Source organism: Ochotona curzoniae, unplaced genomic scaffold, assembly GCF_017591425.1.
Source record: "Ochotona curzoniae isolate NIBS_2020 unplaced genomic scaffold, NIBS_Ocur_1.0 contig_1482, whole genome shotgun sequence".
NCBI classification, from domain to species: Eukaryota; Metazoa; Chordata; class Mammalia; order Lagomorpha; family Ochotonidae; genus Ochotona; species Ochotona curzoniae.
Window position 1 is genome coordinate 834354 of NW_024465100.1, and position 115412 is coordinate 949765.

The 115412-nt window shown below is 40.3% G+C and overlaps 1 protein-coding gene across 1 annotated transcript; it reads right to left on the reverse strand.

The window, feature by feature from the left end:
* Positions 1 to 3324: 3324 nt before the first annotated feature.
* LRP6 (LDL receptor related protein 6) lies at positions 3325 to 114606 on the reverse strand. The gene is made up of 24 exons (XM_040966960.1): positions 114568 to 114606; positions 114083 to 114248; positions 102109 to 102502; positions 66733 to 66930; positions 56937 to 57133; positions 54984 to 55115; positions 52153 to 52549; positions 51662 to 51833; positions 35273 to 35489; positions 34456 to 34745; positions 33257 to 33483; positions 30522 to 30706; positions 29673 to 29999; positions 26699 to 26901; positions 24408 to 24619; positions 23461 to 23651; positions 18255 to 18464; positions 16488 to 16613; positions 13659 to 13895; positions 12974 to 13084; positions 10222 to 10452; positions 8927 to 9063; positions 7269 to 7366; positions 3325 to 3836 (listed from the first exon to the last, which is right to left on the reverse strand). The coding sequence occupies exons 2-24, from the start codon at positions 114135 to 114137 to the stop codon at positions 3542 to 3544; spliced, it is 4842 nt and encodes a 1613-aa protein (XP_040822894.1). The 5' UTR covers positions 114138 to 114248; positions 114568 to 114606; the 3' UTR covers positions 3325 to 3541.
* Positions 114607 to 115412: the final 806 nt, after the last annotated feature.

Below are 115412 nucleotides of genomic sequence, written 5' to 3' on the forward strand. Positions count from 1 at the left end.
GAACTTAAATTTAGGCACAACAAGGGTAGGAAGGCAGAAGCAGCTGATCTGTAACAGAGAAGCAAACTTGTTCCCAGTAAGCCTCTCTGGTCTCCTTTATGATTGCTGGTGTTAGGTCACACAAGCATATTTCATTAACATGCTATTTAGCAGCAACTAACACTACTTAAAGTATTCTTCATTAATGGGCCTTTACACAAAACAGAAAGATGTTCCCTCAAACCAACTGCTACCTAATAAACAGATGGTGTCTACTTTTGACATCTTCAATATCAAATTTGTCCTTAACTGAACTTCTTAAGGTATTTTTAATTGATGAGAAAAATCAATCACCAATCATCTTAAATATATACTGCCCAAAGACTCTCTCCCAATTGGCTAATATTAGATGAAAAAATGCTTTTGTGAAAATCTTCATGTCTAAATTCCTATCGCCTCTCCAGAATAGTGCTTCTCACATTTTATTAAAAGCTGACACATCTTTTTGTACTTCACAAAACATTTTTACATTAACTGTATAATTTTCTTGAACAAGCACTCCGTCTTGGTAAACAGACAACATCTTGTGGTATGCTAACAGAGGACAGAGGTACCAAGTGCCAAAGGCATAATAAAATCCATAGGAAGAAGAATTAATACTGGGAAAATTCCAGGCAACACTTTTTTCTGAGTATGCTACTGTCTGCTTCAGTAACCTGGGCTGCAGTTGAGAATGGGGCTGTGTAAGCATTCAGTTCAGTGGAGTGCACATCAAGTTAAGTGATACTGCAGTTCATTTTTCAGGTCATTTTATCACACTTATAAGTGGGCATACTTTAAAAAGACATGTTCAAAAGGAAAGATGATTTTTAAAGAAGTATCTAATGACTTTGTTCCACTTTCATTTCCCCATTTGGATAATGAGCTTAGAAAAAACACTGAAGCTAAAAAAATTCTTTCTCAATTTTTTTCCCGATTCTTGTTCTCATTTTTCTCTCCTTAGTTTTCCTAACATTCTTGTTTATCAATCAAGATAAAATTTACTTGAGCTTAACTGTCCATCGGAACTTGAGTCAATAAAACCTTCCAGAATAAGACAATTCTTTCCTTAGAGAATACACTTAGAAACACCAAAAATCCAGAGAAAGAGAATCCTGAGATTAAGCTGAACTGCCTTCAAATAATTTCAAACAAATTGGCACACAAATTTCTGTTTTGCAAGAAGAGGCCATTGCCATCACAGTACAAGCACTTGGACTGAGATAAAACAAGGCAATATTCTTCTTAGTTCATATAGTGCAAGTTTCCACATGGGAAGCCCACCAGATAAAGATGCATGTTAAAAAATGTAAACATAGAATCGAATTCTAATCGATACCCAGTTATTGCTAACCTTTCCATCTTCACTTAATTATCAAGTATCCCTACGTGTCACAGAACGTGAATTCAAGGTCCACTCTGTTAGACTGGGAGAACTTTGCTCTACTAACAGGAAGAGCTAATAATGCTTGTCTGACTGAAACATCAGACACTGATGGATTTCCACTTATTTATACAAAATCAAGTGCAACTGTTGATCCTCATAAGCTGTCTCCAAGAATCTGAGCATTATTCTAAAATGGTATTTTTTCTCTGTAGGAAGTTCATTTTAGGTATTTTTGTAGCTACTTGGAGCTTTACTTCACCCCTGCCAAAAATTGAGAATCCTTTCTTTTGTTGCCTTCTCTGGGGTCCTGAAATTCAGAGAAGCTAAGGCAAGACAGCATTAAAAACAGAAACAAAAGGACCTCCTTAACTCCCTGACCGACAGCTGTTACATCAGTTGGAAAACACATTCATTTTTAGCAGAGAAGTGCCAGAGGTGAGTGAGAAGCAGGAAACTAACTTTCAGCAAGACGGCAGGGCAGGCGAGACTGGCACGTGAGTCAGCCCTGGGAGCTGAAGTGGTGGTAGACCCAGTACCGTATGTGACGGCAGGCCAGGAGGATGGAACAACACTCCATGCCTGCTCCCGAGTTCTGACAGCTGAGAACTTCATAGTTGGTGTTCTTATTTATTCCCCAAATTATCATTCAATTATCTTAGTTTATAATAGAATAAGAGGGAACACACATAAAAAACAAAGGTGATTATAAGAATAATTTGTGGATAATTTGAAAATAATCTTACATTCACGGTGAATAACAAGATATTAAATTCATATCACACATTAGAAGAGGTACATACACAGACATGATTCTGAGAAGATTGGCCTAAAGAACATGAGCATGTCACAACAGTCAATACAGGAAACATCTAATGACAAAAATGTTCTTTTTAAATAGATTGTCTCTAACCACACATATTTAAATGTTTTACTCAAACAATATATATAAAAGTGATTTTTATATTATGATATGTGCGGAAAGTACTGCAAGGATATGAGATTAATTTACAACAAAAACATATGGTTAAATTTTTAATTCTTAAACGCAGTCTATAAGCTGTAAAGACATTTTAATGTGTGTTAAAACAACCTTGAAGTAAAGAAAGAGCAACAACAGTACGATCCTTGGATCATTATGCAAAAACAATAGTCGATGCAGAGCTAAGTCTACTGGGGGATGGAGCTGGCAGAAATCTTAAAATCAAACTTTCGACAATTATATTTCATGAATTCCTTGAATATAATGTGGTATTTTGGCAAAATGGCCTACAAGTTGCCAGGGAGGCAGCAAGGTGAAAACATGACTTTGTGACAAAGGTGTAGGCTCTAAGGTATGGACACGAGACCTGCACACGCAAGTGCGCGCGCGTGCGCGCGCACACACACACACACACACACACACACACACACACGGCCCTGCAGCGTCTTCCCAGACAGTTGACACAGGAGTGGGCTCTAAGGTAGGGATACAAGACCTGCACGGACGGACAAACCGATGGGGACACACACACACACAGCCCTGCAATTCTTCTCACCTGACGACAGCAACACCAGAAGGGATTCTATGAACATCTATTTCCTCGCAAAAATTCAGTTGGATTCCTAGAGAGAACAAAGCCCTGTGTCCAAGGTTAATATTTTTCCCCGTTTCATGACTTCTTCATTTCTTGGCCCTCAAATGTTAGTTAACATGAGGCCTATTTGGCTTCTTTCAAGTATCTATGGTTTGCTGCTCTGAGATGGACTTAATTGTCGTCGTCATCTTCTTCTTTTTTGGTATCAATAAAGCCCAGACATTCCTGGTCAGAGATGCCTTTATTATTCCTGTTTCCTTTGTATCAGTCATTTCACTGGGTTTAAGGCATGCTTTGTGTATTTAGTTTGCAAAAATAAAATTTTTAGTACAAATTTATTTTTTATACAAACTTTTATGGCACAAGCAGCAAATCTGCTGTTTTAAGAAAATATATAAATATCCTTTTCTTCTGTACAAATATCTCCAGTAGTCCCTACCCCGCTTTCTTTCACTGTACATGTCTGCCTCACATTTCTCAAGTAGCCCCCTCCCCCCCAGATCTCCACCTCACTGTATTTACAGGTCCGCGCGGGAGGCAGTCGGAGGAGGAGGGCCCCTCCTCAGGAGGAGTCTGTGCAGGGAGAGGGCGGCGGCGGGTACAGGTGATGGGAGTAGCTCCGTTCTGTGTACGGGGAGGGAGGGCAGCTCTCATAGTTCTCCTCTGCCGACAAGTACTGGCTTCGGGGTGTGGGGGGTGGGGGCACAGGCTCGGAGTCATAGTTTAAGTCACTGGTGTAGCCCTTAGCTGTCGTCACTGAGGTCATTCTCCGGCTAGGAGCATAGTCACTGTCGCAAACGTCTGTGCTGCAGGGGGTGGTGGGCGGTGCAAAGTGCCGGTAACTGTACGGCCTGTAGCTGGGATGGGGAGGAGACACACAGAAGCACAGTTAGCTTTGCAGAAAAACGATGTCAGAAACACACTTCACTCCGAAAACAACAAGCTATGGCAATTGAAACTTGCAGAGATCTAGAAGCAATTTCCAATGGCTGACTGGCCCATGGAGATAACATGCATCTTCGCACTTGCCAACGAATGTCATCAGAGGCAAGGGCCATGGACAGAGTGGAGAAGTAGAGGTGAATTTGATCCAGCCTCTGGTTGGGCTCCGATAGCTGCAAATTATACCACATCACAGAATGAAAGGCCACTGAAAGCTGTACACATTCTGCATCCAGTTTATGGAGTAGACCTCATCAATTCCCAGTTTCATAGCTCATGAGAAGAACCAGTCTTTACACTGCTCAAACATGTTAGTATTACCCCAAGTCTTTAACCACTCTATAATTTATCTGATAAACAATTTAATAATGTCTGAAGACTTTATTTTTCTCAAGGTTTGCTTTAACTCAATCACACAACCCAGGCTGAATTTTGGTAGACAGTTCAGAGGCGCGCTTTCCCCACTGTTCTTAGTCTCAGCAAGGGGGCAGTGCAGTGTAATAAGGCAAGGTTTTGAATCCTTGCATATAGATGAATATACAGTCATAAGGACAGCTTTAACTGAGCATCAAAATGAGTAATTTTAAATACCCATAAGGTCAGTGAATTTTCCAATATACATTTCAGAAAAGCCTAACTTACTTCTTACACTTGTCATTTCAACTAATCTACAGATGTTAAGTTTGTAGCGTAGCTAACTCAAGAAAAACAAATTAGAAAGAGGGGCATATCATGAAAATAAAGACTTGATCTAAAATGTTGGCTTTGCTATCATTCTTCTACTTGGAACATTTTATTCTAAATACGGAACAGTTTATCTTATTCATGTTTATCCTAAAGACTTATTTGTAACCTTTCTCATCAACGAGGCAGGAAAAGGGGCAAGAACAAATGTTACACTGATAATCCACAAAGTATCTGCTGACACAAAGCACCACAAGATAACATTCTTCAACACAAACAATCTGTTATCACCTGGGCTTGTTCAGAAAGAAACAGCTGCCAGTTTAAAAGTTACTAGACCAGCCTAGTAGGTTCACACACTTTTATTGTCAATACTGACAGGGGATCCTGGTGTTTTGTTTTAATTGCTCTTTCTGCACCACTATGAAGCCTTGGTGAAATTTCCACCCCAACATTTAAAAAGCCAAAGACTGAGATTCTCATATGAGAAAAATAGAAAAAAAAAATAATGAATAAAGTGTTTTTATAGTCTTGATTTAAATGACAAAAAATTAAAAACCCTGCTTCCCATCCAGCTCCGTGCTTGTGGCCTGGGAAAGCAGTCGAGGACGGCCCAAAGCCTTGGGACCCTGCACCTGCATGGGAGACCCACAAGAAGCTCCTGGCTTCAGATTGGCTCAGCTCCAGCCGTTGCGGCCACCTGGGGAGTGAACCATCGAATGGAAGATCTTCCTCTCTGTCTCTCCTCTCTGTATATCTGCCTTTCCAATAAAAAAAAAATTTTAAAAAAATTTTTTTATCAACAGGTGATAAAAAAAAAGTTGATTCTAAGAAACAGAAATTAGGCTTCATTTTAGACATGGGAAATGACTAAACAAGAATTATTTGAGTTACAACATACTTATTTTGATCAAATTGTTTCAGTTTATTCAAATGAAATTCACTTCTCTCTCTTTTTTTATTGGAAAGTCAGATACACAGAGAGGAAGATTTCATTCGCTGATTCACCCCCCAAGTGGCTGCAATGGCTGGAGCTGTGCCTATCCGAAGCCAGGAGCCAGGAGCTTCTTCTAGGCTTCCACATGGACGCAGGGTCCCAAGACTTTGGGCCATCCTCGAAGGCTTTACCAGGCCACAAGCAGGGAGCTAGATGGGAAGTGGGACCATGGGGATAGGAACCGGTACCCATATGGGATCCCAGTGTGTTCAAGGCAAGGACTTTAGCCAATAGGCTACTGTGTTGGGCCCCTTTCTTTTTTCAAACACCTACTTTATTTGAGAACTGGAATGAAAATAGAGCAGCTGGGACACAAACTAGTGCCCACATGGGATGCTAATGCTTGCAGGTGGAGGATTAGCTTGCATCACCACCACAATGGCCCCAAGAAATTAATTTTTAAAAATAAAATTCTAGGCCATTTTAATTTTTAGGCTTTTTTTTTTAAGCTTTTCTTCTTTCTTTTTTTGAAAGGCGAAGAGAGGGGTTGGGGTGCTGCGGCAAGAGGACAAAAAGAAAGACAAAGCAGAGGAAAGTAGTACTTTCATCAGCTGGTTTGCCCCTCAAAGGAACACAACAGGCAGGGGCGCGTCAGCTGCAAATCAAGAGTCTGGAACTCAATCAGTCTTCAATGTGGGTGGCAGCTAGTTAAGTCATCACTACTGCCAGAGTCTGCATTGGCAAGAAGCTGAGCTGGGAGGGACATGGGATTCAAGCTTAGGTACTTCAGTAAAGGATATGGTGTCTCAAGCAATGATTTAACCTAACCACTGCACTAAATGTCCAGTTCAGTTCTGGCTTTGTAGAACAAACTTGTGGTAAAGAAAGTAACATTAGAATAAATTACTAAATAATCAGTTCAGAGCTGATCTTTCAAACACAGCTTTTTCCAAACAGAAGTAAGAACTCTTGTGAGATACTCTAAATAGTTTCCATGGCATTCCCACACAAGTGTAAGCCTGTACAGGATCAATCTGACCAAAGCCCTAGGAAATATCTTGTGTAGAAGCTAAAGAGCTTGAGAAAAACCAACAGGCACAGACATGCAGAGCAGCAGCCGTCAGCTTCCTGCCGGCAGAGGGAAGAGTGAGAGGACACAACAGCACTTGACCTACTCAACATGTTCTGTAGATTTTGCTTTGTAAGGCTTATAAAGACACTTTATTTATTTTCATGAGTCTAATTCTATTCCATGTAACTACACGGGACATATTTTAATCCAGATCCTAATAACAAATTATCCATGGGCAATCCTATACTTGTTCAACATTTCTCAAAATTTATGCTCCTACTACCCCTTCTATTTTCAGGTCCGTGACTCCCTCAACAGAAGTCTTACCCACAATGCTCTATTTCTAGAATATTAATCAAGTGTAATCCCAGTAGAATCTACTCTGAAATCATATTAGTGGTAAATTTTCCTTTTAAACCACAAGGTTTTACTTCACTCCTCTAAAAATCGGGACTGGTGACTCTCTTTCAGAACAGTATAATGTCTTCAGACGAAAAGGTCTTGCAATGGTGCAATGTTAGCGCCACCAATAAAAGACGCCTATGCTCTCTGCATGGTGCTCATCCATTCATCGGGGGCTACTGGAGGCCCAAACTAGAGCACTTCTTCCTCCTAAGAACGACTGCAACTTCTCTTACAGGGAGGTGTGCATACCTGTATGACCTATGAGTAGAAGGACTGTTGGAAGAATAACCAAATTCCATAGTATAATGTGATCGCTCTGTGGCTGGGGATGGTGGAGGGTTCAAAATCTAAAATGAGAGAAAAATTAAAATATTAAAGCAACAACAGTCTATCCAAGGCAAAACTATCACACTTCCTTTCAACTTCTCTTTATCTTTATTTATATTCCCTTTTACTACATTACTAGCACAATCCTTTTTCAAAGAATTGGCCTTAAATGGCACTGCAGGATTGCGGCTCCCTGTTTTCTAGGCCACATTAACATGGTTGAACAATTCAAAGAACTGAAAAGTATCTGGAATCTGTAAATCATTGGTATAAGTAAACATACTTTAAAAAAATTACTGAGTTGGGGCAGACATGATGGCTCAACTGGAACTAGCTAACTCCATGTTCCAGCATCCACATCCCATATTGATGTTGGTTTGTGTCCAACTGCCCCACTTATCACGCAGCTCCCTGCTTGTGGCCTGGGAAAGCAACAGAGGGTGGCTCAAATCCTTGGGACCCTGCACCCACATGGGAAACACAGAAGCAGCTCTTGGCCCCCGGCTTCAGAAGGGCTCAGCTCCAGCCGTTGCAATTACCTGGGGAGTGAACTAGCAGATGGAAAATACGTCTCTGTTTCTCCTTGTATCTCTGAATCTACCTTTCCAATTAAAAAAAAATACTGACTTGAAAGAAATTCTAAGTCTGGTTCCTCTTTTATGAACTTACAAAAAAAAGTCCTAACCCTCTCATGATAAGTAAAGCTTTATGTAAAGGGGCTCCAAAGAGTTCACAGAAAATTCTGAATAAACTATCAACAGACTTCAGGGATTTTTTTTTTCCCACCAAAACAAATTTTATTTCTTATTTGGGGGAGGGAAGCAAGGAAATAAATGAAGTATGCATGCAAACACACACACATTCACTCACTCATCAAATCCACTAGTTTATTCCCTAAATGATTGGGCTAATGCCAGGAGCTAGGAACTCAGTAACTCAATCCAGGTCTCCAATCACTGCAGCCATTCTCACCGCCTCTCAAGAGCTGTGTTGGCAGGGAGCTGGTGTCAAAGAGTCGGAGCTGAGAACCAATCTTAGGTGCCCTCAAGAAGAAATCAAATGTGTTACCTGCTAGGTTATATGACCATGCCAAGAATTAACCCTTTTTAAAACTGTGTAGCAGCCATGTTTTCAATGTTCTTCCGTACTTCTCCGAGTTGATTTATTTTCTTAGTTGGAAGATAGATTTTTAGACACAGATCTTCTATCTGTTGGTTAACTCCTTAAATAACCTCAATAGCCAAGGTTGTGCCAGGCAAAAGCCAGGAGCCAGGAACTTCATTCTGTTTCTCTATATGGATGGCAGGGGCCTTCCCAGGCACATCAGCACGAAGCCGGATCCAAGCAGAACAGCCAGGACTCAGACATTTCAGTGGCTTCACCCGCTGTGCTACAACATGAGCTCCTCCTACACTTAACTTTTAGTTCCACTTTTCAATGAACTTTTCAAATTCCTCTTGTATGTCTAAGTTCTCTAACAAAAAGCTAATTTATCCTTACCATCACTGAACACTTATTCAATGATCTAAAAATCAAAAAGTCCAGATATTCTAGAATTCAAAGAAAAGGAGACTACTTACTGCAGGAAAGTAAGTGCCTTTGGTGCTTGAAGAACTGCTTGATGATGCTCCTGTCACATGTGCTCGATCATAGGGGGGTCCACTGCTTCCCCCCATGATACTGAGGGAGCTGATCATTGATTTACCTCGAGACATTCCTAGAACGATGGGGGAGTTAAAACTAATGATGAGAAAGATCTATAAAATATATGGATCAATCACATTTGACACTCGGTGCCACAAATACAGTTTGAGTTTCAAACAACTTTTGGTCTTCCTAAAAATAACTGAAATTGCTGGTGGAGAATGGAAAGCAATGTTCTCGAGGTGCGAATGCTTCCACTGCGAGTCAGCCTAGAATGAAACCCAGAACAGCTCTCAGAGTTCTTCAAAGAGAGGCTGTCCTGCTGTTGAGGAGGTGATGGCTAGAGATTGTGAAACAGAGCACATTAGGTAAAATCTGTTCAAAAGGAAACATGCAATTTTTAAGGCACACACTCAACATAGGAAAGATATTTCTTCATCTACTAAATGCAAGAGTGGCTCAAAAGAAAACTACCGATGGAGAAGAAGCAATTACAATTTCCCCAAGTAATTTTCATACACTGCACTGGCTGAAAGTTGGTACAGCAGCAGGGAAACTATCATTAACAGCTTTGAAATGATGTCTGTTTATTTAAGAGTCACACCCACAAGTTCCTGTTTTTCAGAGGGCTTTTGCCAGGCACCTCCTTTTCCTTCACATTTACTGAAATGCTGGCTTCCTTTCACTAATAGCACCAGGAAACTCTGACAAGAACTCTTAATTTCCTTAAAGGAGTATAAGCTACCCAGGGGTAGAACTTCTGGATCCAAGGCTAAGCCTCAGCTAGTCCTCATCCCACTGCTATCACAAAAAATGACACAATAAAATAAAATAAAATACAGAGTCCTCCCTATTATCATGCAACTCTTCCTAAACCTTCACCAAACAGAATCTATTTTCTGATCTCCTATTAATTCTAGAATGAATAATGTTGGGGTTCCCAGTTTGTGAACTTTAAGTATATGTGTTTTCTAACTCTTTACTGAATGATTGCTGATTTACTTTTAGCAGAGGATCCAGCAGCAAAGTCAGAAAAGTGTTCAGAGCCCATACAGACAAATGCTTCCCATTTGTGCAAATTTCCATCAAGCTTGTATGCAGCACTTTTTGTGCTGAGAGTGAAAACAAACCTTTCAAGACAGGTTCTAGGTAGCACCTGTCTCCCTAGTATAAACTCAGTAATCGTGCCAGAACTCAAAACCTGATTCTCAGTGGAGCAGTCATCACTCACCTGGAAGAGAGCCTGACAAGGAACTTGGGTGTGGCACGTAGCCAAGCGGCACCGAAGCTGGTCCATGCACCACATAGTCATTAGTCATGGTTTCCCCATCCCCCTTCATTCGCGGACACAGCATCCTCTGGCAGACGAAGTACATGATTCCAGACACAAAAATGGTGACAATCACCCCAACAACTGAACCAACTGTATTGGTGGCCTGTGGTGCTGGCTCTTCTGTTGGATCTAAAACCAAGAATGTCATACAGTCATCTAATGGAAAGTTGGGCACAGCAGGCTTTCAGCACAGGTTAGATTTCAGAATTCAAGAGACAAAATTCAGCCTGGTCAAGCAACACCCAAAGCTTAAGATAAGCCTGATTAGATTGAAGTTACAGATACTTCAAAAGGTATGTGGAGAATTAGAATAAAAAATATTCATTTATTTTGGTGCCAAAAATGAACAAACAAAAACAAAAAGGAAATCCTCACATAATACACCATTTGCCATGTTTTTTTTTCTTTTAAATGAAAAAAAGAGGATAGATTTTTTTTTAAATTTTATGGTACAATTTCATAATTTCATAGGGTTTAGAATTTCCCTACCCCCTTCCAAGTTACCACCCCCATGACTGATTTTGCCCATATTTTTACAATAGTACAGTCAACTTCTTTTGTTTTTAATACTAGTTCTTGTGATGAGGCAGCACACTAGCTTAAGACACCACCTATGACTAAGGCATGCCATATGGGCACCAGTTCCTGAATCAGCTACTGCCCTTCCTATCCAGCTCCCTGCTAATGTCCCTGGGAAAGCAGCAGAAGATGGTCCACATACTTGGGCCCCTGCATCAGTGTGTGGCAGACTCGGATGAAGCTCTGACTTCCTAGCCCTGACTGTTGTGTTTACTTGGGACATGAACCAACAGATGAAAAAGCTCTGTCTCCCTCTCTGTAACCTTGACTTTTCTTTTTTAAATAAGATTTAATATATTTTTATTGCAAAGTCAGATATACAGAGAGGAGAAGAGACAGAGAAGATGATCTTCTGTCCGATGATTCACTCCCCAAGTGACCACAATGGCTGGTGCTGTGCCAATCCAAAGCCAGCAGCCAGGAACTTCCTCTGCATCTCCCATGTGTGTACAGGGTCTCAAGGCTTTGGGCCGTCCTCGACTGCCCTTCTAGGCCACAAGCAGGGAGCTGGATGGGAAGCGGAACTGCCAGGATTAGAACCGATGCCCATATGGGATCCTGGTGTATTCAAGGCAAGGACTTTAGCTGCTAGGCCACTATGCTTGGTCCCAACCCTTCCTTTTCAAACAAAATATCCAGCAAAAATTTATTTGAAAGGCAGTAAGAGAGAAATCTTTCATTCGATGATTGAATTCCCTAATGTCCCCAACAACCAGAACTGGGCCAGAGTCAAAACCAGAGTCTAAAAATCAGTCTGGGTCTCCAGTACAAGTGGCACAGACCCAAATCCTTGGGTTACCAGTTACAGACCTGTTCCAGGAACACTGGAGGTTCAGAGTATTCTTCAGTCCTTACAAATGATCATATCATCTTTTCATTTTTTTCTAGTGCTGGGGCACTTCTTTCTGATTTATTTTCATTTTATTTAAAAGGTAGAGGTAGATATTCTGTCTACTGCTTCACTCCCCAAATGCCTGAACCAGGTCAACTCTAGGTCTTCCATGGGGTGACAGTGATGCAAGCACTTAAGCCAAAACCTGCCCTAAATGCCTACCTGCAGTTTACAATCACAGCAACCCTGCATATAAATATATAGCTTAAAAAGCTAACAGTCTAACATCAAAACAGGTAAATGAGTTTTAAAATGAGAACTACCCAACTTCAGTAAGCCAGGTATCGCATTAAGAATTCAGTTTATCAATCTGGGCGACATTATTGCTTAGGACTGTATAAATAACAATGAAGGCTGTTCAGCCAAGGGGCCCTAAGTCTGTGGACACTGGCTGGCCTATGGATATTCAGGTCACATTTCAAGTTTTAAAATTATTTCTAAAATCTTTAAGCTACCACGAAACTGCTGTAAACACTTCAATGAGGCAATCAGACATTAACTAATGCTCAGAAATGAAGTTAAGATTATTGACTTCCATGTATCTAGATTGAGAATTTTATTAACTTCAGTTGTGACCTCCAAAGAATGTTTATTCTTTCCTAGTGCCTTATTAAGTGCTTTTGTGAAGATTTTCATGCATAAGAAAGCTGTTATATTTAAAGATTTATTAAAAACAAAGAAAAAAAAAATCTTGGAACCAAGCCAGCTTAATGGCTGAAGTTCTCGCCTTGAAGGTGCTGGGATCCCATATGGGCATTGCTTCTCATCCCAGCAGCACTGCTTTACAACCAGCTTCCCTGCTTGTGTCCTGTGAAAGCAGTCAAGGACGACCCAAGCCTTAGCACCCTGCACTTGCATGGGAGACCTGGAAGAGGCTCTTGGCTCTTGGCTTTTGACTGCTGCAGCTCTGACCATTGAGGCCGCTTGGGGAGTGAGCCATCAGATAGAAAATCTTCCTTTCTGCCTCTCCACCTCTCTGTATATCTGCCTTTCCAATAAAAATAAATAAATCTTTAAAAATTAAAAAAAAAAGAAAGAAAATCTTGAACACAACCAGCTTAATAATCTCATTTCTTCATAAGGAACTTCTGATTGTAAGTAAAGCTTAAAGATACAAAAATGAAATGATGTTTTTAAACAATTCTCAGGAGACATTTTCAGGACTTTGGTTTGACTTACAACAATCCAGTTCATCTGATTTGTCACTGCAGTCCACATTATGATCACATTTTTTGTGTTTCCCAATGCACTGGCCATTGGTACAACGGAATTGATCGATTAAACAAAGCACTAGAAAAAAAATGCAAACAGAACTTATTTTACTATCATGTAAAGACAAATGGAGTCACTTGTACTTTTTAAGTACAAATGAAAAGAATTTTATGTGTAACATAAATATTATTCTCTGGGTAATTCTACCAGCAGAGAGAAAAAAATGATAGGGAAAGAAGCCCATTGGGAAGTTTACTATTTTGTTCTTTGTACTATATTTCCTCTGTAATAAACTTTTACTCTTTACCCTAAATAACTCTAGAGAACATGTTAAATTTTTTTTTGCCCTTGTTAAAGGTTATGGTAAAAATAACATATTTTAGATGGTAATCAATCAATCAAGAATTTACAAAACAGGGACTATTTTTATAAACTGAACAGAATCTTTTGGTCCCATTGTTCATATTTTCAGAGCTTACTGACCTGTAAAACCCCTATGCATGTGAAGAGAATTAAAACAACTTGCAACTATGTTCAGACATGATAATGGTCAACTGTATTTGAAAATTACCCAAAATTACTATTGAGTCAAATTTTAACTAACTTCAGTGGAAAAAGATTGTAAAACCAGGCACTATAGAATTCTAGATACCTTCACAGTTCTTCTCGTCGGATTTATCCTGGCAGTTTGCATCTCCATTGCATCTGAGAGCACCATCAATACACTGCCCACTGGCACACTGGAACTGGGACTCGGAGCATACGGGACAGTTGAGTTCATCACTGTGATCTTCACATTCAGTAAAACCATCACAGCGCCAAGCCACAGGGATGCAGTCAATTTCCCCAGTGAAACAAGTGAACTGCTGAGGAGAACATGTTGGGGGCTCTTCAGAGGGAGAGAAACACACGATGGTCACACAGAGTACTACAGAGGGGTACTACAGCACAGTTCAAGTGACTCTCATTTTAATAAATACATACCAAACATTACAATAACCCTGATTCAGACTAATACAGAAGAACTGTCTCTCCTTCTATATGTACATCTTCCTTTCAAATAAAACTTACTCTTCAAAATTTGAAAAATTAAAATTTTTAAAAGTCTTTTTTAAAAATATCTGGTAGTAAATAAGGAAAAATAGCAATTTTATCCCAGGACCATGGATCACAATATTCTTTATCTTTCTAACAAAAAATACTATATACTGTAGGTAAACATTTTACAGGGGAAATTTGAGGAATTATTTCCAAAGAAGTTATTTAGTACCCAGCACTATTGAGACTGCATGGATAACTAAAACATGAAACAGGATCCCTCTCAAAAATGTTTGATATTTGACTATGGACAGAGGGAGACTAACAAACATAAAGCAAGTACCTACACTGCTTTGAGGTGTATGCCATGAAAACTAGGGCAGCAAGAGCTGCAACTGAGGGACAGAGGAAAATGGTTCTATCGCTTTAGAGGTATGCAAGAAAAGAAACACACACACAAGTAAAGCCAGAGAACAAAACAGGAAAGAAGTGCTCAACAAACTCTAAATAGCCAATAAAATGGTTAGGAAGAAAAAGAAAAAAAGGTGGAATAGGTAAGACAAGCCTCAATGAAATCGTATTTTGGATTTAGATTCTGTATTTAACTTGTCTTTACTAGTAGACCAGTAATTTAAAAAAAAATTGCATAAAAATATTTGTTGCAATTTTGTTTTTCATAATAAAAAAACCAAAATGCTTTCTATAGGAAACTGATATAATATACTATAGAATGAACTATTCAGCATTAAAAGGAAAGACTTCTGAATACTCTCAACTGTTACACACCACTCTCAAAATATTAAGAAAGAGACTAGACACAAAAAGAGTACAAACATCATTATTCCACTTACATAAAGTTCAGCAATTGGAGCTAGATATCAGAACAATGCTTACTTTCCAAAACAGTTTAACTGACTGGTAAAGGACAGAGGGAACATTTAACAATACATTCTACATCTTGGTTCGGATGCTGGCAACAATGGTTGTTTTTATCAGTCAAAACACTTTGACCCTCCCTTTAATACACACAGTAAAAATATCACTAGATATACAAGCAAAAAAACAAACGCACTATAAGACATTGCCTAATGTGAAGATGACATCCTTGAATCAGCTTTATCTATGTTATAGTTAACAAAATGGACATTTTTCTAGAATTTGCTTTACTAAAGTCAATAGTTTAGTACTTTGATATACAAACCACAATTACATTTTTTTGATTGCAGTTAAAACTTATGTAACGTAAAATCAATAAAACTATTCTGAAGTGCACAGTTCAGTGGAATTCGGTACATTAATGTGCAACACTTGCTATTTCATTTCAAGTACCACAGCTTAACTTCTATTAGCACATGTCTGATCTCCCTGACTATATTGTCTGTTGTATCTCAAAGCGCTTCAAATCCTCTGAATCCAAGCAGAATGCCTACAGCTGCTATTCAACATGTGCAATACTTCTGTTTTTACATATAATCCCACCTTATCTACAATTCATATACTCTCAATTTTTGCTTTCAGAAGTATGTATTTAGGTAACTGACATCACTTTAATCATGATTGTAACATTGAATAGCTCACTTATTTCACATCATAATTTCCCCTATTAGAAGTAAGAGATTGCTCTAAAAAGTCTATTATTGTAGATAAATACATAGCATCATCCTTTTCCTTCAGCTGAGTGAACTTAAAATTGGTGCCAAGAGGAAGACTTCTGAAATAACACCGTGATTACTATTCTGGTGTTTGACACTGTGCTGCTACAATTTATCAAAGGAATACACCTATCTGTTGTGACATGCATTAAATCAATTTCACTACAACATAACACCATACTCAGTGGTACTTTTAAACTTTTTCTTTTCACGAGATAAGTAAGAAAAATAACAAGAAGCCACTGGCAGATGTAAACAAAACAGTATTCTTTTTCACTGTATACATTTCCAACATTATATAAACTAACAGAATCTAGAATTCATTGGATGGAGTGAGAAAAGGCAGAATTCACCCACTTTGTTAGTCTTCTGGGGGAAAAAAGAGGGGGAGGATAACTTTTGGGGAAATACAATTATTCACAGACTGAAAGTGTGGCAATAAATAAAAACAGAACATTGTCCATCCTTAAAATAAAGGAAGTCCTGTTATTTGCCACAAAACCAATGGGCCTGGAGGACATTGTGTTAAGTAAAGGAAATAAGGCACAGAAAAGACAAATTCTGCATGATTCGATGCAGGTTGTAAGCCAGGCTAACTCAGAAACAGAATAAAATGGTACCAGAGGCTAGGGAATAAGAGGTTTAGGAAGGGTTAGGAGGAAAGATTCATCCAAAGGCCAAGTTAGGGAGGATGGATGGAATATAAACAACAGGATCAGGAGGAAGGGCCCCCTCACTAGGAAGCCATACAGGGCTAGCCCACCTGTGCAAAGAAGTTACAACATACTTACCTCCACACGAGAGCTCATCCTGAAGCAGAACCAGGTGCATAGGGCAAGAACATCTTGTAGTACCATCCCCTTTTACAAGACAAATATGTGAACAACCACCATTATCCTGTGCACAAGGGTGCTGTCCTGTAAGGCAAAAAAGGAAACAAAACAAAAAAATGGAACAGCCTGTCAGAAAATTACTCATGAACCATGAAGAAAACCAAATTTAAAACCAGCCTGAATAGTATGCCCATACTAATGAGCCCTTATTCCATCACAAAGCTTAGTAAGACACCGGTACAGCTCATGTTAATATTCTGTGAACAAGAAAAGCTGATTACTAACGCTAGGAAAATCACTCAAAGAATGCTGAGAACAGAATTTCTTTCCTTTTTTTTTTCCATTTAAAACACAAGATTTCCTCTATCCTAAAATACTTCAATTAAAAACTTTTAAATGATAAAGAAAAAATGATGTCACTTGTAACAAATCCACCATCTTAACCACGTAAATTTTTTGTTTTACTCATTTGATAGACCCAGTGGCAGAGAGCAAGGAAAACAGAAGACACCAAGAATTACAGAGAGGAAAAAAGACATGCAGGGATTCGGGAAGTGCAAGAAGAGATATTTCTACCCACTGGCTCATACTCCAAATTGTCACAACAGCCAGGTCTAGGCCAGGACAAGGAAAGGAGCCAGGAATTCCATCCTGGTCTTCCACAAGGATGGCACGAGACCAAGTACGTGGGCCATCCTCTCCACTGCCTTCCCAGGAGAACCAGAAGGAAGCTGGATCCTAAGTGGAGCAATCAGGACTTGAACTGATATGGGACACTGTTGTCAAGTTGCAGTTTAACACACTGCACCACAATGCCAGCCCCCTAAAAAGTACAATCAAATGAGAATTTATTGAAAACGAAAGAGTTACTGAAAGACAACAAATGACATGGAAGTGGAGCACGTAGGACACGAACTGGCATTCACATGGGATCCCAATGTTTGCAAGTTGAGGATTTAGCCACTGAGCCACTGCACCAGGCCAATTCCAGTATTCTCTTTTCATATTTCATTTTTTTGTTAGTTTTCTCTCTAGCACTCCAGCTAACATCAGTATTCCTAACACCTCTTCTTGTGATAGATATGAGGGCATTTTGAAAATTGATATTTATTAACAAGACACTAGGGCAAGACAGTTATTTTCAAGAGTTTTTAATAATACAAAAAATTATTTATGGCTACTTTATCTAAGCTGGGAATTGAAAAATTCATTAGAAAAGTGTGGGAAGTATACACTTATGATTAAACAGTGTTCTGTGTTAACATCCTAAGTTTTGTTTGCCTTACTTTTGCTTAGGATTATAGTAAAATCCCTATCTCTAGCAATCAAAATATAAAATACAGTCTTTACTTTTGTTCAAACTGTAAGGGTATAAAGGGAAGAAAATGAATAAATGGTTTATATTGCCAGCATTCTCAAGAGAAATGAAGGAGAGAAAGTGAAGTCAAGATAAGAAGTTGTTAGTCTATGCGGGGAACTTTTTTAAATGAGCAAGATTACTCCTACGCCCCTCCCTCATTCCCAGTTTATAAGATAACAATTAATTGCAAAAAGCTCCCAGATGAATCTGACATAAGGCTTTCAATGCACAAATAGTTCAAAAAATGAGAAATACAAGCGCATGAAAATCTGGGGCACAAAAGAGGCTGCAAAGACAAGAAAACTCAGTTTGAATTCTCACAACACACCTTAGTGCTGCAATCAGCATGACCCCATAGCACTTACGGTATTCCTGAAGGTTCAGCTCCTTTACTGCATGAATGTCACTGAGCTGGGCGATTCTAGCCTGAACTTTGGTTCTTCCCTCCCGACCGGTCATGTCGATTTTTTCAATCATTTGTTGTTGTTTATCAATCCAATAGAGCCAGTTTTCAAATACAGTCAATCCCACAGGCTGCAAGATATTGGAGTCCTCTAATACTATCCGGTTGGCACCTTGTAAAAAGAGAAGAGCCAACAGAAATGACTCAAGTGTGTCAAATCCTAAGCATAAACACTTTCTAACTGAACATCAGTCCGAATCCAACAGTATGAAGAGGGGAAATATGGAAAGCTCTTACCACAATAAAAAAAAATGTCATAAAACTTAAAAGTCATTTTAGGAGACAAATGCACCCTAAAAAACAAGTAATCAATCATTCACGTGCAATCAAGAGCAGCAAGCACAACCGTATAAAACAGATCCAAAAGGCACACTGTCTAGGTGAAGTAGTGGGAGTGAACCAGAGGTTTGTGTTCTTTGGGGCCCTCATTTGCAGAGTATTTCTAAGGCAGCTATGAAGAGCAAGTCCCTCTGAAGAGGCAACCTGTTGACTGCAGCACAGTGAAACAGGTCTTTCTATAGGGGGCTGTCATCTGTGTTCACATCCCACCTTCTTTTAAGCACAGTGTTCACTCCAAAAAAGAAACAAACAAACCCATTCCCACTTCTTCTCTGCAACAGTCCTTGGAGTATTTATACAAAATTGTCAGGGTATCTAAACACGAGCTCAACTGAAGAAAGACTTTAGCTCAAATTTTGGAAGTACCAAGAAAAGTGCCAGACAAGAGGAAGGATAGTGCTGTTTGGCGAAAAGCAGGAAGATATTTCAGATGGGAAAGCAGTACCCAAGCCAACACCCAGATTCATGTTTATCAGCTTTTTCCTAAAAGTCAACTAAAATGGTACTTTAAAAAAACCTATAAGTTCTAGGGACTGTCCTTGTAGCAAAGAAGGAAGTCATTGCCTATAGTGTCAGCATCCCATATGGGCACTGGTTAGAGTCCCAGCTACTCCATTTCTGATGTAACTCTAAGTTAATGGTGTAGGGAGAGAGCAGAAGATGGCCTAAAAACCGGGCCCTGCACATCCTTAGGGGAAGCCAGGAAGAAGCTGCTGGCTCTGGACTGGCCCAGTTCCCATTACTACAGTGAGCTGCAGAGGGAGACAGTGGATGGAAGATCAGTCTCTCCTCACCCTTTCAAATAAATAAATAAAATTTTAAAAATTAACTCTCAAAGACAGAAGAGCATAAAGACAGAAAAGTACTATCAACGTTGGATGCGGAGAATCAGCTAGCCCAGTGATAATGACACAGGATCCTGAGGAAAAGTAAATGCTTGAAACCAGGGAAGCCAATGAAGAAATCACTTAGTTCGGGAGCTGCAAGCACCAAGTATTCTAGAATGAAGCTATGTGGGTAGGACTGAAAAAGAACTATTAAATCATAATATGTACAAGAGGTTATAAATTAGAAGCTGAAGCTTCTATTTTCATCTCTGTGATAAGACTGAAAACATATTTTCTGAAAAGCTGGACCAGATTATTATATACAAGACAAAGAGATGGAGACACAAACAGGATGTCAGAGGAGACTCACTCCCTATAGGGACACCCTGCTCTTATCCTCATGCTGGAGACTGGAACATTTCTCTATAGGAAAAATCCAAAACAAAACCAAGTAACACAACAAGTATCCACAGAGAAGAACTTCCAAAAATGCCACTTGGGAAACCCAATTAGAGCTCTAAGTCTGTACAATACACCGGCCATGTCACAAATAGAAGCAATGTACTCATATCAGGATTTCAGTGCCTCAAAATAAAAATAAGCAGGTGACCAATGATCACCAAGTATTTAGAGTTCTGCTGTTAAATTTAAAGCCTGAGCCAAACAAAACAAAGTAATGGGGAAAAGACACAATTAAAAATGGAAAAAAATAAATCAAAAACCTGATGAACACAATAATTCTGCAGGGAAGATCATTCAAGGGAACAGAAAAAAATTTCCAAGAATTAAAAACTTGATACTTGAAACCTTAAAAAGAAAATTCAACAAGAGCACTGGAAGATAAACTTGAGAAGACATCCCAGAAAGTAGAACCAAAGCCAAGCAGATGGATAACAATTAAAAAAAAAAAAGTGGGAACTGAGAACCAGAAAGAGCAGAGCATATTTTTAATTCTAGATATGCAGAATTACTTGACTGTTACAGTACTTTTTTGTAGCTCATGACAACTGAAATGCAACTTAAAAAGCACCAATAAAAAAAGACGGACTGGTTGGTAATAATGAGAGGATGGTATTAAGTGGAAGTCAACAGTGTTAACGCAGGACTCATGATAAGCATACGTCAACTTTGATGCCAGTGAGTAAAGGAAAGTAAAACATCTGAGCCAATAAAGAAAATATATGCTATTTCTTCAACAAACTAAGCCTGTGCTAAAAATGCAATCAACTGTAAATAGTGAACTATAAATATACATAAAACGGGCTCCACTGGAGGCTACAATATGAAATAAATTCCATACTAAGAAGCATATCATCATATGAGAATACATAAGAAAATAAACAACTCAAATGACACTTACCTATTTAAAAAAATTTTTTTAAGTGAGGTCCATGTATTGACAGCAAAATACCAACAAATACATTACAAATAAAAATTTAGAATAATTTTTTTTGTAAGCACACAAAATTTTAAAACATGAGCAAATCAAGTTCAAAAACTAGAATAGTGCATCTTGCCAAGCTTTGATTTATTCCAGCCAACTGGAGAAAGGAGGAAAGGTTCTTAATCTGATAAGGATTATCTACAGAAAATCTCAGCAAACATATTCCTTGTATCAAAGCACTGAATACCACCATGGCTTCAAGCATCCCCCATGAATTAAGAGGAACTGCTGTAGACAGCAACAGCAGACTGGAACGGAACAGATGCACGTGACAGAAATCACACATGCACTGAGATTTGCCCAAGAATCTCATTAACAATGAAAGCTTAACACCCAACAGTGTTAAGGCCTGAATGACTACATGAATAAAAATCAACTGGCTTTTTACAGCATAACAAAAAACCCCTACTCTCAACTGTAAATAAGTACAAGAACATTAAAAACTATAAAGATATACTAAAAACTACAAAGGAGGAGAAGAAAAAAGGAAGTATCCAAAAGCAAATATGATAAAATCGCAGGATACATATTCTATACTTAGTTAATGACTGAATCATTTCTGCACCAGGGGCGGAAAAAAGCACAGAAAAAAACTGTAGTTAACTCATTAAGTGATAACAATGATGAAACATTAAATGCCATTTCCTAAGCTTTCGTTAATGAACACGTTACTTTTACAGCAGAAAATAAATATTGTAAATTAAAAAAAGGAAAAAAAGGAAAGACAAGGGGAAAAACTGATCTGTTACTAAAGGTGAAGTAGGAGACATGAGCAATCAGAAGAGGAGAGAGCACGAGGCTAGAGCTGCCAAGAGTCACGCATAACCACGTACACCCTGTCTGGAATCAGTGAGAGCATAACGGAGGGAAGGCAGCTACCTATCACAGAACTCAGTTTTATAAAATTACAGACTGTGTATTCAAATACACAAAGCTTCAATTAATGCAAGAATAGTCAGCATTCTGGTATGCTACCAATCCAGACTTCACATTTACCTACATTAAAAAAAAATAACACACACGTGGTCTCGTTTCTTAATTGTACAGATACAATGTGTGTATGCATACATATATATAATATAGTTCTAAATTTTAAGCAGATCTTCATAAACTCTGCTTTGCAACTTAATTTTTAAAATATACTTTTAAGGCTTAGTGCACACAGATCTAATTTTCTGAATGACTAATATTCTACACATTGAAATTAGAATGCATTTCTACATGAAAAACAATGTTTCACAAAAATCCTTTAATTCTCTAAGATGGCTATCTGAAAGAAATTTCCAACTGCAAATGTGTATTTTTAAATTTTGACAATTACTAACAAACTCTATTACCTAAAAGGTTCAACCAATTCTCCCAAAAAAGAACAGGTTTGTCAGTTTCTACCACTCTGCTAATGCTGGGTATAATCAACTTTTAACCTTCATTTTTAATGATTTGTTCTCTTTCTTTTTTTCAGAAAGGAAGAATTACAGAAAGAAGAGATTGGGGAACATCTTCCATCAGCTGGTTCACTCCCCAAGTGGCTGCAACAGTCGGGGGGGGGGGGGCAATCTAAAGTCAGGAGCTTCTTTTAGGTCTCATACATGGGTGCAGGGGCCCAAGCAAATTTGAGCCTTCTGGTGCTTTCCCTGGCCATAAGCAGGCAGCTGGACTGGAAGTGCAGCAGCCTGGATGTGAACTGGAACACACAGCGGATGCTGGTGCCACAGGTAGAACCTTAGCCCATGGTACCACAGTACCAGCCCCCAACTTAGATCTTTTTTGGCCATGATTATAGATACAAATCATATATTATTATTATTATTATTAAAGACTCATTTATGTATCTGAAAGCCAGTTACAGAAAGATGGAGAGTAATAAAGAGCCATCCACTGGTTAATTTTCCAAGGCATTGCAATGGTCAGGGCTATGTCCCTTGTCAGCAGTGTACTCAAAGTATTTAGGCTTTAGAAATTGAATGTAAGGAAGAAACTGTAATTATAAAAATAGGATTGCAGAGAAATGAGTAAGTAAACCCATAGATCTTAAAACCAATTAATATTTCAATCTGGCTAAGATACCAGAAATGTAATAGCCATAATAAATCTGTGATAACTGAGTCCTAATCGATACAGACTTTCCAACTGGACTTGCCAACATTGCCCTGCCCCTTATGACACTACCCCCAAAAGTTTTAAATTAGTGATATAAAAAATTCTAGTTCAACAAATGAATGCAGGAGCTGCAAATGAGCAAGCAGGAGCTCAATCTCAGACTAGCGTTCAGAGAAAACACAATGAAAACAACAACTACAGAAAAGAGAAATAAGAGATGCATTAGACATACTATCTACACAGTCCAGATGAGAACTCAGGGAGCAACCAGAGTCATCATACTGACAGCAGGAAAAAAATCCTATCCTCAACCAAACTGTAAAAATGTCTTAACACAAAAGTATTGATAGTCATCTTGAAAACTCCCATCAAAATAAGGAAGCACATTGGTTGAGTACCTGAGAGATCACTGCTTTCAATTCGCCGAAGATCCGAGTCAGCCCAAAAGAGCTTGCCCAACCTGCTATCCAGGGCTAGAGCAATTGGCTTACTTAAGCCACTGAAGAAGAGAACCTCCCGTTCTGTTCCGTCCAAAGCAGCCCGTTCAATTTTTGGAGACCTTTCCTGAAGATTGGTAAAATACATATACCTGAAGAGAAAGTAGGAAAAAGTAAGTTACCAAAGTAATAATAAAAATATAGGGATAACATTTCTGTTTTAAAATCTATTTTTGGAATAGGTTGAGGGTTTATGTTTTATTACTTTTATTAATAGCATCAAAAGGAAACACAGAGAAGTTTTTGGAAAGCTAACTTTCATAGGTTAACACACAGTGTTATGAAAGAATACATACCTATGCTTTCAGACTGACAATAAATCAAAGATTAGTGGTCAGACCAAAAACATCTTAAAAGTCCTTTTACTAATTACTTTTAACTAAAAACAAATCAGAGATAAATCGTTTCTTATACTTAGTGTACAGATTCTATCTTTTCTCTACTTCTTTTGATGTGAGATACTTTCCCTATAGAACTCTTATATCATTAATTCAGACACTACTGAGGACTGAATAATACATGCAAAACTCTGTGTGAAGTAAACTATGACACAGTAACTCTTAGGAACTTGAAAAGACTGTTCAGTATGTAGTAAACAGGTAACTACAGAGACACTGATACAGCATGCATGACTCAGAAGGGAAAAGCCTATCTAACCGGGTAGGATACACGTCCCAGGGGACGCAAGGAAGAAAGTTCTAGGCCAAGATATCAGTAAAGGATAAGAGAAAGTGACTAAAAATTCACAGTCAAATGGATGAAGAATCTCTGGCTGTCCCATGGACTAAGAAGGAAGGTTGAGGAGGTCTCAGATGTCAAGACAGCTGACTGCCCCTTTGGAAACATACCCTTTTTCTGGGTTTACCACAATGGCTCGAGGTCTGTCTTGCTCGCCTTTCAGCACCACTCCAATGGATCTTCCATCCAATCTTGTCACATTAATGACATTGGTAGCCTCACAAGTCCAGTAGATGTAGCGGCTGTAAATATCAATGCTGAGATCATAGGGTTGTATTTCTAGGTTCTGATTTGGAACTGAGCTCACAACCACTGTGAAGCCCTAAGGAAAGAAAAACACAGAATATGAGACTATACCAGACAGCCTGGAGGATGACTGTCGCACTCTTCCACCTCTGTGGTCAGACACCTGAGATCACTGCAGTCTGACAGAGCATTTCTTGCTAATGTATTTTTGATGGATAACGTGCTCCCTGTTAACATGCATCTCAAATGTTCCCTTGACTTGTTATGACCTGAGGTCCAACAGAGAGCTGCAGACAAACTGGCTGCTCCAAGAAGCTGATAATGCTGTGAATGGACATTGGTCTCTTATAACTGGGAACAATGGCTATACCCACAATTTAGAAATACCTTTAGTAGTAGTTCTCCACAAGGGGCAATTTTGCCTCCCAGAGAGGCATTTGGTACTAGTTAGAGACATTTTTGATAGTCATGACTACTGGGGGTGTTAATGGGCACTAAATGGGTAGTAGACAGAGAAGCTACTAAATATTCTGCAATGCACAACAGCAAGTTCTTGGAAAGCCATCTTTCCATAACAAAGAATTATTCATCCCCAAATTTAAATGGTGCCAAATTTAAGAAAGCCCGTTCTAAATGCTCTACAGATAAAAACAACTAGTCAGGGTTACAATTCCAATCTTTAGATCATCTCTATCCCATCCTCAAACCTACTAAAACCTCAAATTAAAAATACTTTCTTTTACAAAGCCAATGAAGAAGAGAGGTTTTATGTTCATTCGCTCTAGTTGCATAGATTATGGTCTAGCTACCTGATATCTCAGCAGAGACATATTTCTTAACAAGGTGACTTAACTGGTTTGCCATGCCTTGTGATACCTACCTGCCTATTAGTCCTGTCCTACACAGTACAAGGATGCACCTGGAATGTACAACTAGGACTATGCCCCCTAAAGTATCTCTCAGAAGCCTTAAGTACATAATATTCTTATTTTTCATTTTGAAATAAGATATAACTCCTCCCCCCGGCAAAAAAAGTCAGTAATTTAATCTCCTTAAATTTTAATACATCCGGGCCCGGCACGATGGTGCAGTGGTTAAGGTTCTCGCCTTGCACGCCTGGGATCCCATATGGGCGCCGGTTCTAATCCCGGCAGCCCCGCTGCCCATCCAGCTCCCTGCCTGTGGCCTGGGAAAGCAGTCAAGGACGGCCCAAGACTTTGGGACCCTGCACCAGCGTGGGAGACCCGGAAAAGGCTCCTGGCTTCGGATTGGCTCTGCTCCAGCCGTTGCAGCCGCCTGGGGAGTGAATCATCGGACGGAAGATCTTCCTCTCTGTCTCTCCTCTCTGTATATCTGCCTTTCCAATAAAAATAAAACAAATCTTTAAAAAACCAAATTTTTAATACATCCAAGATCCCATTCACTATCAATGCTATCAGGAAGATGACAAACAACTACTTATAACAAGTTGGGCGCAACACTGTCTAACCACAAAAAAACCAGCAGCAAATTTGGAGACTATGTTAATCTATAACCAACATGGAAGCACAGGTAAGTGACATAATAGTCTCACTCCCATCCCAGTCACCAAAGAGTATTTACCAACAGCACTAATAAATGTTCTAACTTTTATTGAGGTTATACATGTTTTCTATCCTATGAAACTTGCACGTAATAGTACACTAACAATTTAATTGTTATTTATCAAGTTCCTACTACCTAAAAATGAAGAGCTATTTACAAGAATCCTAGTGAGTGATAGAGTTGGGGTCAGAATAAAGACCTATTTGATTATGAAGCTCCTAGCTTACCATATAAATGAGACTATAAGAAAAAGCCGTACCTATAAAACTGTGTCACATAATGCAATGTAATCAATAAAAAAAAAAAAAAAAAAGAAAGAAAGAAAGAAAGAAAGAAAAACCCAATATAGATGGGTGTGGACAACAGGGACAAGACACTGCTAATGTACTGTCTTATGGTGTCCTAATACATAGCGTGTCTGTCTGTCTGTCTGTCTGTCCGTCTCTCTCTCTCTCTCTCTCTCTCTCTCTCACACACACACACACACACACACACACAGAGTCAAGTCAAACCAGATTTTACCCAGTTACCCGTCAGAAGGAATGGGTTTTTGAGCTGAGCCCCAAACTACCTGGCTGCCATCCTCCTGTGCCTTTCGGATCACGTTTTGGCGGGAGTCGATCCAGTAGAGCTGCTTGTCCAGGGGGTCGTAGTCGATGGCCCGCACGTTCCGAAGGCTGTGGATGGGCAGGATGATGTCAGGGCTTTGCTGCTCATCGATCACCATGCGGTTGATGGCGCTCTTCTGACTGAAGAGCAGGAAGGTGGTCGGAGCTTTAAGAAAGAGCAAATATGAAACACAAATTACTCTATTTTCTTTGATTTATCCACAGAAAAGTTGACTTCAACAAGACATGTGAGAAAGATAACAAAATTCTCTTAGTCTACCAAGTGAATTAACCTATTCCTCCTTACCTATTCTAGTCTGTGGTTCCAACCTAGTCTTCTCACCCTCTAGTCTTATGAATTTAACTAAATCACTGAACTTTTCCGGGTCAAATTTTACTCAACTCCACAAAATTCCTGTTATAACCATCTTGCCTATTACATTGACATAAAGAGCATACAACATATAAACACATATTTTAAAATGTGAAAGCAGGTCTTGCATAAATATGAAATGAAAGCACTTTATTCTGACTATTAAGAGCAGGAACAAACTTGGTATTAACAGGAGATAACAAGCTTTGACAGATTACAGACACTTTGTTTTGCTTAGTGTGTGCACATGGTTGCCAGGAATTGGGAGTAGGTAAGAATTAACCAAACTACTAATAATTGATACTTGGCACTCATTATCACTAATCCTTGTAACACACTTTATATTTCTATTTTCACTTAAAAAATACCCTGCTTTGATGCTGCTGATGCCCTAAAATTATGAAATGGGAAAAATGTAACAGACATTATTTCTACTTCCCAGAAACCAGGCCTCAGATGACTAAACAATCACCAGTTCTATGGAAAAAAAAATCTAGAAAAGAACAGCATTTAAGAATGCTACCAACAATCATAAAGTCTCAGTGAAAACACATCTTGCCCCTCCCGCTTCTATGTGAATATATTCTAAGGCCCCTAGTGGCTGCCTAAAACCACAGATCAATTAACCCCATATATACTGTATTTTCCCATACATACGTATCTATAGTAAAACTTAACTTATGGATTAGGAACAGTAAGAGATTAGCAACAACTAATAAAATAGAAAAATCAAAATAATATATCATAATGAAATTGCCAGCATCACTACTCTTGTACTTCGATGCCATTATTAAGTAAAGCAAGGGTTAATTACATACAGGCACAGCCAAACTGCAACAGCTGATCTGATAACTCAGATGACTAATCCCAGTGAGGCACAGACAAGCAGTATACACAGGGTGGACTTGCCAGACAAAGGCATGATTCATGTCTCACGTGGGACAGTAAAAGACTTCACCGTGTTACTCAGAATGGTATGCAATTTAAAGCTTACATGCTGTTTACTTCTGGGATTTTCTCTTCTGTTTTTTCTATTATTTACTTTTTTTGACAGGCTATAGGGAGCCAGAACTAGAACCAGACATCTTCCATCCCCTTGTTTATTCCCTAAATGCCCAAAAGGGTGAAGGCTGAGTTGTGTCAAAGTCAGGAGCTGAGAATTTAATCCAGATTTTTTTCCCCCATGGGGGTGTTAAGGGGTCCATGTACTGAATTCATTACCTGGTGCCTCCCAGGGTATGCACCTAACAGGAAGCTGGAGTCAGGAACAGGGTTGGGATTTGAGCTCAGGTACTCCAATATATGATGCAGGCATCCCAAATAGCATCTTAAACTGTGCCAAATGCCTGCCATGATCTAATGTTTCTTTTCACTGTGGTTGACCATGGGTAAGTAAAACCACAGGGTGAAATCATAGATAGGGAGTGTATGTCTAAACTACAACTACTCACTCTTCTCTTGGAGCGTGCAATATCACTCCAATCCAGTACAAATTTTGTTCATCTCAGGGATACAAAACAAACAGTCCAGCCAGGACCCTTAGCTTTATTTCTTCCCTGCCAATTCCTCACTGCGCCATTAATGATTTGTGATTCCTCAGCTTATGAGACATTTACACTCAAATGTAGATGAACTTCAAGCCCATTTCTAGCCTGCTGTCTGCTCTGAAAGAAGTTTTACTGGAACTCAACTCTTCCTAGTTTTAAAATGCACTGTGTGTAGCGGCTCTTAGGCTACAGCAGACAGAGCTGGGCAGAGGTGAGCAGCTACCACAGAGCCTATACACATATAAAATCTAAAGCATTTACTCTGGCCCTTTAGAAAGCAAGTTTTCTGGCTCCTGCATTATGCCTAGGTAATCTATTATTTTGAATGCATCCTGGCAATTCCACAATTAGCACTCCCAGCTTTGCTTCCCTACCACTCCACCTAATTGTCTTCCTCTGCTCATGCACACCATTACTAAATTATGTTCACCCCAGCTCCAAAATATATCTTGAATGCATCAGCGTCTCTGCATCACCACCCTCACAACACAGCCCACGTTTGTGTCACTACAGCAGTCTTAAGACAAACAAATACGGACTCATGACTGAGTGAGAAAATCATCACCACACCAGCCAGAAGTAACACAGCCTGCTGTGCTCACAGCCTGTGCTCTCTAGTTCCCACCAATTACTGAACGTTTTATGCTGCTTTAAATTTTTTCATGCACATTTTCTGCCCAGTCTTATACAATCAATTTTTGTTTGTTCCACTGGGTACACTTTAAAGGACAAGAGAGTTATGTTTAGGATTCTCTTCTTTCCTTTAAAATGAATAAATATGAATTATGTATAGCACACATATGATTTCTGTCTCTATAATGGTATGTAAATTTTGCACTAAATACTTCAGGCCCAAGCGTTGTTATCATCAAACAAGTGGTAAAAACTTAATTATACAAATAATCAACTCTAGAATTCCATGGTTTTTTTTTACTCTATAAAGAATAAATTAAAGCACTTCGAAAATGCTGCTTCATTTTTTTATGCAAGCCTGTTTTGAAGGGAAATAGAGCTTACCACTACAAGTCCTGTTGTCAGCGTTAAGAGAGTAGTGGGCAGGGCATCCACAAACAAAACCTCCAACCGGCACAGCCAAGCAGAGATGGGAACAGTGCCCATTGCTGGAAGCACACTCATTCCAGCCGGCCTGCCGCGAGGAGTGAAAAACGAGGATGTCCATCACATAATCCAAATGGCCCTGAATAATGGTGCGGTTTTGGCCACTGGTTTTGTTGGCACGCTCGATGCTGCGTCGGCTCCAGTCCGTCCAGTAGATATAATCTTGGTATTGAGTTAAGCCAAAAGGATGAGGCAAGTCATCTGCTATAACTTCACGGTTGAGTCCTATTTTTGGAAGGGCAGCAGAAGGGAGAAACAGAGGGATGAAATATGTGTGAATACAAGAGTCTTGTCAGTCAATAATAATAATAATAATAATGAAATAAGCCAAGACATTAAATCATAAGCAATTTAAAATAAAACAATTAACAAGACCAGTCCTTTAAATCACTCCATCTACTGTTTTAAACCTAGCATTCCTGGTATAAATCAGAGTTCACTTAAATTCCTACAAATGATCTATTTTGACAGTAGCTTTATTTTCTCTACTTAAGAGTCTAAATGGCTCAACTTGTCCTCTTCCTTCCATTTAGATAGAAGTACATACATAACAATAATGAAATTTTCACATTATAAAGACGTATAAATCCAAGTACTTGGAGCCACTATTAACTCATAAACAGGATGTAATTCTGTAACAGCAGAAGAATCCAAACATTCCAATAACGCTTTATTACAAGTATTTAATCAAGAGTGAACAGCAGCCGCTGATTATTGCAGCAAGAACAAAAGACAGTCAAAGCTTACCAAGCATATTTGAAGATTCAATTAAGTTGGTATCCAGGTCTGTCCAGTACAGCCTCCTTTTGGCATAGTCAATAGTTAGGCCATTTGCACGCCCCACGTTTGGAACTAATGTAGTGCGTTCACTTCCATCCATAGCAGCTCTGTCTATCTTAGGTTTTCCACCCCATTCAGTCCAATACATGAACCTAAATTAAAAACAATTGATATGTAACATTCCACTTTTGAGTCATATTCAGATAGTAATTGGAGAAAAAATATATAGTAAAACAGAATCATGGCTGTAATTCTTTTAATTATTTGGCACCTTCAACTGAGTATTTTTTCTCACATCTCAAAAGGGAAGTAAATCAGCTTTCCCCAGTCTTCAATAAATTTGTTCCATCCAGAAATAAACCAATGGTTTCTTTTTTGTAGCACTGGCATTTAATTTAAGAAAATAGCAAAGGATTAATGCTCTGGTCTTAAACTGGTTCACCTCTGAATAAAGTATGTTCTATATTTCTGAATATAAGAAATTTAAGTTTTTAAAATGCTGAATTGCTTTTTGATTTGTATAATCAAGTTTCCCTGAAATAAGCTGCAGGAGCACATCAAATGCAAAAATAAATAACGCTTCTTTAACTGAAGTCAAAACCAAAGCTTTAAAGTGTTTTTAGTCATGAGTCCAAGGAAAAATGCCACATGAAGATGACCCCAACCAGTTACCCGATGAATAGGACTACAACAGTCCCTATGACATTTCAGAAGCAGCTTCTGCTTGATATTTTACTTTTTTGAATTGTTCACTCTAATTTTAGAGCAATCCTTCAGTACAGGAATTTCACACATGAGGAGGTCAGAGCCCTGTTAAGAGATATGAATGTCTTGTGTTCTCAAGCCAGCTAATGTGGCAGACCTAGAACTAGAATCAAGTCCTTACCCAAAAGTCCTTTCAACTAAGCTAGCAAAGGTTAGTGTTTGAGACTGATCGTGGCACTAGGAAAGCACCACATGGCAGCCTTCATGATATGTCCGTGGAAAGATATGCTCTCATCAGCCTGTCACCTGAGAGCTGAGCTGGTAGCAATGTATGAAGATGATTTCAGAAAATTAGAGTTGTCTCAGGGCTTATTTTGCATTTATATTTGTCAGCTGACAGGCAGAGCACATCCCAAGAACCAAAAACAAAACAAACGAATGTGTTTCTTTATATTTTTTTTTTTTGAAGAAAAACATTTTATTGGAAAGGCACAATTTACAGAAGAGAAACAACGATCTTCCATCTGCTGGTTCATTCCTTAAACAGCTGAAATGGCTGGAACTGAGTCAATCCACAGCTAGAAACCAGGCGCCTCCTCTAGGTCTCCCACGTGGGTGAAGGAGCCTAAGGCTCTGGGTCATCCTCTACTATTTTCCCAGGCCACAATCAGGGAGCTGGATGGAAAAAGGATCATCCAGGACATGAACTGGAGCTCATATAGGATGGTGGCACTTGCAGTTAGCCAACTGAGCCACTGCACTGGCCCTAGCAGTTAGCTTCTTAAAGCTTGCTGACTCCTGCTAAGGATCAGCTACTCTTGAAAAACATATCCTGTAAAGAATTCAGTGTATGTCACAATACCAAAGCTTCTCCCTAGTTCATAATGATCAGAGTAATTATCGACTTCAAATTAATGGTCTAACCTGGAGCTTTTGTAATAAAGAGTAGTCTTCCTTAAATTAACAATGAATATGTTCGAAGGCTCCCTGTAGGTGCCTGAAACCAGATAGTACCAAAGTCATCATATAGCACATGTTTGTATACATATGTACCCATGATAAATTTCAATAGATAAATCGGATACAGGAGATTAATATTAAATAGGGGCTGATGTTGTGGCACAGAGGACGAAGCATCAGCATCCCATTATGGCTGTCAATTCAAGAGCCAGATGCTCTACTCTTAATCCAGTTCCCAACTAACACTCCTGGGAAAGCAGTGGAGAGTGGCCCAAATGCTTAGGCTCCTGCACCCATTTGGGAGACCAGGAAGAAGCTTCTAGTTTCAGATTGACCCAGCTTCAGCTACTGAGGCCGTAAGGGGAGTGAACTAGTGGCCAGAAGATTTCTGCTTCTCCCTCTTTCTCTGTAACTCTTTTTTTTTTCAAATAAATCTTTATCCTTTTCTTTTCGTTGTTGCTGTTTATTTGTTTAAATACTAGGATATATCCAAAATCCTGCTTTAAAAAATAATGGAATAATTATAATAGGTGTTATGTAACAAAGGTTATTTAAAACTTACAAATATTTATCTTTGGAATTTTTCAATTAATGTTTTACTACTCTAGTAAGTGAAAACATGGAAAGCTAAACTACAGATGAGGGGGGATTACTGCAGTTATCTTTAGCCCACCAGTATTGTTTCAGTGGGTTTACTGCAACAAGTTTGTGATCGGGTCTAACCGGGGAGAGACGGCAAGCAAACACAGGTTGAACCTCAAAACAAGCTCTTCACTTAGTGTATAACTACTAACCAACAGTATTTAAGTCACTTCATTTTCTTCACCCAGTATTAATAATGGCAAAAGTAAAATTCAGCTACTCATTCATTCTAAATCAGTGACAACTCAATTAATACTCTTAAATACTGCTGTTATTTTGTTGTCAAACCCATACGCGATATTTAAGACATCAAGAATACAATCCATAGCTAAGCCATGTTCCTCAATGTGGGCAATGAATGAAGTCTCAAAGGAAGCAAAGGTTAAGCTATTTACCCTTCAGCAGGGTCCAGTGCTAGAGCTCTGGGGCTATCCAGGTCTTTCCACACCAAAACTTGTCGATGCTGCCCATCCAACTTTGACACCTCGATTCGATTTGTTCCAGTGTCTGCCCAGTACAAGTTCTTCCCTAGCCAGTCCACAGCCATGCCTTCTGGATAGTCTAAGCCAAATTCCACTACGTGTTCCAAGGCACTGCCATTCATAAAGGCTCTGCTGATGGTCTGCAAAAACAAAATGGACACAACAGTCATTCAGCTCACATTCAAACCTGACTCAGAATATCAGAATCATCTTTTGCTGGGGACAGGGAAGTCCACACCACCAAGAAGCTCATTGTTTCTTAATTGCATTCCCAAAGTTGACAAGCACAAACAAACATGGTTAATTTCCAATAAATACAACTCTGATCTTAAGTTTTATTGCCAATTGATAGTTGAAACTCATAAGGACCATAATGGGTATTCTACAAAGTAATATAACAGAACTTTTTTAATAAATATATTTAGCAGTAATCAAGTGAAAATGATGTGACTAGAAAGCTGCAACCTTCACTGCCAGTCAACTTTTCAAAAGTATGTGAGAGTATGCCAAGTCATTGTGTCAACCTGAGAAATCCTTAGTAACTTTATAAAATGGTACAACCATTATTATCCATTAGTAAAAACCATAAAATTTAAAACAACCACAATTCACACTAATTGCAACAGATGCTACCTTTTGTCAAGCACTAGTTTAAGCGTTCTATGCCCACAGATTTTCTCACCAAATGTGCCCAGTAGCCTTGCAAGAAAGGTACTACTTCAGTTTTAGGATGAAAGAACTTAAAAGAAGGCCTCCCAGTAAAAGCTGTCAGGCTCTAAATAAGTTCTGTTTCAAATAATACTAGCGCCAAGCCTCTATAAGTCATTTTATGTGATTCACCTACTGTTTCTGCAGCTAATTACAGAAAACACCACTTACCATCTTCAAATGGAATAAAATAGAGGGGGGAAATATTCTTCAGATTGAGAACATTAGCAAAACATTTTGCATTAAAGGGCAACTAGCAAAATGCAGAATGGACCTTTGCCTTCACTCTTTTGAACTCTGCCTGTCAAACAATGAGGGAGGCTGCTCACAATATGAGGATTTAGACATTTATGAAGTCCTCCCTCTTTAGTCCCCAACTTGTATACTCCAATTCATTTGCTAACCTTGAGCGATATATCAGTCCAGTAAATTCGATTGTCTGTCACGTCAAAATCTAAAGCAGAGGCTTCTTTGACCCCAGTGAGTGGAATGGCCACATTATTATTGTTTGTTTCCAAAGAAATTCGTCTGATATCTGCTCTGCGTGAAAACAGAAGAAAAGCCTCTGGGACAATGCAGGTCTTCATGTCACTGATGAGCTCGAAGCCAATAGGGCAGGCACAGCGAAGGCCCTGAGGTCTATAGAGGCAAAGATGGCTACATCCCCCGTTCTCCTCAGCACAAGGGTTGGTTCCTGAAAGATAGATCAATGTCAAGGGCACACAAACACACACAGATGTGATCAACACATTTTCATTTTGAAATTAAACATCTGTTTCAAAAGATCTATGATTATATGTGTCAGCTCTTAATCCAGAGTTTCAATTCTGGAGTTTCTCACAAACAAGCAGGATAAAGATTAACAGGGAGCGTCAGTACTGCAAAAACACTTCTCTTTCTACCCACAGTAAGCTTTAAAATAAATAGCATTACTCAAGCAATATGAATGAACTTTTTTATGAGCATACCGCAGTGCCTAAGCATGTATTTATAAATACATTAAAAAAAAAAAAGCTATAGCTTTTGATTCTAGCTGTTATAGCCAGAACAACAACTCAACATTTCAAAGAGTTCCCCCTGATGACAAAGGGGAAGGGGCTTATAGACAGGATTCCTCTGTTATCTCAAACATTCGTAACTTACACGCCTGCTTTAAAGCTGCCACTTACACGTGTTCTCACTCCTGGTCTCCATTTCTAAGCAAATGCCACAATTACTTACCAATGATTCGATGGACATTGGTGGCCTTCAGGCCCATGAGGTCAGGCAGCTGATCTATGATGATTTCCCTCTCCGCACTTCGCTTGTGGACTCTCTCGATGCTACGCCGCTGCCAGTCAGTCCAGTAAACATAGTCCCCCAACAAAGTAAACCCAAATATGTGCGGGATCTTGTCTTCTACCAGCACTCGTCTCCCAGTGCCATCAGTATTCATAACCTTCAAGATAAATTCAGAGAATGAGAAGAATGAAGGTAGCACTTTTCCTTCAAGGGTGTGTAAAAACAACTAAACTGCCAGTTGCACTGAAACCTAAGAAGCATGGAAGATGTCCTATTACAATGTTTTCACAAAATTACACCACCAGGATTTAGTGAGTGATTCCAAGTTATTTAACACACATTCATACAACTATCTGATCACTACTTCTTCTATTGTTACTTTTCCTTCTAAAAACTCTTGCTACTTCAGATGTAGTTGGAACTACATCAGTTGAAATCACATCCTTCTAAATGATTGTCAAAATTCAAAATATACTATGTTCACTCTGCTTACTTCTGTTTTCAAATTACATTATCTTCCTGTGTATTACATTTTCAACATATTTTATTCTGAGAAGTTCGCCTTTTCAATATCTACCAAAACTGGAATTCATATGAGGTCACACACCTTGTAAACAGAGTTAATGTCTGTTTGAAGACCCTGTCCACTTAACATACTTTTAATTGTTATTATTAAGGCAACAACAACAAACAGATAAAATGGATCTCATTAAATCCCTTAATTCTCTGAGATTATAATCAGAAAATATGTAGCACTCATGATGTGTTCTCTGCAACTCATTTTCAGAGAAAGAGGATATACCTACTCTTTGCAGTTAACCTGAAACAACATTACTGAATTCTGACACTTACACTGTAGCAACATGTACTATTCTGTTTTGAAAGATGAAGAGCTCAAGTCCTCTAATGAGAGCATTTAGACCTTTTAGAATGCCCTGGGTACAATGCAAATTAACCTTCAAAAGTATTACCAGCATGCACACACAAACAGCATGTGAGTCCTACCCATCTAAAAAAGGTGCCAGATAATATGACACATAACTATTACTTTTTTTTTAAACCCAAAGGTCAGTAAGAAACATTCTAAGTCAACACATAATGAAATGGCAACCAGTTGTTACCTTCTGCACCCTCCCTCCTTTTTCCGTTGTTATTTTTATATCACTCCCTAAAATTTTAAGTACAAGAATAGACAACCCTAGCTCTTGGAAATTGACAAACTCAAACTGTGCTCAATTCTTGTATTTTCATTTGTAAATTATCAATAAACACTTAGCAAATATCTGGGGGAAGAGAGATCTGATACTGTTCATATAAGATGCAAGGCCAACTGTATACATCTGTAATTAAGCAGAATGCTCTATTTTAAAGTCACAAACAGATTTTAAAAAATAAATAAAGTACTGGAGTTGGCAGGATGACTCAACTGGTGGTCCTCAGCTTACAAGTGCAGAATCCCATATGGACACCGGTTCATGTGCCACTGTTCCACTTCCAACCCAGCTCCCCACTTGCAGGAGTGGGAAAGCAGCAAAATCTTGGGACTCTGCACCCACATGGAAGACCTGGAAGAAGCTCCTAGCTCATGGTTTTGGATCGGTTCAGCTCTGGCTTATTGTAGCCGTTTGGGGAGTAAACCAGCAGATCTAAGATCTTTCTCTGTCTCTCCTCTCTGTAAATATGCCTTTATAATAAAAATAAATAAATCTGAAAAAAAAACCCTAAGTATTATTTCAAGATAATAATAAAATAATAACATCATTGTGATCATCTTGAGAGAAAGAATCTGAATTCACATTTTAAAATGTCAATGATCACAACATCAGAGGCAGGATGTCAAAGTCCAGTAAAAGCCTTAGCTGCAAAGGACACCAAAGACACTCAAACTATCTCAAACAGGATGCAGAAGGCCTCCACATGACTTCTTTATCCTCCATCATTTGAGCCCAGGAAAAGTGCTCTTGCCTACCCTAAACCCATGACAACAGCACATTTCTGGTTACTTGTGAAGATTGCATATGCTCTTGACCTCACTTGAAAGCAGAGTTCCTAAGGAGAATTTCTAGCCCCATTTTATCACTGTCTGGAAATTATAATCAGAGTGAAAAGTCTCTCCAGTAGACATCAATTTGAGAAATGTAACTTGGGTAGGAGGAACTGTGTTTAACCTCTGAACTATCCACCCAACTTCTAATCAGGAGATGATTTTTTGACTCCAGTCTATCTCTGACATCCTTTTCAAGGACTTCTTACCCATATTTTCTTTCTTCTAAGGATCTCCAATTTCTCCGTCTTTCTGCCTTTAACACAAATTCTTAGATCTTAGGAAGACACTGCCTTAGAAGAACAATGATTCTATACTTCTCTCTTTACTCCACTGTTCTGATTTTATTGACATATTCTTTGAATATGAGCTGGAACTGCTGTTTCTACCTCATATCATTAACTTCCTTATCTCAAACAATGATACCAACACGGAGAGTTGCCTAGAACTGCTTTCTTGCTTTTTTCTATTCCTTTGCTCTTTCAACTCTGTCTAATACTTGATATCTTAATCACCCAATCCAACTTTCACGAGGCTTGGATGGCACAATATGATCTTATTTCTTTTTCAATCATCTGGACTGCTTTTTCCTTATTTCACTGGTTCCTCTTTGTTTTCCCAAAAGCTGGCTGGATATTTTCCAAGATCCTTCCCTGTCTGCAAAACACCATTCAAAAAGTCCATATGAAGCCAATGTCTAATCTAGCATTTAGAATGCCTGCTGCCTATGCTGGCGTACCTAAATTCAATTCCTGGCTCTGGCCTCCTGCTAACGCAGATCCTGGGAGGCAGTGATGACGGCTCATACGATTGAGTTTCTGTCACCCATGTGCAAGACCTGGATGGAGTCCATGGCTCCTGGCTCTAGCCCCAGCTGCTGCAGGCATTTGGGGATAGTCAATCAGCACGTAAAAGTTCTCCCTGTCTCTCTGGCTCTCACATACATAATAAAACTTCTTAAAAAAAATTAAAAGAACATTTGTATTTCTACTTTACAAACATTATTTGTTCTGCCAACTCTAGCTGTGTTAGTCTGGCTATGTTTGTTTTAATAAATGAACAGCTTTAACACAAGATAGGTAGTCATGAAATCTGGATAACAGTATTAAGAACAGAACTGCGAAAAAAAGAAAAAAATAACAACATACAATTCCAAAAGATCTTGTGGGTTCACACAGTTCTGCACTTATTAACTATTTAACAGTTAACCTTCATTCTGCTCTGAAAACTGTCTCATGATGAACAAATAATAGTGTAGCAGAAACTGATTTGGATTCAAAATTAGCTCAATCACTTACTGGGTGATTCCTAACATAGGCATTTTCTTACATGTAGAACAGGAAAGAGACAATACTACCACGGAATTATGTGAAGACTCAGCCAAACAATGTTCAATATTTTGCACAGTATTGCAGATGCCTGGCAATGCTGACCCGCTACCATCTAATGTCTTTCTGTTCAGATGCATTAATCCCTAAACATATGGAGCTAGATGGTCATATTTATTTCCTAATGCGGTGCCTCAAAGTAAAAAATCAGTATGTAAAAGGATATGTAGAAATAAGAAAATAAAACCACCATATACTGTGAAAATGAAGACGGAAACCAATACATAGAAATAAAATGGTTCACAACTGTTTCCATGTCTATCTGCTAAAAACCCGTGGAAAACTACAGGGCTACAGTCTTATCCCATTTTTTGCCCTCATTTTCACTGTTCACTTTTGTTACTTAAATACAAAATGACTAAAATAGCAAAAACAAACAGTTTGACAATGTGTGCAGAACATACTTTTGCTGCTCTACAAAGTCCTCACTTCACTGCCCTCCAAAACCAAACATCAATAAATGCTGGATGAACACAAGTGGATCAGGAGACACGACGACTTCTCGGAGGTTCAGAACAGCACCAACCGATCAAAATCCAGCTGGGGAGTAGAAACCACACATGCTCTCTCCAAGCTCTGATAAGCAGAGAAATCTTCAGAAAACAATAGCTGCAATCCATCTTGAAAAATTAGAATTTTTACCATGAGAGAGAAGCAGGGATTTTCCAGAATAAAATACGTAACACAGTAAGGCAAAGAATCAAGGATACACAGAATCCAATCATTAGACTGAGGCACAAAGAATACAAAAGGCATTCAGCACAGAATGTGTCAGGCAGATTATCACTCAGTGGAGTATGAAATTCCAGGATAAAGAGAACTATAAAAAACAAGAAGCTTTGGGAAGCACTCTAACGAGAGTGACACACAAATAGTATTTCAGGAGCAGCTATCTACCTTTGTAAGTGTGTTAGGTTATATATGTGAAAAAGAACCCTCGTAATTACAGAATTATGATTGGTGAAACATTTTCAGTTTCCTGTAGAGTAACAACAGAATTCCCAAACCCATTATTTGAACGTCATATGACCATATGCACTGCAGAGTCCAGAATGTTTTTGGATACTTATAAAAGTTAACACAGCATACATTGCACAACATCTATTTGGGTCTAGAGCAGCACTTCATTGCCAAACACATTAATATTCCCGCAAGAGAACACTTAAGATTTCCACAAGGTGGGATAAATAAATACCATAACGAATTGCATGTTGCTTATGTCAGGTCTTTCCACCAGCTAAGTAGAAGGTGATGTTTGGGTTTCAGAGTTGTTTGGACTCCAGCATGGTAGCTGAGGAACTGTAGTAGTGGCTAGGACTGAGCTAATCCATACCCAGGAGCCTCTTCCAGTGTCTCCCACAGGATGCAGGGTCTCAAGGACTTGAGTCATGCTGCTCTATTGCTTTCCCAGGCCATAAGCAGGGAGCTAGATCGGAAGTGGAGTGGCCTAGACATGTACTAATGCTTATATGGGATGTGGTGCCAATGCTGAGGGAGACTGGCTATGCCACTATGTCAGCCCCAATTGATCTCTTATTTTAAAAGCCTAACCTAGGGCCCGGCGTGGTGGTGCAGTGGTTAAGGTCCTCGCCTTGCACGCTCGGGATCCCATATGGGCGCCGGTTTTAATCCCGGCGGCCCCGCTGCCCATCCAGCTCCCTGCCTGTGGCCCCAAAAAGCAGTCGAGGATGGCCCAAAGCTTTGGCACCCTGCACCCGCGTGGGAGACCTGGAAGAGGCTCCTGGCTTCGGATGCGCTCACTTGGGGAGTGAATCATCGGACGGAAGATCTTCCTCTCTCTCTCCTCTCTGTATATCCGCCTTTCCAATGAAAAAAAATTAATAAAAATAGATCTTTAAAAAAAAAAAAAAGCCTAACCTAAAAAGGCATTTTTTGGCAGTAACACAAGTAAACATGAAAACAAGAATCATCAATTCACACCTATTCCAAATTAAGCAATGTAATTAACATGTGACAAAGATTTTTTTAAAACATATTCTTATACACACACTATTTCCCAATTCCCTAATCCCCTGTTCTCACATGCTATAGTTTTTATAACAGGATATGGTGCCCAGGAGAAATATAATAGAAGGGTACTTAAAGGTCTGTGGAAAAATGGAATTAAAATCAGTTTACCTTGATGCCAAAAACTTAATTCCACTTTTTTTTATGATGCACATTTTAATGAACTTTTTAAAAGTTTATTTCTTACAGATTTCAAATTGCTTGCAATGGAAAAACTTTGAATTATAATTTTCATTAGTTTTTTTTTCTTAAGATTTATCTATTTCTTTAAAGGAAAGAATTACAAAGAGCGAGAGAGAGAGACTGATTTTCCATCTGCTGATTCAATCCCCAGATCGCAGCAATGGCTTGGGTGGGCCAGGGTACAGCTAGGAGTTTCATCTGGGTCTCCCACATGGTTTCAGGAGCCTGAGCACTGGGCCATCTTCCAGTGCTTTCCCCAGGTATATTATCAGGGAGCTGCAACTGGAGTGAAGCAGTTAAGGAGACCATATGGTGACCATATGGGATACTGGCTGGCAATGTTGGCAACAGCTTAACCCACTATGCCACTAAAGTCAGCCTCCGTTAGCTTTTAAAAGAGAAACAGAAAACACAAAATGCAACTGAAAAAATGGGGGCAGAAACCCACTTACTGGAGCCATTATCACTGTATTCCAGAGTCTGCATGACCAGGAAAAGTTGGGAACCAGAGCAGGGAACACAAATCAGGTGCTACAAACTGAAATGTAGGCTAGCATATGTACACCCCAGAAACTTTTTAAAGTACCCTCCTACAAGTTCTAAATGTGATCCACACGTGTTAATTTTAAACTTTCAATAACTAGATTTTAATAAGTGAAAAAGATTACTAAATTAATTCAAATGCTATCTTAGGTCATCATTCTAGTTTTTCTTAATAAGTATTTAACAACTGAGGCATATAATTCATACTAGCTACATTTGGCTAGTGATTACACATTAGACTGTGCAAAATTAAAATTTCACAGTGATAACTACAAGCAAAATAAAATAAAACAAAATCACCTAACTGGCTTCTTCTTTGGATCACTGTCTCCTCCCATACTTGCCACTTTCAGTCATGCCCTAGCTTCAAGCTCAGAAAAATCTCCACTCTGGCATGCAGGCACCCCTTGACTGGCAGCTTACCGGCTAGGCCAAATGTGTGCCCCCACTATGGGTTTAAATTATCTAAAAAACGAAAAACACAATCTCTAATCTGAGGAAAAACAAAGCAAAGCAAAGATGAACATTCTTTTCTTTTGTATCACATTTGAAGGTTTCATTTTGAAACACAAGATGAAATTTCTAAGAACAAAGACAAAGATTTGCTTCTTCCATTCCTAGTCATGTTGGTAAAAGAAACCATCTCTTCTATCCAGCGGTTCTGCTCTTATGTTAGTCTACACTGCATTAACCCATAACTAAAACTGACTGAAGCTGGCTAGGTCATGATAATCTTTATTTTCCATTATATCTGAAATTTTCCATAATTAAAAGAAAAATGAAGAGATGGGAAGATAAGAACTGAGTCCAAGAGCACTTGAATAATTGCTACTGTTAATAAATGCTATTATTTTTGTTGTTAATATCATGTGGAATGCAATTATAAGGATCCTCTGAGATTAACCGATCAACGGCTTAAATCTCTCAGACTTCACAACCAAAGATACTCTTTTTCACAATGTCCCGAGATCACTTTTTGAAATCAACTTGCTTCAGTTTCTCCTGCAGAGTTCACTCTCCTGTTAGAAAACTAGTTTCTCCACTAAGCATGGCTCCCTTACCAGCCACACAGTGTCTTTCCAACACAGTGCAATGAGAACATGCTGCTTTGTCTCCAGGATCACTCTTCTCATCTCCAACAAGCAACAGTTTTGGACGAGTTACCAAGTTTATAAATACAGTTTTAAGTCCTTTATGTTTAAAATAACACATATCCTGGTTACAGCTTGTTTGTACATTCTGAACCCAGAACAAATGAACCAATTTAGGTGATTCCAGAAGATTACCCTTCTGCTTTAAAAGTGGAGCCAACATTAATTAAATCTGGCAGCCCCTGTGAGTGAGCTTCCCTGTATTACCTCAGAGTGTTTTAATTAGTGAAACTGAAATTAGACTTCTGTCACTTCAGAGATCTAACTTTAAATCTGAAACCAGAGTCTCCAGTGGTTTCAGTCGCTTCAACCACACTGTGGTATGGGTTTTACATTCTGAGGCATTCCCAAGTATCACAAACCACACTGAGAATATAGGCCACAACAGGAAATAGATGTGGGTTAACCATACTATCATCTGCACAAAGAGGTAATGGCAAAACTTCTACAGACAGCACATCTAGTTTTCAAGCAGTTTCATCAGCTCATTAAATGTCAAGACAGGATTACCCATGAAGTCTTGGAATGTGGCCAGCTTACTACCAAAATTGCTGCTGTGCAACTTCACTTGACTGAACACGTTCAAGGAACAGATAACAGCAGGACAACCAGGCATCCCATCATACAATGAGCTGAAGTGAGAATGCTACAGAGTTCCAGAAGAGCAACTCAGATTATGTACAAAATGAAGCATTTCACTTCTACTGCTCCAGCCAATACCTCAGCAGGCAAGTAATTTAAAGTTTATAAATGAGAGAGACAAGTGGGATTCAGAGCTGGGAACTGTACTTTCTCTCCGATATAACTTAAGTCATTAAGTAACACTGGGCCCGGCATGATGGCGCAGTGGTTAAGGTCCTCGCCTTGCACGCCCGGGATCCCATATGGGCGCCGGTTCTATTCCTGGCGGCCCCGCTGCCCATCCAGCTCCCTGCTTGTGGCCTGGGAAAGCAGTCGAGGATGGCCCAAAGCTTTGGGACCCTGCACCGGCATGAGAGACCCAGAAGAGCTCCTGGCTTCGGATTGGCTCAGCTCCAGCCGTTGCGGCCACCTGGGGAGTGAATCATCGGATGGAAGATCTTCCTCTCTGTCTCTCCTCTCTGTATATCCGCCTTTCCAATAAAAATAAATCTCTAAAAAATAAATAAATAATTAATTAAAGTAACATTTCAAACATGCCAAATCTTGTCGAGGTGACAAGTGAGGAACCTTTTCGATCCAGAAGGTAAAGTAAAGGGATATTGTGCACCTGTTTAAGGAAACACTAAGGGCAGCTTCAGTGCTACATTCAAACTCTCTTAGCCCAGCTCATGTCATGTTTGAGTACATACAAGTGAATTTACTACAAAAGAAGAAGAAAAGCATAATAGTAGCACTAGCTAGTTTACGCATTTCCACATAAAGTCAACACTATGACAAACAGCAGTAACATCTCCCTGGTCAATTTTAATTATACTCAACTGTTTCATAGGACAATCGTGAAAAGCCCCACTCTTTAAAAGTCCCAAATAAACCCTAAAAAAGCAAACAAGCCTAAAAAAGCAAACACAAATATGTTAACAATGGAAGACTGTCCCATTTCCAAGCACAGCTAAGATATTTGGAATCGCAGTAGGGAAAAAAATTTTAAAAGCAGGTTACTTTAGTGCTAATGAGCACACCTTATTACCAGATATGGAAACCAATCACTATTTATTAAAAAGAACTCAGGCTTTTTGGAGAAACAACTGATCCTAGGGCTGAAGCACAAGAACCTAAGATGAGGCTAAAACATACTGTTATTCTGAAAAAGTTATAGAGATTATGGAAACATCTCAAGGAAGTATCAAGTGCATCACTGTAAAATATGGCATAATCAGCTTCTTGTAAGTCCTCATTAAGTTCATGGAGGAACAGGCAGTAGGCTTAACAACACTGCTTGGTCCACATCAGAGTTCCTGGGTCGAAATCCAGCTCAGATCCAGCTTCCAGCTAATGTACACCCTGTGAAACAGAGGTCATGGACTCAAACAGTTGGGTTCCAGCCACTTCCATGAGAAACATGGACTCAGGTAGGTCCTGGCTTTAATACTTCTAGCCCCTGTGGAATATGAGGTGAAAACCAGCAGACAGGAGTATGTGCTGTTCGCTCTAATTTTAAAAAAAAAAAAATGCTTTCGAGGCAGGCACTGAGGTACTGTAGCTTAGCAAGTAAAGCCTGTATCTGTAATGGCAGTATCCTAGATGGGTACCAGTTCAAGTCCTGGCTGCTCTAATTCAGCTCCTTCCTAATAGTCTAGGGAAAGCAAATCAAGATGGCTCAAAAGACTGGACTGGGCCCCTGCACCCATATGGGAGACTTGGATGAAAATCCTGGCTCTCGGATTCAGCCTAGTTGTGTGGCCATTTGGGAAGTGAACCAGTAGATGGAAGATCTCTCTGGAATTCCAACTTTCAAATAAATAATTTATACAAATATTTTAAATGTAGAAAAAATGAATGTATACTTTGAGAAAACAATTACTATGTGCAGACTAATGGTATACGTGAATCTGGCACAGAGGGATCTTTTATCTAAAAACCAAACAGTCACTAAAAACAGATTATAAGTTTTCACAAAGTATAAACAGAAAGTCAATAGTCAGCACACCACTCCCCCAAAATATTAAGAGAACATGTTAATCGCATAAAGATTTCAATTCCAACCTCACGTCAACTCTGCAAATTCTGAGAAATTCTGAAAATGTTAATACCATGTATTAAAAATTTGGGAAAAAATAAAAGGACTTATAATCCTTCTTTGAGATTTAGTTATTTTAGCTAAGGTCTAACAACAACAAAAAAATTAGACTACACTGAGTGAAGAGTTCAACAAAACTACAAGGCCAGTGTTACAATAATCTTTTTTTTTTTTAAAGATTTATTTATTTTAATCACAAAGTCAGATATATAGAGAGGAGGAGAGACAGAGGAAGATCTTCCGTCCAATGATTCACTCCCCAAGTGACCTCAACGGCTGGTGCAAACCTCTTCTAGGTCTCGTATGTGGGTGCAGGGTCCCAAAGCCTTGGGCCGTCCTCAACTGCTTTCCCAGGCCACAAGCAGGGAGCTGGATGGAAAGTGGAGCTGCTGGGATTAGAACTGGTGCCCATATGGGATTCCGGCGCATTCAAGGCGAGGACTTTAGCCGCTAGGCCACACCGCCAGGCCCACAATAATCTTAAAATGCAGTTTATACAGTATAAAGACTGAAGGACAATACTTTGTTCATGGTGGGTCATTTTAGGAATGATTATTACATAAAAGCTTTAATTATCTATTGACGACTTTAAATCAAAATAAGTTCAAGTATTTATCACTGTTAACTCACTGCTTTGCAAACTCCTATCCAGGAAGTCCCCGAATCTATGGCCTTGCCATTATCCATCCGAATGACATGCTTAACCAAGCGACAGACTATTCAGGTGCTTGGGCCTTTGTGATGCACACAGAAGACCCAGAAGATACTGTCTGTGCATTGCAGCCCAGCCCAGACTTCACCATTGTGGATGGGAGGTCCCTACTTACAGCTTGGGAAAACACAAGAGGATAGAATAAGTCCTTGGAACCCTGCGCCCACATGGGAGACCTGGAAGAAGCTCCTGGCTCCTGGCTCCAAACTGGCTCAGCTCCAACCACTGGAGTCATTCACAGAGCAAACCAGTGGATGGAAGATCTTTCTCCTCTGTTTTTCCTTCTCTCTAAAAATCTGCTTTCCCATAAAAATAAATAAATCTTTAAAAAATAAAAAAAGAATGAAAGTCAGCATTCGATATCATAAAGTGCTTCATCAGCAACCTAGAGATTCATTCTTAACAACTAAAGACTCAAAAATTGTTATTCATCTCTCTGCTAATGTGGCAAAGCAGCAGAGGATGGCCCACGGCCTTGGGCCCCTGCATTCACATGGAAAACTCAAGAAGAAACTCCTGGCTTTGGCCTGGTCCAATCCTGGCCACAGCCATTTGGAAGTGATAAGCAGACAGAAAACCATCTCTATCTCTCTCTCTCTCTCTCTCTCTCTCTCTCTCTCTCTCTCTCTCTCTCTTTCCTCCCTCCCTCTCTGTAAATCTACTTTTCAAATAAAATAAATCTCAAACAAAAAGACTCATAGAAAGGAACAAGTTCAAACATGGCCAATAAAGTGCTTTCTAAGCAGCAACATACAACAGATTATTCTACCTTTTCAGAAACTCTCCAAACTCCTAATTGAAGCGCTTTGTGTGATAGGTCTCTAGGGTTTGCTGTGATAGTTCAGGATGACACGATTATACACATCATCAGCACATTTCTCTCATTACATATTTGAGATGTCTATCTATCTATCTATCTTTTTCAGCCACACAAAGTAGATTGGATAATGAGACCACAGAGCATAAAACTGCATGATACGTGGTTTTGGCTGTAGTCAAGTATACCAAGTAATAATGCTGCTAAGACTGTGTATCAACTGGAAACTTTAAAAGAGAAGTTCATGGGCACTGGTTTCTGTCCTGGCTGCTCTACTTCCCATCCATCTCCCTGTTTGTGGCCTGGGAAAGCAGCAGAGGTGCAGGGTCCCAAAGCCTGGGAGACACAGCATGGGAGACACAGAAGCTCCTGGCTTTGGATTGACTCTGCTCCAGCCGTTGTGACCACTTGGAAAGTGAATCAGTGGATGGAAGATCCTTCTCTTGGTTTCACCTCCTCTCTGTAAATTTGCTTTTCAAATAAAAATAAATATATCTTGAAAAAATGGAAAGGCTCGTGAGTTTATTATTCTGATATATCACAGCACCACATTCATAGCACAATGAATACTGGTCCAAAACCTGTGATCATATGTCATTGGGGAAAACACAAACTCACATGCAAGCATATTCTGTGATATGGTAGTAGAAATGTATCACAATGCAGGAATTTAAACTTATTATCGAGTATTTTTCAAAGTAAGAGCTACAAGCTGGCAAATATTCAAAAGGAAGTTCTTGCTAACACCTGTCATAATCAAAAGGGCTATCTCAACAATAGATAATTGTTTTATTATAATTTATTAAAGAGTTTCTAATCTTAGAAACCAACATTGGGGAAGGAAATCATTATAAAAAGGCCCTTGTGTTTCTTGACAGGCTTTCACAATACACATGGGTTACAGATACAAGACAAAGAAACTCCTTTATAAAAAGAAACACGAATACTTGGGAAATAAATTTCCTTATTAGGATATTGATAAAACAGAGGAAGTCACCATCAGAGGAAAATGCAGCCCTGCAATTTCAGGCTTAGAATATGAAACAGAATATTCACCAAATGCCAAGTTTTCAGCACACAGCATACACAATAATACCCTCTTTATTCACAATTTCTTGGTACCAGGGGTTCTAGTAACCTTTGTTTCTGTTTTCCTACAAAGTTGTGCCAGGTATAATTAGATCTGGACAAAACTATCTATGGCTAGTGTGTCCTCTGAAGTAGGGAAACTTAACACTAAGATTTAAAATGAATCCACATGCCCTTAAAGTAGACAGGAAAAGTTCTCTTTTTACCTCTAACTACCAAGTACTGCTGCCCTGTGAGCCAAGCTCAGAAATAAAACGAGGGAGGGGAAGACTGAAACAAAAAGTACACAGAGAAAATGAACTCTGAAACATGTACCTGTTACTATCAATAACATTATTAAACATTATTTTCAATAAAATCAGTGTTTAAAACATACTAATTTTGTCAGTTAAAACACAGTAAGAAAAGCATTCTTCATTTTATATCATCACAAGAAACACTCAGATTTTTAGATTATCAATGCTGTCTCTGCCATTGGTAAGCAGTACCAGGTGCCAACAGATGTCTTTGGCAGTGAAACATAACCAAGAATATGAGATATAAATCCATTCTTTTTATTGCAGGAGAACATAATGTAGAAACGAAGGATTTCTGATGTTTCACCTGCCAGAAAAAAAATGTCAATTATTCTGCCTGCTAATATTTTAGCATTTATTATTGTGAGGTTCCAGAATACTATAGGAAAACTATCAGATTCAGGAACACAGTGAAGATAATAAATTAGAATGCTTGTTCATAGTATGTAATGAAGAAGATAGTATAATGAACAAGAAGCCGACACACAAGTACCACCAAAAACCTTAAACAGTACCTACAGATTTGTGGCCATCCGCTTTTAAAGCAGAGAAAGCAGACAGATTTCCAAATAGATAAATCCTAACAGACATTTTAATATTAAAAGTAGCAGCTGCAACTATCTTTTTTATTTCAGTATTTTTAAAATTTATTTATCTTAAAGGCAGAGAAAGAGATATTTACAGATATCTTTTCAATCCACTGGTTCACTTCCCAGCAGCTAGAGCTGGGTCAGGCCAAAGCCATGAACCCTGAACTCAACCCAAGTCTCCGACAGGGAGATCCAACTACTTGAACTTGCTGTTTCTCAGGTGTGCATTGGCTGGAAGCTGGACTGGAAATGAACTGTGATACAAAACCAAGAATTTCAACATGGAATGCAAGTACCCCAAATAGTAACACAACCACTGTGCCAAATATCTGCCCTCACAAGAGTTTTAAGGCCCATGTCCCATCCTCTTCATAGAAGCTAATTATAAAGCTATTATACTTCTCTTAACAATTCTGCAAAGTAATAACATTAAGCCTGAAATTCAGGGCTGAGCACTTCCTATAAACATTATACTATCTCCTTAACAGAGTTGGCTAGAAACATTACTACCTACAAAGAGAATAAAAAAACCAGTCTTAGGAATCTCCATTGAGGCAGCGAGCCACATAAAATGAATGACAATTCATTCTTACCATGTGATCCATCCAAAGCACTTGAGCATGCTGTCTTACACTGTGACATAACTGAATAACTATCTTTTATTTCCAAATGTGCTGCAAACACAGATCAATTTGATCTCCAATAAACCCTTAAGTCTTTTAGAAGACAACAAAATTGTGATAACCTACAATCTGATATTTTCTTATGGTTACACAGTAAAATGGCTTTCACTGTTTAGCATGACAAAAGCTGGGAAACTTCTATAAGGGAACCAAAGCAGATGGGACACATATAAGATTAACTTATACAAAAAGCTGCACACTTTCCTTCATTTGCTACAAACCAGGGTCTTACACATCATTAAGAAGGGAGTAAGTAACAGCATCTGCCCTTCCCACTCGCCAGAGGTGTGTCTGAAACGAAACTCACAAAAGCACTGAAGCCCAAGGAGTAAAGCTGTAGGAGAGGCTCCAGGGGAAGGGATGATCTGTGACTGTACAGGACCACAGAAAGTGAATTCACCAACAGTACCAAACAGCCTAAGAGAAGACAAAGGACAAGTAGCAATTATGACCCGGACCATCTGGAAGAAGAAAGGTGGATCTGAATGGCAGTTTTAAGGTTTCTAGAAGCACTCAGAGAAGAAGCAAAGAAGAGGAGATAACCGACACCGCTGGATACACAGCTCAGAAACCAGAAAACCAGGCAGATATTAAGATCTTCTTCCCTCAATGCACAGAGAAAATGGATCCTATTTAATCAACAGCACATATTACATGTATATTCACTTTTATTATTAAACAATTACACAGAAACTCTCATTTCTTTATCTGAATCCCCCAGAATTATTGTATTAAACACACATGAAGAAGCAAGTCATGCAAAATTTCCACTAAGAAACAAATACTTCTTTTCTCAAGCTATCAGTCATAGTAAGCTGCAAAAAAACAACCAATCAGATGCTCTTCACATACGTAAATTTTACTGCTACAGAAATTCTCCTGGGCCACGTGGTCTTAAATTATTTTTCCAATAGTGGTAATACCTATACATTCATGTACAGTCTTTAGCAAATCAACCACAGGGGGAAAAAAAGCGCATCAACTGATTGGAATTAGATGGGCAATTCATACTTAAGCAGGCACCAATGAAGCCAAGAGCCTGTCTGAAAATACATAACCTTTATCTCATTAGCACTGAACTCTGGTTGTTAAAGATTCAAATGTTAATGTTAATTTGTATATTTTAAAAGGTGCTGTGAATAGGGAGAAAATTTATATAGTCTATGCAAAATTTTCTATTAATGGGAACCAGCTGCAAGAAAAAGAGACTGCTTTCAGTGTTTGAGTCTGCTGGAATACTAATGGGCTTCCTCTAGTCCAAGTTTCCATTCTGGAAGGAAGACCGTTTAAATCATTATTCTGAGTCCTTGGCACTTCTCAGAATTACCTTACTGTGTTACAGCTGAAGCTTTCTATCCATTAGATGTATGTGCAGTAAGTAGGTCTCTGAAGAGCCATTCCTTATACATGAAGTCATCTATCCTCCAAGGAAAATCAGTTCCTAGCTCTGTCTTACCTTTGCAATCAACAAGACCTATCCAACAATGTAACCCTGTGAATTTTAGATTTCACAGTCAATATCAAGGATATATGCTATTTACAAAACATCACTGCCACAAACTTACTCACTTTGTAAATAGCTTCCAAGTTTTGGTTAATCAATCTCACCCATTCAGTCCATAAATTAATTTAAAAATTATTTCCATGTAACCATCTTAATATTTTAGTACACCATACCACTTATCCCCAACATCAATAGTGATAAAAACAAAATACACATACATACACACAGAATATGATTTTGTGTTTTTCCTAATGTAGTACTGTCAGCAATTCCATTTTAGAACTTTTACCATTTTACTGTGTCTCTAAGGAAATTTGGGTTTATTCAAAATGAGTCAAATCATTTAATCAAGTTTTTAAAATTAGAAATAGATGAACACCAATTTCTCATATCAATACAACTAAAAAATCCTGGGATTAGGTGGAAGACAATAAAGCACCCATACAACTACTTGGGTTAAGTAAAATTTCTGTAAAAGATCTTAGACAAAATGGTTAAGAGTGTAGCATATACACATCAGATCATAACCAACTCAGAAGTCTTTATAAAACCAGCTTTAAAATGAAAAAGCAAGAAACAAACCTCAATTTTGTCTGTTTTGGCATCTCCCCAGTATATTTTGCCTTCATCATAATCCAAGGCTAAACCATTTGGCCAACCAAGAGAAGTGTTAACCAATACTACTCGGTCTGAACCATCCAGAGCTGCTCGCTCAATTTTTGGTATTTCTCCCCAGTCAGTCCAATACATGTACCTACAGAAGTATATGGAAAATAAGTTAAAGAAACATCATATAAAGAAACATAAAGTCAGATATATTATTACTATAAGCACTGAAAACAGAATGAGATTAAATGTTCTAGGAATGATAAAGAATTCTGAAACTAGTAATTCTTTCACTTGAAATTTTATTCCAATTAACATATACTAAAATTGACAGTCATCAGACAACTGTTTACTGCACATCAGTATGTACTTCGTTTAAGTATTTCATGTTATCTTAGTCAATGTTTCTATAGGCACCTACAGAAAACAGAAACATCAGATGGATTTACTAATAAAAGCTTTCTTACCCAACCACAGGATCTAACACAATAGCCCGGGGTTCCTCTAAGTCCTCTGAAATCAAGATCTTCCTCATGGTTCCATTTAGCCTTGTCACTTCTATCCGATCAGTGCCAGTGTCTGTCCAATAAAGATTTCTTGCAACCCAGTCAACAGCAATGCCATCAGGATGAGTTATTTGAGCAGTGACCACGAATTGACTACCAGATCCATCGATGAAAGAGCGGCGTATGGCCTTCACTTCATCATCAGTCCAGTAGATATAGCCTTCCACAGGATCATAATCTATGGCAATGGCATGGCGGATATCTTCTAACTGGAGGACAATGTCTGTAAAATCTGGTGTATCTAAGGAAATGCGCCTCAAGTCTGTCCTTCGGGCTAAAAGTAGCAATTCAGTGGCACCTAAAACAAAGCAAAATAAAAAGAAATAATTTGAAAGATACAAGCAAAATTTAATCTTTCAAAGAATGTAAACTTTTTCAGGAACTGATACATGACTCTGAAAGGGTATTAGTTATTTCAAGGGAGGAAATGCAAAGTAACATATAGAAATAAGACGAGTCCACTATGATGTCCAACTATAAGAGCTCAACTTCTCCAAAATCAAATTATGATACAGTTTCTGGTTTCATTCATCACTTAGCCCCTGGAATTCATGGTTTTTTAAAGGTGTAACAACTAATGACTACAACGCTAAACAGTGGAGTACTAAAGAAGGAAGGAAACGTAGGATATAGATCCTCTGTTCAAAAAATGTTTTAAAAGAATAAGAAATCTAGAGTAAGAACATTTGGGACTGATGAGAATGTTAGGGAACTGGATTCTGCCGATGGAGGCTTAACTTCAAAATGCACTAAAAAATAATTAAACCGAACCCTTGCCATCAATGGATTTTATAGTATGTAAATTATGTCTCAGGAAAGCTATCCAAACAAAGAAAAACAGTCACAAGGTTGCTGTGCGAATTAAAGAAGAAAAATAAGAAACAGATACTAAGTATGAAGCAGTCAAGAAATATCAACCAATACACTGTTATTAAAAATTATTTTTCAATTTTTATTCGGCTGAGTTCTAAATCAAATCTATTTATTCATGCTCTAATTTAATACGGATGCAATATGAACACAGCTGACAAGGAAGACAGTAAGCACAACTTTTTGTTTTCATTTTCCATAAACAACAAAAAAAAAGGATCTAACTATAAGAAATTAACAAAGGAAAAAAAATAGACAATTAAAAGAGCAAGAAAACATTCTCAGCCAACGAAATGAGTCCAAAAGAAAATACTTCAAGCACCAATCTGGAATTGTAGTTGAAAAACTTTCAACATCAGCTATTTGACTCTGAGACTAATTACAAATGAACTGTAGCGAGAAGAAAACACAGCCCACAGCGCTGTAGCAGGCAAGAAGTCGGAATCCATTTGAACAATCACTGCCCCTGCTAACTACCAAGAGAAACCAGCCAAAACTTTGCAAGCAAATAAGTCATAGAGCTGTTAATTTGAGCAAGGGGATCAAAACAGTGTAATTAGCTAAAGGACAGAACTTGCTAAATGTACACCTGAAATTCAAAATTGGTTAAATGTGTACATTTGTCCTGCCATAAGGGAGCAGACAGACCACTACTATTAAAATAAACCCTCTAGTTCTCAAAGTCAGACTACATTTTTAAGCAAAAAAAAAAAAAAAAAGCAACATTACAAAAACCTTTTGTTTTAAATTGAAACCAAATTATCGTTTGCCATGGAAACCGTCTGACAAGAGTCGGCCAGCTTCACCTTTGACTAGGAGGATAATTTATCAATGCCAACTCCTAACAAACAACCTGTACACAGCCTCCATTCCACAGCTCTGACTCCTTGACCCCCCTGCCAGGAACTCTCTTAACATTCTCTGAAACGAAGGCTCCTGCTTCTCAGGGTTCCATAAAGAAGCCACTGCTAACCACAACAATGTTCTTACCAGGCCTCGCTGGTTGCTACAGAACCAGATGAGGACCCACAGGGAAAGTCACAAGAGTGACTTCCTCATCACAGAGACAGAAAAGAACTGCTATTCCTCCCAACCAAAACATCCCTGAAAAATCCTACAGCAGTGCTCTTCTCACAACCTGCTTACAGGGAGCTAAGACAAACAAGCAGCAGCAAAGTGTGGTGGCTCAGTGGAAAAATAAGGACGGTATAATACTGTGCGAATTTTTTCTTCTACTGCTGAAATCACTTGTCATACAAAACCAACTTAAAAATTCTTCAACCATTTGAAAATACATCTATCCCATGATATTCTTTGTAGCTACAAGTTTAATAAACATTTTCCCTTCCACACAGGCTCTTTATTTGCAATTGTTACCTTACTTAAAAGGCAGAAAAATAGAGCAAGCGAGCAACAGACTTCACTCCCCAGATGGCCACAGCGACAAGAACAGAGCCAGAATGAAGCCAGGAGTTTCATCCTGGTCTCCCATGCAGGTGGCAGGGGCCCAAGCATTTGGGGTCATCTTCCTTTGCTTTCTCCAGGACATTAGTAAGGGTCTGTATCACAAGTACTACAGTCAGTGGGGACATAGACCCACATGGGATGCTGGTGCTGCAGGTGGTGTCTTACTCCACCATGCCACATTACTAGGCCCTAAACAGGCATTCTTTATGAGAGGTAATATTCATTTTCATAGGAATCAATTGTGACATCAATAAATGACTATGAAATCAATGGAGAAAAGATACGGCAGCTAAGCATTTTTTCTAAGCAGAATATGCCAAAGTAATAAATCATTTAGAATTTCAATTGTAAAAAAAAATATATATATATATATATTGATACGATATCGGTCTTACCATCTTTGCAGGTTTTTCCATTCTCCAGGAGTTTGACCCCAGTTGGACAAGCACACTGATAGAAAGGCTTGACTGGAGACATCAAACACAAATGGGAACAACCACCATTATCAATGCCACATGGGTTAGTAGCTGCCAAATACAAAGCACATTGATTAATACCAACAATTATACCTCCCTTACCTCCCTTACTCTGAATAAACAAAGGTTAACAACCATAACACAAGCAAATGTGATAAACCAAAATTATTAACAGTTTCATCCAAATGCTTCATTACAAACCCATCTGCAAGGAAGGGAATTGATCAGTGAGAATTTACTTAGTACTCTGTAACCAAAGAGGAACAAGTAAGAGTCAAGTAGGTGATTCTTGCTCTAAAAGTGCTGATAATTTAGCCAGCAAACCAAAATTAACAAACAATAAAACCAGAAAATACAAAACAATGAAACTAAACACTGTCATGCACAGCACCAACTATAAATACCAATGGGGGAGGAGGGATCACTGCAGTCTAAGAAAGGCTTCGTGGAAGCTGCAGATGCTGACAGCAGCCCTGATGACTAACAACAACAAAGAGGACACATCAAGCATGGCAAGGCCTTATGCTGTACGCACACTGGGTCACATGATGCAGTGAACAGAAGTGCAAGTGAGGGGTTCTCTGCTGAACATGCAACTGAAGCTCAAGGACTGCAGAGTGGCAACAGGATGTAGCGCAGGGCACCGACAGCCAAGGGAAGGACTGAGAATGCTGATAATACACGCTTTGGAAAGATTCACATAGAAAGGATAAACAGAATTGACCAAAAAAGAGAAGTGAAGAGTAGAAAAAACAAATCAATGAATATATTGGTAGGAACATTGCAAAAGGGATGCAATCAAAACTCACACACACACACAAATTAATGTAAAATAGAAACTAACAATATGAAAAATGAAGGGAATCATGTCAAAGGTAAGTGCAAAATCTTGAACTAGTAAAGTACAATCAACAGTGCCATAGAAAGAAAGAAAGAAAGAAAGAAAGAAAGAAAGAAAGAAAGAAAGAAAGAAAGAAAGAAAGAAAGAAAGAAAGAAAGAAAGAGAAAGAAAGAAAGAAAGAAAGAAAGAAAAATTAATTTTTCCTAAGGGCTAAACCCATGAGGGACAAACATTTTTTTCTTCCAAAAGAGTAACACACACATAGAAACCATTTTTACGGGCTAAGATCATCAGACTGCAGTATAACATTTAATATTTGATTATCTCCTCCAAACTGGAAAGAACTGAGACAAAGGAAAACACAATGCAATGCCTTGTCATTCTTGGCTATGGAACACAATCTGAAATATATTCGAACACATGCCAGGCATTTATTTACATACAAGTGCCAAACACTTCACATTCTCATATTCCTTTTAAATCTAATCCCCATCCTATTTTACAACAACTGGTTGTCTGCAGTCACAGTCCAAATTATTGTAAAAGTTGACCAGAAACAGAAACAAAACTAAGGGGGTAAAAAAAGAGGTGGGACAGCCACATAAAGGCTTCAACAGTTACTTTATTCAGCAACTAAGGTATTTAAACTCACCAGCTAGACTAAGGTGCTTCTATTAAAAAAAAATGTTTCATAAACATATAAAAACACTCTGAAAAAGAATATGAACAAGAACGTACTTTTGTATAAGCTTAGCATATAAGATATCTTAATTTTTAATGTATTCCTTTCCTCTTCACCTCCTTAACTCCTTGCCTTGTAAAAGGGCTGAAGTACTCTGTATTGACAGTCATCAGCTACAAAGGCCTTCGTCCCAGGCCTAACCTAAATTCTATTTTGATGCCTTTATTCCTTTCTATTCTGCCCCATCACCTTTGACTGTATCCTCCCTCTGCCTGACCCTCACTAAAGCCAGACACTAGAGTGCTACACAGCTGTTCCTACTTGCAATATAAACATCAAGATCACTTACCATTTGGCTGTCGCTTTTGGCTGAAGGCGTGTATATCCATGGGAGAGAAGATGTTAGAATGGATCTCACGCAGACCCTCGCCAGTGTGCTTGTTGCAAGCCAAGATGGAGTGTGTATTCCAGTCAGTCCAGTACAATGTGTCCTCAAATAACGTCAAGGCAAAAGGATGTGGAAGAGAACCTTTAACTACTGCCTGCCTGTTTAGGATTAAAAAAAAAAAATTCAAACTTCTAAATTTACATCTTTCATCAGACATCTCTTTGATTTAAAAAATCTCAGTCTTCATTAACAAACGCAAATACTTAGTAACACAAATTTTAGATCAAATATACTAATAAGATAACCCACATGATATTTCAAATATGTTTTCCAGATGAACATAAACCCTACCTTGCCTTCAAGATGATCCCTAACTTGCAGGAGACCCAAGTTCACTACAACCACCCTGACAGAAAAGAAGCTCAAGTGTTCCACTCCTCAGCCACAACCTCCAGACACACTTCCACCACCCTCTCACATAGGTTGTGTCACCAGACAGAATCTGCAAACAGGAAAATCTCGAGGCTACAGCTGGTACTGGGAAGTAAACACATTAGCAAAAAGTTTACCCTTCTGGACAGAGAATGTGAATCTGTTTGGTCCATCATTTCTTCTGGCTTTAAAAACAGACAGAAAACACACCTGAGGCTAAAAAAGCATGGGTGTATGGAGAGCGCTCCCTGCAGGCTCCAGTTCCACACAGCAAATGAAGGTCTCAGCTGGCCTGCTGCTGTGTTGTTTCTAACCTCCACATTCCCACAGCCAAAAGAAAATCCTGTCACTGGCAGAAGTTCATGAGGCAAAGCAGACTCAAATTTCCACTAGCAATACATATTATATACAAGGCAAATTAGAAAACCTGATTGTTAACTAGGGGCACAGAACTCTGCAGGGTGTCACAAAAATTTATGTAATCGGTGAATGGCCTAGAATGAACAAATGATGCATATTTTGAGTCAAAACACTATTTTGAAAACAATTTCAAGTTTTCATAAATAGTCCCAATGGCTTGATGGGAGGGGAAAAGGGAAGAGAGGACGAGGGGAAAACAGAAGCTACTAAGAAGTACAGTGTCAGGCCAGGCGTGATAGTCCTGAGGCTAAAGTTCTTTTCTTGAACATACTAGGATCCCATATGGTCGCTGGTTCTAATCTCAGTGGCCTCACTTCCCATCCAGCTCCCTGCGTGTAGCCTGGGAAAGCAGTCAAGGACGGCCTAAAGCCTTGGGACCCTGCACCTGCATGGGACACCCACAAGAAGCTCCTGGCTTCGGACTGGCTTAGCTCTTGCCATTGTGGCCACTTGGGGAGTAGACTATCAGACTGAAGATCCTCCTCTTGGTCTCTCCTCCTCTCTTGTATATCTGCTTTCCAATAAAAATAAAATAAATCTTATTTTAAAAAAGTACAGTGTCACACATATTAAGGAAGCAGTTCCACACCTTACATAAGTTACTGGGACATCTAATATTTCTCTCTAGTGAATTAAACTCAGGGAAGGAGAAATTGGGCATAGTTAAGTAAAAGCTACATCTACAATGTCAATATCCCATATGGATGCCACCAGTGTCCCAGCTGGTCCCTACTGATGGCCTTGGAAAAGCAGAGAAAGCTAGCCCAAGGGCTCAGGCCCCTGCTACCTTCTGGCTTCAGCTTGGCCCAGCACTGGCCACTGCAGCTATGTGGGGAGTGAACCAGAGGATGGAATATCTCTATCTTTGTAATTGATGTAATTAAGTAACTCCTTTAAAAATTTTTTATTCAAGAACAGCATGATAATTTTCATCTAAACAGAATTAGCATGTCATTGTGCATGAACTTAACCCTGTGTAGTAAATGAAGCCAGATTTTTTTTAAAAGATTTATTTATTTTTATTTTAAAAGCACTTTTATAGAATGGCAGGAGAGGCAGAGAGAGAGCTCTGTTGGTTCACTTCCCAACTAGTTGCAACAGCAGGAGCTGTGCCAATCTGAAGCCAGGAGCCAGGAGCTTCATCAATGTCTCCCATATGGGTGCAGGGGCCCAAGCCTTTGGGCCCTCCTCTACTGCTTTCCCAAGCCACAGGCAGGGAGCTGGGTGGGAAGTGGAGCAGCGGGGACATAAACCGACACCAAATGGGACCCCAATGCTTAAAGAGGGAAGATTAGCCAATTGAGCCATCACAGCAGACCTAGGGCCAGAATTAAAAAAAAAAAAAAAAAAAAAGAAAGAAAGAAACACAGGACAAGCTTGACTAGGGTTATCAAACTTTGCACTGTGGAATCTCCTACGTACACTGCAAGCCCAGACTACCACATCTCCTATCCTCTTTTTAATTTTCTTTCTTCTCCTATTACTTCCCCTCTCCCATTCCCAAAAAGAACTTCTACAATATGTACTTCAAAATGCTTTCTTTCAGTTTTAAAATAACAAGTTTTATGAAGCTTACTAAAGTGACTTATTTACAGTAGTGCCATGAACATTTCAGTTCAATTTTTAATATGCCTATATATTTCACATTAGAGTTTTTAAAAATTCATTATGTTAAAAGAGCTCTGAGAAGCTGCTAAAGGAGGTAACATAAGTGAAAAATAAAGAACGGAAAAACTAAGTTGCTTCGTATGTCATCATCATCCTAAAGAACTACAACATAACCAGACATCTGAAAAAGTTTTGGAGAAAAACAAGTGAACACCTTTTTAGGACCTTTAAACAACAAAGATCTACACTGCAGCACAAAGTCCTGCTGCTCTACTTTCCATGTAGCTCTCTGCTAACCGGCCTGGGGAAGCAGCAGATAGCCCAAGTGCCCAGGGCCTTGTACCCACATGGGACACCTGAAGAAGCGCGGGGGTCATGCTGTCGGCCCGGCCACTGTGAGCATTTGAGGAGTGAATCAGTTGATAAAATACCTCTGTCTTTTAACTGCCTCTCAAATAAAAATAAAACTAATAGACGTTCCAATGAATATGAGTTGTTTTAAAATTTCACTCTAATGAGCTAAACACAGGAATATAAACAGATGGGAAAAGCAAAACCCTTCCAAAAGGCTATATTCATTTTATGTACTGATTAAAAGCAGAGAATTAGGACTCAGAGCTGCGTTCCTTATAATGATGTAAATAGGATTTTCAATTTTTCTTTTCTTTGAAGTATTCAGTGGCAACCTGTAGCTATAGGTATAAAAACAGATGACAGAATTGTGACTAATGTTGCTGGGGATGAAAAGGGAAGGAAAAATGTCTAGAATGGGGAACAAGGGTATTTTGTGTTCAGGTAAGAAACATGTTATAAAAGAAGTATCACAAATGCTTTTTAACACTGAATACCTGGTAAGGCTGAGTACTACTACTTATATCATTTCTACAAGTTTTCCTTCCCTCATCCTTAAATAGAAGAAAACAATGATCTTCCATTCACTGGCTCACTTCCCATAAGATCATGACAACCACAGCAGTGCCAGGATAAGCCAAGAACCTAGAATTCAGTCGAAGTCTCCCAATTGTGTGGCAGAAACTAAACCACTTGAGTCATCATCTGCTAACTCCCGGGACGTGCATTCACAGGAAGCTGGATGGGAAATGGAGTGGCTGGGACTCAAGTCAGGCATTTAGATTCAGATATGCAGGCATTCTACTAGTGACCCAAATGCACTGAACCAAACGCCTACTTATTTCTTAATATTCAGTCTGTCATCAACACACAAAGACACAATTAGAAACAGAGGAAAATAAAAACAAATATAGTCAAATCTGAACAAAACTGATTAAAAATCAGCAGCCTAAAGGACAGAAAACTGGAAAGAAAATTATCAAGGTCACAGATTTGACCAAACTTATCAACTACGCTAACCTAAAATGTACAGAATAATCTATCCAACGAGAATGTACATTTTTTTCCAACTACATGTACAACTCTGTCCAGAAGAGACCACATGCTGGGTTACAGAATTAACTTAAAAAAATGGAAATCACAAGATGTATTTTCTGACCATGATGGAATTAATTAACAAATCAATAGCAGATGAAAATTTGGGAAATCAATTTTTTTCTAAATCCCAGATTTTTACCATTCTTTCCCAATAAGTAAGTAATAAGATGAAAGAAGAAATCACAAGAAATTTTTAAAAATATTTTGAGCTAAAAGAAAAAATGGATGGGTTGTAAGGCAACATAGCAATTACAGACACTTATAGAATGCAAATGCCTATGTTTCTAAAAACAGGTTAGTTCTCAACCTTTGAACTTTTCAAATTTTGAAATCTCAAATCAACGTCCTTTCAAATTGCTAAGCTTGTTTGCATTTAATTTTTTGAAAGGCAGAGAGCAAGAGTGAGCAAAAACTCGGCCAGGCTGAAGCCAGGAGCAAGTGGTAGAGGCCCAAGCACTTGAGCGCTCACCTGCTGCTTCCCAGGGTGAAGGGAGCTGCCTGGAGCAGAAGCAGAAAGCCCTATCTGCAATGCAATGTCCCAAAGTGATGGTCTAACCCACTGCACTAGAACAAGAATAAATGAGATTTAAACAACAACAACCAAAACAACAACAAAATCACCGGGGGATGGGGGTGAAAATCAATGAAATATAAAACAAATAATGTAAGGGAGAGGGGAATTGGTTAAGACCAAAAACGGATACTTTGAAAAGATTTTTTAACTTGCCCTAAAGAAGATAGAGTTAAAAAGAAAAACTAGGAAAAGCATAAACTACGAAAACATGAGTGAAATTATGAGGAAAAGAGACAGTACCATCAACTTTACAGAAACTTCAAAGAATTACAATAAATATAACAAAAACCCTTATGTCAGCAAATCAAGTAACAGATCAGAAACGGAAATATTACAAGAAAATAATATCCAACACTGGCTCAAAAGGAAATAAAAACCTGGACAGGCCCCAAAACAAAGAAATTAAATTTGCAATTAAAAATCTCCCAAATCAGACATCTCCACCTCCAAATGGCTTTGTGGTGCATCCTGCCAAATATTTCCATGAGAAGTAGTATCTGTCACATACTTTTCCAGAAAATAGAAAAGCAAGCACTTCACAGCAAAACCTATGAGGCTATCACACTAATACCACAGCCAAACAAAGATGTTATAAATACATCAATCTCTCTTATGAACAGGTGTAAAAACTCCACCAGTGTTAGCAAAGAGAATCTCACAACATTTAAAAAGAACTATTAACAAAAATGAAGTAGAATTTATCTCCTAAATGTAAGACTGAAGTGCATAAGTAAACACCAATTAATGGAAGTAACTGCATCCATAAAAGAAAATCACATGATCATTCGCAAATATTAAGAAAAAGCACTCAGCAGAATCCAATAATCATTCATGGTTACAAGCTCCATTATTCTTACGTGAGGAAATAATTTCCACTTGTGGCACTGAATAGAAGAAGAAACTAAAACTAATTCATTATTAAATGTTAACTGTATTTCTTCAATTATCTATTCTTTTATGAAAGACTTGAATTTCTGCCACTATTTCTTACACTTGAACCATGACAAGGTTGATTGAACAGGCTAAAGGGGTAACAACAGGCACATTAGCAGGGAGATGGATGGAAAGTCAAGCAGTCAGGACACGAACATCACCCACACTGAATGCTGGTATTACAGGCAAGAGCTTAACAAGCTATGTCATTATACCAGGCCCTCTTCCCAGGTCTTTAGTGATGGAAGAATAGGACAGTAACTTCCAGAAGCTACTGCAACTGTGATGCTAGTCTTCAAAATTTTCAGACCTGAAGACATCATGCCACACATTAATCAGAAAGAAAAAAAAAAACTGGTAAAGGCTGGACACAAAAATTAAAAGCTTAATAAAAAGGTATCCCTTAAGGGAACACGTGAGGACGGGATAACAGCCTCTCTTTGGAGTGTTGCTAGAATACACTGACCCAACCCTCCCACCTTATCCACCATCCCTCCATCTTCCCTCACCAAATCATACAATGCTCCTGGTTTGCCTGTTAAAAATAAAAGCCTTGGGACTAGTGTTGCAGAGCAGCCGATTAAGCCACCACTGCAATGCCAGCATCCCATATGAGTACCAGTTCAAGTCTCAGCTGCTCTACTCCTGATCTAGTTCCTTCAATGCTCCTGGGAAGGGGGTGCACAATGGCCCAGGTGCTTGGGCCCACACCCAGATGCAGTTCAAGCCACTGCGGAAGTTAACCAGTAGACGGAGATCCCCTCTCCTGATTCCTTCCATGTCTTTAAAAAAATATAAAAATCTTGAACACAATGACTTGGAACAACAACTAAAACTCCACTTGGGACATTCACCTCCCTTACCCAAATGACTCGCTTCAGCTCCAGTGCAACTCCAAGTTCCTGTTCACACAGAATATGAGAAGCAGCGGTGATGGTTTAAGTAACTGACTCCAGCGACCACATGGGAGAATCAGACTAAGCTCCTGGCTCCCTGCTTTGGCCTGATCCAGTCGCAGAGACTGGATGATCTCTGACTGACTGACCCTGTTTTTGTGTGTCTCTCTGTAGTTTATAAAAACAAAAAGCTCTTGTGTTTTAAAAGACACTTTCCAGAAAATCAAAAAGCACAAGCACAGATCAAAATGGTATTCCCAAATCATACGTCCAGTGAAGAACTTCCATCTAGAAAACACTTTAAACTCTCAGAATTCACAAGACAAATCAACCAATTTTTAAATAGAAAAAAGTCTGAAAAGTGTCTTACATATCTGGTTGGTTGCCAGGTAAGAATGGCTGAGCTGCCCTTACTTAGGATCATTAGGGACAGGACAAACGCCAAGTAAACAAGTATTAACAGGGAAGTCTAAAGGCCTGTAAATCATTTCAGAAAAATTTATGGGCCCGGCGTGGTGGCCTAGCAGCTAAAATCCTTGCCTTGAATGCACCAGGGTCCCATATGGGCACCAGTTCTAATCCTGGCAGCTCCACTACCCATCCAGCTTGTGGCCTGGGAAAGCAGCGGAGGATGGCCCAAAGCCTTGGGATCCTGCACCCACGTGGGAGACCCAGAAGAGCTCCAGGCTCCTGTCTTTGGATAGGTACAGCACCAGCCATGGCGGTCACTTGGGGAGTGAATCATCAGATGGAAGATCTTCCTCTGTCTCTCCTCCTTTCTGGCTTTGCAATAAAAACAATAAATCTTTAAAAAATAATGATAAATGTATTACTTAGATTTTTTTCATAGGTACCTATGCGTACAGGAGCTCTTCAGAAAGTTAATGGAAAATAATGTAAAAGTTGTTTTCTTTGGCACAAAAAGTTTGCAACCTATGCACAGTTTCAATTTTCTGAAGACACCCCATGTGCTCTAATTTCAAATTTAATGCATCACGGGGCCAGTGTTGTCGTATAGCAGGTTTGGCTCACGTGGCATCCTAAGTGAGTACCACTTCAAGTCGCAGCTGGATCACCTTTTTTTTTTCTTTTTAAAGATTTATTTTCAGTGGAAAAAACAGAAAGATTTTCTGTCCGCTGGTTCACTCCCCAAGTAGCCAAGGGCTTCTTCTGGGTACCCCAGGCAGGTGTAGGACCCCAAGGCTTTAGGCTGTCCTCTTCTGCTTTCCCAGGCCACAAGCAGGGAACTGGGAGGAAGGTGGTGGAGCAGCTAGGTAATAAATTAGTGCCCAGATTCTGGCATATGCAAGGAAATGATTTAGCCACTGATCCAGACCTACTCCACCTTTTGACCCAGCTTCTTGTTAATGCATCTGGGAAAGCAGCAAAGGATGACCCAAGTGTTTGAACTCCATGTGGGAGGCCGGGAAAAATTCCTGGCTCTTGACTCAGCCTGATTTAGCCCTGGCCACTGTGAGAATGAATCAGCTGATAAGGAAGATCACTTTGTCTCTCTCAGTAATTCTGCCCTTTAAATAAACCTTATTTTTTAATAAGTAAATGTAACTTCTTATTCCATTTCCACACTTTTTAAAGCACCATCAAACTTTCACTTTTTCAGTTAAAACTAAAATTCTAAAAAGTGTGTGTTTCTAGTCTTTTATTAGATATTAATCTTGGTTGCATATATTTTTACATATAAATATATAGAAACACAGGAAAGTCTCAAATTATCAAGAAATGGAGAAACTGCTTTTTGCTTTTACAATGGTTACAGTTCAAAAGACAATCAATAGTATTCAGATTAATATTTAATAAAACTGATTGGCACTCAGTCATAGCCTTGAGGTCAGAAGGGATAACTGAGTCAGAATATGAAATGATGAAGAACTCTGCAATAAATACAAACAGCATTTATCAACCCAAGCCACTGAGCATCTTCAATAACACTCATAGCAGCTCCCCAAAGTCTTTGTGCACCTTAACAATGCTCCCTCTGGCCAAAGAAAAATGGGTACCAATTGTGAAAATTCCCGTCAGTTTTTTATCTGGGAATATTATTTAAGACTGGCTGGCTGCCTAGAAAGGTAGAATGAGAGACACAGAGAATTGCTCTTCCATCTATTGGTTCACTCCCCAAATGGCTGCACCAGCCAGGCCTGGCTGGGCCAGACCAAAGTCAGGACTGAGAACCATATCCTGAACTCCCACGTGACGGACAGGGACACAAGCACTTGGGCTTTTCTTCCACTGCCTTTCTCTGCATTAGCAGGGAGCTGATTTGAAGAGAAACAGTCAGGACTTGTGCCAGCGACTAGCAACTTAACCAAATATATCCAATACCAGCCCTTGCAGGAATATCCTAATTTTCCCCTCACTTTCAAAGGTTTCCTGTAGACAGAATTCTTGATACATACCTTCCCTCCTTCCTTCATTTATTTATTTATGCTGTTGTTATTGTTGTTATATTTTTATTTTTAATTTTATGGTACAATTTCATAGAGACTGGTATTCCACCCGCCTCTAAACATCACCCCCCAACTGATTCTCTCCATGTTGCTGTAATAACATAGTCCTTCATAAGAAGTTATGATTCCATCATTCTGTTATTTAGGTGTGCCCGATATTGCTGCTACAGACAACGTCAGACAGTTCAGCATCCCACTGTCTAGATATGACCAAGGATTTCATTGGGAGGCCATCTTTGATTTGGAAACATGGATGCATGTTGCATTGTATCCCCACATCTGGATATGGTAGTCTCTATTACTCCATCACTATACATTCCTTTAAATGAGAAGCCACGAAATAAAATCACCAGCCAGTATGAACTAGAACAACAACAACAAAATTACAGCACCATGGAATCAAAAAACACACCACTGAATAACCAATGCATGGATGACAAAAGGAAAACACAAAACTCTCCTGGGTAAAATGATGCCACCCTGTAATCCAATGTAATCCAATCCTGTAAGCCAATGATAAACTTGACAAGAGAAAAGAAGGTATTTGGAAGAAATGATTTAAAACATCTGTTCATTCACTTTTACTTACTTTATTTCCCCCCCGCCCCATTCTTTTCTTCTAACACTTTGCACGTTATCAGTCCACTACATTTACCCTCTATAGTTTGACAACAAATCTGTTCATAACCTAAATGATGCCTCAATTACATATGATGAATCATTTCTCTCTTACATTTTCTGACTAAATACCACCAAATAACTAAGTTAGTTCGAGAAAAGGAAGGAGCAAATACAGTCCATAAGTTCTCAATTATACATACATGGATGAGAGATTAATTTAAAAAAAAAAAAGTTAAGTCTCTTCATCCTCTTTGAAGACCAAAAATACACAAAGTTTTAAGAAAACTAACTTTGCTTAATGTAACAAGCCATCACAGTCTTCTTACAGTTAAGAAAGAGTTTTAAGGCATTCTTACCGATTTGTTCCATCCAGATTTGATTTGTGGATGAAATTAAGCTTTGCATCTGCCCAATAAAGTTTTCGTTCTTCATAATCCAAAGTCAATCCATTTGGCCAGTAAATTTCAGTGTTTACTATAACAAAGCGATTTGAACCATCCATTCCAGCACGTTCTATCTTTGGCACCTCTCCCCAGTCTGTCCAGTACATGAACCTAGAAATTATAAAAAGAAAGCCACAAAATAAGAACAAAATCAGAAATGTCACAATTATCACTATTAGTTTTTTAAAAAAACAAAACCCCCCTAAAAAATGTGAAGCTTTAAGGATATCAAAACCACAGGACCAAAGTGTGCTAGGAGGAAAATAAACTTAAGCATCTCATCATGTGTGCCTTTTCACATACTACTCATTAAGAACAAGCTAGAAAATGACTATCCTAGAAAAAATAAAGTTGGACAATCCTTAACCAAACCATCTAAGTTAGCCTTGCCAATAAAGGAATAAATTTGTCATTTTATACCTCAGTGTGATACGCTGAAAAGGATACACCATCTTTTACAGTTTTTCTTGTATAACATTTCTGCCAAAAACACAAGGGAAACAACCAAAGAAACTCAAATTGAGGGACATTTGCAAACAACTATCTTTGACAACAGCAATGTTGGTCCTTGACGTCAAAAGAAGGATGCAGAACCAATGTAAACTGGAGGAGAATAAAATGTAAAGTAACTACTTGATCATGAACTGACATGGCAGTGAAAACGATAAAGACAACGAGCAGGGACAAAATTCATGGAACACCAAATTACATAATAACACTATATTAATTATAAACATCTTAATTATGCCATGGCTAGACTACGAATGAATTTACTAAACTACACCTGCTTTTACCTGTAATTTGAGTTTTGAAATTTGTTTCACAATAGGATAGTGTCATTACAGAAGTAAAAAAGAAACTTTTTCCATGATACAATAAGTAAACTTTGAATGTGTTACATGCCATTAAAATTATATATTTTAAAAGTTAATGTTTCTATGAACAACATATGAGGTAGTCAATGTGTTGAAGCTCAGTTGCAATTCACAAATAACTTGAGTAATTGGTCTAATGGTGATACTGGAAGGATCTCATGTTCATATACTAATATTTCCACTGTTTCATATGAACTGCTTACTCAAAGAAGCAGTGGAAAACTATAAGGTGGAAAATAAAGGCCCAGCATGGAAGTCTTAATGGCTAAAGTCCTTACCTTGAACACGCTGGGATCCCATGTGGGCACTGGTTCTAATCCCAGCAGCCCCACTTCCCATTCAACTCCCTGCTTGCAGCCTGGGAAAGCAGTCAAGGATGGCCCAAAGCCTTGGGACCCTGCGCCCACGTGGGAGACCCGCAAAAAGCTCCTGGCTCCTGTCTTCGGACAGCACAGCTCCAGCTATTGCAGCCATTGGGGAGTGAATCACTGGATGGTAGATCTTCCTCTCTGACTCTCCCCCTTTCTGTATATCTGACTTTCCAATAAAAATAAATAAATAAATTTTTACAAAAAATCGTTCATTTTAAAAAGGGTAGAAAGTAAGTTTAAGTCTGCCTTCTGGATACAAAGTACTATTGTAATGGCCTTATACGGATCATTTCACTCGAGTCTTCTAGCAACCTTATGAAATGGCCATCCCATTTCAGATGATAAAATTCAGCCAAATAATCTCATTAAAAGTTACAAGCTTACATAATGCATACTTACATGAAGAACAGAAAATCAAACCTACATCTTTGTGATTCTAAAGTCTACTTCCAAGTCAGAGCTCCCAATGTGAGGATTATGATTAGATACGTCCAGAAGGAGAAGGGGATGATTAAAGTCATATAAAACTATAATACAGCAAGGGATGTTGAGCCCTGTGAGAATATTTGGTTTTTATTCTAGAACAACAAGAAGGCTCTTGAAGACTTTTTAAACTTTTAAAGTGACAGACTTGTATTCTGGAATAGCTAGAAAAATTAGCTACAGTGTATAGAAATGTGTGCCAAAGGCAAAAACAATTCGAAGACCATGGCTAGCAAACTGGCTCTTCGAAGTGCAGAATAATCTGCTTTCTAAATGTACTGATAAGCAGGGCAAAATCATTTTAAAAAAATAGTCTGAAAATTGATGAAAAGCATACAGCAAATGAGCATTTAGACATGAAAATTCTACAATCAAGTAAGAACTCCGGAATTTTACCTAGGTGTTACTTGCATCCATGCCCACATGCAGGATTTGTTCCACTCTGGGCAGATGAAGCAAACCCTAAGTACTGGCAGCCACCTTGTTCTGCAAGACAGGCTTCGAACAAGTCATGGAAAACTCTATGCCCAGCAAGCTATCAAAACCAAGGATAAATACAACCAGGATAACTATTAACCCAGGCAGTGATACTGACTAGGGGTACCCAACAAAATCAGATGAGCCAGAAACTCATCAGCAAGAACCTAGAAGGAAGACAGCCAAGGAGAACCAAAGAGGGCCTCCAGCCTTGGGGGTCAGGAAAGTTGTGTGCATACACAAGGCCGCTCCTTCTCAGGAGACATTGGGGAAACTTTCAAGCTCGCTCTGGCAGACCATGAAGTAAACATGAAACTGCCTAAAATTTCACACAATCCTCAAACTACAGATTCAAAGGAAGATGTTGGAACAGTTATACTGGCTTAGGATGGTCAGGAACAACTTCTACTCATTGACTGACTATTAAGATACAACGATGCACTGGTAGAAAGTCAGACATTCAAGCATTTGAAAAGAAGGTAAGGGGAGGGCAGGGTTGAGCAATGACATCACAGGCAACTCTAGAAGAAGAAATATATAGCAGAATCAGTCTAAGCAAGTCACTAAACAGATTAACAACAAAAGCGACAACAGCAAGGCTGGGGAGATGGGGAGAGGACAGAACCTATGACTGTATTACCTAACATGTCTAGATGTACTAAAATTTTATTAAGTACCTGAAAGAACAGTGAAGTGCAACCTGTATGTGAACTCAGTAAACAGAACTTTGAAATCCCTTTTAAAAATATATTCCAATGGGGGTCGGCGTTATGGTGTAATGAGTTACGCTGCCATCAGCAACACCAGCATCTCATATGGTTCCAGTCCGAGCCTCCTGTTACTGCATCGTGGAAAACAGCAGGAGGTGGCCCAAATCCTTGGACCCCTAGCACACAGGCAAAACCTGGATGAAGCTCCTGCCCTCAGCCTGTCCCAGCCACAGCCACAGTCACCCTCTGGAAAGTAAATCAGCTGATTTACTTTCAAAGATCTTTCTCTGTTTCTCTCTTCCTCTCTCTAGTAACTGCCTTGCAAATGAATAAATTTACATATGTAAAACCCAAGAACAAAGGAAGAAATCTTTAAGAATTAGAAAAAACTGTAGATGGTCTTTCAAAAATAAATTAGTCATTCTTGCTTGTGTAAAGCGGTTATCTTATTGTAGTTTAGAATTGTATTTGCCTAGCAGATGGTGAACATATTTCTGGGTGCTGATTGGCCATTTGTATAAATGGTGAAATGTCTATTCAGATCTTTTGCCCATTTTTTAAAGTTCTGTTAATCACCATCGTATTGGTTTGCAAGCATTTACTATGCATTCTAGACAAAATTCTTTATCATGCATGTAATCTCAAATACTTTTTTTAAACTTTCATTTATTTATGAAGGCAGAGAGAGACAAAAACAGATCTTTCCATGCAGTTGCTCACTCCCCAATAGTCTGCAAGAGTCAAGACTGTGGCTGTGCCCAACATCTACTTCAGGTCAAAAACTTAAGCCATCATATCATCACCTGCTGCCTCCTAGAATGCCCATTTCCCAAACTGGACTCAGAAGCAAGGCCAGGACTCAAACCTGGTACTCTCATCTCCAATGAGGTCAATGTAAGCAGCATCTTAACCATTTATAATCAGCTGAGTTTCTGCAGAAATAAATAGGAAAGATTTTTCTCTCAGTGAATAACCATACTGCTTCTGCCCCACCCTCCAAATTGCATCCAAGGGACAGGGTTTGGCACAGTGGATTAAAATGCCATTTGTCTCAATCAATACCATGTCAATTAATGCCATAAGGTTGTAAATGGTTGTTGATGTTATGTCCGGGCTTTTAATTGATTGGAATGATACTTTCTGGCTTTACCTTCAGACCAGAGATGGTCTCACCAAGAAATCGTTGAACCCACTAGGATAATAAGACGCTGGACTTTATGCTTGGTAAATATTTCCAATGAAAGAACCTCAACTGAATTTGAACTGTGGTAACGCAGCAAGGTGGAGAAATCCACCATGGGGAGAGGGTTCTGGGAGGGGTGGGGGAATCCCAGTGCCCATAACACTGTGTCACATAATGCAATGTAATTAATAATAAAAAAAAGTAAAAAAAAAAAAAATGCCACTTGTCATCTGGCATCTTTACCAGAGTGCTGGTTTGAGTCCCAGCTACTCTCCTGGGAAGACTGCAGCAGATGGCCCAAGTACTTGAGCTTCTGCCAAACATGTGGAAGACCAAGACAGAGTTTCTGACTTCTGGCTTCAGCTTGGTTCAGCACTGACTGTTGTGGACACTCGCAAAAATGAACCAATAAGAGAGTTCTCTTATTCCTGTGCTCCAACCACCCCCAACCCCTACACACACAACTCCTTCAAATCCATCAACAAACATTTTTTAAAACCTTTCCAACCATACCACTACAACAATCTATAATAAACAATTAACTCAAAATGAATTATATACATAAATTTAAACATCTAGAAGAAAATCGTTGTGACTCTTGGTTAAATAAAGACTCTTGAACAACAGTGACACACAGTGAGAAGGTGATCTTGCAGCCACTGGTTCAGTTCCCAAACAGCCACAACAATGGGTGCTGGGCCAGTGGAAGCCAAGAACCTGGATCTCCACCTGCTCCTCCCATGTAGGTGGCATGGACCAAGTTCACAGGACATCTTCCTTTGCTCTGCCAGGAGCATGGGCAGAGGGCTAGACTGGAAGCAGGGCAGCTGGATCTCGAACTGATATCAGCTATAGAATGGCAGCCTCAAAGGCAGCAACTTAATCTACCTGCCATAATATCTGCCCCCAAGTAAAGATTTCTTAGATATAACAATTAATATAGAAGGAAAAAAACTATATCAAAATTTAAAGTCCATTAAGAAAGTGAAATAACAAGCAATAAATGGGGTCAAAATCTTAGTAACTAGGTAAGTGCAAATCACAGAAAGTACCACTTAAATAGTAATAAGAACGACTTAATAATTTTTAAAAACATATTTATAGTATTGGTAAGGATGCAGAGAAGCAGGAATGAAAAATGGCACACTCTAAAAAAACTTACTCTTCCTAAAAATGTTATCTATAAATTTATTAGATAACCCATTAACTTTACCCTACTAAAGAGACATAAAATTTTATATTCATACAAAAACCTGACAATAAAAATGTATGAGAATTACTCATAATAGCCAAAAAGCAGGAAAAACCTAACTATTCATTAACTAATACACAAAACAAAACTTGGTATCTATATAACAGAACACAATTCAGCAATAAAAAAATGATTTACTGATACATGTAACAACACAGGATAACTCAAAAACACTGTGCTCAAGACAAAAAAAGCAAGAACCAATACTACATATTGTGATTCCATTTATGTGAACAATTCAGGAGAAGGCAAATATATAGACACATAAAATAAATTAGCGGCTGCATAGAGTAGGCCACAGGAATTTGCCTAAGTTTCTCTTTGGGATAATGGAAATGTTCTAAAATGGAACTGTGGTAACAACTGTACAACTCTGTAAATTTAAATCAGATTACTGAAAGATTAAAAAAAAGGTGGGGAGGTGAGAATTCCAACTTTTCTCTTGAAGAACAGACTGGACTGGGTCCCTGTGGGCACTGTAATCATCACGTACAAGAGTAACCACCCCATTCCAAAAGTCAGGGACACAGTGGGCTTTAGAGACTAAATTCCAACAACAAAGATCACTCAATAGTTGACATTATTTTGGAAAATCTTCAGAAAATAATAATATTCCTTCTATGTTATGAACACACACAGGTATCAAAACTATACTGTATGGACCCGGCACGGTAACCTAGTGACTAAAGTCCTCGCCTTGCAGGTGTTGGGATCACATGTGGATGCCGATTGTGTCCCAGCTGCTCTACTTCCCACCCAGCTCCTTGCTTGTGGCCTGGGAAAGCAGTCAACGATGGGCCTTGGGACCCTGCACCCGCATGGGGTACCCAGAAGTAGCTCCTGGCTTCAGACCAGCTCAGCTCTGACTGGCCACCTGTGGAGTGAACCAATGGATGAAAGATCTTTCTGTCTTTCTTGTTCTCTGTAAATCTGCCTTTCTAATAAAAATAAATAAATCCTTTAAAAAAAAAAAAAACTATATTGTAAATCTGGCAGGCCAGAGGAAAACAGTTACAATGCTACTTCAGTTAAGCCCTGAAGAAATTATGACATCACTGGTACGGTGACAGCATGCAGAAAATGATATATGTGGTCAACAGAGATGAAGGAAGAGCAGGCACTGAGAGTGACTTCAGCTCTCCAGACAGAAAACAGCGCCCTCAATGCAGGCAGATAACAATCCGTCAACCTAAACACACAGCAATTAAAATAAATGGTGTATATCCGTAGATCTCCTAGTGATACAATATATTTGGGGAAACACTGTGTTGGAGCAGTGTCGTTTTGTTATAAATGTACAACTGTCAGCTGCATGATGACAAGGACAAGTGTGGAAACTCACACTGTGAAAGAGAACAAGAGCAGAGTGACCCACAGTGCAGGCTCTGGAGCCGGGCTGCCCAGCTCTGTCCCTTCCCAGACAGGTGACTTTGGCAAAGTAATTAACTTTTCTGTCCCTCAAATTCTCCGCCTATAGCACAAGGATCAAAGATAAACTTACCTCCTACAGTTGCTGGGATTAAAGCAGTAAATGTATGCAAAGTACTTAGAAACCCTCCACAAGCTGTAACAATTATCGTTCGTGTAATAAATCCCTTGTCTAAGCATTCAGAGTTAGGGGCAAAATCACTGGCCTAACCCTTAATGTTTTACTCTCTGGCTTCTACCCATCTCTTGAGACTCCATTTACAGACTTCCACTTATTTACATGTGCTAGGTCCTCCCAGCTTGCACACTCCTCACTGCCACAAGGCATTCTCTCTACAAATAAACAACCTTCTTTCAAAATTCAGCTCCAACAGTAGTTCCACTAAGAAGCCTCTCTTTTAAATCCAAAACTAGATTGTATGCTGCATTTCTGAACACTTTACAGTTTCACTGAGCCTTACATGACTACAAATTGATCACTGAGTTCATAATTACTTCTTAACTTTGTGTTGTTTTTGTTTCATAATTTGTCTGTTTTCTCTATGTCTACAATGGGAAAAGCTTTTATTTAAAAAAGAAAAAAAGGGTAAATTGTGGCTGGCTTGGTGGTGCAGCACACTAAGCTTGCGTCTATGGCACCAGTAATGCATGCAGGCTCTGGTTCATGTAGCAGCTGCTCCACTTCCAATCCTGTAGTGAAGGATGGCTCGAGTCCTTGCGTCCCTCACCTACATGGGACTCAGCAAAAGCTGCTGGCTGACAGCTCTGGACTGGCCCAACTCTGACCACTGCAGCCATTTGGGGAGTGAACCAGCAGATGGAAGATCTGTCTCTCTGTCTATCTCTATAACTCTGCCTTTCCAATAAAAATAAATAAATCTTTTTTTTTAAGGCAAACAAAAGATATCTATTTTCTCATGTGAAAAATAATTCCTTGTGCCACAGCTAAGAAACTCCAAGGCATATGGTTCTTAATAATGTTAACGATTAAAAAAATAATAATAGGACCCGGCGTGGTGGCACAGAGGTTAAGGTCCTCGCCTTGAATGCCCGGGATCCCATATGGGCGCCGGTTCTAATCCCGGCAGCTCCGCTTCCCTTCCAGCTCCCTGCCTGTGGCCTGGGAAAGCAGTCGAGGACGGCCCAAAGCTTTGGGACCCTGCACTGGCATGAGAGACCCAGAAGAGGCTCCTGGCTTCGGATCGGCATAGCATCAGCCATTGCGCTCACTTAGGGAGTGAATCATCGGTCGGAAGATCTTCCTCTCTGTCTCTCCTCTCTGTATATCCGCCTTTCCAATAAAAATAAATCTTTAAAAAAAATAATAATAATAATAATAATAATATTAACGATTAGATGACAGATTTCTTGCCCAGAAGAGCTGGCAGAAGGCAAATACCACATCTGAAGAATAAGTTGGTAGAGAAAATGACTCCAGGGATTCCCAAAGAATTTGATGGTAGAATTTTATTACACAGAGGCCCAGCAGGCTAATCCTCTGCCTGAGACACTAGCATCCCACATGTGTGCCAGTTCTTCTCCTGGCTGCCACACTTCTGATCCAGCTCCCTGATAATGCATCTGCACCAATGTGGGACACCCAGAGAAAGCTCCCGGCTCCCAGCTTCAGACCAGCCAGCTCTGGCTGTTGCAGTCATTTGTGAAGTAAACCAGTGGATGAGAAATTCTCTCATATTCTCTCCCTCTCTTTCTCTAACTCTGAATTTCAAATAAAAACAAATCTTTTTTAAAAAAAATGTTCATTACAGATTTTGACACACTAATTTGGACAATCTGAGTGCCAAATGTTCAAAGGTCATGGCATGCACCCACATTTTAATAATGTTTCAGCTAATTATTACTCTGCTCACTGCTCTAGTTATTTAGGATATTTAAAAATAAAAGACTGGTTTTTAGAGAACTGTCAGTGATATAACATCGCAGCTCCCCAAAGTACAAATATTATTACTGGTTCAATCCACGGTTAGCATATTCCTACCTGGAAATTTTTTCATCTTTGTTTACAAATCCTTTTACTATCCTCCCACCCATACTCCACAATTCTGGATTTCTACACAGAGGAGGGAGGAGGGCAGCTATTATTCTCCTAAATTAATTGGTTCTTAACTAGAAGTTTCACGCACACCACCTAACAATGGCAAACACCTTAAGTTAAAAATCTAGATGCACACTTTCTCAATTTTTTTCATAACTCTTGAATTCACAGATTGGCTCTAATAATTCAGAAATAATTATTGTAAATAAGCTTTATCAGGTTTTTTAAGAGTTCCTAACTTCCTCTTCTTACTTTGTACTGATCATTGCTATTTTGCATAGTTCTAGTATGTGTGAATTTCAGTTACAGCAGTTTAGCTAAATAACACTAGTCCTAACAACATGGTTCAAATTTTTGTGACTGTGGAATAGGAAACATAAATTCACAGAAAGAATTTCATATGTGACAGATGTGCATCAAGACGGATGGTCAAATATGTCATTTCTTTCAAAGTCTGTCAGTAACTGGATGCTATCAATAAGTTAGACTGCATGCAGACAGCAGTGTGTGTGTGTGTGTGTGTGTGTGTGTGAACATTACCACCTCCTTGCTTCCCACAGACAGCAGTGTGTGGGGGTGGGGCTATATGACCATCTCCTTGTTTCCCACTCAGAATCAAAGCAGCATTTGAACAAACTAGACAATTAAAGGAGAGAAACTACACAAAATAAAGAAACATAAAAGTGAGGGAAGAAAAGGAGAGGTGATGTTGAAGGTAAAATATGAAAGGAACATAAATGCAATTACAGAAGAAATAGCCAATTCTAGGAATGCTGACATTGCTGGCCATTCGAGAGACCCAGACACACAGCCAGAGGACTCGGTGAAGGGAAGCATCCCAACCTCAGTGAGGAAAGCGGCTAAGGCAGAAGGAAAAGAAATGTTCCAGGGGAGGGGAAATCAGAAAAAAAATGAAAATACCAAAAATGAAACATTTTAGTAGTTGCTCCAAATATAAACAAGGAAGAGAGTTCACCAAGGTTTGTTTGCTGTATGTAAATTATACAGTAAGAGAAAGCATACGCTGTTCAAAACTACTCCTAATAACTATTTGTAAAGAAAAGAATGCAATTCCCAATATTTCAATATTTTAAGTTACTAAATCCTAGTATTGGTCTTATTATTTTTGTTTCCCTCCATAATTATATAAGATGGTAAGAAAATGTAATGCTTTTTGTAAGTTTCTATTTTTCTTCCTGTTGTTGATTTTGTATTGTGGCTTTTCATTTAAGGGGATGTATAGTAACTGTGTAATGGAGACTGTCATGTCCAGATGTAGAGATACAATGCAGTATGCAGTATGCATTTCTACTTCCAGACAAAAGATGGACTCCCAATGACACTGTTTACTATATCTTGACAACAGGATGCAGGACTCTCTGCCATTATCCATGCCTGCAAAGATGGACATATGACTGTTTATAAAGAACTATATAACAGTAATATTATAGGGGAACCCAATGAGGGGGTATGGAATTGGGGAGGCGATAAGGGAAATCCCAGGATCTATGGAACTACATCATAAAATGATAACAAAAAACAGAGAAAAAAACATAGTTTAGGAAAAAAAAAAAAGAAAATGTCATGCTTTGACAAAATGTTACAAAATAATTATGATTTACCTACAGAGTAATACCTACTGCTCTGTACATTTGGGCTTTGCATGGTCCTGCACATTTTAATGTTCTTCAACAAAAACGTTTCTTTAATTATTCCTGTGAAGTACTGTACCACAGTAGCAATACAGGGAAACTCATGGGAGGAGCGAGACTTTGAGATGGGGGAAGAGAAATCCCAGGGACTATGGAACTGTATCATAAGATGGTAATAATTTTTTAAAGTTAAAAAAAAAGTTTAAAAAAATCTAAATAAAATAAAATAAAATTAACCATTCCTTTTCATTGGTTCTCTTCAGTGCAACTAAACACTAAGCTCTTAGTACATGGTAAACATCACTAGGTATACGCCTGATATTTAGAGTTTTCAGAAAAACGATTTCCAAATCACAGAGCAAAGGCTGTAACAATGGTGAATACAATCTAGGTGCTCTAAAAGGAACTGAAGATGTAAGTCCAACCAGATGTACCTTGAAGGAGCAAGTCGGTTTTGTCACATTTTTGTCAAAGCATGAAATTTTCTTTATAAAAGGGCCTGGTATTGTAGCCTCAATCTGACAAACAGGCTTCCTTCTCAGAGGGAACAGGGCAATCCCAGGAGCACAGGGTTACCAGTACAGCTTCCTTTGCTGATCCCTCCCTAAACACAGTAACTAACTTGTTCTTTCCAGAAAATATCAACAAGCTTCTTGGTCCTGAGTTTCTGTACACACTATTTGGTCTTACCCTAATTTAAAATGATAGTAATCTCACTTTAATAATTAGTTCAAAAAGCTGCAGTAATGGAGACTAACACTCTGGCATAAAGGTCATCACCCAAGACACCAGCAACCCACATGCCCATATTGATGACAGATCTTATCCCAGCTGCCCCACCTCTTATGCAGCTCTCTGCTAATGGCCTGGGAAACACAGCAGAAGCGCCCAAGTGTTGGGGCCGCTGCCATCCGTGTGGGAGACCCAGACAAAGTCCGTGACTCCTGGCTTTGACTTAACCCAGCTGTCTAACTCTGACTTAAAAAAAAAAAAACTTTAAAAAGTTGCAGCTACAACAATTTAACTTTTACTGTGCCTACTGTTTCACACTAAATAATCAATACATAATATGTGAGGCACTTGCTAAGAAATGCTACAAACCTTGAGATCAGGAAACTCACTAAAGGGGAACTCCATAAACACCAATCTGACCTGATAATAACTTTGATTATTCAAATTTTATTCAACATATTACCTGGAAGTCTCAGTGAGGGTAATCAGATAAGAGAAAGCAATAAAGGGCACCCAAATGTCACCGTCTGCACGTGACAAGCTCTCATACATAGAAAACCCAAAGATTCCATCAAGCACAGCAAAGCTGCAGGATACGAAAACCAGCAGGACTGCTGCACACCAAGGCCGACTCGTCAAGAAAGCAACCCCATGTCCAATAGACATAATATTTCCTTTGGCGTACATGTGCTGTGCTATAGTTTTACTGTAAGATTATGGTCACAGTTAAGCTGTTATTCTGAGATCAATATACATCAATCACATAGAATTCAAAGAAAAAGGAATTGTACACAGTGAAATAAAACTTTTTTGCCAATGAATCAGTCATCCTAACAAGAATTTCCTAATAAAATTATTCATATGCCACTATTAAAGCAAATACATAAGCCCTCCATTATGCAACACTAAAAAGTGTATCCAGTCATGTTACCTCAAGGATGACACTCAAAGGCTCTAAGTACAACAAATGAAACTGAACTATTTTTTAAATGAGAACCTGATGACAATTTAGAATTTTTTTTTCTTCTATTTATTTGAGAGGCAGAGATACAGGAAAGAGTGCTCTACTTCCTGGTGCTTGATTTCCCTAGATGCCTCCAAGAGCCACTGAGGCAGGAGGAAGCCAGGGAGCGCAGAACTCAACACACAGGCAGGCAGCAGGAAGCCACCAGCTGCCTCCCAGGGGTAAGAACCCGGAGCCAGCAAGGCAGTCAGGAGCAGAACGCAGGCACTCTGATACGGAATGCAGGCACACCAAGAGGATCTCAGTGCGCAGCTAGGCCAAATGTCTACCTCCAAACATTTCAGAATTTTAACTTCTCAATGAAACCTGCTAGTATGCTTTCATTGATTCAGCATATAAAATCTAATGAATTTCATCCATAAATACTATATATTTTCATTTAAGTTAGAAGTTCATTACAACTTTAACACAGAATGAAAAGAAGCAGAAAAAAAAATCAACATTTTTAAAAAAACACTGAATAGGGCTGCTGCTGCTGCTGGGGCATAGAGGAAAAAAGCTACTTCCTGCAACACCAGCATCCCATAAGGTGCCAGTTTGTGTCCTGGCTGTTCCACTTCCAACCCAGCTCCCTGCTAAAGACCTGGGAAAAGTGGACAATGACCCTAGTACTTGGGGACCTGCCACCCATGTGAAGGTCCTAAGGAACAGAAACTAAAGAAGTTAGTTAAGGGGCAAAACTTAAGACATTCCAAAGGAGCACTGATGAGAACACAAAAGGAAGTATCCGTGCAAGACTAAAAACATGCTAGAATGGAAACTACAATATGACAAACGTGAATGATGCGTACTGTTCTCATTCAACAAAACATGAACTACAGACAGTTTAGGAAGCCAATGATGAGTTCTAAAAAAAACATGTGAATGAATTACATACACCTCCTCATGGCTTTTCCTTCTGTTTCCAGGGTGCTAAAATAACATAAAAATAACATAATAGAGTAATGCAGAAATCAGTGTCACCTAAAGTTGGAAAGAAAAGGTAAATAAAAAGGATGTTAATTAAGAAGCTGGACTGCAATAAGACAGCAAAAGAAATTGTAAGAGTTACGTGTGAAATCAAGACAATCTCAAAGTATAACAACCATAAGAGTCAAAAAAGGGGGGGGCAGTGCGGTGGCCTAGCAGCGCGCAGGGATCCCATTCGGGCGAGGTTCTTAACCCCATCCAGCTCCCTGCTTCTGGCCTGGGATGGCAATAGAGGAAAGCCCAAAGCCTTGGGACCCTGCACTCATGTGGAAGACCCGGAGGAAGGTCCTGGCTCCCGGCTTCAAATTGGCTCAGCTCCGATCAGATGTGATCACTTAAGAGAGCGAATCATCGGATGGAAGATCCTTTCTGTCTCTCTTCCGCTCTGTATATCTAACTTTCCAATAAAAATAAATAAATCTTTAAAAAAAATAAAAATTTATTACCAAAAAAACTTAGGTCCTCAAAAACATTACGCTGGCCATGAAGTTTATTATGGGAAAAAAATCTAAAACTGTATCCATCACTAAAAGTAAAGCCAATGGAAACAGTTCTGTTTTTAATGAGCCTGAAAAGGGAAGGTGTCATGCATAATTCACACATCCTTCCTCTGTCTGACACTGGACTCAGTCCTACCTTATTCTGATTAATCAATCACACTTACAAATGGAGAGGGAGATGCAGAATGAACAGGTAACTGCTTCCTGACAGAACTAAGATAAAAACAGAATTGACAAGAAGTCACCTATAATATTCTGTGCTTCCCCTCAATCTGCTGGTACCACAGTTTAGTAACAGGCTGTGATTAACAGAAGACGGTGAAAGCATTGTTTTGGTTCCGCTTTTTTTTTTTACAACAGGCAATGAAAAGGAGTGATCTATTAAGAGACAGGCAACAATCTGGATATGGCTACAGTAAATAAAATTCCTGCTTGGAAAATGTGCATCACAATGGAACTCTGCATGAATAAAGAGACGCCCTGGGGAATCCTTTCTTATTGTCATGAAGGATGTGTTAACTACAGTAACTTCTCCAAACTCCCCTTCCCAAACAAAGGATAGGTGACACAGACTGAACTAATCTAAATGCACTAACAATGAAACAGTAGCAGTATGAAATGTGCCCTTCCCCCAGCACCTTACCCACTGTGCTCTGCATGTGAACACGCTGCTCCAGGCACAGCGATCCACCACTGCAGAGAACCTTGCTGTATTCACTGTCCTATCTCCACACTCAAACAATCCAGCAGAATGGCAAGTATACAGTGGATGTTCACATGTTTAGTAACACCCAACTCGCTCGGGTCATCTTGTGTCTGTGTCTTATTACAGAGGTTGTGTCCTTGAAACGAGAATGGAACTTCACTGTAATAAATACAATTACTGCTGTACTATGCTCCAGTTACAAGCTGTTTATTATTCCTTGAATATGCAAAGGCAGAAGAGTCAGGCACACAGTGTTCCCACTAACTGGAAGTTATCCACTTCAACACTACCCTTCTAGCCAACAACTCCTCAGCCAGAAAACATCAGCCTAAAATAGCCCCTCCAATAAAACTGAATATTCTCTCCACTGTGCTCTCACTGTACAAATCTGAAGTAGTATCTGTGAAACTTTGCTACACATTTCCCCTTATTTAAAACTGAAAGATACATATCATTCATTTCTTGATTCCACTTGTTTTGCAACTGGCCTTCCTTGAAGGGTACACTAGGACATCCCATCACCCAAACAACATATGCTTTACTATTTCACTAACTGGCCTGGCAGAATTCATTTTCTTAAGTTATTTTAGTAATGCCATGAGAATTTCAGTTACCTGTCCAATAAAATAGTTTCTGAGTCTTTTCTTTGTCCTCTCCACATCAACTGCTTTTAAGTGAAGTGCACTTTGCCCCAATCCTGCAGGGGCCAGTATCACTGGCTGACTTTCAACAAGCCACGATAGTTGGGGTCTGGCAATACTGAAGGCAGGAGCCTTGAACTCAACCCAGATCTGCCCCATGGGTGGCAAGGTCTCAAGTACTTAAGCCTCACTGCTACCTACTCAAGGCATGCATTAGCAGGAAGCTAGAACTGCAAGACGAGTAAAGATTAAGATAGGCAAAATAGGCACACCAAGTGGCATCTTAACTACAATGGCAGAATACCCTCCCTGAATTCATTTTTCATTTGATTATGTAGCAGCCTCTTTATGACTGATAGGCATTAATTTGCACTACCACGACATAAAAGCTACATGTACAGGCATTAACGGCACACAATGTGGTATGCTAATTTCAATTCCTAGGCTCATTTTAATTTTACTCTTAATTGTACATCTAATTTTTCTTGTACTTATTTTTTAACTGCAGGCACAACAAAAAAAAATTATACAAAATTACCTTCAGCTGTATCTTAGCTATATGAAACACAAATGAATTTCATGTTTAGACTTCAAGTTAATTCCGAAGATAACAGAGAAGACCAATTCTCTCCCAGCAGATTCAAAGCCAGGAGCCAGGAACTTCCTCCAGGTCTCCTGTGCATGTACAGAGTCCCAAGGCTTTGGGCCGTCCTCCACTGCTTTCCCAGGCCACAAGCAGGGAGCTGGATGGGAAGTAGAGCTGCTGGGATTAGAACCGGGCCCGTATGGGATCCTGGTGCGTTCAAGGCATGGACGTTAGCTGCTAGGCCATCGCACCGGGCCCAAAAAAAAACAGATTTAAAGCAATCTGAAATACAAAGACTTTTCCCTTAAGTTAAAATGGCTGAAAAAAAAAAATAGGACCACACCAGAAATTTTTATAATCCATCTCTCAAAAATGTATCCAATGTGGGTCCAGCACAGTGGCACTGAATGCTAATCCTCTACCGCAGGCAACAGTGTCCCAAACAGGCACTAGTTCAGCCCTGAATGCTCCGCTTTGATCCAGCTGCCTGCTGATGGCCCAGGAAAGCAGGAGATGATGGCCCTCTGCCTTAGTCCCCTGCACCTTTATGAGCTCCCAGCTCTGGACCCCATTTGGGGAGTCAATCAGGGCATGAAACGTCTTTCCTCTTCTAAAAGTGTTTGAAGTAAAATAAATCTTTTAAAAATAAGTGTCCACTTTAAAAGCTGCTCTCTATATTTCTAAAGTTCACAGGGAAAGCAAAGTCTCAGCCTACTTCACATCCTCAAAACAAACAAAACCTAACTATGACACACGCAGCAATTAGCACATAAGTAACACACTGGTATCGGCAACATCCGATTGCTTGTTCTACCAAGACAGCATTCCAATGCTCATCACATCATTTTTTTATATTTTTTGTATATATGAAATACAAGAAGGTGGTCAAAGTACTGGCGCCCCTGCCATCTATGTGGGTGACCCAGATGGAGCTTCATGCCTGCCAGCTTCTGCCTGGTCCAGCCTACGCCATCACGGCCGAGGAGGAATAGACCTGACCCACAATTTCTCCCACTCTATCACACTGATTTTCAAATAAGTAAATCCCTCAAAAATTTTTTTAATCCATGTCAACTTATATACATGAATGCTATTAATGGTTTTATTTGTAATCACCAAAAACTGAAAACTCAAAATAAAAGATTCTGGTTAAACTGCAAAACAAGAAAGCATTCAATACAATGGAATATCACCAAACACAATAAAAACTACCAATACACGAACCAAAATGAATGAGGACTGGTGTTGTGGCCCAGCACATTAAGTTACCACCTGCCATTCTTGTATCCCATACTGGAACAAAGGGTTCAATCCCTAGCTACTCTGTTTTCTGGCTCCTGGATTTGGCCTGATCCAACCCTAGCTCCTGAATACGTGTGGGGAAAGGACCAGCAGAAGAAAAATTGCTACTTATTTGTCTCTATCTCATTGCCCTAAAGTAAAACAGAAAGAGCATACTCAAAAGGCTGCATGGTTCAGGTGGGCACTTTTTTTTTTTTTTAAGGCTGAATGCTATATGATTCCATTTAAACGACATTTAGGAAAAAGAAAAACTGCAGTAACAGAAAACAAATTCTAACTGCCAGAGGTTGGGAGAAGAGGGATGGGAGCTAATTACGCTGGTGGTAAACTAACAAAAGATCCTCTGTGGCCAGACTCCAACTGGGTTCCTTTGAAAGCTTTGTCAATGGGACTCAACCCTGGCCGACCATGCTTGAGTAAAACACTAACACAGCCTGTAACTGTTGCAGGCACATCTCTAGGACGGCCCTAACCCCCTTTAAAGCGCCTGCCTGAGCAAACACAGGCTGCCAGAATAAAATACTGTTTAGGGCCCTGTCTTGTAGCTCCAAGGGCAGGCAGAAGCCTTAATTTCACTAAGTGCCGGTTAACAAATCCAGATGGGTTCTACACGAACCACAGGCCCTTCACAGCTTTTTACAATCCTTCCCCTGCAGTCTCCTCCCTCTCTTCGCGCCTTTCCAGTTCTGTGCGCTCCTTCAGAACACACACCTCTGTACAAACCAAAGCCGAGTTTGGCTCACACTTAATTCTTTTCTTTTTTTTTAAGATTTATTTCATTTTTATTGGACAGTCAGATATACAGAGAGGAGGGGAGACAGAGAGTAAGATCTTCTGTCCAATGATTCACTCCCTAAGCAGTCACAACGGCTGAACCTGCGCCAATTGGAAACCAGGAGCCAGGAGCCTCTTCAGGGTCTCCCACACAGGTTTAGGGTCCCAAAGCATTGGGCCGTCCTCGACTGCTTTCCCAGACCACAAGCAGGGAGCTGGATGGGAAGCAGCTGACGGGATTATAACCGGCACCCATATGAGATTCCAGCAGGTGCAAGGCGAGGACTTCAGCCACTAGGCTACTGTGCTGGGCCCACACATTTAACTCTTTAGCCTAATACAACAGTATATTACCGAAAAGAAGTTTCTTTCCATGGTAACATCTAACTTTAACAATACACAGCTGCACACTTTTCGTAACATTCCTAACAGCATACATTACACTGAAATTTACTGTATAGTCCCTCAATTAATAATAAAAAAAAAGTTTTGTAACAAAGAGTTTCCATATCATGAACAAAAAGCTTCATCTCACCCACAAGTTTGAGAAAAATCATATGACCATTTGAAATGCTGAAAAATTACAAACACCCGTTCCAGAACCTTTGTTTCTATCAACAGACTGCACCAGACAGGCCTTTCTCTACAGTGCAGATAAGCCAATAATGGCCAAGAAGCAGACCATGCCCGACTCAGGCTGCTCCATCAGCTACAAATACTTTCATGTTTTTAAAGGGTTTCCAAGAAATAAAAAAAGAAAAGCATGCAACAGGGACCCTATCAGGCTTGCCAAGACGGAATATTTACTCTCTGGGACTTTATAGAAAACAGGTGCCTTGCCTCGCAGCGCAGCCCTGCTAGCCAGAGGGCTGACCAGAGACCAGAAGCTCAGAGCCCACCTAGGGACTACTGCGGCAGAACGCACACTGAAGCAGCACAATCAAAGCCAAGTGTCTTCTCCTCTTTTAAGATGTGTCTATGCAACATCAGAAAACACACAATAAATAGCAAGGAAGAAACCTTGTGTTAACAACTCCAAAAAGCACGAAGGAGACTTGAGGAGTCTTTCTAGGATAAGGCTATGAATACTTTGGCAAATGACTGCTGGATCAATTCAGAAAAACCACCAATTAAATCTCAATCATATGTGACTCTATTTTTGAACCCAAAATTACATATGACACAGTCCAACACCAAAATAAAGTATTTTAAATCATTCTCCCAGACAATGTGGTAATCATGCCTGCCATAAGCTAGGAATAACAATTACAAAAATGCCCCAAGGTTTCTGAAAAATAGCCCCCTAATTATTAAACTCAAAGCCCTTCATTTCATCTGAAGAAAAAAAAAGAACATGAATTTTCCCAAACATTTATATGCCTGTTATGGTCATTCATCTAATGTCACCTAGAATGACTTGGAAACGACCAAGCTAACAATCCTGCCACAAACCAAGTGTTTAACTGAGAATCAGTTACAAGCATTAGCTACACCAAAACTCTTACTGTGCTTCCCCTAGGAAATGGCGACTAGGAAGAAACACACCGCATGTATTTGGTGATAAGTAAAAGTAGAAATACTGCAAAATACAATCATTATTCCATGGTCAAAGGATTTTCATTTTTGCTGTCAATTCGAATCTCTCTCAAATTAGAAGCTATTCAACAGTATGATCCACCCCCGAGACCGATGAAATCTGACAAACTCTACCACTAGTTTTTAAGTCAAACGCTGAAAGTAAAAGAAACAGTCTACTTTTCCATTATTCCTTTTTAGGTGTATTAATTCCAAGGTTGAGACTACAATTTCTAATCGTTTTTGAAATGAAGCAATTCATTTAGAACGTATAATATAACTGTTAACCTAAATGAGTTAACAATGATGCCTTTAATTTTTTAAGACTTTTTTTTTAACTGGAAAGGCAGATTCACAGCGAGAAGGAGAGACAGATAGGATCTCCCATCCACTGGTTCACTCCCTAAATGACTGCAACGGCCAGAGCTGGGCTGACCCAAAGCCAAGAGCCAGAGGCCCAAGGATGTGGGCCATTCCCTGATGCATTCCCAGGCCATAAACAGAGAACTGGACTGGAAGTAGAGCAAATGGCACCAAAACTGGGACCCACATGGGATACTGGCACTGCAAGATGGAGGAATAGCCAGTTGAGCCCACTGATCTCTCCAATTCCAATCAATTACCACGCATCTTACTCATCCTCTTGCTTATCTTTATTTTCCCATTCCAACAGTGAGAAATCTGTCTCCTCTCCAAAGCAACATGCATTTTACTTGTTTCTAGAACATAATACCAAAGACAGAATTGTGATATAAAAATTGTTAACTAGGGGCCCAGCCTGGTAGCCTAGTAGCTGGTCTACTGCTGGGATTCCATATGGTTCACGTCCCAGATGCTCTACTTGCCTTCCAGCTTCCTGTAGCCAGGGAAGGCAGTAGAGGATGGCCCAAAGCATAGAGACCCTGCAGGCACATGGGAGAGCCAGAAGAAGCTTCCAGCTCCTAGCTTGGAATCGACTGAGCTCCGGCCATTGTGGGTACATGGGGGAGGAGGGAAGGGGCGGGATGAGCCAGCAGACAGAAGATCTTTCTCTCCTTCTCTCTGTGAATCTGATTTCTAAAAACAAACAAATAAATCTTTAAAAAAAAAAAACTTAACTATGCATATAATACAAGCAACAAGCTCATGTAGAATACACACAACTACAATACCTCAACTGTGGTTCCTTTCATCTGTATTCTTACAGGTCCCATGTCATCTCCAAAGCTAGTCTGGTCAACATCGTTCCCCCTCCTACTTGTAAAATTTGTTTTACAAATATCCTTTACAATTAGATTTTCTAGCTTAGTCTGCATCCCATTCCTGGATCATCCAACCAACTGAACTATTCTTTTGGCCTTTTCAAAGTCAATTCAGTAAGATTTACTCGGATATACAGTATAGAGTATACAGAACTGTATACAGTATGTCTTTCTATGATGTTTATCACATTGTTGCTACATAACATCTCAATCCTATCACTCACTCCTAATACAAACATACACATTTCCAAGTTGGTCTTAGGTTACCAAACAAAATATTATGTCTATATGTTTCCAGGCTTATCTCCACACACACACCACTTTTTCCACAAACTAGGAGACTTCAAAACACTTCACTTTCAGATTACTCAGAATTGTCTGCTTATGATTAGGGCTTCAATGAAAAAGACATCGGAGTTATATAAGAAACAGATTTCATATCCTCATTTTACAACCAAGTTCTTAAGAATGTTACTTATGTGTATCATTAATAAATTAGTGAAACTTAGAAAAATTATGAATTCACTATACACTTTTATTTCTATTTCAAATTTCCTATATATAAATTGGGATGACATGGATTAACTTATGCAACTGTCTCATTATATGGATTTTTAAACAAAAGCAATCTAGTCCCCTGAACAGTATTAGTTCACTGTAGGAAGACAAGCTGTCAAAATAAATGGCATTGTCAGAAGATAAAACACTATCATGTAAGGAACTGGACCAAGAACAGACATACATCAGGTAGGGGTATGCAGACCCTACTCTCATTACCTGCTCTATTTCAAATTAAAAGCTCTAAATATGCAGCACCTGGAACTCGTTTCTTACAATTAACATTCCAAAGCATACCATGTAAGAACCTTCTAGCTCCTTTATATTGTATTATTATTCACTAATGCCTCAAATACACAGATTTTTAGTACAAAAGTAACAGGGCTCCGCATGACAGCCTAGCAGCTAAAGTCCTCACCTTGAACGCGCCAGAAGCCCATTTGGGCTCCCTTTCTAATCCTGGCAGCCCCACTTCTCATCCGGCTCCCTGATTGTGTCCTGGGAAAGCAGTCAAGGACAGACCAAAGCTTTGGGGCCCTGATAAACTGAAGAAACACGCTGGTTATCCTGTCGACATTACAGTTAGCTCTGTTTTACAGATTATGCTTCTTACTCCTTCCCTTGGGCGTGTAGTTTTGCTACCCTTAGAGAAATGTGCCAGTTGGAGATTTGGTACCGTTTTGCTGACCATTGAGACTGAGTGCCAAACATAGAACACACTGAAGCCCAAAGGGCATTGTTTTTAATAAAAGACTATATTTTTTAGGGCTGTGAAATTGAACAAAGCATAATAATACTTATTCCTTCCATCCATCCTATTGCTACCATTCACCTCATTTACATATAAAATATACTCATTGAAAACACTGCTGCTGCTGTCATTTTGGACTCTTCTGTTATCTGGAGAATAAGGAAACTCTGAAATTTTCCTTCGGGGTTAGCACAGCCCATCAGGGTAAGCTGTTGTTTGCAAGAAGTATTCCATACTCGAGTGCCAATTGGAGCCCTGATTCCTTTCTTTCCAGTCTAGCTTGCTGGGAATGTGCCTTGGAAGGCAGCACAAGATGGCCGAAGCACTCTGGATGCTGTTATTGTGTGGGAGACCAGAATGAGTTCCTGGCTCCTGGCTCTGACCGGACTCAGACTTGCCTGTTGCACTTTCTTTGTTTCTCTCTCTCTCTGAATATCTGTGCTTCCTAGTCAAATAAATAGGCATTTTAAAATTTGTCTTTACTGAGGCTGGTGTCATGGCTTATTGGATAATCCTCTACCTTCATGACACTCCTTTTCTTCCTGGTCTTCAGTGTGAGGATCTGCTACCAAGACTTTGCCTTCTCGAGGGAAGGCACTGGAGGTCAGGACAGAGGCATCGTGACCCTCAAAGACAGGGAGCTGTGAATGACCCAAAAGGATAAGAAAGCAGTGAGCTGCAAAGAGGCCTGGAAAACTAGGAATGTGATGCTGAGAGAGAGGGCAAGCTGTCACACTGCAACTCCACTCTGCAAATCCAAACATCATTAGCATGAGGTGACAAGAGGAAAGGAAACACCCACTACACACTTACAGATTAAAACAGGTTTGCCCTCCAGAAGGAAGAACTCAGAGCTCGTCAGATCGGGTTTACTTTAGGGCTCTGGACCAGGTGAGGAAACAGCACTGATTTATAAGATTTTAACAACGCAAGTGGAAGTGCACCTTATATACCCAAGTGCAGCTGCAAACTCCTCAAATACCTTTATCTAGCTATGAGGAATACAACAAATACATATACAAAACCTCCACATAAACTTCTAACTAAGGTATTTACTGAAACTAAATGTTCAACTCCCAAAGAAAATTCCCAGAAAAGCGCATGCATGAAGCACACCAGTTAAGACCTCACTTGGGAGGTGCACCTCCCATGCCAGTCCAGACTGCCCTCAGATTCCAGGTAACACACACTCTGAGAGGCAAACGACTCACGCACTGTGAGTCCTTAGCACCCAGACGGGAGACCTGGGTTAAGCAGGCTCCAGCCAGAACCTGCCCCAGCTGGGAAGTGAACCAGCAAATCCAAGTTCTCTGTGTGCATGTGTACTAGGCAAACATATGACTTTTTTTCAAGCAAAATATTAAAAAATAGTTTTCCCAATACAGTTTAATTTTGCAGTTTTCATATCCGTAGACTAGGCAATTTTAAATACAAAAAAGGATTCATTAAAAGGTTTCTGTCACTTTTTAAAATAATTCTATGACTTCAGATTTCCCAGAAACTTTACATAACCAAAGTGCAGCTGCCAATGGAAAGCATCACAGGAGCAATAAATGTCAAGTAAATTATCAAGAACTGTATCTGAGACGGAGACACAAGGGAACACCATTTGCAGCCTAAAACACTGTAGTAGACAGACACACAAGTGGAGTTTCATACTAATAAATAGGGTTATTATTACTAAACCATGTAAGAAAATTCAAAAAATAATCAGGTGGGTAATACTGAAACGCAACTGTCAAATGCCTGAACGACATACTAAGGTGCTGAGTCAATAAGGGGGACACTCAGGGGCTGCTAACTTAAAACAGAGTTGTTTTACTCTTTGGAAAAGAAAAACGCACCAGTTAATTAATCCAAAGTATAAACTTCTTGGCTAAAAGTCAGGTTCTAGAAAGGAAAACAGCAGATGACTAGCATCTTAGCATTCCGGATGTAGGGAAAAATGTAAACTCCTGAGGAAATAAACACTCTCATGATCCTCTACTAAAATGTGACATAAACACTTTCTATTATTAAAATGTGTAGTATCTGACACTGAGACCGGAAACCTCCCCTTCAGGGCAGGCTTTCAGCCGAAGAGTTAAGATGGCCACGTCCCACATGCGAGAACCTCAGTTCAACTTCCACTCCAACTCCTCACCTCCAGCTTCCCCTCAATGCAGATCCTAGCAATGATGGCTCCAACGACTGGGCTCCTGCCTCTCACAGGACTGGGTTCTGGGCTCCTGGATCTGGCCTGGGAGAGCAGAACTGGGTTCTGGGTTCTTGGATCTGGCCTGGAAGAGAATTGTATTCTGGGTTCCTGGATCTGGCCCTTGCCATTTCAGGCATTTGGGGGATGAGCCACAGATGGGAAAGCACTCTCTCATATGACTGTCCTGTCACTCAAGTAAGTAAAAAAAAAATTTTAATTTTTTAAATAATCAAATCTCAACGTGTCAAAAGTTTCACTCTCACACCTAGACATTACACTTTAAGATTTGCTTAATTTTATTTGAAAGGAAGATTCACAGAGAGAAGGAGGGAAAGAGAGAAATCGATCTTTTCATCTGCTGGTTCTCAAATGGCTCCATCAGCCAGAGTTAAGTCAATCCAAATCCAAGAGCCTGGAGCTTCCTCCAGGATCTTCCATGTGGGTGCAGGGGCCCAAGGATTTGAGCCATCCTCCACTACTTTTCCAGTCCAAAAGCAGGCAGCTGGATGACAAGTGGTGTATCCAGGATTAGAACTGGCACCCATTTGGGATGCTGGTGCTGCTGGCAGATTATCCTGATAAGCCAACACACCAGCCCCAGATTGCATTTTTGTAAAAGCCAATTTGAGCATGCTTTGGAAAGCACACACCGTATGATAAATATCTCCTTCTGATTTCTCAAAAGTCAGACTACAGGCTTTTATAAGAAAACCTCTCTTCAGCAACAATTATTACTAACTCTCCAATTATGTTGTCTATTTGGCTCATACTTTATTTTGACCTCATTGGTTTCTATTTTGGCTCTGAATTAAAAGAGGATAAACATATTTACTTGATACTGAAAACTAAATATATGCGGTTACAGCTCCACTTGCAGTAGTATGCACATCTGTTCTTCATCAAAAATCATGAAAACCAGTACCAGGTCATTATATGCTATTCACTAGGATCCATACAAATGTAATTTTATTGCTGTGTCTGGCCTGATATTCATTTGTTCAATATTCATTATTCTGGAAAATAAATTTTAAATGGAGTGGAGGGTAGAAGATAAATTTCACTTTAAGAGTGAAGTAGTTAAAGTAAACACATACTAAATTTTCAAGATGTCAATTTTAAAAAAATATTCTTTATTTATTTGAAAATCAGAGTAACAGAGATAGGGAAAGAGATCTTCCATCTATTGCTTCACGCCCCAGGTGCCTGCAGCAAGTGAAACTGAACCAGACCAAAGCCCGGAGCGCAGAATTCCACCCTCACGTGAAAGGTCCAGGTTGGAGTTCCAAGCTCCTAGCTTTGGCCAAACCCAGCCCCGGCCTCTGCAAGCATTTGGGTGGCAGGGTTGCAACTATCTGAGCCATCATCTACTCCTTCCCAGGGTGTGCACTATCAGAGAGCTAGAATCAGCAGCACAGCTGGTACCTGAATTTAAGAACATGACTCAGGATGTGGGTATCCTAAGCACTGACTGAACTACTGCACAAAATGCCCAAGCCTTCTAGGATTCCCTTGTATGCAGCACAAGAAATCCCAACTCGAAAAATTAAATATAAAAATTGATTTTTGTTTGACTAGAGTAATAATATGCATGCAATCATTTTTTAAAAATACAATCTGCATTAAAATATATACATTCACTATATAAAAGATACACTTCAACATATAAAATAGAATGATCAGGAAGCATCTCTGAGGTAGGTGGCTATCAAGATAAAAGCCCTCAGCAATACCATTCACCGTTCTCAGACAACCCATCTGAGCTCAGCCCACACCCAAACTTTAAAAACCACTTCACTCTAAATAAGAATCAGCCAACATAAAAACAGAAACGCATTTCCAAAAAGCTCAGGAAACAGATGAAACTGACAGAGTATAAATATTTTGAATCATTAAAACACATAAAATATGAATTAAAAGTTATGATTAAAAAAAAACAAGGCACCATCAAATGCAACTGACAATACAAGAAACAATCTTGAGTGCAAAGAATGGCTAAAGGGGAGCTAGACATCCTTAAATACAAAATAATCAGCTCGCAAGGAATTTCAAGGATGGACAAGAAAGCTCACCTTTATGTAACTTCTACCCTCTGAACCTCAAGAACAATCTCAGCAGCCCAAGATACCACTGCTGTGAGCAACACAAAGCACTCAGTACCATTAGGAAGCAGGCATGACAAAACATCCAATGTGTCCCTAATTAAGTCTTTAAACCTAAATGATGAGGAAATAAATAAGGAAAAAAAGGTTTCTGAATGAATGAAAATAAAAATATCAAACCCCCTGAGATGTAGCAAAAACAGTATTGAAATGGCTACTGATTTCACGTTTTACATTAAGCTTGCCTTATATCAGAGAGAACATACGGTGCTCGCCTCAGCAACACATACACTAAAATTGGAATGATACAGAGAGAACATGATATTTTCCTTTTGGGATAGATTTATTTCACTGAGCATAATGATCTCTAGTACTGACCGTGTTTGCAAATGGTAGAATTTCATTTTTAATGGCTGAGTAGTATTTCATGGAGTAGATGCACTAGCTTCTTTATGCACTCATCTTTCGAGGGGCATCTGTGTTGTTTCCATGTCTTTGCTATTGCAGATTGTGCTGCTGTGAATACAGGACTACAGATCCCTTTCTCATATGCAGTTTTCGTTTCCTTTGGATATATTTCCAGAAGTGAGATAAGTTGGGTCACACGTTAGAACAGTTTCCAGTTCTCTTGGTACTCTCCGTACTGACTTCCATCGTGGTTGCACTAGCCTACGCTCCCACCAGCCCTGGAAGATCTTTCTTCCCACTTCCATGCCAGCAGGTGTTGTTAGCACAATTCTAAATGCTGACCAACCTCACAGGAGTTAGGTGGAACCTCAATGTAGTTTTCATTTACATTTCCCTGACATCTAGGGAGCCTGAACATTTTTTCAAATATCTATGTTATTACTTGCAAAAAACTCATCACTTTAATGTGATCATGAAGTAGCAGACAAACCCAAACTCAAGGATATCCTACAAAGGACTAGCCAGTAATCTGCGAAAAATATCCAGGTTACAAAAGAACAAAGAGATATATCAGATTAGAAAAGATGAAAGAAATAACGACCAAATGCAAAAGATATTCTGGGCCAGAAAAAGGACTAATATGAACAACAAAGTCGTTTACAGATCACTTAATACTATTATTCTAACAATAATTTCCTGGTTAGACAATCAATTCATGATTATATGAATGCCAATATTAGGGACAGTGAAAGCAAAACAACTGTGAACCATTTTTGCAAATTTCCCCTTAAGTTCATGTTGAGCTCTTTCATAAGTTTTTGAATGAAAACAATAAAGAATTTCTACAAAAGCAAAATAGTCATTATAAGAAAAAAAATTAATGCATTAAACTCAAAATAAGTCAAGGCTGAAGAATGAATGTAGATATCCAAAAGGATGGTACAAAAATTAATCAGGGAGCAGCCCACAGACATAAAGATATGGAAGCAAAATTAAAACAAAAGGAATGGGGTATTAAAAGTCCATCAAACAAGATTTCTAAGGAGACCAACTAGAATAAAAATAAGAAAAGTAACGGGAAATAATTTCCCAGAATTAAGAAGCAAAAAAAATGCTTAGATTTTTGAAATATTAGTTCTAGGGCCAACTATGATAGCCTAGTTGTTAAAGTCCTCTCCTTGCACACACTAGAATCCCATATGGGCACCAGTTCTAATTCCGGTGGCTCCACTTCCCATTCAGCTCCCTGCTTGTGGCCTGGCAAAGCAGCCCAAAACGGCCCAAAGCCTTCGGATCCTACACCCGTGTGAGAGACCTGGAAGAGGTTCCTGGCTCCTGGCTTCAGATCGGAACAGCTATGGCCATTGCAGCTGCTTGGGGAGTGAATCATCGGACGGAAGATCTTCCTCTCTGTCTCTCCCCTTCTCTGTATATCTGACTTTTCAATAAAAACAAAATAAATCTTTAAAAAAAAAAAAAGAAATATTAGTTCTTATAAAATAAACACATGCCTACACACAGACAAGGGTAGGGCAGGCTGACACAAAAAATTTCAAAAGAAGCTTCTTCGTTATTTTTTTATTATTATTTGAAAGGCACATGAAGAGATCCGCTTTATCCACTGAGTTATTCCTCAAATGTCCACAACAGCAGGGCCAGGCTAAAGCCAGAAGCCAAAAATTCAGTCTAGGTCTCTTACTGGGGTGCAAGGATCCAGGCTAGGCATTTCAGTCATCAGATACTTACTTTCCCCAAGGAGCATGAGCTGGAAACTGAATTAGCAGCAGAGTCAGTATTCAATCCCAGGCACTCTGATATGGGACCCAAGTGTTTCCCAAGCAGTAGTTTAACCGGCAGTGCCACAACACCTACAAGGAAACCTCTTAATGGCAACAGAAAAGGGTAGGCTTAAAAACTAATGATATTTAGGGCCCAGCGCGGTGGCGCAAGTGGTTAAAGGTCCTCACCTTGCACCCCCGGGATCCCATATGGGCGCCGGTTCTAATCCCGGCAGCCCTGCTTCCCTTCCAGCTCCCTGCCTGTGGCCTGGGAAAGCAGTCGAGGACTGCCCAAAGATTTGGGAACCTGCACCCGCGTGGGAGACCCGGAAGAGGCTCCTGGCTTCGGATCGGCATAGTATCGGCCCGTTGCACTCACTTGGGGAGTGAATCATCGGACGGAAGATCTTCCTCTCTGTCTCTCCTCTCTGTATATCCGCCTTTCCAATGAAAAAATAATAAAAATAGATCTTTAAAAGAAAAAAAAAACTAATGATATTTAGAAAATGGGCTTTTCACAATGGGGTTGGTGCTATAGTGCAGCACATTCAAGCTGCAATGTCCCTTCTGATACGGATGCTGGCTGTAATTCCACCTGCTCCACTACTGATCCATCTCCTTGCTAATAGCCTGGAAAAAGTAGAAGATGGTCCAAGTGTTTGAGACAAGTGAGAGACCCAGAAGAAGCTCCTTGTCCCTGGCTTCAGCAACATGGCCCATCCTGAGCCACTATGGCCATCTCCCTACCTCTGCCTAACTCAGCTTTTCAAGCAGTACATGTATTTTTAAAACAAAAACAAAAACAAAAGACATGCCACCTTAAAGAACTGAATAAAAAAATCATCAAAAATTCTACTATTTATCACTTGAAGAATGAAAACAAAGGCCTAGCACAATAGCCTAGCAGCTGAAGTCCTTGCACACACCAGGATCCCACATGCATGCCGGTTCATATCCCGGCTGTTCCATTTCCCATCCAGCTCCCTGCTAGCAGCTCGGGAAAGCAGTAGAGGGAGGGCTCAAAGCCTTGGGACCCTACATCCATGAAGGAGATCTAGAAGAAGCTACTGGCTCCTGGCTTCAGATCAGCTCAGCTCCACCCACGTGGGGAGTGAACCAGAGGACAGAAGATCTTTTTGTCTCTCCTTCTCTCTGCAAATCTAACTTCCCAGTAAAATTAAACCTTAAAAAAAAAAGTAAACCAAAGATAATTTCTGAAGAGCCAACCACACTGGAACACATAAAACACAGACAAAATATCCAAAACAGAGACGCATCAAACCTATCCTATCCTATTTCTTACCATCACAACATTTTTCTTTTTATCAAGGATGAGTTTTTAAAAGGGCCAATGCTACAAGGAAAGAAAACTTTCATCAAAACCAAATTAATATATCAGAAAACATAAAATCTTTTAGTTATTCCACAAATATTCCCATCTGTCTTCAGTGAGCATACCCTTGAACATAAGGGCCATGAAAAATACAATTAACACTCATTAATTTGAGACAAAAATGATGACTATTATTAATAAAAGAACCAAAACTGGGACCAGCTTACTGGCACAGCCTGCAGGGCTGGCATGACATCTGAGCACCTGGCTGCTCCACTTCCCATCCAGATCCCTGCAAACGAGGCTGGGAAGGCAGCAGAAGATGGCCCAAGTCCTTGGGCCCCTGCACGCATGTGGGAGGCCTAGATGAGGCTCCTGGCCCTGCCTCACATCTGGCCCTGCCTCACATCTGGCCCTGCCCAGGACATTATCGCCATTTGCGGAGCAGATGGAGGATCCCTTTCTTTCTTTTTTTTTTTAAATATATATTTTCTTTTTTAAGATTTTTATTTTTATTATTTTTTTATTGGAAAGGCGGATATACAGAGAGGAGACACAGAGAGGAAGATCTTCCATCCGATGATTCACTCCCCAAGTGAGCGCAACGGGCAGATGCTATGCCGATCCGAAGCCAGGAGCCTCTTCCGGGTCTCCCACATGGGTGCAGGTTCCCAAAGCTTTGGGCCGTCCTCGACTGCTTTCCCGGGCCACAGGCAGGGAGCTGGATGGGAAGCAGGGCTGCCGGCATAGAACTGGCGCCCACATGGGATCCCGGGCATGCAAGGTGAGGACCCCAACCACTGCGCCACCGCGCCGGGCCCTTATTTTTTAATTTAAATCAAGCAGAATTGGGGAAAAAGGCTTACTTTTAAAGAAAAACCAGCTTTTAAAAAGAAGCTTGAGTATAATTACATGCAAAAACAACACTAGAAACAAAATTTGACAAAGAACCTGCTCTGTAGAAACATTTTTCAGTGTAACATACCTAAAATACTAACTTGACTGTAAAACAACAAAATTGATGCTACACTTTATGATTATTTATTTTCATTTATTCTATTTGAAAGGCAAAGAGCCAGGGAAGCTTGCATTCGCTGATTCATTCCACAAATGACCAAAACAGCTGGGACTGGCTAGGCCAAAGACAAGAGCTCAGCGCTCGTCCCAGATCTTCCACAAGACGGGTAGATACCCAACTATCTGAGCCATCCATCATCCACTGTCTCCTAGCATGTGTATTAGCAGGAAGCTGGAAGTAAAGGCAGGGACAGGATTCAAACTCAAATGCTGCAACATGGGGTGTAGGCATTTCAAGAGACAGCTTAAGCATTGAGCAAAATGCCTGTCCCAACAAGAAAATGTCAACAGGTTATTTAGAGTACTTTCTTAAAATAGCTCACACCTTAAAGTTAGTATCAAAGCAAGGAACCCATTCGTTTAGGAATGAGGATACCAGACTCCAAGAGAAGGAAGTGTCTGCTGATAGCAAAGCAAGTTTCTTTGCTACAACTAACAATATAAAAGGTTCCAGTGAGTATGTCTTTATGCATAGTATGGTCTCAAAAACTTTTGTTGAAAAAAAACTAAAGGTAAACATCTTAATTATGTTTAAACAAAGATTTGCAAGCAAAGCCTCACTGGTTTACAATTCACAGATCACGTTAAAATGTACATTTTCCTTAGAAATGCTTTCTCTTCTAAGAACACTAACAGGTGTATAAGAGACACTACAAAGTTCAGCCATTCAACATGGACTACAGAACAGAAGCTATTTTAGTCATCTTGGATACACCAATGTAGAAAATAAATATACTTAAGACACGATCATTACTGTGTAAAACTGTTAAGGAAATCACACATCACTCTTTTTCTCATTGAGCTTCGTCTAAAAACATTCTTAAACCACCTTTAGTTATTATCACACTTTAAACAAAGACAAAAATGTATTGTTGGAGCATGTCTTTTCAGTTATTCCAGGAAGCAGCAATGTACCACAGCAGGTAAAGCTGCCACCTGGGCTCTGCTATGTGTCCTGGCTGCTCCATTTCCAATCCAGCTTCCTGCTAACGGACTAGGAAAAACAGCCAGAGATGTCTCAACTGTTTGGGTTCCTGCACTCAGGTGGAAGACCTGGAAGAAGCTCCTGGCTCCTGACTCAGACCTGACTCAGACCTGTCTCAGGCCTGCTATTGTGCCCATTTGGAGAGTTTACCAATAGCTCGTCTGTTTCCATTTAAACAAATCATTAAGGAAAAAAAAGTATTCCACAGCAATTAATTCACAATTCATTTCAAACTGAACCACTCACATTTATCTTTTTTCAAAAATACTTGAAATTATTCGGAACAGGAAAGAATCATTAACAAATCAATTAAAACCCTGAGGGCTACTCAAAACTTCACACCTGAAACAGGCACTCAACATCACCAAAGCTGCGTGACAGTGCGTGCGCTCTCTCTCTCTCTCTCTCTCTCTCCCCCTCTCTCTCTCTCTCTCTCTCTCTCACACACACACACACACACACACACACACACACACACACACACACGCGCTGATGTGATACTGCTCTCTGTAACCACTGTTGTCAACTAGGGAACAATTTGTGCACCCACATTTTCTTGTTCCTAAGTTTGAGGTCTATACCGACAGTGACTAACCCAAATGGATACAGAGGCCAAATTTAGAGAAATAAAAATCTTCCTTCAGCCTAGGCTAAATGGGCTGATCACACAAAGACCTCCACACATCCTTAAGTACACAGATGTCTGCCCTAGTTCCCAGGGCTCCAACAGTGCCAGTCATTCAGCAGCCTTCCTTGTCCATAACTCAGTGAGGGTCCCTCAGCTCCTCATAAAGCCGGGGCCCGCGAGCACAGCTGCTCTTTCCAGCACTAGTTTCATGTATTTTGTCTAAAAAACAAACTTCCTATTTCCCCAAAAAATAAATCCGGATATCATCTCTTCTGCTTAACAAGTGATGTACTCCACCTATAATTACTAAAAAATCACAATTCATGAAAATAATCTAAGATCATTAACACTGAAAGACAGTCTGACAATGTACTTTTTTTTTTAAAGATTTATTTTTATTATTTTTTCATTGGAAAGGCCGATCTACAGAGAGGAGAGACAGAGAGGAAGATCTTCCGTCCGATGATTCACTCCCCAAGTGAGTGCAACGGGCCGATACTATGCCGATCCGAAGCCAGGAGCCTCCTCCGGGTCTCCCACGCAGGTGCAGGGTCCCAAAGCTTTGGGCCGTCCTCCACTGCTTTCCCGGGCCACAGGCAGGGAGCTGGAAGGGAAGCGGGGCTGCCGGGATTAGAACCGGCGCCCATATGGGATCCCGGGCGTGCAAGGCGAGGACCTTTAACCACTTGCGCCACCGCGCTGGGCCCGACAATGTACTTTTAAATGCACAAATTGAAAATGCAACTTTATATATACTCCACCTTGCTAATTTGCAAATGTACATCATTTAACTAAACTATGCTTCCGTTTATGTAAATTTTAAATCAGTAGCTTGATAACAAAACAGCTTTTTAATTTTTTAAATGCTAACAGTGGGGGAGAGTAAATTTATTTGTCTATTTCTACATTAATCACAAACACTAAAAGTAACTACTAAAGTATTTTCCTGTGTGTCTGACCAAACTTTTACTCCTCAAAATAAAGATAACATTCACACTCAACTAATCTTAGAAACCTAATAGCAAGGCACATTCTCTCATTAAACAGAGAAGTGGTACGGATAAATTAAAGTCACAGGAACTTAATATACTCTTTAAGTGGACAGCAAACTCAATTCTCTAAGACACTTAGCAAACCTGCTACCCAGAGTGAAGTTCACTCCTTTTAGGAGACAAACTAGGATCCTTAGTTTATTCACTAAATTATTAGATCCTAAATAGTAAAGACATGTGTGTGTTTGGCTCCTTTCAATACGCATTATCACATCATCATTATCCCTGACAGAGCTATCATCGAGGTGCTGTTTCAGAACTGTGGTAACTGAGCCATTTATACATGCATTCTCCGTGGCCCCTCTGGCTCATTTACCAAGCCTCACCTCTCTCCACAGGTCCTACAGGAGGCAAACAAGCATGCTGTGAAGGAAAAGCTGCCTCTCTCAAACGCGTCCTTAAAGAGACAGTGAACTCGTAAGGCTCACGCCCTCTCTCCCGGAGTAAAGGCAGGGCTCTGAACATGCTCATCATTTAATAGATGCACAGGTGAACTTCAATCATCATTCCTAGAGAGGCAAGACTGAGCTTGTCAAGAAGAAATAATAAAAGAACTATTTAGTATTCATTCCCTAGTGACCACTGAACTGAATATACACACATAGCATGTGTTCTTCAGAGCAGTGACTTCAGAAACATTTCAATACTTAAGACACGTAAACTCTGTCAGCAAAACACAAACATCATTTCTCAAAAATATCTGAAAGATACTGCATGATTCTTCCATCAGCACAACTTAGCACACACCAACACCTGATACCTTGTCCTCGGAACGCCTGACCCGCCCCTACCACCACAGCCACTGCAACATTTTTCTGTCACTTCATTAACAGACTTATTAGATGACTTCAATAGATAACCGCTTAATTCTGCTTAAAAAAAAAAAAAGAAAGAAAGAAAGAAAAAGAAAAAACAACACTGTCTGTCCCGTCCAGAACACTGCCAGGTTTCACTGCACTACTCGCCAAAGCATTCCTTTACAGTCAAATTTTTTTTCCCATTTTTTTTATAACAGCAACTTTTGTAACCCTTGTGGCCAAAGCAAGCCTAAAACAAGGAACACATTCACAAAACTGTATTACTTTCCCCCCCCTCAAAAGTTCTACCTTATACATAACATTAATACACTCGCTCCTATAAGTGAAATGAGTTTTATGGCATTTCAATATATGTAAAAGTCAAAGGAAACAAAATATTAAGACAGATTATGGGTTTTGCAATATAAGTGAGTGATTTCAGGCTAATGTTCAGTTAGCTGTACCTAGCCGTGACACACTCCAGTGTCACAACTGATTCACAACGGGACGCAGGACTGAGACATAACAGCAGCAGAGACCATGGGGGCCAGCTCGCATTTAGTAATGGGGTTTATGCAGAGCCTTCGATGTTTCTTCTCTTTGAAAACCAAACCTTCATTCAAATATATGTGTAGCTAGCCAGAAATGAATTAACAATTTTCTTTTTCATTTAACACTGACTTTAGGAACATCTCAGAGTTTAATACAAAACACACCAATATTGCGAAATGATTGTGCATATAAAAGTGGTAATAAGATCTAAAATATTTTCTCATCTTGAGCTCTAAGACTTCCTTCCTCTCATTCTCCCTTTCAATTATCCTCTCAGAATTACAAAAAAGAGAGACAAGAAAGCAAAAACCTAAAAAGGTGATCGTCCTAGTGCTACTAAAAACGCACAAATCTGTACTGAGAGATCTGACTTTAAGAATACAACCCTACCTTCCATGTTCACATCCACTTAACAGACAAGCCTGAGAGCCTACATCGCTCTCACCTCTCTTTTCTCTGGAGGGTTGTGCACACGCAGGCCACGGCTGGGGAACCAGGGAAAGGAGAGGCAATGACCTCTGGACATGATCAACTTACCCACTTGAAGGATCTAAGGCAATAGCTCTGGGCTGATCCAACTCTTGCCAAAACAAAACTTTTCGTAAAGATCCGTCTAAATTAGAAACTTCAATCCGATTAGTTTCAGAGTCTGTCCAGTATAATTTTTCTCCGAGCCAATCACATGCCAGCCCATCAGGGGACAACAATCCGGAAACGACGACATTCTGCACACTCTCAGTTTTGTTAAACTCTGTTCGTTTAATGGCTTCTTCACTGACATCACTCCAGTATATCAAGCCGTGACCAAACACAAAGTCCACTGCAGCTGCGTCCTCCAAGCCTCCAACTACAATTGTAGCATTCTCTCTGCCATTTGTGGCATCAACCAACCGCAAGTCCCGCCTGTTTGCATAAAGCAACAAAGGCGCAGCTAGAACAAAAAAGAGAAACATGTAAGTAAAAACGAAGACATTGTTTTGTTTCTAATAATAACTTACGTTTCAATTCAGCAGTCATGAGCAAATAATGAAAAAACAAGAGTTAAGTCAATAAAACAAATACAAAATGCTATTTTTTTTTTGCAGCATCTTAAAAACAAAACATAGCAAGAAACAGGAAATTATTTTCACCAGGACAGTCTGTTACAACTGCCTGTATGATGAAATTTTAAAAATTTTGGTAGTATCAAGAATCGGCGGGCCCAGCAGCGTGGCCTAGCAGCTAAAGTCCTCACCTCGAACCCGCTCCAGGATCCCATATGGGCGCTGGTTCTAATCCCGGCAGCTCCACTTCCCATTCAGCTCCCTGCTTGTGGCCTGGGAAAGCAGTCGAGGACGGCCCAAAGCTTTGGGACCCTGCACCCATGTGGGAGACCCGGAAGAGGTTCCTGGTTCCCAGCTTCGGATCGGCATAGCATCAGCCGTTGTGCTCACTTGGGGAGTGAATCATCGGATGGAAGATCTTCCTCTCTGTCTCTCCTCCCCTCTGTATATCTGACTTTGTAATAAAAATAAATAAATCTTTAAAAACAACAACAAAAAAATTTAACCAGGACAAGGCTATTTGTAAGTCCTCATCAGCCAACAACAGACAATTCCCCTAATCTTACCGGCATGCTCTGGAGCAATCTTCAACTCTGCCCTTTTCCTGCAGACATGCAATTACTCTCTTTTTCAGCAGGTCTTTAAATCCACCTCTTCTCCATTTTAAGAATCTCTATGTGACTCTAGATTTAATCTCACATCTAGGTAACAAAGTTAACTACTAATGTTGACATTCCTTTTCCTATTTCCATATATACTTGCACTTCATCCAACTCATAAAGCTTGCTTCCCCTTCCCTAAAAGATAAAGCCTTAATGGTATCTCAGCCCTCCCTCCTGACTTCTACCTACGACCCTTTATCACCTCGACTTCATACAAACAAGTTTTTACCACACTGTAACATATCACCACACGCTTGTCCATCACTGAAGGCTTACACAAGAGACAATTCCTTCCTCAACTCCCCAACGTTCTGATATCTGATTTCAGTATCTAGCAGAGAGGGCTCTCAGTCAAACATTCCTTCTCTCTCCTGACTATAGGCTTCACCATTACAACTCTAACTCGGCAACTTCAAAAACACCCCAACTGTGTCTAACAATAACTTAGGACTTCAATGTCCCCTTGGGAACCACAAGATCTCAGGATGCCAGCTCACCTGTGCCCCTCCCTTCCCATCTCGGCCTTGTGGTACCTCCCCCTCCCTGGCTGCTCCCCTGATTCCATGATCTGCCCTCCCTCCCTTCTAGCCATCCTATCAGACCTGCCCCTTCCAGAACCAAGCCCTCAATTCCCTGCAGCCACACAGGTTTGGGACTCCCAAGGGACAGGAACCTCAATCTTTCATCTTCCCAGATGAACTCCGGAGATCCTCAGACACTTGTCTTCCTCAATCCCTCACTCAAAATGCAGCCCACATTCCCCAAGAGATGACCGTCAAGCAAGAAAGCCTCACGAATGTGAGTTATGACTTGGACAAGGTGACTGATGAGTGTTATGTGAGACGGTTGAGTTACGCGACTTAGCTCTCACACTGAGCAAATGTGCTTACAGAAAACTACACTTTGATTACTCATAAAAACAACACATTTTCATGGGCTATCTATTAGTCTGTTCTCAACTTACCCCTTCCCCGCCCCCAAAAAAGGTTTTTATTTGCTTTCTAAATACTTTCCCTGAGAGATTCTCTGTCTTGTAAGAATTTTCTAGGCTTGATGTTGACTTTATGTCTTTCCTCTAAAAAGACAAATCATCTCACTTTTGAAAGAGCCAAGTTTCTTTACTGTCATGTTACTTCCCATGTTTACTTTTGAAAATCTTCTTTTCATCACTTCAGTTAAGTATGCAGCCAAGTTTTTTTTCCTCACTGACCCATGATCCTATTTCGCCAAATGCTAAAACTATCTGATACTCTTCAATATTCTCCTCTTTAAAACCAAATCCTTAATGATGCCTTCTGCACCAACATCTGTCTGGGATTCCCCAGAGGGCCCCTAGAAAATCATTTTTTCACCTTATCAAAGATAAACGTTAAAAACAATTGTTTTATTTGATCAAATATTTTATGAATGGCATGGGAAACACTGTCAAATCAAAAGAAATGCTTATTCTTCCTAGGTTAAATTTACACATATAAAATGTTACATTAATATGAATATTTCAGAAGTTGTGTGAAGGTGTGAAATTCCTATACATGTATCACTGTCCTCACTGTCAGGCTAAATTCCTACTGCTAACCGCCCTGGTTCTGCTCCGACGACAGCATCAGTACAGCATCAGCCTAACGTCAGCGGGCTTTGAGACGTTACCTTGCTCACCACCTGACTCCCCTAACGGAGCAGTGTTCTCCAGAGGGGCCAGTGTTCCTCAACTGAAAAGTCATATCACTTCAAACGTACCCATACAGATGTTGCTCAATCTTTATATTTGATACCTTAATATATCCTTGGTAAATTCTATATATTTGATATGTCAATGGCAATAAGTCTCAGAATTATACATACCTTGATTTTTTTCTTGTACAAAGATTACGCTGACCCACAACACCACATGGTATCCTATATCCGAACACATGAGCCTGAGGCCCTGCTCCACTCCTGACTCTAGTGTCCAGCTAATGCAGGGCCTGGGGGGCAGCAGAGACAGCTCAAGCGCTGGAGTCGCTGCCACCTGCCCGGAAGACCCAAGCAGGCATGTGGGAAGTGAACCAGCCAGTGAATGTCTCTGTCCTCCTCTTCCCCTTTCAAATAAATCAGGAGGAGTAAAATAAGACTAATCATTATGCTTACCTTTTGTCTAAAATGTTCATGGAATGACTTGATTTTGGTTTGAAAGCCACAAAAATCACTGAATATCCCTGTCAACTGCATTACTTATCATAACCAATTATCACTGCATATTCTGCTTTTAATGACCAGGTCGACAACCATCATTTGAATTCTTCTGCCATCTACAGATAGCTTTTGCTGCTTCCTTGTTCAAACCGGTTATAAGCCACAGTGCTTGTTTTCAACATAAATCGGCTACTGAAACAGGAAGGTGCTAGGTATCCCTGAGCACAAGCTTCTGAGAGTGTCACTTAAATAACTTGGACAACAAATGAGTAGAGGCACAGCATTGTGGCATACTGGGGCCGCTGCCTGCCGTGCTGACATCCCACACGGACACGGCTTTGTGTCCTGGCTGTTCCACTTCCGACTCAGCGCCCTGTTAATGCGCCTGGGGAAGTAGTGGAGGACAGCACAGCTCCCTGCTATCCTGCACCCAGGCGAGGGGCCTGGAGGAAGCTTCTGGCTCCTGGCTTCAGCCTGCCACCACCCTCACCCCCTCTCTCCTAATCTAAATTCAGATTTGTTTTATTTAAAGTACTATGGAAAAACCAATCACAGCAAACTCCAAAACTACATTCTTTCCTCCATCAAAATAATCAGTCTCATTTTCCAAACCATAAGGCAAAGGTAAAACTAGGTACACAAAAGCACTGCACATAAAATTGCCAGCTAGAGCACCAGAAATCTGACATGAGGTCAGCCATTCATCTTCTCAATTTACGAAACAAAAAAGTGGGACCAGATATGCCTTCCATCTCATTACTTTATCTATGAATGTGGTAAATACCAGCAGAAAGTTAGTTCAACAATTTAACCAGGACAGAGCCCAGCACCGTAGCATAGTGGTTAAAGTCCTCACCTTGCACGCGCCGGGGGATCCCATGGTCGCCAGTTCTAATCCCAGCGGCCCCACTTCCCATTCAGCTGCCTGCCTGGGAAAGCAGTGGAGGACGCCAAAAGCCTTGGGACCCTGCACCCATGTGGGAGACCCGGAAGAAGCTCCCACTTCGGATCAGCTCAGCTCTGGCCGTTGCAGCCACTTGGGGAGTGAATCATCAGATGGAAGATCTTCCTCTCTGTCTCTCCTCCTCTCTGTATATCTACCTTTCCAATAAAAATAAATTTTTAAAAAGAAAAAAAAATTTAACCAGGACAAGGCTAATACAAATAAAGCTGAATGCTGATGAACTACTGAGAGCTTCTCCAGCTAAATAAGGAATTTCAGGAACTTTTTAGTATCGATCTCAGTCATTTTAAAAGATTTCTGAGATTTCAGAAATAGTTTCTCAAAATAAAGATGCCAAAAGTCAAATTCACACCCACTTGAAAGTACTTCATATGCCATGCAACTGAGTATTACTCAGCCACAAACAGCAGGAACTGCTACATGTTACAGCATGGATGAAACTTGAAAACATGCTAAAAAGCCATAGACAAAGGCCACGCATATTCCTGTGAAAAAACCATAAAGGCAGAAAACTGACACACCCCAGAGTTTGGGGGAAGTGGAAATGGGAACGGGTTTTTAAAGGGGTTGGGGTTTTTTGCAGGGCGACAAAGATGATCTCAAATAGGATGGGGTGACAGCCCTATACACATGTTTAAGTACACTCCAAGCCACTAAAATGGAATTGTTAACATTATGGAAGAAATTGGATTTAAAAACACAGACATCCTCAGTATCAAAGCAGAAATGTTCCAACACCATGCCAACACTGGAAACACTGATGTCAACTCCCTGACACACAGCGGGCTGTTACCGCAAACACCTGCATCACCTCTAGCCTCCATCCCTCCTCGGTAACTCTGCCTTTCAAATAACTTAAAAATAAATCTTCAAAAAAAACCAACAAACCACCTCTAGTTTACCCTCAACCCAACAATGTAAAGTGTAAACAGCCATTGTACGATATCGCTTAGGGAATTGCCCAAAGCACTTCTGTACATGTACATTTAGTACAGTTTTTCCCTAGTATTCTCCAGTCAGCACTTAGCTGGTCCATGGGTGTGGAGCCCAGATCGAGGGCAGACTGTACAGAGAAGGCTAACTATATTATTAATTCAACGGCTGTATCCTAAACCACATTACATAATCCACACTTCAAATTCAACCTCAAATACAAACATGCTGATATTTTTTTCTTTTCTAGAACTGATCTATACTGAGAATTCTTCACAATAGTTACAAATTTGTAACTTAATCATGTCTAATAAATGACTTGAGACAAAACACAAAGTTTAAAATAAGACTATTTAAGTGTCATGAAAATCAGATTTTGTGTATTGTTTTCAATGAATTTACAGTACAGGTGGAAATTTACAGGTGGAAAGCTCTAGCACATGCCTGAATATGCACAGGAACAAAATCTATCATTGAGAACTAGAAGAGCTACTTTGCTGTGACCATAAATCAAAACACTTACATATAATGTGCAGCTTAAAGTCAATACTAATAAACTTCAGCTATCAGTATTTTCAGATTTGAAAATCACAAAATTGGATGTGTGGATACCCAGACTTCCAATGACCTGAGTGCCTGATTCTGAGGAAAGGCAGTGACCGCTGGCCATGTTCACCTCTCCACTTTCACTGAGAATATGGTAGGTAACTTTAGGCCTTGTGTCAGGAACACAGACAGCAATGTAGTTTCGTTTTACATACCCATCTTCCTCCTGAAATTAGTCCCAAACACCTGAACACTGCTTTGTGGTCCTAAACACAAGGCATCATAGAAACTAAAACTTGGGTAAAAGTTTCAGCAATAATTTTCACAAAATAAACCCAAGCACAGGGCCCGGCGCGGTGGCGCAAGTGGTTAAAGGTCCTCGCCTTGCACGCCCGGGATCCCAAATGGGCGCTGGTTCTAATCCCCGCAGCCCCGCTTCCCTTCCAGCTCCCTGCCTGTGGCCCAGGAAAGCAGTTGAGGACTGCCCAAAGCTTTGGGACCCTGCACCCTGTGGGAGACCCGGAAGAGGCTCCTGGCTTCGGATCGGCATAGTATCGGCCGTTGCGGCTCACATGGGGAGTGAATCATCGGACGGAAGATCTTCCTCTCTGTCTCTCCTCTCTGTATATCCGCCTTTCCAATGAAAAAATAATAAAAATAAATCTTTAAAAATAAACCCAAGCATGGTTTAACATCTTCTAGCTGCATTGTTTGAACAGCGTAACCCCCTGCCAGCAGTCACTGCCACAAACAACGCACAGCTTGAAAAACAAAGTCTGTGTTAATACTGAATAAGAGTCTTCGTGGTATTTATGTCTTTAAAAACTGTACTTTTAAATCAATAATTCCAAGGGCAAACAGGCTATTCTTGGTGAGCTGGTCCGCATATTTGACTAAATCTCAGGATATTTCTTTGGAGCAGTGTTCTAACAGGCTTAGTTTGCAGCAGATAAGCCCTCCAAGCAAAGGGTCAGCAGACAACGCAGGAACTCAGCACAGTGTCTCTTCATAACACAGGGCAGCATCCACCAAACAAGTAATTGCCATTATTATAAACACACTTCCTCAATTATAGAGTATTTTGACAAAAAATTTTTGTTAGAGGTTATCTGCTGAGTTTTATTTACTTGGGATTTTTCATCCTCTTGTTCACCCTCCAAATGCCTATAGCAGCCAAAGCTGGGTCAAGCCAAAGCCAGGGTGGCAGGGCCTGAGCCTGAACTACCAGCGAGAAGGCACTCTGACGGGATGCAGGTGTTCCAAGGAGGAGTTTAGCCCACTGTGCCACAACACTCACCCTTTGATAAAATCACTTAATCAACACTCATCTTTAAGTATGAATAATCAGCTCATCTACTACCCAGCTTACATTTGTAATAATAATCACTTACAATAGCGACAATGTTGCAAGCCTTTAAAATGAAACAAATTTAGTAGACCATGGCCACTCTAGTCATATTAAACATAACAGAAAAGTAACAAGTATTTCTTGGCATTTACTCCAGCTGCAAAAAAAAGTTTAAAATTTTCAAAAACCACTGGCCTGAAACTACCAGCTGTTAAATGACTCCAGGGATGTAACAGACAATGAAAGCATTTTATTGGCCTTTCCTGGGCATTAATTTTCCTTTTAATTTGACTATCTTCCTAACAGCAACTATTATGTAATGTTTCCTACGAACTGCGCCCTGCACTACCCCTCCACACTCACTATCTCATCAAGCATCTCCACCGGCCATAAGCTCCTCTCCCCAACTCGGGAACCTTCCACCAATGACATTTCCATGAGGAAGAGTCTGCTCAGAGCCATTTCAGCAAAGACAGTACTGTTACCTCCATCCAAATCATCGGGACAAAAAACCAGCTTGTTTCTTTTGAATTCTGATTTTACCTGAGAAGCAGAGTGGGAAAAACACCTCCCATACCCTGAGTTTTCTCTCCAAATGCCCCGACACCCAAAGCCGGGCCAAGACCACAACAGGAGCCAGAAGCGCCATCCAGGTCTGGCAGGTGGGCAGGTGGGCAGCTGGGCCCCAGTGCTGAGCCGCAGCCTGCGGCCTCCCAAGTTGGAACAGTAGAGCCAGAGCTCCAACCCAGGCCAGGGTTTCCCAAGCAGTGCAAAGGTTCTCATAAAATACCTGCCACGGACATGTCCCTTTACACAACCACCTTTGATAGTCTAAGCAGTCCTTTCTGACAGCCCAAGCAGATTTAAGGATATGGAAATCCAGCAAGGACAAACACCTCCAATTAAAGCAAAAAAGTAAAAAATTCTGAAAAACTGAACCACAGCAAATCACCGCTAGCCTTTCTCTTAACAAAAATCTTAAAATTTCATACCAAATTATTCTTTATGCAGATGAGCAACTCTAAGGCCACGTAAGAGAGCAAGGAAGAAAGTCACTAGACAAAATGAACCAATACCATCATTCACATGAATCAGACTAATACTTAAAGGACTATCCAAGGCCAGGTTCACCCCAAGTATGTTTTGGGGGAAAATGCAGCAAGGTGTTAATGAAGATTAAAAAAAACAATCATTATCAAACTTGGAAAACATTGGGTTAAAGAAAGTTAAGTTGGTTTCTTTACATTAAGCCCTCTCAGTGTCCTTCCGGTGACATTACAAGTTAGGAATCCCCAAGGGGATTTGTTAATTCCAACGAAGAGGTCCAAGTGACCAGAGATTAATGCACCCAAGGTCACACAGCCAACTGACAGCCAACTGACATCAGTAATCCTGAGTCCCGCTCTAAAATCTGTTCTGCTTCCCCAAGACTTAATATCTGATTTTGAAGGAGGAAAAAGTTCTGCAACAACCACTCCCTTCAAAAATGTAAGGTGAGAAACCCTAGAGCTTCGGTTCAACTGTGCACCAATCTCATGAAAACAAGCCTTCAGCAGACTTTTTCCACAAGCCTCCTCAGAGAAAGCTAAGACAAAGTAAATACAGTTTACACACACTGATGGTATTCCAAAACTAACATACACATGGAAAACATTTTCTCCTGACATCCAGTTTTTTGCACTCTATACTTGATAGCACCAACAGAATGTTTGTCCGTCTTAGAGCAGGAACCATGTCTGATTTGATCACCACTATACCGATGGCTGACATATAGTACATTTTCCACATATATTTACTTTTAAAATTAATAGTAAACCTCTGTTTTATCAATAACCAGCCACTGAATCTTGATGAAATACTGTCTGAATTTGAGTTTTTCTAATTACTGATAAACTGGTTAGACTCAAATGTCTGGGGTTTTTTGTGTATTTGTTTGTTTGTTTGTTTAAGATTTATTAATTTTCACCAGAAAGGCAGATATACAGAGAGGAGAAGAGACAGAGAGGAAGATCTTCCATCTGATGATTCACTCCCCAAGTGGCTGCAACGGCCAGAGCTGAGTTGATCTGAAGCGGGAGCTTCTTCCGGGTCTCCCACATGGGTGCAGGGTCCCAAGGCTTTGGGCCGTCCTCCACTGCTTTCCCAGACCACAGGTATGTAGGTGGATGAGAAGTGGGGCCAACGGAACATGAACCGGTGCCCACAAGGGATTCCAGTGCGTGTGGGCAAGGACCTTAGTCACTAGGCTATCACACCAGGCTCTAGACTCAAATTTTTAAGAAACTATGGACATCACCCGTATTACACTATAATCACTGCTTTTGTTCACAAACAATGAAACAATGTAACAAAACATCTACAAAGGGGCCCCAAGGTAGCCCAGCAGCTAACGTCCCCACTTGGCATGCTAGGAACGCCAGGATCCCATAAGGGCCCCGCTTCCATTCCAGCTACCTGTTTGTGGCCTCAGGACCCTTCACCTACGTGGGAGACCCAGAAGAAGCTCCTGGCTCCTGGCTTTGGCTCAGCTCAGCTCTGGCCACTGAGGCCACTTGGACAAGGAACCAATGGACCAAATATCTTTCTGTCTCTTCTTCTCTCTGTGTAGTTGATTTTCCAATAAAAGCAAATCTTTTAAAAAAAAAAAAAAAAACCTACAAAGTACTTCATATTCAAGCCTTCATTTGGCTATTCAACAAATAGCCCTGCAAATTCATCCGATAGCTAGCATGGTGACATCTGATGTGAAAAGAACCCTGCCCGCACCTCAGAGCAGTTTGCTCTCAAGTAACCTCAGGCTTTGAACCTAAGACTCTGGTATTGAAAAACACCCCTAACTTTTTCCACTCCACCTCATCATCCAATGGTAGGTCCGGGGATTCAGTTTGGAAAACAACATCGCACCCTGGACTTCAGCTACTTAGAAAACAGGCCAGCAGGTCAGAGTCCCCCAGCTCTCTTACACAATCCATCACACACAAAAGGTTACAGCTGCAACTCTTCAGGGAAGAAAACGACCTTGGTGTAACCAACTAATCACACTCCTGGGACTCCAAGGTTGACTAAATATCAGACATTAGCAAGAAGGGAGGAAAACCTAAGTTAGGAGCAAAACACATCAAAGACAATTGTAGCCGAGAGAACGCGCACACATTGTCAAGCGCGGTCAGACCACCTTCTAACCTCACTATGCTCGAATCGAAAGTGAGAGCTCCACTTTTCAAACCATTACCTCCCTAGGTCTTGCGACACAATAACATACTTCATTACATCCAGCACGTCTCTAAAATCCCAAATCCTGCCTCAGACGTGCTGTTACACACATTCGCATCACCTCACACCCTCAAAGAAGTATTAACGGGGCAACCAGAAGCGAGCCAGGTTCTGGGTTCAGATCTCCCCCAGAGTCTTGTTACCATCTGGCTTGCTTTTGATAATTCAATTGACTTTCTGCCTTAAAATACACCCACAGTCTCAGAGCACACCTAATTGTTTCTCACAGTTAACACCTTGAAAATTTCAACAGAGAATGTACTAGTAAAATGCAAGTACTAAACTAAAGAAAATATCCCTTCTCAATCCAAAAAGTCAATTATTACTCTCATCCCAAATACATCCAGAGGCTCAGAAGTGACACATCGGCCACGTTTATAACACAAGCTCATTAGCTACCATCCTGTTGTGTAAACTTGGTAAGCCTGGGAGAACTGTTGGTTACATTAGTAACTGCAGCCCTGCAGAGACCCAGAGGCTCCACACCTGCAAAGAGCTGACCATGAATAGGAGCCAGAATTTTAACAAAACCAAAACACTTTGCATCAAGCAGGACTTAGAAATTCCTCTGCAGATAACAGCGCAAGAGCCCCAAGTTTCAACTCCTCCAAGTTAAAAGAGCCGTGCCAACCACGTACACCAGTCCAAGCCCCTGGTGAACTGTCAGCAAGCAGGAGTCCCAGCCTGCATGTCAGCAATGCGGGGCAATCCCACACTTCCCGGGCCCAGGAAACGATGGGGGGGGGGGGGGTCTGCACCTCGGAGCCAAGCCAGCCTCCCAGGGGTGCACGGGCAACCGACCCTTTAACTCCCGGGACGGGCTCCTCGTCATCCAAGCCCGACTGTCCTACTGGGTGCCAATCGGGCACCCGCACCCTTGGCCCCGGAGCCACGTCGGTCGCGTGGCCCGGGCTGGAAGCTTGGCTACGTCCCTCCCACCGCTACGCACGACCTATAACCCCAGGAGTCCCCTTCGGCGCCCTCACCCAAGATCGCTCGAACCCAAGCGGAGGAGTTTGGGGACAAGGCCTGGGAAAGAGAAGTCAGAGGGGCTCGAGAAAGTTCACCTCGGGGACACGGGGAAGACTGAGGGCGAGGGAGGGTGGGAGGAGTGGGTCTTCCAGGGCGAGGGGTCAGACAGAAAGCATCTCGGACTCCCACGTTTTTCAAAAGCCTCACTACGTGCAAGCACCCCCCTCTCCCCGGGGACTCCAGGCGGCAAGAGGCGGACACACACACACACACACACACACACACTCAGTCATTCCGACAGAACCGGCTGCCAACGCTTCGCCGACACAGGCAGCCCGGGCGGCCGCTCAGCTTTGTCCAGCCAGGCCGGGGGGCTGCACGGCCCGAGTGCGCAGCCCCCTTCCCCCGGGCCCCTTTCCCTCGCTCCTTCCCCACGACCAGGCCTCTCCTCGCTCCTCTTTCCCCCTTCTCCTCCCTCGTTCCCCTCCCCCTCAACACACAAAACAAGGCCACCTCCCCCCCAAATCCCACCAACTTTGCAGTCCCACCCCCCATACACACACACACACACACCCCTCAATACACACGCTCTACCCACCTCTCAAGAGCACACAGAAGCTGCAGGCCAGGAGGCTCCTCAGGACGGCCCCCATCTTCCCTTCTCGCGTTCTCTCCTCTCACCGGCGAGGGGCGACCAGCAGAGGGGGAGGCGAGGAGCCGGGCCGGCCGCCGCAGCGACGGGACTGCACGTTCATGCTCCCCGGCTGCCCCGAGAGACCCAAGAAGAAAGAAAAGGGAAAGGGGGGGCACGTCAAGGCTCCGCGCGCGCCGCCGCCGCCCTCTCTACCGCGCCGCTCTGGCCGGGGCTCGCGCGACGCCAGCGTCTGCTCCCATCCCGCCGCCGCCGCCTCCTCCCCCGGCGCCCCGCTTCCCCCGCGTCGCTTCTCTCATTCAGCCTCTTCCTCGGGCGCAGCGGCGCAGGGATACGGCCCTTCCCCTCCCACCGCCTTCCCAAGGCTGCCGGGCCGGTCTCCCTGCGCGCGGCGAACACCCCCTCACACACACACACACACACACACACACCTCCACTTCCAGCAGCACACTCAGGGGCAAGCAGAGGAAAACGGCGCGCGGGGCCTCCGCCCCGACACCCCCGGAGACGTGAGCGACGCGCAGAGGCGAGCCGGCCCCGGGAAAGGCCGCCGGGCCGCACATTCCGATGGGATTCTTTCCTGAGCTGGCCTCCTCCTCCTCCTCGGCCCTCCCCGCGGAGGGCGTGAGGCAACGACGAAGCGCATTGGGTGCCGCCAGGGTCGGGACTACTTTCTGCGGCTCGGCCGGGCCGCCGCCTGCCCGGCTCTTTGTGAGGCGGCCGCCGGACGGGCCAGGTGGAGCTCCCCGAGCCCGGTGGTCGGCCCCTGGGCCTCCGGGCTGCGGAGGCCCGGCGACCCCGCTGCTCGCTCCGGCAGCCACGCTGCGTGCCGTCACGGCGCGGTGCGCTCGGTCTCCGGGATGGAAATTGCTTTTGAACACCTTTGGGGATGGGAATTGGTTTGAATAACGCCCCCTCCCCTTTTTTTATAAGGGGAGATGGGAACGCTGGTTGCACGCACTTTAAATGTACATCTAGTGAAGTATGTTTGTGCGTGAAGGCAAAAGTGAGATTCCTGGGTTTTTTTGGCTTGCTTTTTGCCCTCCCATCCCCCCAAGCTTCACTCTTCCCAAGACAGGAAGATGTCTAAAGGGACAGTGGAACAGAACTGAGTTTGCATTTAAGGACGAAAGTAGAGCTTGCTTAGGCGGCCAAGTCTCAGCTTCAGAATGGCCCAGCACTTCAGCCTTCTTCCTCTCTCTGGCTTCTCCCTGGTGCCCCAAGCATTGGGGAGCAATGGCCCAGAGGTACCCAGGAAATGCCCCCACAGCCTGAT

Coding starts and splice junctions, on each gene's coding strand:
- LRP6 (XM_040966960.1), bottom strand. CDS start 114,137: ATGGGGGCCGTCCTGAGGAGCCTCCTGGCCTGCAGCTTCTGTGTGCTC. Junction 102,503..114,082: donor CTTCTGTGTGCTCTTGAGAG/GTGGGTAGAGCG, acceptor TTTTTGTTCTAG/CTGCGCCTTTGTTGCTTTAT. Junction 13,085..13,658: donor CGACGAGAAGAACTGTGAAG/GTATCTAGAATT, acceptor TTTTTTTTCTAG/TGCTTTGTTTAATCGATCAA.